The following is a 144,179-nucleotide window of genomic DNA, read 5'->3' as shown; positions in this document are numbered from 1 at the left end:
CCACTAATCATGGGGGAATGGTGGGTTTGGCATAACAAATAAACCCTGGCATAATGGAGATGGCCAAGATTCCCAGGACACCCAAAAGTTCTACAACTATCCCCAGCTAATATCAAAGGAAGTCCCAGGCCTGAGGAGTAGCCAACAGACCTAGTGTGGATATTGGGTAGGAGTGCTGTAGGATGATACAGGGAGCCCCTTCCTTCAAAAAAAAAAATTCAAGGCGTCACTGGCAGATTATACTAGACTTCCTTCAGAACAGGAGATTGGGCAGCTCAAAACAAATAGTTGAGGCAGGCTAAGATTTTAGATACTCAATGGAAGGGGAAATAAATATAATGGGACAAAGTGTCATTGAACATGAAAGGAAACTCTGAAGGAGGGCTAAAGGGAGAAGAAATGCAGCAGTCATTAGTTCCAAAGACCTACTGAAAGGCATATCTGTCCATATCCCACAATATTGTTTTGCAGAATATTTGAACATAAAGTATAGTAAAATAGCATATGAGGAATTGTTAATGGCAAAGGATAGCAAAGGATGCAACAGGATATTGTAGGACTTGCAAACACTGCCAAAAGATTGGTACAGCTGGTGACAAATACAGGACTGCTTTGATGGCTTGGCCTCTTTTTGAGGAACTATTTTAGAGGGTAGCTATGGATACTGTGGGACCGTTTATTACATCTGACTCCAGGGTAAAAGGTTCATAGATGAATACTAGGCTAATGACCACTAGGGCCCATAAAAGCCTAGCCGTGCAACCCAAATGTGACCCACTAATTTGATTTATATTTGATTTATAGGGGGTTATTTACAGACTGCCATCAGAGACATAGGAGCTAGAACAGGGAAGAATTTCTGATTACCTATCCCTTGGTCCAAGTTACACTTAAATAGGATCAGGAGGAACTCTGATTAACATGGAATTCTCTGAGAAACATATCTGTCCTATTTATGTTGCAAGGAAAATGTAGGTGTTTTAATCTAGTAGTTCTGATGTTGTTTGTTTGGGGATATGCAAAAGACTAATCAAAAGAGGGTCCAGGGATGCCGTGTATGCCAGGCAAAGATCACTTCTCTGAAGTCCGTATGATACCAAGCAAAGAGACAGGGCTTTCAGGCGAACAGCGTACGACATTGTGTTTACTTCCTGTATTCTTCTTGTAAGGGAACTTTGTTGACATTCCAGTTGCTGCATGTGTCTGGGCAGGTACATACCAATGAGGGTATTATACTGTATGATGGCCCTGATGAAGGCCAAGTAAAATGGTATTATGACTCCTCTAGACATAGATGCCATGCCCTTCCTTATACGTTGAGTGACATAGAAGGATTTTCTTATTACCTTAAACACATGTTGGTTATAGGCTAGGTTACAATCTACATGAGTTCCCAGATCCCTGACTAGTGAATTGACTTTTAAGTGAATTTTATTGATGACATAGTTACCCAGAGTGGCATTCTTCCCAAAAGGTGCTATAATGCATTTTTTGGTATTGAGTTTTAAGCCTTGGCTTTGGCACCAAGTGTTTGTCTGCATTAGTCCTTCTTGAAGGGTATTCTTGTCTTGGGGAGATTCAATGACTGCTCCTGGTTTGCAATCATCTGTGAACTTTGTTAGCCAGAGGCCTTTGACATTGGCTTTGTCCTTCAAGTAGCAAATGGCAAAGAGGAGTGTGCCCAGCACAAAGCCCTAGGGGACTCACTGGTGACCACTCTTTGTGGAGGAGACCTCACTAATTCTAACTTCCTTGGTCCTATCAGTAAGCCAGCTAGTTATCCAGTGCATTATAAAGGGATTTATACCTAGTTCTGTGAGTTTGCTGACAATGCCCAAGTGTGGTTTGTTGACAATGCCTGAGTATTTTATTGTATCAAATGCTTTAGCCATATCTAGGTAGGCAGTATGCACAGTTTTCTCTTCATCCATTGCCTTAGTGATCTTTGCCTAAGGCATCCATCAGATTCAGTAAGCATGACCTTCCTTTGAAAAGTCAAACTGGGATGAGTCCAGTGTCTCGAGGTCTCCTATGTTCTTGTTGATAGTTTCAATGATAATTTTTCCATTGCTTTGCAAATAAGACTAGTCAGACTAATTGGTCTGTAATTTCCAGGATCTGTTGAAGGTCTTCTATTATGAAGTGGGATGACTGTCACATTCTTCCATTTATGTGGTAGAAAGCTTGTTGTAAGACTATAGTTAAATAAATGACTCCAGTGATCCTAATAAGTTGCATTTTAGACTATTCTGGAGGCATCTTGGGATGTTATCAGGGTCCATTGAGGCTGTGTTCTTGGCTTTAGTGAGTGTGGCTGGTATATGCTCCCTAGTTATAGCTGAAGGGGTTATGTCTGAGAGTATTACTGGGGGGAGATGGTTGGAGTAAGACGAGGGTAAAGTGGGAACTGAATTTGTCCATTAACGGGTTCACCATATCGCCAGGCTCAGTGAATATGGCACCAATAACCACCAGTTCAGCACACTGCTATGTGTTGCCCTTGACATTTCTGAAGGCCTTATGGTTATCATACAAATGGGAAGATATCCTAACCTCAAAATTGGCTTTGCTTGACCTAATTAGCCCTATTAGTTGTTGATTTACTTTGATGAGAGAGTCTTTATCATTATGGGAATTACCCTTCCTGATTTTTGTTATATTTTTTCCCTTTTGTATATCATGCTAAGGTTGGGATGCCACTAAGTCTGTTTGTTTCTGGGGTTAGTTCTGGGCTTATTTCTGGTAGGTACAGCAGCCTCCTTGCAGCTATAGACATGTTTGTACAGAGTTTCCAATAGCAATTCAGCACAGGCTGATTAGTTCCCAGGGTTTGGAGGGGCATTGAATTTTGACAAACCATCATTTAATAACATATAATTTGCCTTAGAATAGTTCCTAATTGTTACTTCCTTTAATAGGATTATGGAGTTGATTTTGATTTCAAAGGAGACAGTTTTAAGGCGCGACCTTACCAGGGAGGATGAGACACTAGGGGGCATTCTCCCATATTTGTTAGCAAGAGGTCCAGTATGTTGGAGCCTCTAGTGGGCATATTCATTACTTGATCAAGGTTGTTTTTTATTTACGAAGTCCAAGAATCTCTGTGCCTGTAGATTTGAGGCCATGTACTATTCCTATGTAAAATATATCCTTGTAGTGGTAATAGATTATGCCACTAGATACCCAGAGGCAGTGACTATGTCTTCAACTGAAGGAGAGAAGGTGGCAAATGCTTTGCTGGACATTTTTAGAAGGGTTAGTTTTCTTACAGAAATGTAGACTTATATACTGTTGCTAACTTGATGTCAGACCTGCTGGCATGTCTGTGGAAATGTTATGGGTTAAAGGATTAAAATACTACCCCTTCCATCCACAGAGAAATGGTCTGCTGGATAGTTTTAACTCTACACTGAAGACTATGTCGAGGGCATTTGCAGACCAGTTCAATAGATGTCTGCCATCTACTCTTCACATACAGGAAGATGTTTCAGGAATCCACAGTTTTTTTTTTTTTTTAGCCGTTGAGTTGTTGTATGGTCAAATGGTGGGGAGGTCCTGAACTTAATTACTGATGAGTGGGAGAGTGAATGTGATTCCCACAAGGAATATGTTGTGGACTAGGATTAGGCTTAAGGAAATTATCAGAATGGTGTAGGTGAGCCTGGCATACGTGCAACAGCAAAACATAGTTTGATATTATACAACTGTCAGAACCAGAGAGCACTTTGCTTGGCAGTTAGTGATGGTACTTATTCCTGGTAGGTATAACAAGCAGACAGGCAGTGAGAGTTCTTTCACCATTGTGAAAAATGTAAGTGATGTAACTTACATGGCAGAATTGCCAGATAGGAGACAGGCTTTTTCCATGTTTTAACCAAAAAACTATCTGTTTTAGTTTGTTCTGGGATTTTAGTCTTGTAGCTTCATTTGCAATTGTTGGAAAATTGTGTATATCCATTATACTGCATGTCTAACTCCATATGTAGAACTACTTATAAAAGCTAGCTGTTTGTATTTTGAATGCTGACTGGGGCCTTAGTCTTGTAGGTTCATTCAAAGTTGTGGTAGAACTGTGAGCTGACAGATTTGAATCTCATTCAGTGTACTTTAGTAACTTGTTTATTGAATATTATGTACTAACCGTTGTGGAGCTTTTCTCCCTGCGCATCCACTGAAAATGTGATTCATGCCCAGTCGGACTCTCCCAGTAAACAAATGTAAAATAAATAAATAAAATAAATTTATTATTGCTTTTTCTTCGTAAACAGTCTTACTCGTCAGTTTCTGTATAGTGTGGTACCTTAGACAGTGACAGAATTACAGTACTGAGGGTATTGTAAATAATTCTGCTCTGAAATTGGTGCTTCAGTACTTTTACAGATATTTATTTTTCAGTTTTGCTGCCAGAGACTTCTATTCTGCTTATTATTTACCTACTTACAGTTGCATTTCAGTGTCTTTCTGTTCCCATTCTTTGAGTCTGCACCCCCCACCCCGCCAGACATTAAGATAAAATTCCTGAAATTCTAACATACCTGGGGTCACTGACCTGTAGCTTCTTGCAGCTTGAATTTTTTGCCAACCTTCCCACCATTTTTCTTTTGTGGTATTAAAAGGTATTGTCATTGGCACAGGAGACAGTGTTCAGCTTTTTTTGTTTGGTATAAACTGGGCACATTTGCATGTCTCTGTGCTCACTGTCACAGAGCTTAGCAATACGTGGTAACCTAGTCTGAGTTTAAAGTGTTTCTACTGCATCTAGAACCATCCGGGCTAAGTTAAGCTAGTTTACTTGATTTTTCCACTTACTATTAATTGTGATCAATACTAGCATTTAATTAACTTTGTGACAGAAAAATCACTCTTTTTCTTTGTCTCTTGGTCTTTTGAACTGTTTAGTTTTTAAAATACCTTGTAAAAGGGTGATCTAGGCAGGGACCTAGTTGACTGTACACAGAAAAGTCTTTTTTGCTGTGTTTTTACATTACTTAGTCCAGGATCATTCATCTTATCTCTCTTAGTGGACCCGTTGACTGGCCAGAAGAAACAGGAGTCAGTTTCAGCTTTCTTCTGTATATTATACATTATGAGTGTTCACAAAAAGCTGCTCAACACACAGCAGCGTTGACAGTGCCCTGTACAGAAGCAAATGCTCAGACAGCAACATTTACATAGAAAACTGTATTAGGTCTGTAAACCTGTAATCCAGTGAAGCAAAGCTTAGAGCAGCTAGTTAGTGCATCAGACAACACTAATACCATATACTAGCACTAACTTCATCATCATCATCCTCATCATCATCAGCAGCATTAATCCCCTTTTTCCCATTTTCTACATGGAGTCTGGGTATTGTGCCAACTGTTGCTATCTCTGTCTATTCAATGGCACTCTCCTACCTTCTTTGACAGTCATGCCTGACTGTCACATGTCTTCTCTCTCTCACACAATCCATCCACCTCTTGTGTATGTTGTCTTTTCTTATTGCCTTCTTCCAGCCTGTTCTAAATCTTCTTCACCCAATGGTTCCCCAAAATTGAAGTAAGGCAAATTGCACACTTTACCCAGGACTGTTGTCAAAGGGAATTCCATTGTAAGACACACAGATGCCCCAATCACCAGGCTAGGCAAGGAGAAGATAGCAGTCAGCTGCTTATCTCTAGCCAGGATCTGTAGTATCATGCATGCAATCAAGCCACTGCACCACAGGTTGCATCATAGTCAATGTGGGTATAAAGGACCTGAGATGTATCACACTAGACTATAGGAAAAGTGACATAATGGATCTCTCACTATATGTGTCACAGATAGGTATGAGCCTTGCATTGAGCAGCAGTCTATCTTCACCAAGGATGATGCCTCATTATGAACAAAAAATTATTACTTTATAAGATTCGACTTAGTTTTTGGTGTCAATCCAGGATGATTCAATACCTGGGCATGCTTTACCAAGGATGGTCTCCGTCCGTCCCTCCTGGGCTTTTGGATATTGGCTAAAACTTTAGAGCCTTTAAAGCCTTTTTTTGGCAATCCCAAAATGACAAACCATCCAAAAAAATGAAAGCAACCTTAAGATGTTACAGCTTAATGCTTAGGAGCTTCAATGAGAAATTCTACACCATACAAGCTCGCCAAACTCTGGAGAATATAGATATCTGTACTGTTAATGAGACTTAGTTTATAGCCACAGAATGTACTCTGGCAGTGCAAGGCTATAGTTCCTTCAACACATTTAGACCAACATCAGCAAGGATAGGCCTAAAAGTAGAGGTGTCTTGATCTACATTGGCAAAAAATATACCTTTAGGTTGGTTAAACAGAATGATGCATTGGAGCTCATCCACATACAAGTCACCATAGATAAAGTTCCTTACCATATTCTAGCTAACTATAGATCACTATCTATGCCCTGATAATCTCATAACACATACCTAGACCAACTGGAGACACTCCTCATCCAACCAAATACCTTATTCATGGAGGATTTTAACTACCCCTTTATATACTGGGAAGCATACACTGCTTGAAATTCACAGCCGTATTTCCTAGACTTTATTAACACTAATAATCTGCACCAGATAGTGCATGCTCTAACCAGAGGTTTAAACATACTGGACCTAGTACTCACCAACATGGGGGAACAAGGCTGTGTCCTATGAAATAAAAATCAACTCAAAAGCCCAACTAAACCAGTAATAGTTAGGGACTATTCTAAAGCAAACTATAGCCTATGACAGTTGTCAAAATCCAATGCCCCACCAAACCTGAAGATCACAGCAACCAGTGCAGAATACTTCACAAAAACACTGTAGAGACATGTGAATGGCTGTAGATGCTGCTGTACCTACCAAAAGTAAGCCCTTAACAAGCACCAAAAATAATACCACACTAGTGGAATCCCAACTTTAACAGGGTATATAACAAAAGGAAAAAGTAATTTCCAAAATCAGTAGAAGCTACTCTCATAGACACAAGAGCTCATTGACTAAAATAAACAAGAAATAAAGAGGATATTTTAAGTCTAACAAGGCCAGCTACAAGGCCAGGTTAGCCTCTCAGGCTAAAGACAACCACAAGTCTTTCTTCAGATATGTCTGAAACCCTAAAGGTAACAGGCAGCGGTGTGCTGGACTGGTGATAAATGGCACCACCTTCACAATGAGCAGAGAGACATAGTGAATCTGTTGACTGACAAATTCAGTTCAAACGTCACCCTCCACTCACCTAACTACCTCCTATGAAATCCATTCTAGCATATCTCATAAATGACCAGTTGGGAACAGGTCTTGTCAGTGCCTGCCAAGGCCACAAACACTGCCTCAATGGATTGCTTATTAAACAACTAAAAATATTAGCTTTTTTCAACTACACCCTAAAACAGGTTACAATATAAAAAAGTATAATTCTTTCTTTCTGAGATTTTTATGAATATGTTCCTAAATTGACTTTAAACCATCACATAGATTGGACACTGGATGGTATTAGTCTTCCAGATTTAGAATTATATTCATTATCCTCAATTGTTAAGACAATATTTTTTTTGGTTAAATAATTATAATGCCAAATGGAAATATATTCAGGAAGGTATTTGGTGTGAATCCAATAATTTAACAAAATGATATCATGCTAAAATAGCATCTAATAAATTTCATTGGTTAGTAAAAGACTATTTTATAGAAAACAAAAACAAACCAGTTAACTTTTATTACATTAATACAATAATAGCCTCCTTCAAAATTTTCATTTTCAGGAACCCTGAATATAAAGCATGGATTGTCTTTGTACTCCCAATTGCCTATACTCAAAATAGTAACCTGTTATACTGGTATCAATTACTAGACAGCGAGAAGTTAGAAAATATTGAGCATATCACTAATAAGTTTGAGTTAAGCAAAGATATGTGGTCAGAAATTCAAAACTGTAGACAGTTAATTGAACATAAGGTTAATCTAATGCAACCAATAGTTAGAAATTATTTCCCCACATTCACTGATTTACTTATTATTCTAATGCTTCAGAATATAATTGGAAAGGGACTTCTATCTAAAATATATAAGGTACTTAAGAAATCAATAGTATGTCAAAGAGAAAGCTATTGGGATTATTTTAGACTTGTTAATAATAACTCCCCAAGGGAAGATGATATAAAAGTAATACTCTAGTCTTCAAAACAAACTATTTCATCACTAAGGTGAAGGGTATTCTCTTGTAAGTTCTTACATAGAACCTTTATCACACCACATAAAGTTGAACTGATGTATAATAAAGACATAGGAAGCTGGATATGTAAACTGAATGTCAAAGCCGACTGGTAGCATATGTTTTTCAATTGTATAAAACTTAAAACATATTGGGATAATATGAATTCTCTGTTAAAGTCTGTTTTTAATTATAAATTTATGCTGACCAAATCTCTTATTTCATTTAATACAGCTATTCCCACTTGTGTCACAAAAATAAAATGCCCTCTTTTATGGAGTACCTTAACATTAGCAAGAAAAGTCATCACCAAGAACTGGAAGAATCAGACGACTCCTACTATGAAGGAAGTTGTACACTTGGCAACTGAAGTCTGTCATCTTGAACTTATCATGACCTAGAATCACCTCTTCATATAATATATGGTTGAAATTCAAAGAACTGCTCCCAGTTGCTCATTTCTTCCTCGTCTGCCAACTGATTACATTCCCAAAACATACATTCCCAGTTATTCATTTCTTTCTCATCACACCACCAGCAATAACCTTATTATTTGTCCTTTACTATGTGCCTAATTTCTGTGATATAGCTTACCTGTGATTTGGTGCTTGCATATTAATCTGTATAACATTTGTTTGTAATTATGTAGTTTCTGTGGTATTGTTTTGTTTTTAAACTGCACAGCCTTTCTCCCCAGATCTGTAATCAAAATGCGTAATTGTTGCTCATCTTGTGACCCCATAAACTACAGATCCATCAGTCTGACAAGTCTAATATACAAAGCAAAGAATGAATTATCATGGAAAAGTGGTCAACAAGGACATTGGCAACCTACAGATACTGGATTCATCCCAGTTTCACTTTGTCAAAGAAAGGTCTTGCCTATTTAACCTACTTAAACTGCTTAGTTAACCTGGTAGACTTCTTCAGGTGGGTCACCAAAGCAATGGATGACAAGAAGGCGATATGTACCACCTATCCCTTTTTTTACACCTTTATTGAAAGACATGCGTGGATGGGCATGCCTTCGCTGAAGGTTGGGCGTTGGGCTGGCAACTCAGCACCATAAAAAATCTACTGCCAATCATTAGAGGACCGGAGATCCACTGTAGTGACCCCTAACCGGGAAAAGACGGAAAAAACAAACACCATTGAATTATCATTTAAGACAAAGGCAAACATACATTTATATAAAAGAAAATAAACCATACTAACATGTTTCTAGTTACAACCATTAGACATTGTGTGTTTTTGTGTAACTATCATCAATCAAACATTACATAAATTGCTAAATTTCTGCTTTCTCTTAAATCTCATTCCTCCTTCAAAACATTATACTCAATGTACTGTTCCCTCAATTTTCATTTTTTTTCTATGTAATTTGCTCCTACCTTTTTAAAGATCCAACTTCTATTTTTTTATCTCTGACAATATTCAGTACTTCGAATACAGTCGGGTTTGACTTTGATTTCCATTTCCTAATAACTGCCTTTTTCACAGCCTCCAAAATTAAACTTAGCAAAGCCTTATAGTGTCTAGCCAATTCAAATCCTGTATCCCAGCTAAAAAAAAAAAATCATTCCCCATGCTACACCCATTTGCTCACCCTATATTTATTTCAGAGTAGTCTGTAGGGAATTTTGAATTCTGCCAACTGATTACATTCTCAAAACATAAGTTCCCAGTTACTCATGTCTTCCTCATCACACCACCAACCTTTACCATATACCTGAGGAAAGATTATTTGGAGTCTGCTTGGGGTATAAAATGTCTATGCAAATATTTACAAGCAAAAATCACAAATCTTCTAGACTTTGTTGACAACCTGGGAGCCATACATTTGTATTTCCATTGCTTCCTTGTAAATTGCTTATCCAAACTCTTCCCAATCTTTACTAACCTCCTCTGATTGATTCCTGTATTTATCATGCAGTATTTATATGTCCTACTAATTATGCCCTTTTTAACAGGATCGTCTGTTCTAGATTCAGCTAAAAACTGTACTAGAGCTGGTGTTTCACTTAGGATCCCCCTATTCCTTTCTCTTTGCCTATACCCTGATATTAATCTTTGATAAGGAAGGCAGTCTTTAGCCTGCAGTCTTCTTGGCCTCTTCCCATCTATTATCTTTTCCACTCTTGGTTCCTTTGCCAGTTTTCTCCAAAAAATTCTGACTCCCTCTTCTCTGTACCCGTAATTGCAGTCATCCATATTGGGAAAATCTCATTTCTTCTTTCTCATGTTGGTTTAGTTTTTAGAATACTTTTCTGATATTTTATGAATATACTACTCTGTATGGTTGTTGTTATTCTTCTCAAGGATTTGCATCCAAAATTCTACTTTCTTCTTATTTTTGAATTCCCCCTGTTACATTACCCTTTTATACTATGTAGTATAGCTTTCTGCTTGTGTTATGTATATGAACCTTAACTGTGTATCTTTAAAATATCCCTTAAAATCAAGTAATCCTAAACCACTTAGTTTTGTTGGAAGGATCAACTTATCCCAATTGCCCCTTGCACTCTCTCCCTCCTGGATAAATTCCTTCAACTCTTTATTAAATGTTGTCCACAACTTCTCCTTTGGTTGATAAAAATATGCCTGACCTATATGTAAAACTAAAGGGACTAAAAGCATCTTCACTGATTGCATGTTGCTATCCATCTCCATTAACAAGAGCTACCAGTTTCTCAATGCGTACTGCCTACCTTGACCTGGCTAAGGCATTCAGTATGATCCGCCACTCAGGGAATGTTGACAAACTCACTAAACTAGGTAGGACCCAAGAAGTCAGGAATGGTGAGACCACCTACACCAAGGGACTTTTCAAGAGCACAGTATCTGAAGGATCCATGCTGGGCATGCTCCTGTTTGGTATCTACTTCTTAGATGTCAACAGTAATATTAAAGGCATCTGGCTCACCAAGTTTACAGATGACTTTAAATTGAAAGCTAGCATAGACTACCCTGAGAGAGGAACGGCAGGGCATATCTGAAGTGAGGATATTCCAAGAGTCCAACAGTTCTGGGTCTCACCAGTAGTGCTGGTACAAATCAAGGATGGATGCATCAGTTCCTGCATGAACTACAGACAACAAAACTGTCACACAGAGACAGATGATTATTGCATGCCTAGGACTGGTGAAGCCATAGATAATCTAGGCATGGCTAAGAATCTAACCACTTGTGACATGGTTATGGGTAGATGCCCTTGACAAAGGAAACACGTATTGTGGATTAAACAGTGCTCAAATATAGCTTATAAATGTGGCACCAGTTTGAAATGAGGAATCAAAAAATACATCACATTCTTAAATTATGTTTTCTGCCCAGGCATCGCATAATTATTATACTTTATGTCTAAAGATCCATTCATAATGTAGTTGAATGTACTTAGCTCTGCATATGGAGCATTTTCAATAAAAAGCCACTTACTAATAAAAAGATGGTAATCATGTATCTTATTTGTTAAGTAACAATAAACCTTCTTCAGGACTTTCTTTGGATGAATTATGGGTGAGATGTAATTTCTGTATTAACATTCTCATACTTGATCTCTTCTGACTGTGTACTGGACTGGTTTATAGTTTCATAACTTACTTAGTAAGGTAAGGTAATAAATGGCATCCATTATCCTCTCTTTGTATACAAGATTAGCAATGAAGCAGAGTTGTGCTAAGAGCTTATAATATTCATTTCCACTACAGATATATGGACACCAGCATAGCTAAGCTGTGCCTATGAGCATAGCGTTGGCCACATTACTAATATTCTACACATATGCCATGACAGAAGTACATGACATATTTGAATGCACACATAATTGCCTCATCTGCCATTGTCTAGCATGTGCAATTGTCCTTTCTTACAGAGTACCTGGATGGAGCACCATGCAAGTACTGCAGCTTGGTACTGACCATACAGACAGAACAAGGAGAATGAATGAGAGAGCAAAGAATGTGATGCATATGACTTGTGCATTCACAATACTGTTTTTCAGCTCATATTTAGAGGGCACTAGGCATAGAGCTACAAGAATCACCAGCAACATGCACCACTGCAAAGCCACTGATGAGTCTGAGGCTGTGTGTGCAATTCAGTATAGTTGAGTCATTACTGGCATCCAGGTCATGCTTGCAGTTTGCTGTGCAAAAGAAAGCTGCAAAACATGAAAATACAAAGCAATGAATGTATATGTCATTTAGTATGCTTACTGTAGTCCTATAACCAATAGTGTTAGGAGAGTTATGTCATTGAACTGGATCAAGAAAGCATTCCACAGAGGTCTGTGTGATAAATGGTAGTCAATGACACTATGTAAACATGGTGTTGCCATCATATGCATTTCCTTATATGTGCATTTGACATATGTGTGTGTGCACATCCAACATTCTTTCATCTCGTGTTTCAACTATAACAGATGGCTGTAAAATGTTACATGTGAGCAGAATATTTACTGTCCTGTGCTTTTCCATATCACATACAACAGTAGATGCTGCTTGTCATGTAGTATAGTACATCCGCATACAGAAGATAAAAAACAGCTAAATAGGTGGTGATTGTAATGTGGTATAGTACATCTAAATATAGAACATGAAGAACAGCAACAGTAGGTGGTGATTTCATGCATTATTGCACATCTACATACTGAAGATGAAGAACAGGAGCATAGGTGGTGTTCGTCATGTAATTCAATACATGTTCATATAGAAAATGAAGAACAGCAACAGTAGAGGGTGATTCCCATGTTGTATAGTACATTGACCTACAAAAGACAAAGAACTGCAATAGTAGGTGGTGATTGTCATGCAGTATAGTACATATACATACAGATGATGAAGAACAGTAACGGTAGGTGGTGACTGTCATGTAGTATAGTAAATATACATACAGATGATGAAGAAGAGCAACAGTATGTGGTGATTGTCATGTGGTAGAGTACATCTAAATACAGAAGATGAAAAACAGCAACAGTGGGTGGTGATTGTCATGCAGTATAGTATGTTTACATACAGAAGATAGAAACCAGCAAGAGGAGGTCATGATTATTGTGTAATATAATACATCTGCATACAGAAGATGGAGAACAGCATCAGTAGGTGGTGTTTATCATGTAATGCATTAGATCTACATACAGAAGATGAAGAACAGTAACAGTAGGTGGTGATTGCTATGTAGTATAGTACTTCTACATATAGAAGCCGAAGAGCAGAAGCAACTATATTGTACTAAAAGCAAATGACATGCTGCTATGAATATGTACAAGGTATCATGCACAAGACAAGTACTTGTGCTGTGCACATAGTGTTGGATGTAGCCTAACAGCTGGTAGGCATGAGAAGTGCAAACTTTGTAATTGGACCATGTATTGGCTCTGTGTATGAGGTTCTGGATATAACTGAATGTGTCCTATGGTTATGAACTGTAAGCCTCAACCTTGAAGCCGCACTTTACAAATGATTTAGTTTGTAGTTAAAAGGCCCTGTGTATGCACAGCACACCATATGCATGATATTCAGTACTGAAAGAGGGTATACAGCACTTTAGATACTTAACAATTATGATTAGGCATAGCATACTTTATTCACAGCTCATACACTGGCTGTAGGTACCCAAAAATTGATACAGTCGAGTAATGGGTATATGTTCTGCATACCTTTACTTTATTCACAGCTCATACACTGGCGGTAGGTACCCAAAAATTGATACAGTCTAGTAATGGGTGTATGTTCTGCACACCATATTCTGTAATCTGAATTATTGGCTCATCTTCATATGCATGATGCCTTGTGCAATGCTAGTGTCAGTGTCTGCACTACTCCTGAGTAACTTGTCATATCAAGGAAACATCAACATAAGATATAACAGCCAACAGCAAGTATCATGCAAGTAGGTAACATATACAGAGAGTACGCACTCCATTTCATCTGGTATACATTCATGCAGCAGTTTGGTTCTGCTATCAGTTCAGTCACAGCCATCAATAAGCAGAGTTGTCCCAGTGCCCCAGAATGTCTAAAGGAAGAATTGTCTTTTAGGAGTGTGTACATTCATGGATAAAGTGCAGTTATTGGAAAAAGAAGAATTGAACATGCCTGTCTTTCAATGGGAAATGGTTGCAGTCTCTGAGATAGGCAGTAATGAAAATTTCCCTAATGGGACCCATTCATTCATTTGCTGATTACCTACTTAATCAAGTTAAGGGTCACTGTAGAACAGAGCATGTGTATGTACCTTTAAGAAGCATTTCCAGATGTAGGCACGTACATATAAATAGTGAGCACGTGCAGGCAGCCCTGCCATTTTTGAGAGAACAACCAGAGTGTTAACATTTATGAGTGTGGTAGTCTGTTTATAAGTTTATTTAAGTTTAAGTTACAAAGCCTCATTCCTGATGTGTTTTTGTATAATAAAGCTGCTTGAACTGAATCCACAACTGTTTGTCTGCTTTATCCTGATCAGACGAGCGACATATGGTGTCAGAACAGTGACGGAGAGAGAGCAACTTCTTCAAGTCATGAGGTGCAGAGTTGAAGGTGAAGGCAGATTGAGCTGGTTGAGTGAAACAGAGCTCAAATGATCAAAAAGGGCCAGACATGAACTTAAGGTAACCAGAACTTGTACAAGTGATTTATTTTGCAAAGGAAATATAACGGAGCATTTGTAGGGCACAAAATGCATTATTAATTAAATGAGTACCACAAAACGCATTATTAATCAAATGTAAGGCACGAAACACATTATTAATTAAACAAAATGTTCAAAACTATGATATTTGATACAACTAACAGAAATGTTCATATGGGGCTCAGAATTACCTCCGCTTTGCATAACGGGCATGTTTAAAGTAAAACGAGCACAAAAAAGTATAATGAGCATGATAAGAGATTAAGTGGGCATAACGAGTACAATAAAAGGGCAAAATAAGGTTAAAGAGCAAGGCAACTGCATGTTTTTTAGTAAGAGACTGTGTTTGGGCACAAACTACTATTCTGCATTAACTGAAGCTATTCAAAGCATAGCTAGGGTTGTTCAAAGTATTGCAGAGTACGCAGAGTGTTTGCATAATGTGTGCTTTATTACAGCACAATTATTTCAAAGAGTTTGCTGTGTGCAAAGTACAGTTATATTGTAAAGTGCAGCCAAAGTACGGCCATTTTGAAAAGTTTCTTGTGCTGTGTACATTTATTCACACAGTGCCACCATCTCAAAGTGTTTTTTTGCACTGTACAAAGTTATTTTGCAAAAGTACAGCCATTTTGAAGTTTCAGTGCTGTCTACAGTTTATTTGCAAAGTGCATTCATTTCGAAGTGTTTCTTAATCTGAGCTTTTTCTGCTGTGTACAATTTATTCACAAAGTACAGTAATTTCAAAGTATTTCTTACACTGATAAGGAGTGGTTTCACAAACTACAGTGATTTTAAAGTATTCTTGTGCTACAGAGACTTATTTGGCAAAGTGCAGTTATTTCAAAGAGTCCATTGTGCTATTGGGCATAATTACAAATTCTGGCATAAAGTTCTGGCATATATTTATGTGTGTATGTTCATACATAATTCCAAATACCTTCACTACTGTGTGGTGATATAGCAGAGACATTTTGCAGACTCATTCCACTTGTGTTTGATCATAACACAGCAGAGAATTGGAGAGTATTTGAGCAGGAATGCAATATTTTCATACAAGCAGATTTTTTTCTGACAAAGATGCACGTACAAGGGCATTCATTTTGCTTAACTTAGCTGGGTCAGATGCCATAGAAAGAGAGCATTCATTTGTGTATGCACCAGAAGTATATCCAGGAGCGGGGGGAAACTGCCATATTGTTGTACCAGCTGAATCAAGAGAAGACCCTGAGTGTTTGAAACATAAATTTAGAGAAATGTGAAACTCCCTAGACAAATGTTACATTAGAGAGGTACAAGAGACCAAAAGCCAGGTGAAACTTTTGCAGCTTATATCACTGACTTGAGAAATAAGGCTAAAACGTGCAGATTTGGTGATTTGAAAGATGAGTTAATAAAGGACAGGCTTGTGTGTGGTGTTAATGCTGCAGTAAGAAAGATTTTGCTTCGCGACAGTGACTTAACATTGAGCAAAGCCATAAAGATTTGTTATATCCATGAACTCACAGAAAGGCACACAAGTATACTTGTAAGTGCTAAGAGCATGGTTTCAACAGCCTCTAGAACAAACATAGACAACATGCAGCATGTGGCAAGCAGAAGTAGGCTTAAGCACATGGCAGCTGCAACCCCTGTAGTATTCCCTGGGAGGAACCATAACTTTCTAACAAGTTCCAAGACTAGCTCAGCAAAATGGACATGCTCAGTGCAGTATAAGGGTGAGTCAGCAAAACCCATGTCAAGTCTTATTGTTAACATTCATAATTGTGGCGCTAACTATGAGTCTAAAAGAGTGACGTGCTTAGCATTTGGTCAGCATTGCCACAAGTGTAAAAAATGGAACTACTTTCAAAAGTTTTGTAAATCGAGCAAGCCTCATTCAGTTATTAAGAAAGGGTATTCCAAAAAACAGGTTGATCATACAGAAAGCTGCAACCCTACTTTCTATGTAGATGGTGTATCAGTTGTCGATAAAGAGGTTAATGCAGTAGATCTGCTGGCAAAGAATGAAGTATTTTGTACTGTTCTGATCAATGGTAAACTGGCACAGTTCAAAGTTTACACTGGTTCAAAGTGTAATGTAATGTCAGCAGAAACATTTGCTAAGGTGAGGGCTGGTGAAAATCTTAATTTGGTTAATTTTGTGAAGCTTGTTGCTTATGGAGGTGAAGAGATTCAGACCAAAGGCTCAGTAGTACTTTCATGCTATTCAGCTGGGAACAGTTACAGCTTGCAATTTTATGTAGTTAGAATAGCTGTGCAGTCATTATTATGTCTCAGAGACAGTTTAGGAATGAAACTGCTTTTTTTTTTTTTTTTTACCAAAGAAATACATCATGTAAGCACATGTCCCAGTTCCGGTTTCATTGATGCTATTTTCTCAGAGTTTGCTGATGATTTTCATAGGTTAGTACTAGGTTAACTGCCCTTATGGGCCATTTTAAGCATAGCCAATTAGCCCATGTCAGAATCAAACCCTGCACCTTATGTTTCTAAGGTAAGCACCTTAACCATTACGCCAATTTTTCATGACAAGCTAGGCAAACTTCAAGTTGTGTACTCCATGAAAGTAGACCCAGAGGTCAGTCCAGTGGTCAAACCAGCAAGGAAGGTTCCAGTAGCTATGCAGGACAAAGTCAAAGTCCAGTTAGACAAATTGGTGCAGCAAGGTGTGATTTGTCCAGTCACAGAACCAACTGAGTGTGTGTCTTCCATGGTAGCTGCTCATAAAAAAAATTCAGATGAAATCAGAATATGCGTTGACCTAAGAGATATGAACAAGGCATTAAAGAGACCTCATCATCCTATGCGTAACATTCGAGGAGATTGCCACCCTCATGCCAAATGCCACGCAAAGAGTTCATTTTGGCAAGTAATGCTTGATTGCAAATCTTTACTACTGACTACATTCAGTACCCCATTTAGTACATACAGATTCCTCAGGATGCCTATTTTGGATGTGGATATTGAATTTTAAATGTTCATCAATGGTGACTCCGAGTAATATTAGAGTTCAGTACAAAGAAAAGCACACCAACACTCCACAAGGTAAATGTCATGCTGCTGAATGAAACAAGTAAAACAGCAATCAAAATGGTAGCAGCAGCAACAACCATGCGGTTCTTTCCAAAGGATAACTCAGCACAAGTAGAACACAGTACAAAAAATCCAAATGGTATCAGCAGCAACAACCATGCGGTTCTTTCCAAAACGCAGCTCAGCACAAGTAGAGCACAGTAGATAAAATCCAAAAATCAGGTTTAATGAATGCACACAGTAGGTAAGCGCTTTCACAATACAGCTTCTTCAGACCATTGAAAAGTGCAAACAATTATGCAGCCTTTATATACTCAACATCAATTAATTCTGATGTCATAATCACAATTTAAAGAAACAGAACCATCATGTAAACGTAGTGATTCCTATATACACAATAAAATAAAAAAAAAAGCCAATAACTAATAAACTTATACTAATATTTAACATATATATATATATATATATATATATATATATATATATATATATATATATGTATAAATACTAACAAAGCACAATAAACCACTGTCAACAACAATAAAAAATGTATAAAAATGTATCAATACACATCCAGCCTAAAACTCATACATATTACTCATAAATTAAAATAAAATAAATCATCTAACTCGCATACTTTTGGTTTTAAGAAAGGGTCTAATCGAAGCCCTCTCATTCAACCCTTTACCTGAATCAGGCACTATTCCTTGTGGTATGTGCAATTTTTGTCCATACATAAATAGTGCTGGTAAATTTGTGCATCCTGATACAGGGTTGGAGTATGTTTTTAACTGTTCAGTGGACTGTAATACCCAGCATGTGGTATACCTTGCTGTGTGTGTGGCCTGCCGATCATTTTATATAGGAAAGATAGACAGATATTTTAAAAACAGAATTAGGGAGCATCTTTATAATATCAGAACAGGTTTGACCACCAATGCATTTGCGAAACATGTGATGTTATCAGGGTATCAGCATACCTTTGAATTTATGGTTGTTGAGGTTATCTCATCGAGTATAAGAGGGGGTAATGTTAGAAGTATCACTGAGGAGAAGGAAGTTAAATGGATCATGTGTCTGACAGCTGATTCAGGTAAAGGGTTGAATGAGAGGGCTTCGATTAGACCCTTTCTTAAAACCAAAAGTATGTGAGTTAGGTGATTTATTTTATTTTAATTTATGAGTAATATGTATGTATGAGTTTTAGGCTAGATGTATAGTGATACATTTTTATACATTTTTTATTGTTGTTGACAGTGGTTTATTGTGCTTTGTTGGTATTTATATACATACATATATATATATATATATATATATATATATATATATATATATATATATATATATATATAAGTATTACTATATGTTTATTAGTTATTGGCTTCTTTTTTCATTTTATTGTGTATATAGGAATCACTAATTTTGCATGATGGTTCTGTTTCTTTAAATTGTGATTATGACATCAGAATTAATTGATGTTGAGTATATAAAGGCTGCTTAATTGATTGCACCTTTCAATGGTCTGAAGAAGCTGTGTTGTGAAAGCGCTTACCTACTGTGTGCACTCATTAAACCTGATTTTTGGATTTTATCTACTGTGCTCTACTTGTGCTGAGCTGCGTTTTGGAAAGAACCGCATGGTTGTTGCTGCTGATACCATTTGGATTTTTTGTACTGTGTTCTACTTGTGCTGAGTTATCCTTTGGAAAGAACCGCATGATTGTTGCTGCTGCTACCATTTTGATTACAATATTAGAGTGTTAAGGAATTCTGATGCTATTTGACTTATTGATAAGCAGAAAATCCATCAGTACTGTGTCAGAGGATGTCTTGTATGCCAAACACAGGTCACTTCTTAGCACTCTGTACGATACTGAGCATTAATAATAAACTAAAATCCAATGCAGTATAACAAGCTGTGAACCACAAACGAAAACTGTAGCACAACAACTGGACCAAACACTGACACTTGTAAACCAAAACCTTTTATTATTAGTTAAGTACTTTCATTCCAAAACATCAAAAGGAACTTCATCAGAACTACAGGTTAATAAAAAAAAACTCACTTAAATATTAAATCTAAAAATCATGTCACATAAAACCACCACTAAAATTTTGGTATTCATTAATCTAATAATTAGTGCAGTAAAATTAGTAACAAGTAACAAATAATAACACTTTAAACTTATGAGTATTCTGATATACAGATATTCATATATCCGTTATTCAAAATGGGAACACATATACTGTTTCTTCTCTTAATGACTACTTCATCCTTTCTTTTGCATATTTATTTCAGTATATGTATTCCCATTTTGAATAACACATGAGACTTGAACTTACAACCTCAGCATTGCTTTAGTACTGCCTTATAAGTATAGGGTGCTAACCGAATGCACCACTGGAGGTGGAGAATATAAGACTCTAGCAGCAAAACTGGAATGTAATGAAGACACACACATCTTGTAGCAAAAATTATAATACTGCCATTATTGCAATCCCACCTACACTAAAGGCACCAGACTAGGTAGGGATTTACCAGTAGCACTGCTTATGGGAATACAGTAATAAATTGTCGAATGTATTTGTTCACCTATACCCTGTACTTTGAACAGACTGTTGATACTTCTGCTCCACATGCAGCATGCTTTTCTTCATCACAGTGCACTGTCAGCTATATGTGGCACCTTTTAGGTCCAATGTATACAATATGTCTTGTCTAGTTGTGGTATACTTATGCAGGTAAAACTGTAGAATGCAACCTACTTTTTGATTGCAGTGTGCAGTAAACGCTATGTATGGTATTATATAAGCTTGGCCTTGTCAGGGTTGTCACCCTTGAACATGTTGCTGTTGCAGACCCAAAGGTAATACCACACAGGCATTTATTAACGTAAGACTCTGATACTGCTCTTTCTTCTTCCAGTTATCCCTGAGGGTATGTTATACATCTTGATGCATTCACAGTTGACATCATTAGCCACAGACATTTTTACATAGTACATGTTTGCTATTAGCAAAGTACATATGCTTTGGCGTAGATGCCATTAAAGCATATGCATGATGGTCTGTGTTTTGCTGCATGCACACATACCTGTGTGACCAATTTTGAACTGATGAATATACCGTATCATAAATCTTGTCATATACCCATCTTTGTATACAATGTTGTAGTTATTAGGGGTATGCATTACCCTTGTTATAAACAGTGCTAGTTCACAGGTCACTGGTAAAGTCAGAATTCTAAGAGACACTTCTGTTTGCAAATGATGGAAGTACAGTTACAGTCCTGTGTGATCAAAAGACATGTGGTGGTGTGTTTGCACATGGAACTTTAATTTTATCCATGAACAGCATGCCTCATTTGCCTGGCAGTTAGTGCAGAGGACTAAAGTTTTGACTTGTTAATGTGCTCTGTCCTTTTCTAAGGGTACAAAGTTTGAATCTTTCCATTTTCATTTTCCTACTCTGTGACCCTAACCAAGTCATTTAACCAGACAGTACTTTGGAAGCAATTAAGAATTTAGGTTAGGCTTCTTAATGACCTCCAGGACAGCAAGCCTAGTAACTACTGATGAACCATCATCCATCCCAGTTGCAGTGCTATGTGTGATATACTGCACATGGCCGGTGCAGTAGGAATTTGTATTTGTATGTACCAGCCATTCTGCTACATGGTCCAAGTGCTGTTTCTGTCGGGTTACATTGCTGCTGTAACACTTGCATTGCATATCTAAATAGGTACGCACATGTGAAAGGGAGTGATTTGCATTGCTCTACTGTTTCCAGATTGCCAGGAAGTGAGTTTATTGAAGCATAACATTGTACCACAACACATCATTGATACTGTATAGCTCATGGTGAAACAGGCTGTGGACCAGACAGTGTGGTCTCAGTTTCAAAATTGTGTGTAGTTAAGGAAACAGGTCAATGGCATTCAGGAAATGGATAGAGAACCCCAGCAAAAAGTAAGCATACTGGCCAGCACATAACAGATTATTTATTAGATAGCCAGAAATGTCCAGAGATTGCCTGGTACCCTGGGAGATTTTGTTTGAGCTTGCAATGCATTGTTTTCCATTCTATCTGTAGCATCTGTATTATGCAGTTCAATGACTCACATTAGCACCACCGTATCTACATTCGGGGTGAATGATAGTGCCATCACCAACATAGCTCTGCTGCAGGGATTAAATATTCCAAAACATTGAGAAAAGTGCTTGAAGGACTCTGCAGGCCAGCACATAGGAACTCCTTTAAAGTTAGGATTAATTTTATGACTGTATGTTGGAAAATGACTTGAAACTCCAAATGTTCATTTCTTATATTTTCCTCAGTAGGTTTCTCTGCATTAAACTTGCATATTGCACACTTTTTTCTATAAATATACTTGTATTCATAGTTTATCTATTTACATGTGGCATATCATGCATGAATTTATTTTCTGTTTTCTGATATTGTGCATTAATATGTTTGTATGTTTGTGTATATGTGTGCCTATGCATGTGTGTGTGTGTGTGTGTGTGTGTGTGTGTGTGTGTGTGTGTGTGTGTGTGTGTGTGTGTGTGTGTGTGTGTGTGTGTGTATTTCTCTTGTTATAGGATGTGATTATGGCTTGCAATGTGTTACATCGATGGTATGTATTGAGCATAGATTTGCAAGTCATATGCTATTTTGTTGATTCTAATGTGTCCACATATTGTCAGAGCTTTGTAGGTGTGTGATCTACTCTATCAGACATATGTATCTGTGGGGTGTGATGTCTAATAATAATATTATACCACATTGACTGCAATACACATTCTCAAGGCTAGTATATAATAATGCCATGATTTACAGTGCTATCAGTACATCATTTTCATCATTCTGCATGGCATATAACATGCACAGCCATGGAGAACAATGTTAGAAAGCAAGCTTACCATTTCCTTATATGGCACATATGGCATCCATTTATGGCAAACTGTACCTGTTCAAAAGCCAGATGAATAAGAATGGCAAACCTTGAGGTTGATATGCTAACTATCCTGATATAGGACTGTCTACACAGTGGGAATGTGCATGCGGCTATTGTTAGTCACATAGGACTTATCTGGTACTTCAGACATCCATGAAACATCAGTGTGTGTCATCATGAGGTGGTATGGCCTTATATACCCCACTTGACTGATATTCCTTTCATGGCCAGCTCTGTCACAATAACGATAACACTGTGTTTATTTATTTATATATATATATATATATAGATATATATATATATATATATATATATATATATATATATATATTTTACATTTTAACTGGGTTAGAACAATAATTAATGTGGGCGACCATGGTGGTGCAGTGGTTAGTGTTGCTGCCTCAAAGCAAGAGGCTCTGTGGTTTAATCCTCAGCTGGGGTGCCTTCTGTGCAGAGTCATGTCCTCCCTGTGGTTGTGTGGGTTTGCTCCAGTTTCCTCCCAAAGATATGCTGTAGGTGGCTTGGACACTCTAAATTGGCCCTAGGCATGTGTGGGTGTGTGTGTGTGTGTGTGTGTGTGTGTGTGTGTGTGTGTGTGTGTGTGTGTGTGTGTGTGTGTGTGTGTGTGTGTGCCTTCTGTGGAAGGTTGGGTGCCGAGCTGGCAACTCGACACGGTAAAACTCCACTGCCAATCATGAGCGGACAGGTGATCTGCTGTGGTGACCCCTAACCAGGAAAAGCCAGAAGAAGAAGAACAATAATTAATGGGGGATTATCTCAAATTCAGTCCAGGATAAGAAAATATTGCATTTGTAGAAACAGTGAAGCAAAAATGTAACTATGGTATACATAGATGATACAATAAAATAATTTACATTTAAAGCAAGTATTTGCTTGAAGTTATAAATAGAACATTTTTACATAGCAATTAATATTCTTTACTTCATAAAATTTTATAATAGGAATAGCATGGACATAAGTTTTTTTCTTTTCTTTTTTTGTATGGAAGGATGAAGCCATAGTAAGGGTATTAATCTGTCAGACAAATGTGAGGAAGTAAGTCAATCACAGTGAACACTTTTTCCGTTATGTGTAACCAATGTATGCATTATTCTTTTTATTTAATAATTAAGGTACATAAATATCAGTACAGTTGCTGTCAGTACTGTAGTGCAGTATTTTATTGTTATCATAGAGGTAGTTACTAGGCTTGCAGTTCAGGGGAACACTGAGGATCCTAGCCCAGATTTAAAGTTGCCCCAAAGCATTGTCTGGTTAAATGACTTACTTAAGGTCACATAGTAGGCAAGTGAGGGCTGAGGGAATCAAATCCTGTACCCCAGGAATTATAAATCATGGTCTTGACCCTCTGCTTATGCTAATTTAACATGCCTGTATGTGAAATATAATGTCTTCATGTTTTTCTTTCATGCAATATGTGACATAAAATAGTGACTATGGAGAAAGTAATGTTCATTTAATCACATAACCTATATTGTGGATACTTCACAAGGAACATAGATTTTATTCAGAAAACTAGTAGTAAGACATCATTTAATAGAAAATATGTTTTGTTTTTAAGTTTGGGACATAAAGACAGCTATAGTTTATAAGCTGAGTATATTTCATTTTATAGCTTAACAATCATTTTTGTGTGATACCTTATGTCTCCATAATTTTTTATGTGCATATTTTAAAAGTTCTAGCTCAGCATTTACTTCCCCTAGCACGTACAAACCACCTTGCCTATGGATGAAGGACACATTTATGAGTAATGGTAAGTGGGTGTAGAGGAGATCAGGGCTTCCATGTCTGGAATTATTTTGGCTGCACACAATGATTCTTTTTTTAGCTAAGCCCTATCCCTCTGGATGACCAAGGACTACAATGCCAGCAATGTGCCTGCTGCACACTTTTGTGTGTGCAGTACTAGCTTAGCTTTCCTCCTAACCCTGCTTGACCTTCTCCTACCATTTCCCTCTGTGAAGGCTATGCAGTTGCTTGCTCTTCTATCCTGTTTCTGAAATATTTATTTTTATTTATTTATTTATGTTTGTTTACCAGGAAAGTCTGAATGGGTAATATCCATTTTCAAGCAGTGGCCCAGGGAGAAAAGCTCCATTTGCTTACAAATGAAACAGAACTGTCATGCAGCCCCTTTAACTTATTTCATTCCACAACCAGTCCTGCAGCACTCAGGATGCTAGCTGAACTCAGGTTACCAACATCACAGTCAAGGCAGTTAATGCAGATGATTAAGACTGTGCTCTGTTATCAAGCTGCTTCATTTAAGTCGTGTGCAGGGTTTGATTTTTCAAACAGGTTCTTAAGTAGTGTATAACTTTTTTTGATGGGTCCACAGGATGGACACAATGGCAGTTCCTTCTTGTACCCAGCTGGCCCATCTGTTCCTCTGTGTTAGTGAGAACCAGGCTTCACTCTTTAGGTTTTGTTATTGAGCTGATGAGACTTATCCACACATTTGCTTACCTACAGAGGTGACAGTCAGATGCTATGGAGCAGGCCAGACTGAATATCCTGCAGGTTGTCTTAATCCATCTGTTGGTGGCCTGTGTGCTACACAGATGCTTCTGTCTTGAAATTGTATGTGTGGTACCACACTTTCCATGATTCAGGCTGCACTGCATTACTGTTTTGCAGCACATGACTCCAGGGCCATTGCTGCAGGAGATACACATGCATTCCTGCAGTGTTTGATAATACAGGAAAGTGAACCAGCACTCTCCCACCATAATGTGTGAGCCAGCATTAGGTCCTGTCATTCTCCCTACAAAGTCCCTCCATCACCTATGAAGTTAAGCAAACATCAGTCATCAATAGTGCAGTCAGGACTTTGTCCTTTTACACCATGTGTCTGGGCTTAACATTTTACCATATGATCTGAACTTTGAACAAACAACAACTACTGCTCACTTCACAGAGGCATTTGTGCCTAGCAGGCCTTAGCCATTAAATGGATAAATAAAGGTGGATAATTGTTCATATCACTGTAAATACCGATGTCTGTATTTACTGCTAGCAGGAATAAGTTCACATGGGTAAAGATGATGGTAAAATCTGGAACCTGCTTTACTAAACAATATTCACAGAGGTTTTAGTATACAAGAAGTAATTTTACAGACTACTTATCCAAGAATGTGACTCACATTTTGAACATGTAAGGGTCTTCTCATTTTTTACCTTGATTTGGTGTGCAGAAAGAGAGACAGAGAATGTAAAACAGACTGCGTGAGTGACAACAACCATGATGCATTGTCCTAAATTTCCAGTGCTGAATTTAGCTAAGTGTAAAAACATTAATGTTCTGAAATGTGTACTGCTTCAATTAACATAAATAGCAAAATATATTCTGGTTTTGTTATTTAAAACTGTGTAACAGTATAACATTATAAGGAAATGGACATGTGATTTCATTGATTCTAGCTGACCAACCAAAGTCAGTAACGTTCATGTATTGGTTTTATGTTTCTAGCATTAAGCCTTCATGCTTACTGTCAACATCATAAAATAGATCTGTGTCTTCCATGGAAATGAAAGAAATGTGTGAATATCTAAGACTCTCGTGGTATTTATGAGCATTGTTACAAATAGGTCAAGGTCATTTTATTCTATTGTCATTGTGAGTTTTTTTGGGGGGAAGGATATAGACAAATGTTTATAAATATCTGGGACCTACAAATATACTTTCCATTTACTACTGTAGCTGCCATTTTATTTTTGATCATTGGAAAGGAACAGTTTGTTTTATCTTACTTAAAATTCCTGAGAAATAATTACAACATTAATGCAAGCATAATTCTGCTTAATGAGAAGCAATGCTATGCAGACTGAATATTTGATTTACACAGTCTGATATTAGACTACAGTTTATTAAGGCAGAAATAGGCTAGTGCAGTGCTGTAATGAATATCCACTAATTAAAATCCAAAGAAGCAGTAGTCATATCAGACATGAAGGTATTTCAGAGGTTTGATGTGTTGGTGCTTGCATCAGCATTTTCTTTCATTATAATGTCATAAAATGCATTCAGCTGTGTATATTTCTGAAAACAATCTTTATAAAAATGTCAAAGGAATATAGAAACTAATGCCAGATAATGTTCATTTGTGATACTGATTTTGAATGGCTACAGAGTCCGCAGACCTCTCTGATTATCATCTTTGTTTTGGAGTTCTAATATGTCAGTTCCCATTCATTAATAAATTTTCCATTGCTTTGGGTAAAACTCTCTCTGTCTCTTTTGGCAATTCATAATGCACATCTGACACACCTCTCTGAAGGAAGTGTGTCACAACATTGTTATTAGCTGTCCCCCTGTCAAAGTCAGGGATATAGTTCCTTTAAGGAATGACAGTGGAGAAGGAAGGCAGACTCATGTTGCTGCATGTAAGAAATATCACAAGGCAGCATTCTAAAGACATGCCCTCATTCCTTGGAATTACTTCCAAAAGAATGCTATCCTATAATGTTCTTGTGAAGTATACAGAAATATATCTCTATTTAGCAAGTCATCGATCCTGTGATTAAGTTCATAGGTCGATAAGTGTATACTAGGATAATTGCCACTAGGACCCTTATAACCAAAGCCATGCTAACCAAATGTGACCCACAAATTTGATTTATATAGCTGATGATTTACTGACTGCCTCAGTCCATCCGATACATTGTTAATTTCTGATTACCCATCCAATGGTCCAATTGCTGTGCTTAAATAGGTATGGGGAGGAACTCTGCTTCACATGGATGGGGGTACTGTTCCACAGAATGGGAATTCTCTGAGAAACATATCTGTGTCTCCAACATGTCCTATTTATGTTGCAAGACAGGTTTAGGTCCTTTAATCTAGTAGTGTTGATGCTGCTTGTTTTGTGGAAAAGTTGCATCAAAGCAGGGTCCAGGGATGCCTTGCATACCAAGCAAAGATCACCTCTCAGAAGTCTGTATAATTCCAAGTAAGGAGACAAGGCTTTGAGGTGATCACTGTAAGACATTGTGTTTACTCCCTGTATTCTTTTTGTAAGAAACCTTTGTGGATATTCCATTTGCTGCATAGGTTTATAGGTTCATAGATTGGTACTAGGTTATCGGCCCTAGGGCCTGTACAAGCCTAGCCATAACAATTCCCTGGCTATTTCTTCCCACACTATTTACTTCCATGGACCCCTGTCTAGCAGGGTGACTGACATGATCCCTGGGGTGAGTTTTTTTTCTACCATCCAATCATCAAAGTTCCTTTTGAGGAGGGCCAAAGAGGCGCTCTGCTTGACATGTATGGGCAGTTTATTCCAGAGTCTGGGGAGTCTCTGGGTCAGGAACCTATCCCTCCAGCATGTTTTGTTTATTGTGATGACAAGGTTTAGATCCCTGGAGTTTGTGGCTCTGAGGGATTGGGATTTCTTTAAGTGTAGCATGTCCAGCAGCTCTAGGTATTGACATGGCCTTGTATGTTAAGCAGATATCGCCTCGGAGTAGACTATATGCGACAGAGTATAGCTGGAGTTTTTTTAAGGCAGTCAGTACAGGGCATCTGCTTTAGGCCTGTGATTCTTTTAGTGAGGTATTTCTGTGGCCTTTCCAGTTGTTGCAGCCAAATGGGGCATTGTATTCTATAATGGGTCTAATGAGGGATGAGTACAGTGGGACAATAGCCTCTTTTTTTCTGGATGAAAAGCCCTTAGTGATGAGGTGTGCCACATAGAAGGATTTCTTGACTGTTGTGCCAATGTGGTTATTAAAGGTGAGACCACTGTCCACCTGTGTCCCTAAGTCTCTTATCACACTTTCGGTGTTTAGTGTACTGGGTACATGTTTTTTTCCCAAAGGGGATAACTATACATTTCTTGGCATTGAGCTTGAGCCCATGGCTCTGGCACCAAGCATCTGTTTATGTAAGGCCCTTTTGTAGAGTATCCACATCATTTGGGGATTCAATAATGGCTCCCAGTTTACAGTCATCTGCAACTTTGTTAGCCAGAGTCCCTTAGTGTCGGCCTGTACTTCAGAGAAGTAGATGCCAAACAAGAGAGGTCCCAGGACTGAACCCTGAGGTACTCCACTTGTCACTTGTCTGGAGCTGGATTATGAGTCAGCTACTTTTACAGTGTGGGTTCTGTCCATAAGCTAGTTGGCAACCCATCGAGTGACATAGGGATTAATGCCCAGCTTAGTAAGTTTATCTATGATTCCAGCGTCGGGGATGGTGTCAAAGGCCTTGGCGAGGTCCAGATAGGCTATGTGGACTGCCTTACCATTGTCCATGGCCCTGGAGACTGATTCGAAGAAGTCAATCAAGTTCAGGAGACAAGATCAGCCCTTTACAAACCCAAACTGGGTGGGGTGCAGTGTTTTAAGGTTGCCAATGTCTTTGTTTATAAGTTCCATGATAATACATTCCATGGCCTTGCAGATCAGGCTCATCAGACTGATGGGGTGTTAGTTCTCGGGATCCAAGGTGGATCCCCCCTTGTGGAGTGGGATAACTGTAGCTGTGCGCCACTCAGTGGGCATGAAGCCTGAGGTGAGGTTATGATTAAACATGACACTTAGGTGAGGTGTCAGTTCTTTTTGTAGTTCATGTAGTACACAGCCAGGGATGTCATCTGTTCCCATGGATGCTGTATTCTTAGCTTTGGAGAGTGCGTTTTTTTACCTGTGTGGCCGTTATTACTGGAATTTGGCAATCTTCCTGTATTGAGATGGGCCATTTAGGGGGTGAGAGGGGGGTGAAGTTGACACTGAATCGATCTGCCAGGATATTGGCAATATCCTTGGGATCAGTATATTTAATGCCATTCTGTTGTAGCTCAGAGCAGATCTGAGCATTGCATTTAGATTCTTGACATAGTTGTAGAATGCCTTGTAGTTGTCTTTGGAATCTCTGGCAATTTTATTGTCGTAACTAGCTTTGGAGGATTTTATGAGGGATCTCAGCTTCTTACTGAGGCTGGTAATGGAGTTTTTTGCATCCTGGGATTTTCCTCTTTTCTGCAACAGTTTTTTCCTTTTGTTGTAAAGTTTGTTTATGGTAGGGGACCACCAGATTGGCTTCTTTTTTTTGGAGGAGAGCATCTTGGTTCTATTTGGGATGGCACGATTCATGCATGAGTGGATGTGCTTGTACAGTGCCTTAGTGTAGGACTCAGCAGTTGAACTTTCAGTTCCTGTCTGCATGGGTGTCATGAAGTTTGTAACTTCTGACTTGAGTAGCACGTGTCTGGTCAGGTATATACCGAAGGGGCATTATACTCTATGTTGGGTCGAATCAGGGCTGAGTACAGTAGTATGAGGACTACTTCGGACCTAGATGCCATGCTGTTTCTTATAAGGTGAGTAACACAGAAGGATTTTCCTTCTGCCATGGGTACATGTTGGTTGAAGACTAGGCTACTATCTACATGAGTTTCCAGATCCCTGACGAGTGAAACAAATGTACTGATGATGTAGTTACTTGGGGTGGTAGACTCCCAAAATAGCACTATAATGCATTTCTTGGTATTGAGTTTTAAGCCATGGCTTTGGCACCACGAGTTTATCTGTATTTGACCTTCCTGAAGGGCATTCTGCTGTTGGGGGGATTCAGTGACTGCCCCAGTTTGCCTTTGACATTGACTTTGACATCTGAGAATTAGATGCTAAAGAGGAATGAGCCAAGCACAGAGCCCTGGGGGACTCCACTGGTGACCAGCCTCTGTGTGGATGTAGCCTCATTGATTCTAACCTCCTGGGTGCTATGAATGAGCCAGCTAGCTATCCAGCATGTTATAAAAGGGTCTGGACCTACGTAGTTCCGAATGTTTGTTGACAATGCCTAAGTGGGGTATTATATAAAATGCTTTAGCCGGCACTAGGTAGGCAATATTTATTGTTTTCCATTTTCCATCACCTTGACAGCCTTTTCAAAGAAGTCCACCAGATTCAGCCAATAACCACAGATAAAACCAGTAATGCAAAGAAAATGAACACTGGCCGGTGAAACTGGATACAAAGTTTAATTAGCGCTTTCGTCTGTTGTTACACTTGACTTCTTCAGATTAAAACAGGAATTATTCATACATCACTTCCTTTTATAGCCAGGCTAAGTCACATGTCATTAAAGCAAAATGAACCTAAAAATAACTGTTGTTTTAGTTATTATACATAGCTAAATTTCACCTTATAAAATGCATTAAAACCATACTTCTATATTTGGGTCTATATTATAAAATCGAAAACCCGTTTGAGCGAATACCACAACAGCAACACATATAGCCTGAACTGCAAATACGCCGAACCCCCTAAACCACGAAATTTAAAATCTCGAATCATCATAGTCGGCCAACCTCACCACGTGCTACATACTACGTACCCAAATATAATAAATAAAACATATACATACACTAACCAAGCCCTACTTCTAACCCTACACTAAACCTTACATACATTACTATCTATGCACTTACCTTAACCCGCACCCTAACCCTAAGGTCCGTAACTATTGCACACTTACTCTACAGACATATACCCAAACAAAACAAATAATCCACACACATACACTTAACAAAACCCTATTTCTAACCCTACACTAAACCTTACATACATTACCTATCTGTGCACTTACCTTAACCCGCACCCTAACCCTAAGGTCCGTAACTATCGCACACTTACCTTACGGAGCTATACCGCAGACTGATCAACCATGACAATTTGACATTTTGAGTTTAGTGGTTTTGGACGTTCACCATTACAGTAGTTCATGCAATGTATGCCACTCTTTTCCGATTCGCTCAAACGGATCTTCGGGCTTCTAATATAGACCCCTTTATTTACATATTTCATATAGCCCATCAGCTCCAATCTCAAAATTAAAATAAAGTGCAATCCAAAATACATTTTCACAAAAATAAATCATGTATTAAAATAGCCAAATGTTACTGTGTTGCCACAGGAACATACATGTGTGCCCCCCTCCCCCCTAAAAATAAAGTTCAGCTTTTAATTTTAAATAGCTGTATAGAGAAACTACATCATTCAGTCTGGGCAGGTTAGTGGCATCCACTCTAAGTTGCCACATGAATGCTTTGAATTCTAGAAACAATTTCTTCGGTCCCCCCCTACTGTTAGGTACTACTTGATCAGTGGCTACAAATTTAAACTTGTGATCTGGGTTCACAATAGCATGTACAGCAAATACATTATTTTCACTACCCTTCCTGATGTCATACATATGTTGGTAAATACGAACTTTAAACGCTTTCTTGGTCTTCCCTATGTAAAAACTTTCACAGCCTTGACATAGGGCGACATATGCAACATGTGTACTGTTACAGTTCAACTTGAAATTTAGTTGAACCGTACCATACCTTAGAATAAAAACTTTTCCTGTTTCTAATACATTGGCACATTGGTTACAGTGTCCACATTTTAACATCTTACCTTTCTTATAGTTTTTATTCCCCTCTTTATTTCTTTCTAACAAATCTTTGACACATGCATCTTTTTTGTATATGACACATGGTCTGTCAACGACATTTTTAAGGACCTTTTTGTCAATTTTAAATATAAACCAATTATTTTTTAAAATATCTTTTATGTCATAAAACTGCAAGTTGTAGGTCAGAATAAAGGCCCTGTTAAACTCGTTTGTGTTCCTTGACCCCACATCAACCTTTTTATGACTACTGTTGTCCCTTTCCTCTGAGCCTAACAGTGGAAAAAAAGTATCCTTTAACTCTCTTTTCTGTAACTTCACACAAAACTGGTTAAATGAAACTGTTCAGGTATCCCCTCCTTAGTAACATGCCCCTTAACTTCTCCCTTTCTTCAATATACATTTCTAGGTCACTGACCATCCGTTATAACCGCACACATTGGCCCTTAACTAAAGATCTTTTTTGAAAGTCGGTGCCCACTTTCAAAATGTAGGAGAGTGTTAGAATATGTGGGCTTTCTGTAAATGGTGGTAGTAAACTTTTTCAGTGAATCATCTTTGGTTAAAAGAATATCCAAAAAATGCATTCTATTACTGTGTTGTTCTATAGTAAAGCTAAAAAAAGAAGTGTTCCTATTTAGATATTCAAAAAACTGGTTCAGCTCTAACTCATTTCCTCCCAAAAAAATAAGTATGTCATCAAGAAATCTTCCATAAAACAAACATTCTTTAAACCATTGGCAAGTGAACACTTGAGTCAGCTCCCATTGACCAAGTACAATATTTGCAAACGGGGGGACGCATGCCGACCCCATCGCTATACCTGTAGTTTGCTTAAAAATCTGATTTTCAAAAATAATAAAGTTGTTATTGAGCACTGTTTCCATAAGGGTCCTAAACATAAGTATTCTACTATGGCTAAAGTTGGTTTGTTTACATAGAAAGTCATAGAACATATCAAGTCCTTCTTCATGCGGTATAACGCTAAACAAATCTTTAACGTCTATAGTTGCCATAATCAGCTTTTTCCTATATAAATCTTGTTTTATTTTCTTTTAAACAGTTCCAGGAATCCTTAAATATGGGTTTAAATTCTGATAAAATTGTGTTCAAGTAAAAATCAATAAACTTAGCTAAAGCGGTTGTTTTTGATGCCTTTGCATCTACAATAGGTCCACCAGATTCAGTAAGCATCAAAGCCAAACTGGGATGGATCCATTGTTTGGAGGTCTCCTATGTTCTTGTTGATAATTTCCCTGATAATTCTTTCCATGACTTTGCAAATAAGACAGGTCAGACTAATGCATCTGTAGTTTCCAGGATCAGTTGAAGGTCCTCCATTATGATGACCATCACAGTCCTCCATTCATGTGGCACAAAGCCTGTTTTAAGACTATAGTCAAATAATGACTCCAGGGGTCCTGATAAGTCATATTTTAGACTATTCAGGAGGCATCCTGGGATGTTATCAAGGCCCACTGAGTTTGTGTTCTTGACTTTAATGAGTGCAGCCAGTACAGGCTCCCTAGTTATAATTGGAGGGATTATGTTTAAGGGTAATTTTGAAGGGCTGGTTAGGGGTGAGAAGGGGGTAAAACTGGAACTGAATTTGTCCATTAACTGGTTCACTATATTGCCAGGCTCAGTAAACATGACACTATTAACCACTAGTTCAGCACATTGCTGTGTGCTGCTCTTGAGTTCCTGACATAGCTGTAGAAGGCCTTATTGTATTCTTTCACCTGGAATGCTATCTTAACCTCAAAGCTGGCTTTGCTTGGCCTGATTAGCCCTCTTAGCTCCCCATTTATTTTGATGAGAGCGTTTCTATTGTTATGGGAATTACCCTTCTTGATTTTTGCCATTTTACTTTCTTTGATTATACATCCTGTTTAATTTGGGATGCCACTGGGGTGGTTTGTCTCTAGGGCTAGTCCTGGGCTTACTTCTGGTAGGTACAGCAGCCTCTATGCAGCCACTGACATAATTTTAGAGAGTTTCTGAGAGCAATTCATCATAGGCTGCTGTGTTTTTTCGGTTTGGAGGACATTGCATTTTGACAAACCATCACTGATAAAAGGTCATTTGCTTTGGAATAGTTCCTAACTGTTACTGGTTTTAATTGGATTATGGAGTTTATTTTGATTTTGAAGGAGACAGCTTTATGTTCGGATCTTATCAGGGAGGATGAGATGGGGAGGCAGCATTCTCCCATATTTGTAAGCACAAGGTCCAGTATATTGGAGCCTCTAGTGGGCATATTCACTATTCGATCAGGGATGTTTGTATTTACAAAGTCCGGGAATCTCTTTGCCTGTAGATATGAGGCTGTGTAGGATTCACAATCTATAGATGGTTAATTAAAAGCTTTCATGAGTAGGCTGTTAGGTGGGATTGTAAGTGTTTCCAGTAGGTCCCAGTATGCATTGTGGGTTTCTTGGTACATGAAGAGTGACCTACAGCTGGCTAGGATATGGTACAAGATTTTGTCTATGGCAAACTGGACATGGAGGGACTCCAACACTTCATCCTGTCTGACCACCCCAGAAGTATGCTTGTTACTGATGTATATTGAGGCACCTCCTACTTTAGCCCTTGTCTGTGCAGCTACTGTTCTAAAAGTATGGAAGGCTCTGAAGCCTTACACTGGTGGGGTAATCAATGCTGCTGCAAAACCATGTCTTGGTAACTGCCCAGATGTCTATATTCTCAAGAATGAGGAGGGCTTGGAGGGAGTGTAGTTTTTTTTTTTTTTTAAGGCTCCATAAATTGAGTTGAGGTTTAGTTGAACTGATTTTGCTATGTTAGTAGGTATGACAATTTGCATTACCTAAAAAGTTACTATGAGGGTGGATAACATTTTAGGTGGTATTTGAAAGCCTAGACGGAAGAGGTACAGACCATCCTTGGCAAAGGAATGTGGTCTGCTAACCATGTTCTCCCAAGCTGAAAAATATTGGATTCCCTTAGCATAACACCAGAAAGACAGCCAGCGGTTGAAATCAATCATTTTTTTTCATATTGTGGCATCATCCTTGGTGATGGTAATATGCTACTCAATGTTAGGCTTATACCAGCGTGAGACACATAGTCTGAGCAGTCCATAATGTCTCTCTTGTCATATAGACCAGTGAGGTACATCTCAGGTCATTTACACCTACACGGACTAAGATGGAATCATACTGGTGCCTGTGGCATGATGACTTGAGTGCATGCATGATTCGGGGATTATAACTCCAGATAAGCAACTAACAGTTATCTTGCCCGTGTTCAGCCTGGTTAGAGGGGATTCAGTATATCTTACAATGGAGTCCCCTAGGATGAGGGTGCTGGGAAATGCATTTGCTTGCCTTAGGGGCTTAGTGTTTGGGGCTCCAGTAGGAGTGACAGTATATGTGGTATTAGATGTTGTTTTTTCTGAATGACTTTGGCTTGCTGAGACATAGCTTTGACAATGGGTGGTCTAGGTGATCTTTATTGTTTAGGAAAATTGCTTTTAAGTGCCACAGTATAAGTTAGTCTACACATGTTGTGTGCCATGTGAGGTGGGTGTTGTGTGTGTAATTTTGACAACCTGATGAGAAGTCATATGTGGGAGTTTAACCTCCAGTGTCATTGTGTAAGTACACCTCTCACATGATGTGTCTACTGTTTTATGGATTAAGTGGTTGTCAGTAAATATGAGACAATTGCTACATTGTCTCAAGATGCCCATATCCACTAAGCTGGCTACATGGAAGGTAGGAATTGCATAGTCATACTTTCCAGTCCTTTGATTTGTGAGCTACAAAGAGTGATGCATTGGAGTTAGAAGGCTATTAAAGATGCTTTGTTGGTGCAGACTAATAAGGGTGCTTTATTTGAGCAGATTATGCTAAACAGTAATAAATTCTGCTAACTTTAGCATTTACACAATACTGAATTCTACTAAATCTATAGGTATTGTCACTTGACTCCCAGCTAGCTGGTTTAAACTTGTCAGAGCACAAGGTATTTGCACTATATTACCACTGTACAGGGTACATTGTTATGGACCGTTCCATAGGAAATAATGTCTTTCTAGGTGTTTGCCACTGTACAGGGTACTACTAACCCATGCAAATGTGCAAAATTTATAGCAGCACAGAGAAAAACAGAAAACAAACTAATGAGCCCTCTGGCCAAAAAATGACTGTACTGAGTCCTTTGGTGTATTTTCCAGCACAGATAGACCACATAAACACCTCTTGGCAGACCAGGTAAACACCTCTTGTGTTTTGCTGATGTTTTATTTTTTTTTATTTCTACAGCATTTCTGCATCCTTTGATAGGATATTGACTGCTAACTGATCCTTATTACTTTGGTCAGTTGTTTCATCCATTTTACTGACCCATTCACCTTAGACCTTTTGACCATGTATTATACTGACTGTCATCTATGTTCTCAAATAACTTTCTGCATCATGAAATATATATTTAGGCCATGTTGGCTTTACAAACACTTTAAAATCTACAATTTTCTTACAACACTGTGTTACAGAACAAGATTTTTTTTTAATTTAAATTTGAAATCTTTTCACACAATAGCTGATATTTACTGTCATTGTAATCCTACGTGTTTGGACATTTTTGCTTTGGCAGACTATTGTGTTGAATTATGTGCCTTTTACTGAAGCCTTGTTAATAATTGGGCAGCCATAATACGTTGCTTGTAGACCAGTGCTGACCCACAAGCAAGGTGCATTCTGTAGACTGACATGACATTCACACATCCACAGACTGCAGCTGTGTGGTGTTTGACTCTTGAGTCAGTTAAAAATGTAGGTCAAATGTTTTATCATCACCACTAGAAATGGGCATTTGTGTTTTATACCTGGTATACAGTCAACAACCATAAAAATGCAACTCTGTAGTCATTGCCTACCATGAGCAAATCTTACCTAATGTGTAGGTCACAGGAAATGGCTCTTGGATGTAGGGGTTCTAAAAGACTTTAAATAGGAAACTGAAGTTCTGTTCACTTTCTCTTCACATTTCTCTGGCTGCATTTCATTTTTCTTTATCAACATTCAAGGTTTAAATTTAGGGTTTTGTTTTAGGAAGAAATTGACAGACTGACTGATGTTTTCTTAAGAGTCATATTTAAGAAATTAGATTAGTTTGTATTTAAACACTGGTCTTGTACCTGGTTTTAAGGTGAGCATACACTCTACAATGTTGTGAAATACAAGGGCAAGTAATTAACGTATAACAGGCAAAAATACACTTTTTTACAATGCATCTTATTTCAGATATTAAAATTCTGATTTTTTTTAGACTGCTTCCTGCATGAACTGGTCTGATTTACTAGGGACATTTTTATTTGTTCATCTGTATTTTGTCAAATGAATGTTGTCCCGGTCCCCTTCAAGAAACACATTACACTGAATGACATTTGACGACCTTTATTAAATTTCCATAAACATAAATGTTACTGAATATTCATTCATTTCAGCCAAACATGATACAGATGAAATAACATCCATGTTACATTATCTTAGGACAGGACAGTGTAAACCTGCTCATCCTGATCAGTAAGCAGTGTCCATACCTCCACTCACCTACTTATGAAGCAGAGTATCCACTCACTTCCATTACCAGTTATCAGCACTTATCAAGCAGCGTAACTGCTCGATTTCATTACCATTTATTACATTATACCATCAATCCAATAAGCAGCTTCACCCGCTTGCTTATATACTTATCAAGCAGTGTAACCATTCACTTTCATTACCATTTATTGTGTTATACCATCAACCAAATAAGCAGCTTCCTTCGCTTACTTATGTACTTGTCAAGCAGCGTAACCGCTCACTTTCCTTTTCCTACTTATTTAATTGACCATCCAGCACCAAAGGGGGGAACAGAAGAGGGCAAGCTTGCATGTCTTCTCTGCCCTGTCCAAACTAAACATAACTACATCCTAACTAATGAAAAATACAAAAACAAAAAACAAAACAAAAAAAAAAAAAGACAAGAGAAAAGAGAAAAGCGAGAATTTTTTATTAAAATGGTGGCTTTCTTTCATGGTAATCCTCTCGCACTCTTCAGACAAATTTGACAAACCAAGCACATCCAGCATATATACTTGAGAGTGTCAAATAAGACCTAAAAAAAAAATGTTCAAATACCAGTACTAAGACAAATGAACAACTATTTTATCTTTATAATATATATATATTTATTTACATTTATTAATAAGTAAATAAATAAATAATAATAAGCCATATAAATGCATTTAGACCTGGAGGAACAAATGCATTAGTTTTTAGCTGCCAAAGCAGCTTGTTCCTCTAGTAACAAAAAATTCATCCCCCTCTAGGAGATCTTTAGTAATTTTTGAACTATCATGAATAAAAGCATTAGTAGTGTTTTTTCTAGAGATAGCGTATAAATGTTTCATTTCACGTTGTTGAAAATGACGTCAGTCTTGCCAAAAAAAAATGAATGACATGTTTGACATGCTGCCAGATACACTACTCCTTCAGACAAACAATTGTATTCTGATTTAATATATATTTTCCTCTCCTTATATGAAATGCATCCCTAGGTTTATATTATTGTTATTGGTTCAAAAATTGTTTTTGTTTTCAGGGAAGGTACCTTTAAAACACCATTAAAGGTTTTGTTCCTAAAAAATGTCCTACCATTGAGAATCTAAAAAAAAAAATTCATGATATTAAGAATGTTCCTAAATCCAATACAAGTTCATTATCCGTACCTGTGTTAAATAAGGGGCAACATATTCTTTTCTTTATATTCTTATATCCTTCCTTTATTATGAGATTAAACATATTATACGGGATATCTCTTATTCAAAACATTTGTTTGAGATTAGCATTCTTCTTCAAGAGAGAATCATTGAGCACATTTGATGCCATGTTGAGTTGTTTGTCACTTTACTATACTTTTTTGAAAAAGGGGGATGGGCTAGTAGCTTCTAAATGTGTTAGTATAAAGCAATTCTTGGAAATATCCTTACTAATTTTTGAGAAAAGTCAATTCATTCATAATTTTTGTTAAATCATGGATCTGAGCCTCACTACCCTTGATAACCATAAAAATGTCGTCTTAGTACCTCATGTACCGTACCACAATCTGTTGAAATAAAGCATTCACAAATAAAAGGGTAGTATGTTCCATGCCATGTACGAAAGAAACCAGGAATCCTGAGGAGAACCCCACCCACGACTTTTTTTTTTTTATATTTTATTTTGTCTTAAACAATAAATAATTTGTTCAAACACTAGTCCAAAAAAGACAATAAGTAGATCTATATCCTGGCCTGGATGATGTTTATTAAGATGTTTTTGTCACTATATTTATTGTGTACTATATATTTATATTTTATATTATTTATTTTTTTATTATTTATTTATGTATTAATAATATATATTATATATATATAATCATAGATAAAATATTGTAAGTTTTGGAGTTTGATTTTTTTTTTTTTTATTTTATTGTTTTTGTTGAATAAATAATTGAATCATTTTGATTTCATTTAAAATTTTTATAATTGATAATATGATTGACAATTCACATATATGCTGGATGTGCTTGGTTTGTTGTAAAATTTGTGTTTGTCAAATTGTCTGATACCGCATGAAAGCGCTACCATTTTTTTAAAAGAATTCTATTGCTTTTTTATCTTGTCTGCAGTTGGTACCGGATTTTTGTTTTACATCCTAACTAATAAAAAGAGGGAGGGTGGGCGGGTAGCAAGTTCACGCCAAAATGTGACTTCTAATCCAGTTACACTTGCCTAACATCCTTTAAGCCCCTCCCTACCCCTACCTCACTTCCTCCCAAACCTCATCCATTCCTATTTAACCCTATCCTACCCCTATCCTCCCAAATCCTGCAACTCTAGCTAAGCCCCCACCTTGAAGATGTCCCTGTACAAAATGGTGTGTTCCAAATCTCATTTGTCCCCGTCCCCTTCAAGAAACACATTACACCGAATGACATTTGATGACCTTTATTAAATTTCCATAAACATAAATGTTACTCAGTATTCATTCATTTCAACCAAACATGATACAGATGAAATAACATCCATGTTACATTATCTTAGGACAGGATAATGTAAACCTGCTCATCCTGATCAGTAAGCAGTGTCCATACCTCCACTCGCCTACTTATGAAGCAGCATACCCACTCACTTCCGTTACCAGTTATTGGTACTTATCAAGCAGCATAATCGCTCAATTTCATTACCATTTATTACATTATACCATCAATCCAATAAGCAGCTTCACCTGCTTGCTTATATACTTATCAAGCAGCATAACCGCTCACTTTCATTACCATTTATTGCATTATACCATTAACCAAATAAGCAGCTTCCTCCACTTACTTATGTACTTGTCAAGCAGCATAATCACTCACTTTCCTTTTCCAACTTATTGAATTGGCCATCCAGCACCAGAGGGGGAACAGAAGAGGAAAAGCCTGTCCCTCTTCTCTGCCCACCAGCCTGACCAGGCTGTTCCCCCTCTCTGTAGCACACTTCCAGCAAACTAAACACCATTAAGGCTTCCGGCCAAACATCATTCAGTGTACCCCGTCCCCACTAACCAAGGTGGATATAGTTAACTCCTAAAACCCTATCACATAACAAAAATAACCAGTTACCAAAACCGCTAAAAACAAAACACTGACCCTTCACCTATGCTAAGATAACCTAGCATACCAACTGCACATGAGCTAAATAATCCTTACTTCATGACCAATCGCAACTCCACAAAGACTTCAAGGGCATTATAAAATCCATGCAGAGTCAACTACATGCCATCATACTAAATTGCAACCCCATTTACCACCCAATCCAGTAATAACCAAATGAGCTCCCTTAATGCCCGAGCAATAACAATTTGAATGACTCCCCCATCATTACCCTTCAACTGGACAACCAACACAAAGCCCACCATCATCTGAAACCACACAGAAACAAGAACAAACCATGATGCCTAATCCCAGCCCCATTTCACTGCTTAAAATAACCAAAATAGTATCATAAAATCCCATCGTCTAGCAATTCCGCAATCACACTAACTATCCCTTAGAAGCAATAAAACAGCTCAACAGCCATCATGACATTCTAGCAACTCAACAAAACAAGTCATACTATTTCATTATTAAACCACATTGCATACCATCATACCAATGAGATCTCTTTAAAGTAGATACAATATCCTTTTTTTTTTTTCTTCTTCTTCTTCCACTCCTGATGCTCCCCACCAAAAACAAGCAAACAAACCATTATGCTGTAACCATTGGGAAGAAAATATAACAATTCCATATGTGACTGTCTTGCTGGAAGACCATGACCTCTTTTCACACCACTCCATCAACCGACATCAACGTCATCCCCCTCTCTCTCGCCTGTCAAAGCTACCTTCCTTCCACCTACCTGTAAAAGAAAAACTGTAAATACTTCATCCATACATAATCAAAACTTCTTAATGACAGTATACACCACCACTTGCGTATCTCCTTCATCAACTGCTTAAAATGCATTTACTATCGCATACAAAACACCAATGAAACTTAAGATGCATTAACAAAAATATCTGTAAGATTTCCTCCACACCTGACAGATTCACGATACAACTAATACCCATGTGAAATAAATAAATGATTGCATTACAAAGGGATCTATTCTATAAACAATACACCACTCTTTTCCCAACCAATTAGTTCCCAACAACATTGTTAACCATGATTAAGGCAAAGAAAGAAACAACCATAGCCGTGCTATTATATCCTATTACCAAACCTGAAGTGTAAATTCCCTCCACAGGTCTACCTATATTCCTTTGTACACGGGCAACAATCACCCATGTCCCGCTTGACCAAGAGTAACATGGAATGCACTCTGGATTAAGGAATATTACTTACCTGAGGCTGTCTAATTCATCAATACCGTAAAGCCATTAACCTAGTAACGACCCCAACTCCTGAAATCGGTGCCACACCTCACACCAGCGAGAACCCAAAACTACCCCTAAGCAAATAACAAACCTTGCTATAACTTGCCCTCAACATACCTTATCCTCCCCCAGCAGAATACCTTACCTCCAAATACAAGTGCATAATAACCATAAATAAAACGAATATAGATAAATTGATTTTAAGGGCCCTAGCACCAGTAACCTAGTGACTTCTTATGCCTTTAATTACTGTGCATCCACCCCACCTGTAGAAAATCCACAAACCCCACCATAACAGATCCACAACCCTGCCTTACCCAGCCCCCAACCTACTCCTTTACTTGTCGATCCACTACCCAAATTGCACCAAGTTCAACATATCTTGCTAAACAGCGAATAAAATAAAATTCCCTGTGAACCCTTTGCACACAACTCCAACAAACTGAACGTCCAGCCCCCCACCATCAACTACCTTTAACTATTTCCTGCAGGACAGTGACTGTTTATATTACACTCCCCAATCAAGCACATTTATGCACAATTCCATCAATGACAACAGCCAATGGTACCTGCACCGTCACAACCCTAGTCCTACCTTATCTTGACCCAAACATACCTCCTTACATAACCCCCTATGCACCTCTCAAGCACCAAAATCCTCAATTCCATTATACACTAGTCCAACCATCAAAATCCACATAAAGCATCCATTACCTTTCAAAGGCATTTAATCAGGATGCTGATCACTGATCACTCAGCACATGCCTATTTCCGGCCTTACTGTGCACCACCCAACTCTTACGTATGGCCGTCGCTCCCTTTTACTATTGAATGCAAATGCCCAAAACAGGGACAACTTCCAACATTAATCTAACATACTGAATGGGTAATAGAACAAATTGTACAAACAGTTAACTCTGAGATCAAAAACTCAAATGCCTATCCTTCTCTGACTAGCAGTGTAAATCCTCTACCAAAACTCAACAACTTTGAAATTCACTTACTTCTGTCAGTAACTGTTGCCCACTTGTGCTCTCCATGTGTAACCTCCTCACACACCACTGCTTCCACCATCTGCGAATTCACTGTGTATTGCCACAACTAGTACTCAGCACACCACCATCTACAAAGAAAAGGACAACATTAAACCCTCTAATGTGTAAAGAGACGGCTCCACCTTATATCCATCTATTCCAAATTACAGCCGCAGCATTCCAAGGCCCCCATCAGCAAGAAAGAAAAGACATGTAAATCATCCAAAATACAAAACACACATTCCAAGACATCTTCAAGGACCACCTATCCTGCCAACCTGGGAAGGAATGCACCACCGCCACTCACATCTATGACGAAGCAGCCATAACCAAAGCTATGCTTCCAATGACCCTATCAAATACCCAAGATAAATTTAACTACCCATCCAGTATGTTAAAACTAAACCCCATACATGAAGGGACCTATCAATATCCACAACCAGAGTAGTCTTGCGATTCCAGACCAAGCTAACTTATATTGTAAAACCATCAGCCTAGCTCTTAACCTTCCATCTCCAAATGAGGCACACTAACCAACACAATATGGAACAAATGAGCACAATGCAACAAACCTAATAATAGCTGACTAACAACTTACTAAATACAATCAGGTAGTATTTTAAATATTCCTCTTACAAACTTAAAAGGTTATTTTAGGAGGGATTAAGAAGGCCAGAGCTAAAATTTGAGTCAAAATCAGGGACGTCCCTGAAACTCAGGGACAGTGGAGAGATATGGTCCCAGTTCCCAATGAGCACAGAACAAAATGTATTCCAGTCAGTGCCAGGCTGCCAGGTGCATGGCACTACTCCACAACACTTCATTTAAAAAACACGTTTGCCACCTGCCATTCCCACTGTCAAAAGGGGAGATTATGCGGATATAATGTTCAGGAATTAGTAGTGTCATTTCCCTTTCTCTATAAGAAAATAAAAGAAAATCACCGTGTTTGCATAATCATCCCTACTGCAAACAGTACAGTAATATCTCAGATGCAGCCTATATATGGTTCAATAACTAAGATTTTTAGAATAGTGGTTGTTGAATAATAAATGACACTGAAAATACAGATGTTTTAATTAATGTAAACTGACCAAGCAATCCTCACTTCACTTATTTCTGAATGCACCATCTATCGAGGGTAAAATAAAACACAATTGTCAACTCTTGAAAATGGAACGGGCGAAAGGGTGCCAACCTCCCCTCCCCTCATACTCGTTAGTGCCACTGCTGCAACAAATAGTGGGAACATCAAATCCATTCCATGCCTTGCATCTGACAGCAAGCATTCACCACTGAATAAACCCCCTTCCTGCCCAGAAAAAACACCACTTTCCCTCTTTCTTATAGCCTGTAGGATCATGTCATATATCTTCAGAAGCAATGCAAATTCCCCTGCACCACAAGGCCCAAACAAATGAAAACCAAGCCACTGCACAAGTGAGATGGGGATGCCACCAGCCGAGTAACAAAACACTTGCAACAAACATCCAGAAACACTCTGGACCCTGACCTCCCATCAACAAAGCCCAATGACAGCATCACAAGCAAAGAAAATTTATTTTTTGTCCTGCTCCAAACTCCAGCTGGTCAGCAGCCAGTGAAAAGAGCAACTTTCTACTCTGTGCCCCAGCTCTACAAATGCCCATTGCCCCCTCGCAGCACCAGAAAAAAATGCTGAAAGATCAGACAAACAGAGCCACCACACCCAGAAAACACAAAAAAGACCCTCCACTCTCCATCTGCGAGGGCATGCCCCCTGACGACCACGCCGTCAACCAGGAAAACCCACAAAATCACAACTCAGCAGTGCCCTGGAAACAGTGTATAGGGCATCCCACCAACCATGCCAAACAACCCAGAGTCAATGCAAGGAAAGATCTCCCACCAAACAGTCTATGGTAGACATCTGCAACAATGGCACCATCAATCAACCCAGTGACCACAACATGCAAAACTTCAGTATAAAACAACTCTGCCTTCACTGCAACTGCAAGCCAAACCATCTATCATTGAGGCCATGAAATCATGAAAAAGTAGTAAGAATGCACCACATCTAGACAATCTCAAATGGCTGGACAAAACAAGCTTAAAATACTGCAATCTGATCCCCGAAACCACAGAAGGCACCGCAATACTCACTCCCCCCACCCCATTACTGCCCAATGCACCTGTGCCGTAACTTCATGTCCAAGTCTGTGAAAATCTGGTGGTCACCTCAAGCATGTCAAGCACAGCACACACTCACAAGTCTCAGACAAATGCCAGCCCTGCTTTCCCCAACTGCACACATACCAACCACTCGTCCCCAGTTCTAACCACGCTTAGCAGTTGTTCCCCTGTAAACTGCAAAACAAAAAACCCACAAACGTGTCAGTAACAATCATTGAATACATTTTTTGATGTATACAAAAATAATGATAACCTTGCCTCTTTTTTATTTATTTATTTTTTTCCTTTTACCTCTGCATGGTGAAAATACAATGCAGTCTGTTTTGTATCTAAATTACACTATCATTGTATTCTGCTGCTTTTCTAACCCTTTCTCTGTCAGCACATCACTGGATGTGAGTAATTTATTTGATGGCCACATTAAATGACTTTTGTCTTGCAAGACCCAACGACGCCCCCCGTCCCATGGTGGTTAAAGCCAAACTGTGTGTGTGTGTGTGTGTGTGTGTGTGTGTGTGTGTGTGTGTGTCGAGAGCAGCCGTTACTCCAGGTGTTGCATTGCCAGGGAAAACAAATTACTTTGCGGCCTGAATGAACCACCTCATGAGTCGGTAGTTTTTTTTTTCAAAAAAACAGAAGCAGCAAAACAAACTAAATAAATAAAAATGATGGCAGGCAGAGTTTCAAAGGCACAAATCACTCAGGTGATGATAAACCAAAGGTGTATTTAATTATAGAAATCCACGAGAAAAACAAATAAAATGTGAGCGCTTTTGTTAAACAAGTGTTAACTTCATCAGACACCATTAAAATGTAACACAGCCATTTATATACATATAAAAAACACTCTGATTGGGTAAGCAACACTGAGACAGAACATTAATTAACCCCTTGATGACTGTGTTACAGTTGAAACTGTTGCATCTTAAATACAACTAAAACTTGTAATTAAAAGATAAATTATTAGTCCCATACTTGTGTCATGAATTATTCTAAATAGGATAAAACTAAAACCAAAGTAATTTTTAAAATCTCATAAATATTCACATAATGCTAAAATGTTTACCAAAGCCAAATACATACAAAAGTGCTTGTGCTTAACAAATGTTTTGAGATATTTTGTTCCTTTCTAGTGCTTTTTATTTCAATACAGGAGAGATGGATGTCCTGTTATTTATCCCTGGCCATCTATCTGCCTGTAGTAAGATTTGCCGTCTTAACTCCTTTAACTCTAACTGAAGTCCCCAAGGCTTTTTGTCACTATTCAATATAGTGCACTGTTGTTTTCTAAATTGTCAAACCTACTGAAAACTAACTACCTTATCTGAAACTATTTATGAATTGCCTTTTATTGATATCATTTGCTATTGCTAAACAACGTATGGAAAATCTTATATAGTTTATATAAAGACAGCAATAATAACATGAAATGACAAGGCATGGAATACACAGTGAAAGAAAAAAAATAGCAAAGATAACTGACTTTATAACAGAGATGGAAATGAGCTTCAATAGGTGGTGCAGTGGTAGCATTGTCACCGCACACAAATTGGCTCTCCCGTTTGATTCTCAGCAGAAGCGCCTTCTGTGTGGAGTCTGCATGTCCTCCCCGTGGTTGAGTGGCATTCGAAAGACATGTGTGAATGTGTGCCTTTGTTGAAGTTTGGGCATCGGGCTGGCACCTTGGCACAATAAAAATCGACTGCCAATCATTAGCGGACTGGAGTTCCGCTGTGGCAACCCCTAACCGGGAAAAGCCGAAAGAAAAACAACAACCTAATAAATGAGAGGTGAGTTTTAACATGATGGCTATAATGATGCTGGAAAAGATTCAGAAGTTGAGGAGTATAGTTCAACCAAATCTTTAACTGAATTGCAAGCAGCAATAAACAAAGTACACTTGTAGCACAGCCTGTCTCAATAATTAATTAAGAATGAAAATGAGTAGCTATGACTACTGATTGATTCGGAAGAAGGTAAGGCAGTGGCAGATTTTATTTTCTTATTTTCATAGGCTAAAGAATCTCTGCAGATTGTGTTTGTAACCATGAAATTAAAAGATAGTTTTGAAAGGAAGGTTATAGCAAATTTGGCTAAAATATTAAAGAACACAGATATCATATATTTTTTTATTTATTTAACATTTGTTAACTGGGAAATTCCAACTTGGAACTAAGTCAATTTTCAATGGAGGCCCAGGGAGAAATGCTCCAGATGCATGTCTTTGTAACGTGGGAGGAAACCGGAGCACCCGGAGGAAACCCACACAAATGCGGGGAGGACATGCAGACTCCACACAGAAGGCACTCCAGCTGAGAGTCAAACTGGAGAACCTCTTGCTCTGAGGTGACAATGCTGCTGCTCCACCACTGTGCCGATCGGTCATAGTGCCAACAAAGGTCTGTGCAGTCAAAGCTATGTTTTTTTTTCCCAGAAGGAAACTATGGCTGTAAGAGCTGAATTATTAATAAGGCTAAGAAATGGAATACTGATGCTTTTGAACTCTCCAGTTGGAGAAAACTTTTGAGAATTCCATAGACTACTAGAAGAGTGAAACAATCAAAATTCAAGGAAATAAATCCAGATTGTTCTATGGAAGATCTTATAGTAAACTGAAAATCGAAATACTTTGGCCACATTTAGCTAATCTTAAGGATTTCCCTCCCCATTTTAAATCTCAGTATGTAGCTGGGTTTCCCTCTGACTCCAAACTTGCAGAAAATAAGCTGTAATTTGTAGATCATTCAACTCACACTGGTTATAAGGACTTATATTGCCTCATTTGGAAATTGCCAGCTTCCGTCTCAGTACACAGCTTAAAATCCTAGATAGTTCAGTGGGGAAGATACTTTATTATCTATTTCTAAATCTTTTCAGGAGGATCTGCTTCCGGTGACAATCTCCCTTGGATAATTTCATCCACACATGTGTGATCCAGCCTTCCAGAATTCCTGATAAAGAAGGGATGATATATGCCTCTCTATATTAATGTTACCTGGGATTATTGTAAAGTTTATTTGTTACCCCTCTTAGATCCTACACGTATACCTGTACCTGTTCCTAATCTTATTATTGTACTAGTATATACCTGATATTTGAATTATTTGGTAATTTATTCTGATATAGCATTTAAGTTGATTATGAGTCTGATTTAAATTTTGGCTGGACCTTACCTCATTTCACATTAAGCCATGTTTTTAGGAATAGGGTTCTCTTCATTCATTCATTTGCTTTTTTAATATCACAGTATTTCCTTCCTTTGTAAATAATTTAATATCCTTTCACAGAAAGTGTATATGACCTGTTTTGTAAAGCTTGTGTTATTGTATTGTATTATGTGCTAAATCTTTCACTTCACAGGTAATTCATAACTTCAGTTTCTATTTCTTTAACTTCTCCATTACTAGTCATTCTACTTTCACCCTTTGCTTTCTTATTTTTTTGTATTGCGAAATTATCAATATACCGTTGTCTTTGCCTCTTCAAATATATTTGGTGCTGCTTTTTTGCTTTCATAAATATTGCACCACCCAAAAGAAATAGAGTGGCATATTCTCATCATATCAGAAAATGGGAACAAGGGGGGTTAAAATTCCCAGAGACTGAAACTTGTATAAAGGCCTCTATAATTAAAATAGTGATGAATTGGATAAATCCTAGAAACTCTTCCAATTGGAAACAGTTACACTCCATTATACTAATGAATGAAAATTATTTACCAAAGAATGCTTTGGTAACTGACAAAGATAACAAGATATGGCACTATTTAAGTTTAAATTTACAGTATAGTACAACAAATTTAACTAAACTAACACTAATAAACAATATTTTTGAAGTGTTTAGAAAATCCATTAACACAAATTTAGATATAAAACTGTGGCATAGATTTTTAATACCATTTACTATTAAAAGGGATTTTCCTGATAAAACACATAGAGAGATTTTTGGTTTATGTGAAAATAACAACCTATTTTGTTGGTTGCAATGTATTGAAAACCAACAAGCTTTGAGCACACAAAGTATATTGTCATCCTATGGCCTATCCCCTAATGACTGGTTGGTTCTTTAGAGTGTCACAGCATATACTAAGAATCTGTGTAAAATAATACATAACTCATCTTTCAAAACTGTACCAAAAATTATAAACTGGATTTTTGGAATTCTATATAATAATATCAATGTTAAGAATGAATTATCATATCGGTATAACACTTTATTTGTCAATAAGACAGCTCCTAAAGACTGGCAATACCTAACTAAAGGGTTTCAAGTATCATTATCAATGGAAGATAAAACAAACATTTTATTTTCAGTTAAACTAACTTCTTACTCATAATTCTGGAGGATTTTTCATTGGAAATTTCTACACAGATACTTTTTGACACCTGAGAAACTCTCAAAAATGAACCCTTCAAACAGCAAGTTATGTTGGAGATGTCATCTGTCCACTAATGCTGACTGGTCTCATATTTTTTATGACTGTACTAATATTAAACCATATTGGAATGAGATTAACAAATTTCTTCACGCTATCTTTACTGATATATTTGTTTTGACAAAGTATTTAATTTTATTGAATGTAGTTAATAGTAATAATATGAAGAAAGATGACCTGTATTTGTTGTGGACAATGTTAGCAATAGCCAGAAAATGTATAACTAGAAGATGGAACTCTAATGTAGCACCCACAATGGAGGAATTCCTATCATCACTGAAGAAATGCATACTAATGGAGAAAAGAACTAAAGAGTTAAGAACTGTTTCTAAGCCATTGGTTAATAGTCCGTGGAGGAAAGTTTTGAATTTGATTGATACCCTACAGATGGAACCAAACTCTTTCTAACTATCATAGTATATATATTAACTTATTATTTAACTACAAATGTTTTTAACTGAATCCTTTTTGTCAGGCTGAAAGTAAATACTGTAAATAGTTATTGAATGTTATGGATGTATTAAATTATTGTTATTTCATCAAAATAAAAATCATTTGAGTAAAAAAAATGAATATTGCACCATATGATATCCCTTTTTTTCCCATGTCCACATTTCTTCTTCAGATGACTCCCATTCTACCTGTTTCTCCTTAATTTGGGGACTCATTGTTCCCTCCTGCTGTGACATGACCTGTGTTAGACTTTCTACACTAAATCCTTCACTTAACAGGTATTCCATAACTTCAGTTTCTATGTGTTTAATGTCTACCATATTAATCTTCTGCTGTACATTCTCCCTTTGTGTCCTTATGGTTGCATTGTGAAAATTTCCATAGCTGGGTTCTATTGCCTTTATTTCTCTTCAAATATCTTTGGAGCTGATTTTTTGTATTGATTAGTTTGTGTTTCTCCTTTGCGTAAATATTACATAATATCAGATCTCTTTTTCTTTCCAGTGTTCATGTTTGTTTTTTATATCTTTTAAAAATCGTTGGGTTTTGTTCTTTATATTTTCAAGCATCCTTTGTCTCTTCTTTTTTCCAGGTAGCCCAAAGTTTCTTTGTCTATGCAATGTCTTTCATGGATCTATTGCATGAATTAATGCAAGTTTGCATTGAAGCTTTCTTTTGAGAGTTTTTCTTGTACAAGTATTTTTCTTTCCTCTATTTTTTCTTTTAATCTTTCTGAATGTCTTCTATGTGGAAACTCTTGCATAACAGTAACAATGCATACTTTCTTCCTTATCCTCAATAGTCCTTTCTACTCTACTATCTTTATGGCTCTTTTTTGGCCTGTCAGTTTTTGTAATTTTTGTGGACTACAACTTCATTCTTCAAATGGGTGCCAGCCACTCCCTGAGCCTGGACTAACCTCATTTTAGAAATGTTTCCAAGTCTTGAAGATTCTACAATGCCAGTTTTGTTCAGTCATGGGACCAGTGCACACACCAGGATTGGGCACGTTTTTATCCCAGGACTTGTGCACCCATCTCTTTTTTATTTTTTTAACCTACCTCTCTCCATGATATATGCCATATAAGATACACTCTATATATCAGTGTCATCTTGGTGAGATTTTGTGAAATTAAGGTCCAGCATGTGAAGGTACTTAACAAGGCTTTAGGATGACTTTAGTTCCAGCAAAGATACTTTCCATTTCTTGTGGATTTCATCACCTTTCCATTCAGACAATCTTTCCATTCCATTATGATGTCTCACAGTTTAATTTCTTCAAGTTTTGGGGGTTTCTAATACCATGATAGGAATGGACCCCATTCCTAAGTCAAAGTATGATTACAGTTCATGAAATTAGCATTGTTTCAGTTCTTAATGTTAGCTAAAAGTGCTCTTCACAGCACCTGCAATGTGCCCAGAACTGAATCCTTTTGCATTTCATACCAAGTTACATGCACCGGTTTTAGCACATCTAAATCTGACTGCAAATTCTTTTTTATAAGACCCACTGCTCCTACTATTATTGGAACTGTATGGGTATCCTTCTTCCACATTGTTCTTGTTTCTGCCTGTAAATATTTGTATTTTATGACTGTGTCTCTCCGTACGTAAGACACTGTAGTCACCGGGTGTAGCAATTTCAGTGATCAATGCTGCTTTTGTATTTTTTTCATGGACTACTATATCTGGTTTTCTTGAATCTATTTTTTGAACTGTTGATAATGAATATTCTCTATAATGCCTTGTGGCACATTTTCCATTGCATCTCAGTTACTTCAATATTGGTATGTTTGCACAATCCCCAGTGCAACAGTCTTGCCACAATATTATGCATTTCAGTTTACAGGCCTTCTGCCATTAGTGCATCATACCCAGCAAGAAGATGTGCAACTGTTTCTTATTCTGTTTTACAGAACCGGCATTTGTCTGTTTCTCCCATATGTTCAATGGACTTTGTAAACCAACATGTACATAGTCCACTGCCCTGGGCCACCAATATTAAGTTTTCATCTTTTGGTTTAAATTTACTTCTCTTTAGCCATTCCTGCATCAGATCCTGAATGCCATGTGGTTGTTCCAGGAGCTTTCTTTACTTACAAATATATTTATGTCAGTTCCACATTCCTTCCCTTTTCATCTGATCCTTGTCCTTATATATATATTTTTTTACATTAATTTGCTGCCTGATTTTTATCTACTTCTGGTTGGATTTCCATTCCTGCTTGACACTGATATACTTCTGCTCAACTAAGCAATTGATTTATCTTTGACGTTTTCTCTTCATGTTTTACAACTTTCACTATATTTGGATCTGCTAAGTTCAGCAGGTATGTATGCAGTCCTGCAATTGCAGATCTATACAAGTAATCAATTTCAAGGAGGCCCATACCTCCTTCAGAATGAGGAATAGATAATCTTGGTATACAATGATTTTTATATGTCATTCAATAAGCATCAAGTGTTTTTTTTTTCCTGTGCAACTGATCTAATATTTTTGGGGCCAGTCTATCACCCCAAAACTGTAAGTTAGAACAGGAAGAGCACATTGATTTACAACTTGGACTTTCTTCCTAGATGTCAGGGATGTTTTCACTATTAATTTTAGTCATGTAAAATATTCCTTACTGTGTTTTGTTCACATTTATTCATGTTTAATTGTTGATCTTTCATCAATTCTAAAATATCTGTACACTCCCTACTTCTCAAGTTCCTTTGTATTTCATTTCTGTCCCAGACTGATATTTTCTTGGTACTGCAGCATTCCTGCTTTAAATGTTGTATTTGCACATTTATCAAAACCAAATGACATTCTTATATCATCTGTAAAAGTTTTGACCACTTCCAGTTGTGCTTTCAGCTCCTCATCTGATGAACTGTACAGTTTTAAATCATCCACAAAAAGAAGATGAGACATCTTTAAACTTTGTTGTTTTCTGTGAGCCAAATTGTAGCCATAACCTAATCTGTTAAATTGACATCTTAATGGGTTAAGGGCAAGACAAAAGAACAGTGGTGACAGAGTCACCCTAGCATATTTTCTTTGAATTTTTATCCCTGGAATAATAATTTGTCCTTTATCATGACATAGATGCAAAGTGGTTTGCCACAGTTTCATGGTTACTGTAATGTAATTAATCAACGCAGGGTGTATCTTATACATCTGTAAGCACTTATGGTCTCTCCCTTTTTTAATTTCTCCAAATCTTTTGGGTTTCTAATACCATAATGGGAATGGACCCCATTCCTAAGTCTAAGTACATTTAAAGTTCATGAAATTAGTATTGTTTCACTCTCTGATGTCAGCCAAAAGTGCTCTTCGCAGCACCCACAGTGTGTTCAGTAATGACTCCTTCTGCAATTTGTATAGAGTTACATGTATTGTTAGCATATCTAAATAGAACTGTAAACTCTTTTTATAAGACCCATTGCTCCTACTACTATTAGAACTATCAGGGTATCTTTCTTCCACATTGCTCTCATTTCTGCTTGCATATCCTGATATTTTATAAATTTGTCTCTCTTTGTATGCAGTATACTGCAGTTTCTGGGTGTGGCAATTTTAATGATCAATGCTACTTTTGTCTTCTTTTCTTGGACCACTATATCTGGTTTTCTAGCATCTATCTTTTGAACTGTTGCTAATGGATGATCTCATTTAATATAGACTTCATCATTTTCTATGATGCTATGTGGTTCATGTTTCCAGTGTTTTTCAGCCATTTCATAACCATAATGTTTGTACAATCCCCAGTGCAACAGTCTCGCCACATTATTATGCCTTTCAGTATACAGTCCTTTTGTCATTAGTATGTCACAACTAGCAATGACGTGTGCTACTGTTTCCAATTCTTTTTTACAAAACCTACATTTGCCTGTTTCTCCCACATGTTCAATGGACTTTGCAAACCAACGTATACGTAGCCCACTATCTTGTGCTGCCAATATTAACCTTTCATCTCTTGGTTTGAATTCACTTTTCCTTAACCATTCCTGCATTCATTCCTGATCAACAAGAGGTTTTTCCAGAAGTTTTCTATGCTTGCAACTATATTTATGCATTTTCCACATTTCTTGCCTTCTCATCTGGTCCTTCTTTCTTTTGTTTTTTGGCACATTCAGTTGCTGCCTGTTTTTTATTCACTTGTGGTTTGATTTCCATTCCTGCTTGACGCCAATATGCTTCTACTAGCCTATGCAGGGAAGTCATCTCAGATTTATTTTCCTCATGTTTCCAAACTTTCACTACATTTGGACCTTGTGAGGTCAGCAGATATGTGTGGAGTTCCACGATTGCAGATCTGTACATGTAATCAATTTCAAGGAGGCCCATCCCTCCTTTGGACCGAGGTATATATAATCTTGCTATGCACTGATTTTTATAAATCATTTGGTGAGCATGAAGCATCCTTCTTGTTTTTCTATCTAATCAGGATTCCAAAATGGTGGACAGCCTGTAAGCACACTGACAGTGCAGCTCCTGCATTCCTATATATAATCTGACTTCAAACCAGCGCATCGCTTGGGAAAAGTATACCAACCATCAATGGATTAAAGCAGAAATATGAGTACTTACTTGTTTCATCTTTATTTTTCAAAAATTCTCTCATTCTGAAGTAAAAATAATTACTTGTTGGAAACAGAGCCCTGAACCGCATGGTATGGATTCTTCAAGACCAACAGGCCTAATAAGAGGAAAGTAAGAAGAAAAACAACTTTCATAACAAGACTTATCATTTAAAATTCTGTACTACTACTAGGAATCTAACTATACATGATTAATGGAGAATCTGCCAGATAGGATGGAAACTGTAATCACAAAAAACAAATTGTCTGCAATTACTACACCTGAGAAAGAAACCACTTCTAAAAGGCAAAAAATTAACAAGCAATAACAAGAAGCTGGTAAAATGTGTCAAAGATTAAAACAGGAGCAACCTTTAATACTGGAGGATCTGAAAACTGCTTTACAACCTTTACAAACAGAAGTGCAGGGTTTCTCTCCTAAGCTAACTACATTTGGCTCTACTCTGGACCAAATTGTGCTTAGGCTAGAACAAAATGAAGCTAAAGTTATGGACAATGAGCTAAAAATAAATGAACTGTGACAAAAAGCACAAACCAATGACACCATAATTAAAGAATTACATCAAAAAATGCTAGACTTGGAAGCTAGAAGCCGGAGAAATAATTTTACCATAAGAGGTATTCCAGAGAGCCTTGATAATCCACAACTTATTCCAATAATAAAATAAATACTAAGTTCTCTTCTGACTAATAAAGATCTCCTGGATGAGATAGTGATTGAAAGAGCCCACAGAGCTATAAAGTGTACACAAACAAGTGATCTTCCAAGACAAATCTACATCAGACTGCTTAATTCAGCACATGTTCCACAGATACTGTCAGCTTATAAAGTTAAAAAGAATGTTACATGGAGAGCACATAAAATTACGATTACTCAAGATCTTCCTTTAGAAATTGTTTTTCTATCTAATCTGTCTAACATATTTTGGGGTCAGTCAATCACTCCAAAACTGTAAGTTAGGACAGGAAGACCAAATTGGTTTATAGCATGGATTTTGTTCCTAGATGTCAATGCTGCTTTCAGGATTAATTTAAGTCTTCTAAAGTACTCCTTACTAAGTTTTATCTGCATTTGTTCATGTTTTTTAGTATGTTAAAGTAGGAAGTAAAGTAGTGTTAAGGAAGTAAGGACTTTTTGATGTTTAAAAGACTTGCCTGTACCCTGACTGTCCAGATTGCTGCAACTTGCCATGGGTAGTTATCATGGGCAGCCATAGTACAAACTTGTTTTAAGTGCACTGTATGCACTAAGATGATACTTGTAGGCCATAAATCTTCACTTCCAATAATGATCCACATGTCCAGCTCAGCATTACAGAAATGAGATACATTTGGTTTTCTTAAATAAGGGGTTTTACCTGAGTCCTGCACTAATTCCACAAAGTTTGTGCTGAGTTACAAGCTATTTATGAGTAGCAACAATTTGTAATGCACTGATGTCAGCCATGTGTTTGTATGGCCTTTTTGGCTATGTACCCAATTTTCTGAATCTCACCAAATGTCTAGGATCAAAAGTATTATTTCCAAACTTGAACCATTACATTGTCAACATTTTCACTTCCATTTATATAGGCTAATCATTCTTATAGCTAGACTAATTTTGTATGAAACTAAGAAAAATAATATGAGCTTTAATAATCGGAGAATCTCATGATTTCTTGTTACTGCTGAGTGTTTTGAATGTATGCTTAATAAAACTGTATGTATCTACACAGAAATAAATGAAAAGACCAATAAACCAGATAACAATATCCACAATCAAGTAAATATGAGTGTTTTCTTGGTTGCGGATATTTAAAACTGTATGTATATGTTTCATAAATCTATCATGAATGATAATATCTCTCTCTCACTGTATAAGTCATTGGCACATTGTCAGTGTAGTTTTGCATAGCTCATTGAGACGGTCCAGTCCATTCACAGTTATGCAAATACTGCAGTACATAAAATCAATAGTTGACATTTTGTAGAACTCATGATAAATAAAGTGCTGACACTTTATTTGTTACAAACACAGAACAACACTTAAGCCAACATTTGTACTGTAAACTAGTTTTCATTTAAATAAGGAATAAATGTGCATAAAGTGCAGGGGCCTTAATGGTATGAGATCTCAAAGAGCCATTATCTGTAATCCATTGTTATATCTCCCAGTTTATATTTGCTTACTGGGTAATTATGAGCAAGTCACTCAACCAGACAGTGCTCTGGAGAAACTGGGTTAGACTCCTAAATGGTCTTCTAAACCACCTGCCTCGTAAATATCAATAAAGTACAATGACAAGTGAGAGGCATACTACCAGAAATTATCTCACTGATTTCTGAGCAGACATTAAGATATTTATGTTAAAATACATAATTACAGCCAAGATCCAGCCACTGGGGATGCAAAAGCCAGTGCATTTCTTTGTGCCGGTCCCAAGCCCGGATAAATGGGGAGGGTTGCATCAGGAAGGGCATCCAGTGTAAAACCTCTGCCAAATGATTTTATGCAGAGAACATTTCATATTTCCATACAGGATCGGTCGAGGCCCGGGTAACAATGACCACCACCAGTACTGTTAGCCAACAGGGTGCTGGCAGAAATTGAGCTACTGTTGGCTGAAGGAGAAGAGGAGGGGGAAGGCATGCCCGAAGGCAGAAAGAGAGGAGGAAGGTTAGGAGTGTAGTAGTGAGGGTAGGAACTTTGAAAGTTGGCAGTATGACTGGTATAGGGAGAAAGCTAGCTGATATGACGGAGAGAAGGAAGGTTGATATATTGTGCGTGCAAGAGACCAGATGGAAGGGAAGTAAGGCCAGGTGTGTAGGAGGCGGTTCAAATTGTTCTATCATGGTGTGGATGGCAGGAGAAATGGGGTCGGGGTTATACTAAAGGAACAGTATGCCAAGAGTGTTTTGGAGGTGAAGAGAGTGTCTGATAGAATGATGTTTATGAAGCTTGAAATTGATGGTGTAATGATGAATGTTGTTAGTGCATATGCTCCACAAGTTGTGTGTGCGATGGATGAGAACGGAGAATTTTGGAGTGAGTTGGATGAAGTGGTGGTGAGTGTACCCAAGGGTGAGAGACTAGTGATTGGAGTGGACTTCAATGGGCATGTTGGTGAAGTGAACAGAGGGGATGAGGAAGTGATGGGTAGGTATGGTGTTGAGAGGAATGCAGAAGGTCAGATGATTGTGGATTTTGCGAAAAGGATGGACATGGCAGTGGTGAATACATATTTTAAGAAGAGGGAGGAGCATAGGGTGACATACAAGAGTGGAGGAAGATGCAAACAGGTGGATTATATCCTATGTAGGAGGGCCAGTCAGAAGGAGATTGGAGACTGTAAAGTGGTGACAGGGGAAAGTGTAGTTAAGCAGCATAGAATGGTGGTCTGTAGGATGACATTGGTGATCAAGAAGAGGAGGAGGAGTGTGAAAGCAGTGCCAAGGATTAAATGGTGGAAGTTAAAAAAGGGTGACTGTGAGGTGGAGTTCAAGGAAGAGTTAAGACAGGCACTGGGAGGCAGTGAAGAGTTACCGAGTAGCTGGGTAACTACATTGGTGTGACATCTGGACAGAAGAAGGAGGACAAGGAGACCTGGTGGTGGAATGAGGAAGTACAGGAGAGTATACAGAGGAAAAGGCTGGTGAAGAAGAAGTGGGATTGTCAAAGAGATGAAGAAAGTAGACATGAGTATAAGGAGATGAGGCGCATGGCAAAAAGAGAGGTGGCAAAGGCTAAGGATAAGGCATATGGAGAGTTGTATGAGAGATTGGACACTAAAGAGGGAGAAAAGGGCCTGTACCAATTGGCTAGACAGAGGGACAGGCTGGGTGAGATGTGCAGCAGGTAAGGGTGATAAAGAATAGTGAGGGAAACGTATTCACAAGTGAGTAGAGTATGTTGAGTAGATGGGAAGAGTACTTTGAAGGGCTGATGAATGAAGAGAATGAGAGAAAGAGAATGTTGGATGATGTGGGGATAGTGAATCAGGAAGTGAAACAGATTAGCAAGGAGGAAGTAAGGACAGCTATAAAGAGGATGAAGAATGGAAAGGCTGTTGGCCCAGATGACATACCAGTGGAAGCATGGAGGTGCTTAGGAGAAATGGCAGTGGAATTTTTAACCAGATTGTTTAATGAAATTTTGGAAAGTCAGAGGATGCCTGAGGAGTGGAGAAAAAGTGTTTTGGTACCTATCTTTAAGAATAAGGGTGATGTGCAGAGCTGTAGTAACTACAGAGGGATAAAATTGATCAGTCACAGCTTGAAGTTATGGGAAAGAGTAGTGGAAGCTAGGTTAAGAAGGGAGGTGATAATTATTGATCAGCAGTATGGTTTCATGCCAGGAAAGAGCACTACAGATGCAATGTTTGCTCTGAGAGAGTTGTTGGAGAAATACAGAGAAGGTCAGAAGGAGTTGCATTGTGTCTTTGTGGACTTAGAGAAAGCATATGACAGGGTGCCTAGAGAGGAGTTGTATTATATGAGGAGTGGCAGAGAAGTATGCAAGAGTGGTACAGGATATGTATGAAGGTAATGTGACATTGGTGAGGACTGCGGTGGGATTGACAGATACGTTTAAGGTGGAGGTGGAATTACATCAAGGATCAGCTCTGAGCCTTTTCTTATTTGCAGTGGTGATGGACAGGTTGACAGATGAGATCAGACAGGAGACCCCGTGGACTATGATGTTTGCAGATGACATTGTGATATGTAGTGAGAGTGGGGACTAGGTTGAAGAGACCCTGGAGAGGTGGAGATATGCTTTAGAGAGGAGATGAATGAAGGTCAGCAGAGCTAAAACAGAATATATGTGTGTAAATGTGAGGGAGGGTAGAGGAATGGTGAGGATGCAGGGAGTAGAGTTGGTAAAGGTGGATGAGTTTAAGTACTTGGGATCAACAGTTCAGAGTAATGGTGAGTGTAGAAGAGAGGCGAAGAAGAGAGTACAGGCAGGGTGGAATGGGTGGAGAAGAGTGTCAGGAGTGATTTGTGACAGACGGGTTCCAGTAAGAGTGAAAGGGAAGGTCTACAAGAGGGTAATGAGACCAGCTATGTTATATGGGTTGGAGAAGGTGGCATCGTCGAAAAGGCAGGAGTCAGAGCTGGATGTGACAGAGTTAAAGATGTTAAGATTTGCACTGGGTGTGACTAGGATGGACAGGATTAGGAATCAGTATATTAGAGGGTCAGCTCAGGCTGGACAGTTTGGAGACAAAACAAGATAGGTGAGATTGCGTTGGTTTGGACATGTGCTGAGGAGGGATGCTGGGTATATTGGGAAAAAGATGCTAAGGATGGAGCTGCCAGGTAAGAGGAAAAGAGGAAGGCCTAAGATAAGGTTTATAGATGTGGTAAGAGAGGACATGCAGGCGGTTGGTGTGACAGAGCAAGATGCAGAGGACAGGAAGAAATGGAAACAGATGATCTGCTGTGGCGACCCCTAATGGGAGCAGCCGAAAGAAAATGATGATGACAGCCAAGATCTTAAAACCAGGCTTGGATCATTGACATTTTACCATCATTTTTCATTACAGCATACGAAGACAACTATTTATTTGTCCTAGATATACACATCAATGTCCAAATTATATAAGTACATGAAAGCTCATTTGCTCTACTGAACTTAAAATTTTAATATATTTATTTTATGGGCGGTGCAGTGGTGCAGCGGTTAATGCTGTCACCTCACAGCAAGAAATTCTCCAGTTCGATTCTCGGCTGGGGTGCCTTCTGTGTGGAGTTTGCATGTTCTCCCTGCATTTGCGTGGGTTTCCTCCGGGTACTTCAGTTTCCTCCCACATTCTAAAGACATGCTTCTGGAGCATTTCTCCCTGGGCCACCACTGAAAACAGGATCTGTGGAACCTAGTCGGACTTTCCCAGTCAACAAATGTTAAATAAAATAAAATAAATAAATAAAATAAATAAAACATTTTTACCCTTTGTTGACTAGGTTAGCCTGATGAGGCCAGTGTCCTTTAATTATGGGAGACCCAAGATGATATTCATACTGACTAACAGAAATTTGGCCAGGCCCCAGGGAACTTTACCTACTCTTTCCCTGTGGGCAGAGAGAAAGAAGTGTAGCAAGATGAAAGGAAAGATGGAGGAGGAGAGAGAACTGCTAGAGGACATTTAGTATAAAGAAATAATGAAGTCTGAAAATGGAGATTCTGCAATTGTTGCTTCATTTAAGGTCGGGCATAGCAATATTGTTTAAAAATCAAAGGGGAAACTGTTATATGTTACAATTAATGTCCCCAGGAGATATGGTTTGTGATGTCAGATATGGAGAACAGTGTACAGAAGCGTTGCAATGTGTGCTTATATTAACATTTAAAAAACGATTGGGCATGCTTGAGGAAATAAATGAATACTTAATACTTAAAATAGATATAACAATAGAAAACTTTATTTATTTATTTTATTTTATATTTGATTACCAGGTTAGTGTGACTGGTCAATCAGGTGCCCGTTTTCAGCAGAGACCCTCGAGAAAAGCTCCACATACATGACAATCATAAAAATAGAAAAGCTCCAAATATATGATAAAAATACAAAAGGCAAGGATGAGTACAAATTAATAGAGCAAACAATAGTATATCATAGCATAGTATGATGAGAAGTTACAGAAGTGTACAATATATAGAGTGTACAGTAGTAAAACAGAAAATATGTATTTGAGTAAGAAAGTGCGGTAATATATAATTATACACATACATTAAAAATACAATTTGTTATGGTAGTTTTTTGTTCTATGTGTTTGACCTTTGAGTAGTGCCAGAGGAAGATTTATGAAGATAAATCAAGATATGCGGATATATATGAATATGATCAAATATAGAAAAATACACACAGGGAGAGAAATAATGCATACATATAGAAAAGGAAATTTCAGGACAGAAATAGATTATGTTATTTTGACAGAGAACTTAACACAAGTACATGGAAAAAACACAGATGTATTTTTCTGACCATGAGGCTGTATAGATTGAGGCAGAAGATGATAAAGAGTAAATTAGAGAAGGGAAGGGTATAACGATACTGGTAGGAGAATTTAATAACTCAGAAGGGGTTAAAGAGGAAATGGAACTTTATGGAAAGAACACTGGTCTACGAGACATTTTTTATGAAACATGGACATTGTGGGGAATAGTAAACAAGGAATAATATAAAAGCAATATATGAAGATGTAACAGGATTTTTGAATGAAGAAAAAAGATAAGTACCTATGTAATACACAAGAATACGAGGGTTTGTGTACTTGGGAGAGAGACATCTCAGAAGGAAAGCTACCCGTATAACTAAATGAGGAAAATGAAAGGTATGATAAGAGGCAAAATCATTTTTGCAAGGGAAAATGGAGGAAGTTATGCCATTTTGGTAAGAAAATCAAGATAGAGGAGGGAAAAGAATGACATATAAATTGGACAAGTTTAGTAAAAGACATTATTACAAAGAGGAGATTATAAGAGTTGTAGTTGAATATGTAAGGGAATTATGTAATAAGAAGGTGACACTGGGGAAAATTAAATGGGGAACTAGGAAGTTTAGTGAGGTACAACACAGAGAAGAAGATATGTAGACATTAGCTGAATGAGGTGTTAAAAGAAGTAAATATGGACAATTGCCTGTGCCATCTGGTACAGAGCACAAATTGTATGGAGATGGGGGGGGGGGTGCTCAAAATTATTCAATTGTCAGAGTTATGAATAAGAGACTGAGAGATATGCGAAGGGATAGTAAGGCTTATTTTAAAAAAAAAGTAGGAAAAGAAAGCATAAGATATTGGGGGCCACTAGCATTATGTAATGCAGGTTATAAGTCATTCATAAAATATTGCAGAAGAGATTTGGTGAAATAATAGGGGAGATGCTGTATGACGGAATTTATGGAACTGAGAGAAGACAATTAAGAGACATGTTGATTATGATAAAAAAGGTATAAGATTGTCAGGTGTGATGTGGAAAAGACAATAGCATAAAATGTGATATTTCACTAGAAATTATTTTAATGTATGGATTGGGGAAAGGTAAAAAAAATTGTGTTAACTATGTAGTACTACATGGAATAAAGTAATAGCTAGTGGTTGGATTGGTGAAGAGTTGTATAGTAAGTGGGGAGAGAAGTAAGGGATCCCTGTGAGTGGAGTTTTATTTGCAGCACGTATGAATGCAGCCATATTAAGATGTAGGAAGAGAACTGAGCTGGTAGAACAGAGAATGAGAAAAGAAGTGAAAATTCCAGTATTTATGACACATGCTGATAATTTAGTTATAAGTACTAAGAATATAGTGCGAGTTAAAGAAACAGTTTATACAGTTGAAAGAAAGAGTTAAGTAAAATAGGATTAGTGTTGAACAAAGATGAGAGTAAAGGATTTGGATACACTGTAAAATCTGAGGTTAAAAGTCATGTTATCATGAATAATATTTAAGATTTATTTTTCTGTGTCTTTATTATAACTGCAGTATTATGTGGGGCAAATGTGTAAGGTCATTATTATTAGTAAAGCAAACATGTTGTGTTATAAAATAAAAGTTGTCTATTTTGCATATCACCTGTGAGTGAAAACTAGGTTTGAGCAGCATGTTTTCTCTCCATGTGATGTATATTTGTCCCTGACATCATTAACACATATCAGATTACAAATACGTCTAAGTCTGTTAAATAGCTCATCATGTTAACCCTCTGTCAGTCAAACTGCACAGGATGATGGCTGCTGGTTTGGGTCTCCCACTCAATCATATTTATTAACAGGCTTGTTAAATTCATAAGTGTTTTTTGGTCCAACAAGTATATTATGTTTAAGTGCATCATTCTCAACATAGTAAGATCTTAGGTTTTTATTGGATTTGTATTCCTCTTCTACCCATCTTGTCACTATCCTCTCTCTCTTACTTATATTTGTTTTGTTTATTATTTTGATTCTCTGTTTTTCTTTTACTATGACAAGTATCAGTACAACAACCTGCACCCATTTCACCAGCATTGCCTGTTGCACCCCAGGACTACCAGTATCAGTGTCATCACCACCACCAGAAGCACCCACCACATATGGATCCTATCCTGTCACAGTTGCCTTAATACCTCCTGCCCTGTTTACACCCCAAACTTCAGGTACCCCTCCACCACTGTTGGCATCCATCGACAACTGGTAGAGATTGAATGGGATATTATAGATAGGAGGATGGATGCCTGACTCAGCTAAATGGAGAACCTTCTCCTGTGACTCTATAAGTAGCATCCCTGTCCAGCACTGGGTCTATCCTCTGAACTGAGGCCCTGTAGCAGCAGTACCCAGGGTAGTAAGAAATTTCCCACTGAGTTTCAGTTGGCAGAAACTGAAGTTTACATTATATCATCTAAACCTGGTGTTTCTCGTCTTTTGTATCCAAGCCCATCTTGTTAGTCATTCAGTCTAACACTTACCATTATATTCCCTCTGCTTGTCTGATGTCTCTTTTATCATTGTGTTCCTCTTCACTCATTCTGTTGCCGCACACTCTGTCAGTCATGCCTGCCTTCCCCTGCTACCTAACCTAACCCTCCCCTGAAACCTTTAACTTTCTTCTACAACATTGCAACTGGGCCTCTCTAAAACACCTTCACCTTGACTCAGCAGGTGAATACTTCAACAATACTTATGGATATTCTAAATATACTGGCACCACTTAAGAAGATCCATGTCAAAACAAAACATCTACCATAGCTACACAATATGACCAGGCAACTCCTAAAGGAGAGAGGCAGAGCTTGGTTTCAATATCAAACCACCAAAACCTATTCTCTTTATTCACCTACTGTCAATTTAGAAACCAAGCCAAAAAAAATCAAATCCTAAATGACAAAAAGGCATATTACACAACAATCCAACAAAGCACCAAAACAATCCTCTAAAAATTTTGGGGAACCAAAAAACAACTGCTTAATCCTGGTCAATCAACTACTCCAACTCCCATCTATAAAAATATATCAGATGGTATAACTACTCAGTTCAACAAACATTTTGTCAATTCAGTACTATCCCTAGTAAAAAATGACAGCAACATCTCACTAAAAATCTCACCTGATTCCATACCCAACACAAATTATTTTTCTATCAGACCAATACAAACCAGTACTATCAAAAAGCTTCTACTCAAACTAAAGCCACTACCCTTGCTGCTGATCTTCTCCCTAACAAATTCTTCAGGCTAGCAGCAGCTGCCATTGTTTATTCCATATCTCTACTAATAAACAGATCCATCTCTGAACAATACACCCCAAGCTATGGAAAACGTCCTACATCATCCCTCTACACAAAAGTGGCTCCTCAACTGACTTGCCTAATTATAGACCCACCACTAGCTAAAATCCTTGAAAAATGTATCCATGCACAACTCCTAAACTACTTAGTAAGTAAAAACCTGCTCTCCAATACTCATCATGGTTTTAGACCCAAACACAGCACCACAACTGCATTAATAAGTTTTACCAATACCATCAAATAGCTCAGAAATAATGGCCAACTGGTATTTTCTATTTTCCTCAACATGTCTAAAGACTAACTACTAGCCTCCTTAAGTCTCACTCAACCTGCTTTAGCCTGGTTTCACAGTTATTTAACAGAGTGACAACAAGCAGTTAAGTGGCAAAATGACCTCTCTACCCTCCTGCCCATCTAAGAGGGAGTGCCAGTAATGACTTATAAAGATGCTTACATAAAGAGTAATTATGAAGGGCAACTCATATTTACTACATATTATACGGAAAACCATATGACACTAATTTTGCATTAATATAACTTAATTATTATGAGACATGCAAATACACTTATAAAAAGGATTGTTTAAATTTAGACAGAATATGGGTAATCATGTTATTAGTGTTAGAAAGTGAACTGAATAAAGAGGTTACTATAGCAGAAATTAATGTCATTTAACTACGGTAAGTTATTGCTAATGTAGATTCTTAGAACTGAATGGCAAGTTTTGAGTAAACATTCTTGACTTTAACAATTTTTAGGGGTTCATAGGTATATAGGCAAAGAGCTTTGGTACGTCCTGTGATGAAGAGGTGGGCATTGTGTGGGCCAGTAGATCAGCAACTTATTTGTTCACAGAAATATAAAAGCAATGATGTTTGCTGTTGGATTGTTTGTGTTGGTTATTCTGAAACGTCTTTATATTACATGAATTACAGGGAGGACTGCATGCAACCATCAAAGCTGAAAATGAATGCAACGAGTTTTCCAAGTAAACAAAGCTAAAGCAAGCCTTGAATTAAGCTATGTCTTCAGTTGTGCATATTGAAAAGAACTTGGGGTAAGGATTTTGTTACAAGCACAGGCATGCCATGAACTGCAGGAGGGACTTTTTCTATGTCAGCAAGACTAAAATGGGTGTTTTTTTATTACTGAGTTTATGTTTAAGAATTTTTAATAACTTGATAGGGCTTCCTTGGAATAGACTACAGTTAGATTGGATATCTCACTGCATATGATTATGTGCAGATTATCCTTTCAACCTATTAAATGGAAACTGAGTTTTACAGATACAAGTTGCAAATGTGTGTTATATGCTGCAAGAGCAATGAAAATGGCTGACTTTGAGGAAGTAGAGGGGAAGATAAAACTGGAGATTATAGCATTGCATTGTCTAATCACGGGAGGATGGGCTAAAGTTACCTGTACATTCACAGAGGAGTTTAAGGAGCAGAGATAAGAAGAGTTGGTTTTATGATGTGCTAAGTTGGCTCACAGCAAAGATTCTCCTGCTCGGATCTCTGCTAGGGTGCCTTTTGTGCAGAGTCTGTATGTCCTCCCTGGGTTCACATCGGTTTTCTGTGGGTGCTCTGGTTTCCTCCCACAATTGAAAGAGATGTAGTAGGAGGATCAATGAAACTAAATTGTCCAAAGGTTTGACTGTGTGCATGTGTGATATGGATGACAGCTCTGAAAACCTACTTCTGTTTTACCCCTTTGCTTTGTAAACTCTATGGGTAGCATTGGCTGTCCACTGGGTCACTCTAGGAGTTAGCTATGACTTGTAAGTGAGAGAGAGAGAGAGAGAGAGAGAGAGAGAGAGAGAGAGACAGGGAATTTAATTCAAGCTTTGCAGGAAGCTATATAAATAAGGTACTTGTACAGTAATAATCCAGATGGGTACAATGTGCTGCCAAACATAAAGACTGAAAACAGGAGGATTTTTTTTAGTTGTTGAAGCTATGGTAGTTAAGTGTGAATACAACCTATCTGATGTTCATTTATGTAAGATAGCCCACACAGTTTGTCAGTACAACACTTACACTGAAAGGTACATTTGGCAATTGTTCCATTAAAAAGAATTGAGGAATATATAGCAGTAGATCTGAGCATTGCCATTTAGAGTCTTGACATAGTTATAGAATGCCTTGTGGTTGTCTTTGGAATCTTTGGCAATTTTATTTTCATAACTAGCTTTGGAGAATTTTATGAGGGATCTCAGTTTCTTACTGAGGCTGGTAAGGGAGTTTTTTGCATCCTGGGATTTTCCTCTTTTCTGCAACAGTTTCTTGCTTTTGTTGTAAAGTTTGTTTATGGCAGGGGACCACCAGATTGGCTTCCTTTATTTGGAGGCGAGCATCTTGGTTCTATTTGGGATGGCACGATTCACGCATGAGTGGATGTGCTTGTACAGTACCTTAGTGTAGGACTCAGCAGTCGAACTTTCAGTTCCCGTCTGCATGGGTGTCATGAAGTTTGTCACTTCTGACTTGAGTAGCATGAAGTTGGCTTTGGAGAAGTTTTTATGGAGGTTTCCTTACTGGGGGGTGGGGGTGGGATGTGGATGTTAAGGGTGATTAGCTTATGGTCAGACCTGACAAATGAGGGGGTGACCATAGGTGTGGAGCATCAGTTTCCCATGTTGGTAATGGCCAGGTCTAGGATATTGGAGCCCTTGGTGGGACTATGGATTAGTTGATCCAGGGCATTGGAATTTATGAATTCCAAGAACCGTTGAGCAAAGGTGTTGGTACATGAGTAGTTTTCCCAGTTAATGGCAGGGTAGTTATAATCACCCAGTATTGGGGTGTTTGGTTCTATCTTAATATTTTCCAGTATATTTAGAGAGGTGTAGTGATAATCTGGGAGCATGGTAGGGGATCTGTAGCAAACTACAATTTGGATTGCAGTCTTACCTAGTGTTAGTTGCACCTGGAGAATTTCAGATGCATTGTGTTGGGCAACTAGCCTGGTGGTGTGAATATCCTTGGTGAATATGGACACTCCTCCACCTTTAGTGTTTCAGTCCTGGTTTGGTGGCCAAAAAGTGTGGTAAGAGTTGTAGCCTGGTATTGCAGGGGTGCTCTCTGGAGCCTTGAACCAGGTCTCAATTACTGCACAGATATTGATGTTCTCCATTTTTAGGAGTGCCTCAATAGAGTGTATTTTGAGGTTTAGACTTCTAGCATTGAGTAGCATTACCTTCAGATTTTGCATGCTTGTACCTGTTACGGTGGTGGTTTTGTCCTTTGAACTTTGCCTAAAAAAGGCACTATAGCGGTGGCAAGAGCCTTAGCCAGTAACCTGAATCCCAGGGGTGACAGGTGCAGACCATCTCTGGCAAAGCATCATGGACTGTCGATCATGTCGTCCCAGGTAGACAGATACTGGATCCCCTTTGAATGACACCAGAAGCTAATCCAATTGTTGAAGTCAATCATTTTGTCCCTATATTGTGGTATCATTCTGGGCGAAGGCAGGATGCTACTCAGGGCTAGGGTCATACCTGCCTGGGCCACATGATCCAAGAGCTCTTCCATGTCTCTTTTCATGTAGTCCAGGGAGGTACGTCTCAAGTCATTCACTCCAACATGGACAATGACAGAGTCATATTTGTACTTGTTGTGGAGTGACTTGAGTGCATGCGTTATGTGGCGGATCCTGGCACCCGACAGGCAGCTGACTATAATTTTCTCCTTGTTCAACCTGGTGAGTGGGACATCAGTGTGCCGGACTATAGAGTCACCTGTGTCTAAAGTGTTAGGTACATTGTCTTGCCTTAGGGGCTGTTGCTGGGTGGCACACTGGTGTTGTGAGCTATGTGACACTTTGGTTGTGATTGGTGTTCAGCTTCAGAGGTCTTTGTTGCTTGGGCAGGTTACATTTAAGGGCCTCTGCATATGTGGATTTAGTGTTGCTATATGTGGGTGTTGGTGGTGTGGGTTTAGAAGGGCTATGTGTTGCTTGAGGTGTAGTGTGGGTGTTAACCTTCTCCTCTTGATTGTCTAGCACAATCTTGGGTTGAGAGAGCTTTGCTTCCAGTTTGGCTATGTAAGTGCATCTCTCACAGGTTGTAGTGTTGGGTGGTAGGAGGAGAGGGTTGTCTGTGTACATGAGGCAATTGCTGCGTTGCCCCCAGTATGCCCAGATTCACCAGGTGGACAGGAGAAATCACCGGAAGCTGACCCTTGGACATTCCTGGTTTGGTGCTTGGTGCTTTTTTTTTTTTTTTTTTTGTAAAGTACAGGAGCTGTTTTCTCTTACCTTAGCAAGCTACTTTGCAATTATAGGCTGTTTAGTGTCTACAGTTAATTTCTCCTTATTAACAAGGAGAGTCGAGTGCTTGCATCAGTTTAAGGCTTCCTAGTGCTTTCCAGCAGGTATTAGAGAAAGTGCTAGTCACAGGGATGCTTAAAAGTAAGATGAAAAAAATGCACACTGCAGTGTGCACTACAGAAGTTAGATGTGGAAGTAGGTAACTTAAGTTTTATCTGTTTAAAAAGTTAAGGTTTAGTGGAGAGTTACTATTTTTAAAACAGCAAGATGGATTGAAAGGGGTGGACACTTCTGTATTCTGGTACTATGGAATACAGTAGGATGGCCAATAAATTTAAATAGTTGAAGTGGAGCGATTTCAAAAATGATAATTTTGTGATTACTCACACAAGCCTGTGAAAGCAGACAGGAAATGAGATACATGGTCAATTTGACATAAGAGGCAGGCAACTAGAAAGAGTGGTATTTAACAAGACAACTGTAACTAGGTGGGAGGGTGGGGAAAGAGTTCTGCCTGACTCAGAAGAGACAGAGCTGTGGTCTCTTTGCAGACTCTGATCTTTTACTTTATTTTTGGATATCAAATTCAGTATGCCAATGTTTCAGACTAGTCAGGCAGATCTTTTACTTTCTTGTGCTCTGTTGCCACTGGTCCCACTTCTTCAGAGGGTGTTTGGGCATATTTTACTCACATACCTGGAAGTGTTATCAGATTGCTTGCTAACTGTAATTTCCTTTAAGGTGTATTTTGTGCAGTATCCTGTATAAGTTTTGCCCATTTACCAAATCATCCCTTTTTTGGGTGCATTGGTGCTCTGTTTCCTTATTCAGTAAATAAACACATCCAACATGTGTCATTACTGAAATCCAATACATGTACTGTATAAGAAGGTCACTTCCCTTCACAATATTCAGCATTGTACAGAACTAGGCTATTGCTCAAAGAATACTTTTATTGCTTTACTTCTATAGAGATATGATGTGATAATACTGTGTTGGGCTGGACTTTCTTCATGCTGTATACATGCACCGAGTCAAATGCCATGATATGTTTTCCTGCTTGCCCTTCCTTACTTGTTTGTACTGCTTTTTAATAAAAAAAGCTTTGTAAACTTTTTATTAAACTACAGCACTCAAAATGTAGCTTCTACAGTTGGGACATTATCACAGAGTAACCCATAGATTTTAACGGGGCACCTTTACAAATCTGCAGTGGTGTACCCATTAAAGTCTATGGATGCAACATAATCTTTTCCTATGCCTATGCCACTGAAGTTAAAGTTCCTTTGTTTTTCTTCAGTGATATCAGTGCAACTGTGAATTTTAAAATTAATTTTATAGTATCAGTATCCTGAGACTTGACTGTAACTCTAAGAAAGGTGGCGGGGTAGCTATTTTATATAAATCTGAATTACAAGTCACCTCCATAGACTCTAAACCTCCTCTAACTAGCAATGCAGAAATTCTTATCTCCATAATTCAACTCATAAAAATGTAAATCCATCTATATAATCTGTATCTACCTTCCCCCAGGCAATAGTATCAACACCTTAGAGGCTATCCTAAGTTGGCTATCCACCACCTACCCACAAGAAACCATAATTATTGACGACTTTAATGTAAACTGGAGGTGTTGTACATCTGAACAGCCTTCTACCCATATCAACCTACATGGATTTATGCAAACTATTACAGCCCCCACTAGAAACAATAAACATAATAACAATCACATCACCCTAGATTGGATTCTCACAAATAGTCATCACCAATCTTACAAATTAGGTACCCTCCCTGAAGATATAAGTGATCACTCACTCACCTTCTTTATCAGGTATGAGTGACATCCCAAACCCAACCATTTATAAGAAAACAAGGTCTAACAAAAATTTTAACCCAAACAGCTTTCAAAAAGAACTCTTAGCTTGCAACTGGTCACCCAAACAGCTTTCAAAAAGAACTCTTAGCTTGCAACTGGTCACTCCTGAAACACCTACCATTAGAAGATGCCGTTAAATACTTTAATTATAAATTTTTAACCATTCTAGACTACCATGCCCCAACACGAATAATAAGAAGCAGGTTTAAACCAACCCCATGGCTCTCCAAAACTACCAAACAAAATATCCTCCATAGAAACTAACTCTGGGCTAGGTGGCGCACAACCAAAAGCCCAACAGATCAACTAAAGTTTAGACAATTAAGAAATGAAACTAAGGGGGGGGGGGTGTGGCTAGGATGTAGACTGGTTGGCAGCATCTTTTCTCAGCTCTGCACTCAAAAGATATTTCTGACAGGAATTTTTAAAAACTAGATATTGTAGACAAACCTATTTTGCTGAATTACTTCTACTAATATCACTAGAAGTCTACAGTGCAAAAAATTTGGCTTTAAACATTATTTTTCCTGTCAAAAACAAGAAGGAAGGTATCTGAATATACTGAAAATGAGCTTTTCTAAGCATACCACACAGGACCAGATGATGAAAAAGGAGATACAGTCTTTATTAAATGCTATACAAGACTTGTCAGTGAAATTTGACAAAATGAATACCAAACTTGACACTTTTGAGGAGAGATCTACAAAACAAATACAGCAACTACAAGAAATAATGACGCAACAGAAGTCTCAAATAGCTGACATAGAGAGATCCTTAAATGATACTGAGGGCAGACTCTCAGAACAAGATCTTCAGCTACATTTTTATCACAACAAAATGCTTCATTACAAAATAAAATAGAGGATCTAGAGAACAGGTCCAGACGAAATAACCTTCGCATGTATGGGCTACCAGAGAAAACAGAGGGAGATAACATGGTGACTTTCCTTACTACCTGGTTACCAGAAGTTTTAAAATTGCCTGAAGCTCTTTCTTATGGAATTGAAAGAGCCCACAGATCCTTAAGAGCTGCTTCATCAACCATCAAATCAAAAAATCACCCGAGATCAATAATAGTAAAGTTTTTTTCATCACAGGACAAGGAACTTTTTTTAAAAACAGCATGGTCAACTTCTCCAGTTAAATACAAAGACAACATAATCAGATTTGATAATGATTATTCTGCTGGAGTTATAACTGCAAGAAAAGAATGTCTCCCTCTGATAAAGGAATTGAAAAAAAGACAACTTAAAGTCCACTTGCTGTTCCCTGCAAGAATAAAAATATTTTTTAGTGAAGGTCCTAAAACTTTTGACACTCTGCAAGCAACAGTTTCTTATCTTTCAGCTAATAAAACCTTGGATAATGTGGAAGAAATGGATTTCTCTCAATTTGGGGTTAAGCGTCACTTAGAAAAAAATGAATGGAGCACTGCTGACAAGAAGAAGAAGAAATGATAAAAGACATATGAAAAACACAAACATTATTGTCTTCTATTTGCTCTGTAAGGCAAAAAAGTTATTTGAAAGCATTCATGCTTTACACATGTGTCAGTCTTTGAAACAATATAAATACAAGATAAGCAGGACATTTTATAACTAAAGGAAACAACCCTAAAAGAAAGCAAGGTAACATATCTTTCTCTATTACAGTGTAAATACTTACAGTCATGATTTTTCTAACTCTAAATGATGTTTAGATAGTTCATTTATAAATTACCTGCCTTTTACTGCTAGTATAGAATATAATGTATTTACACTGACATATTAATGTGGTGTGTTTAAATGAGCATGATTCCTTTTTATATTATTTACACTAAGCTGCATGAAATATCTAAACTGATGTATTTAATACACATAATAATATATAAAAACTGATAGTAATAACTGTCAAAAAGTGCCTTGAAAAGTAATGATCTATTCTTTGATGCTAAAAGTGCCTTTTTGACTAACAAACAACTGTTTGGCTTGCATATCTGCCCTTAATGTTAAGAAAACTAATAGAAGTTTAATGAGCTGGTGTTCAGTTTAAAAAAAGCCCTAAAAACTTCACTTACTTTGTTTTTGTCTTCCCGCCATGGTCATGAGCTGGGAACTCTTATTTTACCACCCCTGAATGAAGGTTCTTCAGTTAGAATCCATTACAGTGTGTTAAACCTTCTAACAGCACAACATGAAAGTAAACAGTCATGAGTGATGTCAGCACTAAAACAAGACAGTATGGGTGTGGTGTCAGCTCCTAAGCTACTTAAAGTAACCAGCACACTATTTATGAGATGGCAAAGTGCTTTTACAGTTTTAAAAAATATTAAAAATACACTGAAGTACCTAATGAATTTAGAAGGTATCAACACATACATGACGTTTTATTATATTGTAATATTTGTTATTCATTTTGAATTGTACACATAAACAGCACACAAAGCTTAAAAAGAAGTATATCACTTGGAAGAAACTGTATGAATAGTTAACACATACAGACTTTACTATAATCTTTTCTGATAAGATCACCCAAGTAAATTACTATAATTTAACTTAATTTTATAAAAATTTAATATATTTAAGTCCTTGACTGGAACTATATAACATATTTGTAAACACACTGCAGCTAGTGTACTCAACCTTAAGGATAGTAAGTCAATTAAGGTTCATGAATGTAGCTATGTGTTATTAGGCATTTTAAGGGTAAAAAGGAGTTGCTGTTTAATTATCAAGATACTCTGTAAATATTAAATTGTTCAAGTAGCACAATCATTAAGCAGTAATGAGCAAGAAAAAATCTCAGTCTTGCTTATGATATTGTTTTATATATATAGGAAAGAACTGCTGAATTATAAGTATGCTTTTATTAAAGGCAAGTTATATTAATATTGAACATCCTCACTGAAAATGAATGGTTGTGTAGAGACACAGTAACTCCCATTATATAACCAAGGCTAAAGAGATTGTCTTGTATGTCTAAATTGATCAGCCTTGAACCTTAGATTGCAAATAGACATGCAACATACTTTTACTTATAATACTGAATATATATTATATAACATCACAAACGCTAAAGCCATTGTCAGCTACATCTCATATCAATCAGCATTAAAATATGATTTGAATAGCATAGGCATTTACTAACATATTGCTGTTGGCACCTGATATGCATATAAGTAACAGGTCTAATTTCTGTCTATGAAAGTAAATACCAGGCTGTGTGCATTTGTTAATTATGAAACAAGAGTGTACTATCTATTCTTTTTAATATCCTATAGGTATGTACTTGTTAGAGACACACACATGCTGCAAAGCTGCTAGTTATTGCATATTCATTAGTATATTTCTGACTGCAGTGTTATAAATATATGGTGTGGACCACTTGAGTTGAGAATATGTCTCTATATTGGGCATGTTCTCTGTTTGAATGTTGTATATTATCTATAATATGATATGGAGTACCCTCACTAAATTCAAAGAAGCCACAATAGAAACAAATATTTATTAAAAATGGAGAATAGAAGGATGAAGAGAAAAATGAAGGAAAATGGTTGATGGTCATATAAGGTTATCTTTTCCTGTGTATGTAGAAGAGTTGACAGTAATAAGTACCAAACAATTGTGTTATAGCATATTTAAAGCCTACTTTGCTTCTCATATTTTCCAACCTTACAGTTATAACGCTGCAGATAAATCCTGTAATATCATAAGGAGTATGAGTTGCTATTTGACATATGACATATGTGGTACACTAGCGATGAAATATGCCAGTGGCACTAATAAATATATAGGAATTGCTAAGAAATATAGTCTTAAACTATATAATACCAATGCCAAAAACAAATTAGTAGCATTCATACCACTAAAATATGACTTTTTGAGTTAAAAGAAAACTATAAGATTACTGATAAATGACAATACAAATGTAATGTTATATTCATTGTTACGGATACTTTCTGATTTAATCAACTTGTGGCATGGTTAACTGATGCATATAATGCTTGACATTTTTTTTTTTTATGTATGTATGCATATATGTGTGTATGTATGTATGTGTGTGTATATATATATATATATATATATATATATATATATATATATATATATATGTATATGTGTATGTGTATGTATGTATATGTATATATATATATATATATATATGTATATATAGGTAGACCATTACAATAAATTTGATACCTATGAATGCCACTCACACTATAAGGGAGATAGACAGCAAGCATATTAATTTTAAGATGCATAACCGTTATTGCTACACAAAAGATACATTAAAATAAAAGATTTTCCTTTACAATTTAAACAAAACCAAATAGTTAAGTATTAAATCTATGTATAGTTGTGTTGCCTTAGTGTTTTATAAAATATTAAAAATAGATAAAGACTGTATTTAAGTAATCTGTAAAGACAGATACATGTATACTTAAAAGATATATAAGATACTTTTCATTATAAAACTACCATATGGCGGGGCCGGGGGAGGATGCTGAAATGCAGACTTAGAGAGATTGCTTGAATGATTAGATCATTCAAGGATGAGATGTTTTTTCTCATGGAGGGGTGTGGTGGTTGTTTATCTTATATTGTTCTCAGTTATGATCTTGTAATTTACTTTTATTGGGTGACTATAATCTATTGTAATACTGTTGGAAGAGGAAAGAACAAGTCATTCTCTTCATGTACACACATCTACACATTGTTATGAGTATATGAATATGGATAAAAGCAAAGCTAATATAAATCCAATTGCAAAATGTATATCTCAATGTAAATGGTTTAAATAATAGCTGCAAAAGGGGAAGTCTTTATAGATATTTAAAGCTATGTGAAGCGCAACTAGTATTTTTACAGGAAACACACCTTACACAGGAAGACATAAATAAAATAAACAATAAAAATTATACAATACTAGTAAGTTCCACCTATAATCAGAAGCGAAGGGGAGTAGCAATTTTGTGGAAAAACACTACTTTAATGCCTAAAATCATAAACACGTTCCATGACAACTCAGGAATGTTTTGTCTAGTGACAATATCTATCAATGAAATGATATATACATTAGTGAATATTTATTGGATACCAGCAGGGCTGGCCTTAGCTGAAATGGCACCCTAGGCGAAGTAGTACTCCAGCGCCCCTTAAGCCCCACCCACTCCATACTAATGCACACCCCTATAAGCCACACCCACAGGTAGGCCACTCTCCAAGAAGGCCACTTCAGTCTTTTCCTTCAATTATTTAAATGCATAGAAAAAAAGATATCTTATAATGCAGTTAAACTGCAAGTGAAGGACGGTGGAATTTTCCTTTAATAAACCTGCTTTATCTGTTGCTCCTTCACACATATTTTACTATAAAAGTCATGTCCTCAAAAAATAGAAGACCATGTGCCTTGTTTCAAAGGGTTGCTTAACTTACAGTTTAATTTACTTTGGGGTAGGCGAGTGTCTTACAGCTCAGTGAAAGTAAAAGCAACCTCTCTCCTCCCTCTGTACAGTAGCTTAAGTAAGAATAGCACAAACACAGATAGCCATTTGCTAAACAATACAATCTCGCAATGAAAACAGACTTAGCATAAGCATTAAACTTCTCTGCCATTGAAATGGCATGAAAACCCACATTCATAGAAAATGCATCTGGCCATTAAGTTTATCTTTGGGCTGTTTTCAAAATAGACTCCTTGCACACATTTTTAGGGCCATGCATGCATGTATTCATTCTTTGATTCACCTTCCTGATTATAGTAAATTATATTCCTTGTATAATACTACTGCCACTTGTTAGAAAGTGTTTTAAATTGCAGTTTAACATTCTTTTAATAAACAATGAAATTATGTATAAAATCAATAATGACAACACTATTCAGTTCAGAAAATTTCAACCATAAAGGGTAGACGTCTGTCATTACAATCCACCAATATCACTCAACGCACAATCTTGCAGAAGTAAAATCATTTGAATAATTCCACATTAAAGAAACATGCAACTAATGAAGAGGTTGCTACTGGCAAACAACTTTACACCTCAATGCTTCATCAACAAATTAATTGTAAGTTGCCCTTGAAGAATTGCCTATATTACAATTAAAAATGTGATAAACTGGTAATATTGCAAAAGGAAATGACTAAAACTGAGAAGTTCATAGTTACTAGATATCTCATACAAAGGAGATGCACTCAGGAGTGTAAAACCGCTACCCCCCCCCCTTATAATGCAATCATATGGGCACTGCAATATCAGCACTCCATCTACATGGTGTGGTAGTAGAATCCACAGCCTTCTGCACCAAAGGCAATTATGGTACTAACACTGCTTTCAAATTCCCTGTACAATAAGGCACCATTTGTTAGTGTGTATTTTGAATTTGTAGCTTTGTGCTTTAAATTTGTAGTTTTGAACATTTTTCCAGTAAGCAATGAAACAATGCATTTCCCAATAATGAAATAACTGCCCATTTCAGAATATTTTAACCATAAAAGGCCACTCAAGACTTCTATCATTTCAATCCATCAGTATAAGTCAGTAAGCACAATCTCTGCAGAAGTAAATTTCATCTGAATAATTCCACATTAAAGAGATTCTTAACTAATGAAGAGGCTGTTACTGGCAAGCAACTTTATATTTCAGTGTTTCATCTACAAATTCAGTGCTTGCTGCCCTTTAAGAATTAATTGCCTGTTACATACAAAAACTGGTAAGCTGGTAATACTACAATAGGGAATGACTGAGAAAACAACAAGTTCATAGTCACTAGGCATCTTAAGCAAAGGAAGACACACTCATGAATGCAGAACCACTACCTCACCTTAAAATGCACCAAATAATTGGTATCTAGGGCATTACATACAATGCCTCCATACCTCTCAACTTCTTAGCACAAGAGAGCTTGTCAAAGCCTAAAATATTGGGGGGATGGCAAGGGCTCCAAAAGGACAGATTATAAATATTGCTCTTATAGACTTAAAGAGTTGCTAGAATTACAGCATTTATCTTAGCAGGCATTGTCTAAAGGAAATGAAGACTGAAACTCAAATGTATGACATTTATTTATTTCAGTCTTTAGGGATTTTCCAGAAAACCACACATTTTATGAGGAATAGGCTAAAAATATGAGGCAAGAATTTGGACATTCTGCAAACATCTATACAGCTGAAAGATATGCATACTTCTCAACCTCTTAGTGCAAAAAATCTGCACAAAGCCTAAAATAACATGGATGCAATGGCTAAAAAATAGGGACAGTTTGAAGTACAGTTTGAAGTAGTGCTCTTTTTAACTTAGAAAGTTAAAAGAATAACTATTTGTATTAGCATGTATTTTGTGGAGGATGCAAAGTTTAAAACTCATATACATATAAGTTTGTGACTACAGTCCTCCCTGACTTGCCAGAAAACCACAAACTTTATGAGAAACAGACAAAAACTATAATGCTAAATCCAGGCACTTGAAAAGGTATGCTACACACACAAACACACACACACACACACACACACACACACACACACACACACACACACACACACACACACACACACACACCTTCTCTTTCATACAGCGACTAACAACTAATTTAAATTCCACACAGTCCTACTCTACTCTCTCATACAACACAGACATGCACTTTTCTCTCTCATACAGAGCCAAACGGAACCACTAAGTTTACATTATACACACACACACACACACACACACACGCACACCTAGGGCCAATTTAGAATGTCCGCTACATCTACAGCATGTCTTGGGAATATGGGAGGAACCCGGAGCACCAGGAAGGAACCCATATGAACACAGAAGGGCAGGCGGACTTCACACAGATGGCACCCCAGCCGAGAATCGTACCATGGATTCCAGTTACATTGGTCCAGACAATATTCCCTGGATGCCTGCTGAGAGATATTTGCTACAGACTTTCACCATATCAGCAACACATATATACACGCATCTACTCTCACAGATTAACACACACTCATACTATCTCTCATGCAAACAGAACAGCTAAATTTAAATTCCATAAAGAGAGAGAGAAAAATGGAACTTTCCACTTATTTCAATTCTGTGTTCCATGAATGTTAAAGCTACGGAACAGACTTGTCTTTGCAAAATGCCTAGGCAGAGGCTCTGCATTCTGTACTGTGTGAAAGCCAGAACTCTGACCTTCAAGCTGCCTGTTTTCAGCATAATAGTTTTCAATTTGCTGGCAAAGAATGCAATAAAAATGTTTGCTAACTTCCGCTAATCAAAGACCTACTAAAAATTCAAGAAAAAAGAAACTAAAAGTAAAACAAGAGTAAAACATTGCATGCAAACTGTAAGCCAATAATTTTAAAATAGTTGCAGATCAGCTTTAACTGACAGGTTATTGAGATCTTGTGATATGTTTGCCACCCAGTGGTATGCTTGAAGGCTCTGATGGAGGTAAAGGAAAGACTGGTGCCCAGCATTTGTTATCAGTGGCAAACACTGCAGGCAAATGGGTATTTAAGCTGGGTATTAATGGTTTTACATTTACAGTGGTTGGTGTCCCGTTCGATTCTCAGCTAAAGCGTCTTCTGTGTGGAGACATGCTTGAAGGGGCATACCTTCATTAAAGGTTGTGCGGCAGGCTGGCAACCGGCACATAAAAATAAACTGAATGAGCTATTCATACTGCAGTGGTGGTGCTGCAGTAGCGTTGTCACCGCACAGTAAGATGTAATCCCGTTCGATTCTCAGCTAAAGCATCTTCTGTGTGGAGACATGCATGAAGGGGCGTTGAAGGTTGTGCGTCAGGGCCACCAACCACGTTGCTAACTTCCGCTAATCAAAGACCTACTAAAAATTCAAGAAAAAAGAAACTAAAAGTAAAACAAGTTTAGAGTAAAACATTGCTTTCTCCTTTGCATAAATATTTCACCATATTAAATCTCTTTTCTTTCCTATATCCATATTTATTCTTCAGATGTCTCCTGCTCCTCTTGTTTCTCCTTACTTTGAGGAGTAGTTGTTCCATCATGCTGTAATATGACTTGTGTTAGACTTTCTACACCGAATCCTTCACTTCGCAAATATTGCACAACTTCAACTTCTATGTTTTTAACTTCTACTTGACTGATCTTCTGTTCTACATTCCCTCTTTGTGATCTTGTTTTTTATCATGAAATTGTCCATATCTGGATACCTTTGCCTATAGTTCTCTTCAAATATCTTTGGGGCTGCCTTTTTTGTGTTACTTTGGCTTTCTCCTTTGCATAAATATTGCACCATATCAGACCTCTCTCTTTCCCATGCACATATTTCTTTTTTATACCATTCAAATGTCTCTAAATTTTGCTCTTTAAATTTTCACACTTCCTCAGCTGCTTCTTTTTTCAAACAGCACAAGGTTCTTGGTCTATATAGTGTTTTTCATGGATCTGTTGTATTAATGAACACAAAGTTTTATTTGGAGCTTCTGACAGTTTTTCTTTTGGAAGTATTTGTCTTTCCTCTAATTTCTCTCTTAATATCTTTGTATATCTTCTGTCTGGAAATTCTGGGCTTCTTGCATAATAGTAACAATACATAATTTCTTTCTTATCCTCAGTTGTCCACTCTGTCATCTGTTTGGCTCTTTTTTTTTTTTTTTTGGCCTATTAGTTTTGTGATTTTTGTGGACTGCTACTTCCTTCTACAATGGGGGCAGTCTTCCCCCTGGGCTTGGCCTAACCTCACTGTACTTGAGGATTCTACACTCTCATTTTTTTCTAGTCCTGATACCAGTGCGCCTACCAAGATTGGGCAGTTTTTATCCTGGGACTTGTGCACCCAGCTATCCTCTTTATTTTTTAACCTATTTCTGTCCATGATATAAGCTATATAAAATATAGTCTTTATATCAGTGTTGTCTTGGTGAGATTTTGTGAAAAACAGGGTTGTTGTGTCTTTTGGCTTTTCCTGGTTAGGGGTCACCACAGTGGAAACTCCGGTCCACTAATGATTGGCAGAAGATTTTTACGTGCCGAGTTGCCAGCCCTGATGCACAATCTTCAACGAAGGTACACCCCTTCACGCATGTCTCCACACACTAGACGCTTTAGCTGAGAATCGAATGGGACCACATATTTGCTGTGAGGCGACAAATCTACCGCAGCACCACCACCGCAGTATTTTGAAAAACAGGGTCCACCTCATGAATATACTCACCAAGACTTGAGGATGAATTCAATTCCAGCAATACTTCTCTCCTTTTGCTGATTTTATCATTTCTGCATTCGGACCCCATGCTTCTGTTTAACTAAGTTGATGGTAGCTCAGATGGATGCAAAAGATCCCAAGATACTTAATGACAAAGGTAGACATGTTATTTATAATACCTGAAGTATGCACAATACAAAATATATGCAGAATTACATAGCATCAACACAGTACACTGTGTTTGTAGTCTTATAATAATTTACTCTCTACAACCTTTAACCTGCAACCATCATTTTATGACATTCAGTATAATTTTCAGTTCCTGCCTTTTGTTATACAAGACTTCAATATATCTTACTTTCTGTATATGTCAGGTCATATGAAAATCAACTATCTACAATAACCATTTCATTATTTTTTCATATCTCTATCTCTGTAATGTCCAAATACAAATGCAGACATATCAAGAGTACATATAATTTTTTTGCCACAGTACTCTTTTACATTCTGTGAAGGCATGCGACATTCTCTCTTCTTCATAACATACACGACACAGCCTTATTCAATATGTTTTATATTTCACAGCTTCTTTAACAGAGAATTTTTCCAAAGATTACCTCTATAAAAACTCTTTATTTTCATATAAAGATTAGATACTTTTTTTCACCTTTACCTTTTTCTACTTTCCATGGATGTATTCTGTACCTAGTACCCATTATAGTAGTATAATTTTTGTACACATACACTGCAGTTTTCCAGTCTGTAATTTCAGTATGATACCGTTTCTCATAACCAAACTGCATTTTTGTTTCTCTTCTCATCCTGATTCAGAGGTAACACTGTGTTTATCTCCATCGTGTGCTCTCCCCTTTCTTTTTAAAGATGCAGGGAATGCATTCTGCATATTTTTTGGTGGACTAGTGTTCTTTATAAGACAGAATGGTGTTTTGTCTAATCAGTTTCCAGTGAAATTTAAAAGGCATAGCTCGTGGAGTGGATGCCAGGATACAGTGTTGTGGCAAACATTTGGTGTTATTTCTTTTATTTCATTTTGTCATTGTCTCCTTTTTACGATTCATAGGCAACACATTTTTTTTCGTTTATATGCTTTCCCCCATTCTTTTTAAAGACTACATGCTTGAAGGAGCGTACCTTCATTGAAGGTTGTGCAGCAGGCTGGTAACCGGCACATAAAAATCCACTACTAATCGTTAGCTAATATGATTAGCGGATCGGAGTTCCACTGTGGCGACCCCTAATAAGCTGAAAGACACAAACAAACTGAATGAGCTATGTAGTCCCGTTCGATTCATAGCTAAAGCATCTTCTGTGTGGAGACATGCATGAAAGGGCATACCTTAGTTGAATATTGTGCGTCAGGGCTGGGCTCCTTAAGGTAACACTCTTGTGTACCATAATTTTTTTTTTCCGGGCCAACCTGCAGCTGTAAGTAAGTGGGAGGGCGCTCACCCCTCTCTCGCTATGGATCAGGCTTCCTGAACAGGGAGCTGAGCGAGAGGAATTTTATTAATTAAAATAAATAAATAGTTAAAAGTAGTGCCCTTTCTGAGGCTGGCCTGTACGGTGCCCTAGGCGGTCGCCTAGTTTGCCTATGCCTAAGGCCGGCCGTGGAGGACTAGGTGTTAGAGTGGCCAAACAACACTTAGAAGACATTGTACAATATACCAAAGGCAATTTAATCATAGCTGGAGATTTCAATTGCATTATAAAAGAAACTGACACAAATACTAAAACTACATGTAAGAGATCACCTTTAACAAAGTTGTTATCTGAGTTTGTTGAAACTTTTAATATAGTTGACATAAATGAGTATGCTATCCCAGATTCACTATTCTTTACACATTTTTCCCATAGACATAATACATACTCTAGAATAGACAGAGTGTACATAACAAAGGATTTAACCTCTAAATTAAATAAAGTCAAGACAATTTCATGTCCATTTTCGGACCATAACACCATAACGTTTGAGATAGACTTATGTTTCAAGAGAAGGATATCAGTAACAAGAATACCATCTTACATAACAAATCTCAAAGATTTTAAGGAATTTTATATTAAAGAGACACAAACATTCCAAGATATCAATCTTACAAAAGATGTATCTGAAATATATATATGGGATGCATTGAAAGCATACCTATATGGAAGAGCGGTGGGATGGTATAAAATAAACAAAAACAGTGGAATAAGGAATTAATGGAATTACAGTCAAAAGTAGATAATTTAAAGCTTGATATTCAAAATGGAAACACCAACTTAATAAAACAACTAGAAGATACTAATAAAAAATACTCAGAGACGCTACACCACAAAACAATGATCAACTTAGAAAAAATTAAACTATGTTACTATTCAATGAACCCTAAAAACCAACGAAGAATAGCAAATAGGACTAAAAAGATTATTAAACAAATCAAATCAAGGAAATACATAATATAGAAACCAAAAAGAAAGTATCTGATTTAGAAGGAATACTAGAAGCTTTTAGGCTATTTTTTCATAAACTTAATAATCAAAATGAGAAAACAGAAACACATTCAGCATTGAAAGCTTTTCTCAAAAACAATGTTAGTTAGGTTATTAGAGGAGCAGGTGCAACTAATAGATAAACAAATAACAAAGACAGAACTTAAAGCTGAAGTATATAAGCTAAAATTAAACTAAGATCCAGGTATAGATAATATCACCCCAGAAATGTTTAAATTACTGTCAAATGAGGCTTTGCTGTTGTTATTGAATGTCTTTACATCAGTTAAAAATGGTAAAGACATTCCTCCTTCTTGGAAGTACACATTAATATCACCAATTCTGAAACAAAATAAAGATCCCAGTGAATGTTCATCATACAGACCCATTTCACGTCTTAATATAGATTATAAAATTTTTATGGCAATACATGCTGCTCGAATAAAACAATTACTACCACTTTTGATAGAGGAGGATCAAACAGGTTTTATAAAAGATAGGAACACTTATGACAACATTAAAAGAATTCTTTCCTTAATTGATTATATAAATGTCACAAAAACAAAATGAATGTTATTAGCTTAGACATAAATAGCGCATTTGATTCAGTGAACTGGGATTATCTGTGGTTAGTTTTAGAAGAATATGGCTTCTCAAACAACTTCACTTTGTTAATAAAATCATTATATGAAAAATCATTGGCTTATATAAAACTGGGATCTTGTCTGTGTAAATCTATTAAAATAACTAAGGGCACAAAACAAGGCTGCCCTCTTTCTCCGTTATTGTTTGTGCTAGTCATTGAACCCTTAGCAAATAATATACGTATGGATAAAAATATTGAAGGAATACAACTAGACAACAGCCTAGAGCTTAAAATTCAACTTTTTGCTGATGATATTTTAATTACCTTAAAAAATAATAATAGCAGTTTAAAAGCATTATGGGACTCAATTCAAAACTTTCAAAACTTTTCAAGTCTTAAATTTAATGAGAACAAAACAAATGTATTGCTTATAAATACTAATAAAAAAGATGTAAATAAAAAATATCATAAATATATCTCTACCGATAATATAATTAAATACTTGGGAATTATAATAACTAACAACCTAGATACTACAATTGAAACAAATTATAAAGAGACCTTAAATAATATTAAAACTCTAATACAAATATGGAATAAATTCTTCTTTTCAATGGAAGAAAGGCTTTATATAATTAAAATGATCATATTTCCAAAAATTCTTTATGTCATACAAGCTTGTTCTTTGCCACCAGCTAAATCGCACCTAAAACAATTAAATGATTTAATGGTAAGATTCCTATGGTATCCAAAAACCAAGGATAGCTATGAAGTATCATCTAGATGATTGGGATATAGGTGGCATAGGTTTACCAGACATAGAAATATATTTGCATTCATCCATTATTAAAACAATATCATTATGGCTAAATACAAAATATACATCAAAATGGAAGCTAGTTCATGAGAGAATCTGGTTGAAATCAGGATTTGGAGTAGCAAATAAGTATACAGATTTCATACCAAACAATTTTCTATGGCTGATGAAGGAATATATGATGATACATAAGAATAAAAATATAAGTTCCAAATACATTACTTATACATTAAAAATTTTCCAAAATCTTATTAATAGCAATCCTGATATTAAAGCATGGTCATTTCTTTTATATCCAGTAGCGTACACACAAGGTAATATAATAACATTTAATATGGAAGTAGTCAACATGCTTAAAGAAAAGGGATTAATATATTTGCATCAATTGCTAAACTCTGGAAAACCTCTGACAATAGACCAGATTAAACAGAAATTAAATATGGAAGATAGTTTGTGGTTACATGTACAAGAATTAAGACAGTATATATTAAGCAAACAAGAAACAATGCAACCATCAATAAGACAAAATGTTCCTAACCTTATATAACATATAATATTACTAACGAATCAACCCATTACTGGAAAGGGATACTTATCATCTATTTATAAAACAAACAAAAAAATAAAAATGCATAATAATGACAAAATATGGAATTATTATAGATCAGTTAATGGACATGTGCCAAATGACAGAGATAAAAAACTAATTCTTCTCTCTCCAAAGTAGACATCACTTTCATTACATTGGAGACTTTTTACATGGCAATTCATACACAGATCTTATGTAACCCCTCATAAAATGGAACTTATGTTTAAGAAAAATATTGGCTGCTGGAGATGTGATTTATCAATAAAAGCAGACTGGCAACATATGTTCTACGAATGCCATTTGATTAAACCATATTGGGATAAAATAAATTATTTTCTGCAATGGTATTCAATGATAAATTCCAGATTTCCAAATCTATTATTTTGTTTAATGCACCTGTACCCGACTGTGTGCCAAGAACAAAATATGTAATCTTATGGACTCTCCTAGCTATTGCAAGGAAGAACATTACATCAAACTGGAAATCCAAAGCTTCTCCAACTTTTAAGCAATTCATGAATATGGTGTCAGCAGTATCGCAATTGGAAATGAACACTATTAAAGGAAGAACTGAAAGAACTACATCATTATACGTAGCATGGCAAAAAGTAACTGAAATACTGGAGAATAATGACTGCAGCAGATTATAATCAGGAAACAATTGTATAGAAAGTCAATTATATGTCAACTATAGACACCCTTGTAAATACTTTATTTTGGTTTTAATGTTTGATATCTGTTTAGAGGTTTTAGCCTACCTTTTTAAATAATTTGTAAATACTTCATTGTCATAAATAACCTGTATTCATGTTTTCTTGTTTTTGGAAATGAATAAAAATATTTAAAAAAAAAAAAGAAATGAAACTAAAAAAGCCATACTGTCTGACAAAAAAAAAAACTTTTACTGTCACCTCCAACAAACCCACCAAAATAAACCTCAAAAATTCTGGTCTGGTATCAATAAACTTTTACACCCAGGTTGCTCAATTACACCCACCCCCACAGGCTCTAATCTCAACAGCCCTAACCAAATTGCCAATTCTTTTAACACTTTCTTCACAGACACCATTCAGTCTTTGGACAATCAGCTATCCCCTGACACTACATCTTCTTCCACTGATATCCCTAACAGTCCCCCACTATTTCAATTCCAACCTGTTCCTACATCCTTTGTCTGCACCCTTATTCAGAAACTTAAACCCACCACCCTCTCTGCAGATCTACTACCTGCAGAATACCTGCAAAAAGCTGCTAAAGCTATAGCCTACCCCATATCCATCCTCATTAACAGAACTATTTCTAAAGGAACTATTCCATCAATCTGGAAAATCTCACATATCACCCCCCCCTGCATAAAGGTGGTAATTCCAAAGATTTTTCTAACTATAGGCCTATAGCCATATTATCCCCACTGGCAAAAATCATGGAGAAGTGCATTCATAAGCAACTATTAAACCACCTACTGGAAAACAACCTACTAGCTACCTGCCAACATGGCTTCAGACCATTTCTCTGCTCTCTTATCCTTCACCGACTGTATTAATAAAAATCGTGATAATGACACTCTATCCTCAGCCCTCTTCATTGATCTGTCAAAAGCCTTCAACATGGTCAATCACCTACTACTCATAAACATACTTAGAAACTTCTCACTGGATCCACTTGCTATACAGTGGTTCCAATCCTATTTAAATAACAGGCAACAGGCTGTATTATGGGAGAATAACTTGTCTTCCCACCTCCCAATTGCCCTTGGTGTCCCTCAAGGCTCCATATTGGGTCCTCTCCTCTTTTTCTATTTTTACTAACGACCTACACTCTGTATTACCTCAAGCTACCTGTATCCAATATGCGAATGATTCCACATTAATATGCTCAGCCTCTTCACCATCACAATTTCAGTCCCTAACCCAAGACATGTTCAGCAGAGTAGAGAATTGGTTTCTTCACCAATGTCTCATCCTGAACCCAAACAAAAGAAAAATGCTACTATTCACTCCCACCTGCAGAGCCTCCCCACTGAGCTTCACTGTCACATCTAGCAATGGTACTATCATATCTCCCAATTCTACCACAAAACTACTTGGAGTACTAATCGATAACAACCTTACCTTTGAGCCCTATATTAACAACACTATAAAAACATTAAACAAGAAACTAGGTTCCCTCTACAGGATCAAACCCTTTTTGACTCCACTAGCCAGGATCACTATTGTCCACACCCACTTAATCTCAACCCTACTATATGCATCCCCTATCTATACTAAACTATGTAAAAGCAATCTCAACAAGCTGGCTATTTCCTACAATAATATTGCCAGATTTGCTACTGGGTCTACCTATAGAACCCATCATTGCAACAATCTTAATCAACTCGGATGGTTAGAGTTGTTAAATCTTATTCTATTGAACCAACTAACTATTGCCCATAAGATTCTGTTATCAACCTACAAATACTCCAGTACTCACTAACCTAATCACCCCCTACAATAACCTAAAGACCCTGTGCTCTTCAAATAAATTACTTGTAAAGATAGGTAAAACCAACAATCTGGCTGGAGACTCTCTATTCTCTAACACAGTGGGTAAAACCTGGAATACCCTCCCTAATGACCTAACCTCCCTACCCTCAAATACCCTATTTAAAACCAAACTCAAACCATACCTTAAATCACACTGGCTATGCCCCTGTGCAAAGCCAGACTAACTACCTCCCTCCCTTGTCTCCAGACACTAATCCTCTCACTCACACAATCTCATTAATCTTTTACTAACAATAGTGCTCTATTTCACTTACCTTTATATATTTTCTGTATGTATATCCATACTTATGTAACTAGGAATGTATTTTTTGTAACTAGGAATGTATTTTTTTTCCTTACTCATAAGCTAATATGTAATGTACTGTTATTAATTGTCAAAACTTGCTAATGTACCTGTGTTTGTGTAATACTATTCTGATGTGCAGAGCTTTTCTCCCTGGGCCTCCACTGAAAATGGACACATATCCAGTTGGACCAGCCCGGTCAACAAATGTAAAATAAATAAAATAAATAAAATAAATATGTAACTGCGATGACCAAAACTGTTCCTGATGGGGAAAGCAGTGGTCAGGAGTTTATGTACCACATGCAGCAGTGCTACTGCATGTTTCAGGATATCTGAAAATCACTTTAACACACCATACCTCTTATGGCTGCAGTTTGCACACACAAGTCAGTGTGCATGACAAGGTTGGCTTTAGAAGGTCACAGAGGTTCCTTCTTAACCTTATCAGTGGGTGCATTTGTCCTTACACACTTCGCTGTCACTGCCTTGTTTGTACCATTTATACATAAACATGGCTCCACATGTAGCCATATCCTGCACATACTGCTACTTGTGTTCTTTGAATATATTTACAATCCATGGCAGTGTAGGAGTATGTGTGTCTTCTGCTGTGATAACTTTTTCCACCACAATATTTGTGTTGCTGTATATGATTATAACATCTGCAGGGAAAATGCATTTCAACTTTTCACAAGTAGAAAACACATACTCGCCAGGAATATTAGGATGATCCATTAACTGGTTCACAGAAAGCTGAAAAGATGTATTACTACTACATAAACTGCCCCAATCTCAAGAACTGTACATGCCTCTTGATGTTTTGACAAAAATGAAGCATGCAACCTTTTGGAACAGCAGAATCAATATTCCAGCCAATATTTCTAAAAGTAATAGGCTGAAACCTGCACAACACATCTAAAGGATTAGCAAAAACTTAAAGAACCCATCACATCAAACAGTATGTCCAAAATACATTGTACAACTTTAAAGCCTCATAAGACATTACTCTAAAGACAAATGGAACAATACTTTATGAAAAGCATTGGCATGCAATTACTGGCAAATTTCTCCAGTAACAAGGAAAGTTTTACCAAAATTCCACAGCTCTGCTACAGATAAATCCACCAAATTTTGTTCAGTGATAATAATTAAAACACTTATTCCACTAACTGCATCAAAGTAAGTATGAGTAATAAACAAAAATGTGTTGATCTGAGGACCTTTAAAGATATTTCTGTCACATTTCAAATTTCTCAAGAACCTAACAGTTCTTACCATCTCCTTTCTTGCTGGAATGTCCATCATGCAGCTGGCACTAGTAGATGCTAACACTTACTGAATGACCAAGCTGGGCCTATCATGGGACAATTCCACCCCCTGCCTCAACTTCATCATAGCACCATACTTGTCAACTTGTGAGATATTTGGACCATAAAACTGTATGGAAGACAAGACTTCAGTAGTTACTCTCCAGTTGAAATACACATAGGGTGGGATTCAATAAAGCCTACACGGTGGTTTTCCACAGTGTGCATGTCACAGCATTATGCATACATGGGTGTGGAAACATTTAAATTCATTAAGCATGCACTCCTGCACAAACAAGGTAAACACAGTGGCATGATAATTACTGCATAAGCAGCTGAATTGCATGCTAATCAACCAAGGCAACACATTAGAGCCATTCAACAAGCTATAAAGCAACCACATAGACTCCATGATGGTGTTCCCCACGAATTCCAAAACTTTTGGAATACAGCAACAGAAAGGAGTCTACACAGACAAAATAAAAAATAAAATGTATGAGATTTGTACAGAACTGACCTTAACATGTGGCAGTAGGCTGGATACAACAAAAGGAGATTAACAATAACAACATAAATCCTTTTTTGTGCAATAACACAAATGCAGCTTTGCTCCCCATCCTCAAATGAATAGTACACTTTGCAAACAGAAGTGTAAAAGTGTGTGCTAATCAAAATAATTATAAAAACATTAAACAGACCATTCATAGTTACATGTCAGCATATATAATATGTATCTGATGAAATGTAGGCATATCATCTTAAAATCAGTATTCTTCTATGTTCAGCACATGAAGAATTTGGCTCTTCTTCAGTTACCCTAGGTGCACAATTGCCTCCTGGTGTAGAGTCAGTGCTTTCAGCACTGTGAAGATTCAAATGAGGTCTGAACACATTAGAATTGTAGGGGTATAAACATAGTGCAGGCAATCCTTCAGTGTTTAATGGATGACAACTATGATTGCTTACATCAGGCGGGTGTGTTAGGTTAGACTTACGAAGTATTACATGTATGTCTGTCAAGGTTGGAAATGGAAGTAAGTAGCGCACAATTCATAGATTCTGTTTCATTAACATCCAACCTCCTCTTCATTTGTGTGCAAATTGTGTTTTCTTTGTCAGTTTTCTTTAACTACTTTTGCTTTACCATTGGTGTACATTGGTGCAGGATGCACACCATCATGCAATAATGCATTAAAGAAAAGAACTAGGGAAAACAGGACAGTGGTGAAATGGTGAGCAAGTAGAGGGAAATACAAATTGAATGCTATACAGGAATGTGCAGGAGTGAGGTAGGAAAGAACCACAGCTACCCATTTCTTCAACAGTAAAAACTGATAATATATGCAAAATCTTAGCTGAATTTGGACTGTCACCTCCAGAGAGGGGGCAACCACAACACAATTATGTTGTATAGCGAATTGGACCCAAATCAAGTGTCTCAAGAAGACATGTGTGCAAAATGGAGAGCTACATATGAGATGATTTTTTTTGGTGGGACAGGTACCCTTTTTTTGAGAGAGAGAGAGATGTTGGAGAAGGGAAGTAGGTATGTCTGGGTCTGGTAAGTTGGGTAAGTGAGGAAGCAATTGCAGGCAGAAAAGACAAACAAGACAAGACACAGGGATGGTGATGGGCACAAGATATCGGTGGACACCATGGATGGGGTGAGGGTGGGGATATCCAGGACCCATAGATGTCAAGTTGGTTGACAGTGAGAATCGAGTCCTCACCCACAGAACTGTCATCACTGTCACCTCTCCACTTCTCCTCCTACTGGTTGTATGCAAAATGCGGGAGAGCTGCCCCTCCATCTGGCATAGGTGTGCACCAATGGTGTGACGCACAACCCTATGCACCATCCCTAGCAGTTCAGTGCCAGTGATAAATTCACCACCCCTGCCTCTGCTCCTGGAAAGAACCACTGGTCTGTCCTCCAGGGCAGAACTACCTGAGGGGCCAGGTAGTGGACATTCAGCAGAGGTGGTGCTGCCAGGTCAGCTCCCAGATGTGTTGTGAAATGATGCCTAGGCCGGTGGTGTGAAGCAGGTGGATCCTGTGGAGCAGGCCTACCCTACTATGTTGTAAAGCATTTAATGATGTGGTACGCATGGGTGACATGGACACATTTTGACGACACATAAAATAAACAAAAAAAAAAAAAAAGAAATAGGCTTTGTGGTGAGTGAAAAAAAGATATAAGATTATTACCTTCATATGTAACATACAGTGTATTAATATATTAATATGATTATGTGACTATTACCTGAACCTTTTCTCCTAAGACTACCACCCCCTAACAGATAATGTATTACATTTAAAACTAGCACCTCCTAACAGATGCACACTATGCTACAGATTGTAGTAAGTGCTCCTTTACATGTGCATATATTGCACATATGCGTGTTTCAGTTATCCAGATTATAGTTTACAGCAGGGCATGTATGCCACTGGTATAGAGCTTTTACTTTAAACTTTTAAGTTACACATAACTGAATAGCTAACACTTATTGTATAGTTGGGAAGTGTGGTATTAGAACCCACCACCTCTGACTAAAGTCTAATACTGTACTCTTTGTTTCTGCTACAGACTAATGCAGGCATACTTGCTTTTACAGTTGGAATAGCATGTTCAATTTGATACAACTGTATAAAATACCAAACAAGCTATATTTGTTTGTGCTATAGACTAACGTATGCATATTTGCTTTTACAGTTGAGATATACATGCTCAATTTGCTACAACGGTATAAAATATCAAAAAAGCTTTCTTTAACTTTTATGCTACAATAACACTACTCTTCTTCTGCATACATACCACATGCCTCCCTCATCCTTGCCAAGCTAGTGGCATGGGTCCTAGCATTGCACCGTCTCTTCATGGCAGCTGTGGAAAAAACAAAACAGAACGGAATGCCAATAAGAATACTAGTCTTGCCTATATTCAGCTTGTAAGCCTTACAAGTATTGTCTGTAGTTGGTAATTACACATGTGGGATATCCTCCTTCCTAAATTCCTCGATTCAAGCATCAAGGGTACCACTGTTCCTCTTCTGGAGGTCATTGTAGTGTTGCATATATTGTTTACCAGTGCGAGGGATACCACTGGCACTGGTCACAGTCCGGAACAAACTATCCCAAGCCTGTGACTTATACTAGGACCCAAAATTATCCCCTGCAGCAACCTGGCACTGTGGTGTTTCACTAGCAGTCCAAAAAAATTATTGAACTCCTGGACACCCCATCTCTGAGCCCTAAGTCTCACACCCTGTCCACAAACACCTGCCATGTTTATAATGGATCAAGAGGAATGAAGAATGATGGTTTCCCACAATTTCCAGTTATTGTGTTCACTGGGAATGTGCACTCTGTTTGAAAATGTTGCACACCACACACCATCATGCAAACACTGAGCTTCAGGATGTGTGATCATAAGAGGTGCCCAACAGTGGCAAGCAATACAATATCAAAGTTATTTGACATACAGGCAGTTGTGTATGTGTGTTTGACAAATGTGAAGGCCATGGCAGTCCAGAGAGTAGAAATATCCTTACAGGAATATAGTGCACAGTATACCCACAGTCATACATTTGATAATAAATGTAATAACACATAAATAAATACATAAAAAATAATGGACACATTATTAGTGTCTCAGCCCTCATACATGTAATTAATATCAGCTACACTATGTCAAGTGCTATAAGTGAGAGTGACTATAATGAGAAGTGGAACAGTAAAAGTGTATGGAATATGCTGTATAAACCCAAGCCCATGTGCATGACAGTCCTAAACTAACACCTGCTGTCTCAAGAGAGTTGAAGTAACAGCTGTTCATGTTTCAGTTCATTTCTATAAACTACAATGTCACAACAGTAAAACAAAGGTTGCACATGCTGTACTAGACATCGGTATTGCAGTCCTACACTTATACCTGCTTCCACAGGCAATAGCATTGATTGAATGTGTCCGGTTTCTATTTTTTTGCTGTCTGCTTTCTGAGTCATCTACTTATCCAGCAAAAAAGGGAGAAATACTTGAAATGAGGAAAAGCAATCTATGATATACACAGTAGAAAATGTTAGTACACAAGATATTTCTACATAGGCCTAGATTTTAACTCTCACTCCAATGCACCTTCAGAAAACAGGATGGGTACCTCATCCCTCTTTGCCACACAAAGAGTGTTGCAGCAAAGAACTGAAGTCATTTTTTACACAACTAACTGCAACAAAATGTAGACTGATATCATATCATAAACTGTTATTTGTACATGTATTAAATGTATTACATTTGGAAGTAGTGCACTTAATGATCACACAACCTGTTATAATTATTGCTTGCAAATATATAGCTCTGTCTTACATTTCTATGTTTCTTGGTCATTCATCACTTATCTGACCAGTACTCTGACACATGCAATGTGTAACCCATTCTATATCATCGGCCTTAAAAATGTGTGAAGATATTAACTAGGAGTAATATGATGTGCAGTTGCCAACAACTGAAGTGCAGGTTGAATCCCACAAATAAGCATATAATGCTCTTTTGGGAGGCAGCAAAGGTGAGTTACTGTTATGTAACATACAACAGTGCACTGTTCTTTTTTGGGAGAAACAAAGCTGAGTTACTGTTATAGCACAAACAAACATAGACAGTTGTTTTGGAGTGAGCAAAGCTGAGTTACTGTTATGGCACAAATAAGAATGGACTGTTCTTTTTTGGGGTGGGGCAAAGGTAAGCTACTGGTATGGCACAAACAAGGATATGTTGCTCTTGTTACTCTCCTTATTTTCATCCTGCCTGTTGTTTGATCTTCTGAGGGATGTGAAGTCATAAATTGCAATGTATATCATTAATTTCTAACTTCTCTCCTTAAAGATTTTCCAGTACAAATGTATTGTGCTAAATTGAGGGCATGCAATGATCATCAGTACTTTTGATAGATATGACTGTGAATATTTGATAGCTGAGGCCTTCTACTTACTAATGGACACATTATAAGTCAATTTAAGTCTCTGGTGTCATGTGTTAAGGTAATTTCTCTACAAATCTGTCACCTTTTACTTGCTTATTGCACCAAGTGATGAAATACAAGGATATCCCATAATATTATTAAACAATACACTCCAGGTTCACGACTTACCTTGTAGATGCAGCATTTGCCACAGTCTTACTTCAGGGCTGACTCTGTCTGATGCAAGCAGTACATAGCCAATACATGGGGAGGTAAAGGTTGTATGAGTTGCCTGGCATCAATATTAATATATGTATGTGAGTAGGAGGAAGATTTTAGGCCCCTAGATGGAGAGTGAGTGTGCTATGCATTGTCTCTTAGCCAATGCAAGGGCATACTGAGCATGCCTATGTCTGCCTACGCCCACAGCAGCTGGTGCTTCCCCCTCTGAATCCTCATCTGCTTGTGACTGTGGTGACCTTACCATTGGTAGTGGGATATGTGACCCCCCCTTTCCGATCCTGCAGCTGTTTCCTCAGGTTTATGTTGTGTAGCATGGCATATACTGTGAAGATTTCTATACATGTCCATGGATTGTACTACAGGCCCCCCCCCAGATGTATCTAGGCACTGGAACTGTGACTTCAGCAGCCCAAACACACTCTCTATGACATTTCTTGTTTAACTGTGTGCCTCATTATGGCATTCTTCTGTCAGTGTATCTGCATTTCTGATGGATGTCATCAGCCATGGTTCCAGTTCATAGCTCGCTTCCCCCAGTAAATGACCCTGTGGGATATCCACCCAGTGAACATTTGGTACAACTGGGAGGTGCATCAGATATGTGAGTCATGGTAACTGCCAGGGTTGCCAGCACACACGTTCAAGATGATTCCCTTGGCATTACACACAACTTGGCAGTTGATAGAGTTGTAGCCCTTTCTATTAATGTAGAGCCTGGTTGTTCCTCAGGCGGTGCCTTAATTTCTACATGAGTGCAATCTATAGCACCCAGTACTTCAGGGTAGTGTGCTACCTGGTTTGAACTGTTGCATATTTCTGGTTCTCTCCTCATATCTATAGGGAAAATATATGTGCTCACTAGTATGTTTGAACATAGCATCCAGGAATTGCTGAAGTATCCTGGATCCTGATGCCTGTGACACCCCCTGCGTGTTCCCTGTTAGTCTCTGAAAGGTACCTGTAGCTAAGATTCTAAGGGCTACACATACCTTAGTTTCCACTGGGATGGGTTCCCCTTGGGTTGGCTCTGGCTCTGAGTTTAGGGCGGCAGAGGTCACAAAGGTCCTGCAGTGTGCCTCTGTCCACCTTGTAGCACTCTACAATTTCCACATCATGTAAGTTGTGATAAGTTAAACGTGGCCTGAAAAGTCTTCTTCTTCTCTGCCTAGACCTATTGGCAGCAGCAGTAGCATTGGCTTCAACCTGTAGGACATAAAATGGATTAAAGCAGCAGCAGCCACCCCTAACATTCTGTCTGTGTAGACTTTCTGTGTCTATACTCCAAAAATGTTGACATTTGCAGGAAATAACAGCAAGAAGTCTACATAGATGCTTTACAACTTGTTGAATAGCTCCACCATGTTGGATTGGCTGATTGGCATGCAATTCAGTTACTTATGCTGTAATTTTCAGTTACTTATTTTGTAATTTTCAGTTACTTATGCTATAATTAGTATCTATGAAACGCTTCTATATTATCTTATCGAAGTTTCAGAATATCGAATTTGATATGGTCGACACCATATCATTGAATTCTGAAACATCAAAAGATAGAAAAAAATGCCTAAAAACAAAAATAAATAAAAACTTACATTTGCAAAAAGGGGGGCAAGCCCCCCTGCACCCCCCTACTTAAATATACCAACTATGGGACCGCACTACATTGAACTAAATGGAAATCTCCCCTTAAAACGTTTTGCTAATCTGGTGCCGACAATATTAGCTTCGATATTGTCAGCCTTTGACAATGTGAAGTAGACCCTATGAAACAGACAAAGACAGAAGCAATCCGTTAATAATCTACACCATTATAAAAAGGCAAATGTGCAGCTAGACAAACTGTGGTTTAGAATAGTTGTATATGCTTGGAAGACTGCAAAAATGCTTTTTCATCAGGATATTTCTATACAGAGGAGTACTGAACTTCAGCAGGTATGCTCCCATTTTTTTACCTACATAAAGCATATCCTGGAATGTACTTAAGAATAATATGAAGCAAAGGCTTTTACACTTTTATCTGTGTGCCTTAGTTAGAAGTGTACTGATGGCACAGGCATGTTTGTCAAGCCATTTCAGAGGTACACTATTGAAAATGCATGAAAATGGAATGCTGTGTGAAAATATGTACAAATATTTCAGGGACATGTCCTTTGCTAGCACTTTTAGCATTACAAAGATGTTTTGTTAGCAAAATGGGTCATCTTATTGTTATTTTGTGGCTGGGCTATGTGATAAATATGTACAAATGTTTTGTGGACAGGTACTTTGATAGCACTTTTAGCATTTCAAAGATGTTTTGTTAGAAAAATGGGTCATTTGCCTGTTCTTTTGTTGGAGGGAGGGGTAAAGATGAGTTACTGTTATGGCACAAACAAGAATGGACTGTTCTTTTGAGGGGGACAAAGGTGAGTTACTGTTATGGCATGAACATGGATATGTTGCTCTTGTTACCCTCCTTGTTTTGCATCCTGCCTGTTATTAGTATTTCATATTTGTAGACTGTGAGTAATACTGACTGGCTACCTTTTCTGTTTATCTGGAAACAATTATTTTGTAGTTATATGATACTTATGTGTATTATACTTCTGGTGTCTTTTAAGACAACTACAAATATGCCACTCAGGCGTATCAATCTACGTAGACCTCCCTTCACCAATGGGGAAAATCAAGTCATTGTGGATGGGTTTCATCAATGTAGTGCTTTTCACCTAGAAAGAGGGCAGGGAGATATGGCATCCTAGATGCAAATATGGCAAAACATTGTGCAGAATGTGAATGTTATGGATGGCCATGGCAAAGCATACAAACATGTGCATCACAGGGCCGCTGACATGATCACTACTGCACACAGATGAACAGGTGCAGTGGGCCATGACCAAATGGCTACTGGGGGGGGTCTGCTAAGGAACCTCCACTAACCCCCAATGAACAGTTCCTGGCTAATATAAGAGAGCCAGACTGCTCCCAGGAGAGTGCAGGACAGCATGTACTGGATGCGGGGTGCAACACCCTCCAAGATAGCAAGCATGTCCCAGGAGGAACTTCCACGTAGACTTTGTCATCTGAACAGTCAGATACTGTTGTATAGTAAAACAAATGAAATGAATAAGTTAATTCTGTGTCACATGTCTTTTGGGGGGGTGGGTATTGAAGATTGCTACAGTTATAAGCTTAGTTTGGAGTTGCCAGCCACATTCTTGCTGACATTAAAATTAATGCACATATAAAGGGGTAAATGTATTATCCCTGTGTTACTGTTAATTGTGATGATGTTGTCCTTACCTCTTGCTTAACTTCTTCTAGGACTGTCTGGACTATGTAATTTAAAGAAATATTGTAGTGTGTGATGTTGATCTCAGACCTGTTATGTGCATTGCTGTACTGTCTGCAATAACTGGCAGCACTGTTAGTTTGCTAGAATATATTCCACTATAGTAGTGCAGGTATTAATTTATTGCTGTGTTTCTTGCTTTTTATCACAAGTGATCATGACAGTGGGAGTGTAGGCCCTGTGCCACCTGATGGCAGTGTATCAGCAGGCTCTGATGATGATGGTGGCCAAAGGGAGGCACAGTTGGGGGGTGCATAAGGTGAATCTGATACTGATGTTGACATCCAGCCATTCCCTGCATTTCCTTTGGACACAGCCAATAGGCCTATGCCTAACCAGTCCAGGGAGCCTACAGATATTGGACAGGTGGAGGCCAAGGGCATTGATCAAGGAAGTATGGCTACTGCAGCTTCAGTGTCTGTTTAGTCTAGCTGTAGCCAAAGTGTGGGTGAGGTGCCATACAGCAGGATTGATAAGGGTGCTCAGAGGGGCCCTGCTTTCCCTCCTCCACCTGATGCACTTGTCACTTCCTGTGCCACTCAGTGTATGTTTACAGCTGTCATAGAAGCACAGGCATGTTCCTGTAGGTGCTCCAAACAAATGCTCAGGGTTGCGGTTGTGGCAGAATCTGACATGTGTGACTGTCTCCACTATGTTGCGGATTTACAGGATTGAAGGAATGACACATTGGAACAAGCAGTATCTGTGGTTGAACATCTGCTGAGAGGGGAACAGCATCCTTGTTTGCACAGGTCAGCCACATCATCTGCTGTAAGCCAATGTAGCCATGCCTGATCATGTTCCCATAGTGGCAGTATTTCCACTCCTCTATCAGTGAGTGTGCTGTCCACAACTAGACATGGAAGGCCATGGGGTCATGGTCCTGGGCTTCCCTATAAAGGCAGCTCATCCAGCAGACATTGGTCATGTTCTGGTAACAGTACTGCATCTGACCTGGTGCATGGAGGTGCAAGTGCAACTTCTAGCAGTGCCAGTTCTCATGGTCAGGGATGACAACAATGTTCTGCCACCTCTACCATGCACAGCTTACACCTGTCCAACAGACCAAGATGTAGAGCTAGCACAGAGCTTGGCTGTGTTCATACAGACACTCACACACCAATTTCACCGGGAGGACCCCTACAGACATACAAACAAGTGTTACTCATTTTGTCTCACTGGCCATTTGTTGTTTTATCCTAATGTCTGCCTTCTTCTCCTTCTTACTCACTCACACACACTCACAGACATTTTTTGTTAGCCTAGGCGTCCTGCCCCCCCACACACACACAACACCCTGTGCATGTGATGATAACTGTGCCATATCCCTGCTTTCTATGTTTTGGATTCAGGGATACAAAGGCTGGGTCTGGGTGTGTAGCTAACTTAGTGCTTAGTATATCTGCATTTGTTTTGTTGAACTGCTCATTGTACCTTTGACTTATATTGACCTTGGAAAGTTAGACTGTTGATAGCATCAAAATGCCATAACTGTATAGTGAATGCTCTTATAAGGGTTGTGAAGTCAGAAACTGCAATGTGTATCATTGCTTTCTAACTTCTCTCTTTAATGATTTTCCAGGATAAGCGTATGGTGCACATCATAAGTAACGCCATCATATTCAGATCTTAGGATAGTATGACAGCACTATAGTCAAACCTCATCAGAACAGTAATACAGTATAATGCTCTGTTTTGCATGTACCTCAACAGACACATACAGCAGATGAAGAGACCTCAGGGCTTTCTCAGCAAGATAATACATGGCCTACAAGCCATGCCATGATGTATGTGGATAGATTAAAAGCCATGTCACTGTAATCTCTCTTGTATAGGATGAAGTGACATCTGCCTGGCCTCTAAGCCAGTGTCTGACCATGCCCTGGTGGGATGACTGCATATCCAAACATCTGCTATAGTTGATGACATCAGCAGTGTCTTTTGAGAATATGGTAATAACAGTGTCCCCCCCCCACACACACACACAGTTGACTGCAGTGAGAATAGAACCACTACTTATCTAAGTACACAGACTACAGAACACAGTACTTAATGGAAGTACGACGGCAGAAATCTGACTTTTACAAGACTACAGCTGAACTTATAGTACATGACATCTGCAGGACATGTGTGAGGCAAGATGTTGGCAGGCCTATCTTCATAGGTTCATACGAGGATAGTACCATAATGGCCCTAGGCTCATAGGTTCATAGGAGGTTACTAGGCTAATGGCCTTAGGGCCTTTTCAAGCCTAGCAAAGTTGCACCATTGTTCCCTTATAGACCAAGATATGTAGTCCATATTTGTGAATCCATGATCAGTGCTGGTTGTCCCTGTCTAAGAGTGACATTGGTGAAACCCTTGGAGTAATTTTACAATTTTCCATCTAACTGTCCAAGTTATGCTTAAATAGGGTTATTGATGAACTCAGTTTCACATGAGTTGGGAGTTTGTTCTATAGCAGTGGCAATCTCTGGAAGACATATCTGTCTCCCCAGCATGTCCTGTTGATGGCACAGACTAGGTTAAGGTACCTACAGCGAGTGAGTCTTGTCCCATTTGATTTGCGGAGGTGCAACATTTCCATTATTGCAGAGTTTGAGAGTGCTCTGTAGGCCAGACACAAGTAACCTCTCAGCAGACTGTCTGATATAGAGTACAGTAACAGGGCCTTTAGTCTGTCCATTTAGGTCATATGTTGAAGTCCCTGGATTTTCTTGGTGAGAAACCTCTTAGGTCTGTCCAGCACCTGCAGGTGTCCGGTGAGGTACATGCAAAAGGGAGCACTGTGCTCTATTATTGGTTTGAGAAGGGACAAGTACAGTGGATTGATAACATCCTTAGTCTTGGATGCTACGTCCTTACTTATGAGGTGTGCAATGTAAAAGGCCTTACTTACCACTGTGGACACATGGTGATCAAATGGACGTTGCTATCAACCTGCATTCCCAAATCTTTCACCATTGTACTGGAACTCAGGGGGTATTATTAATAGTGGAATTTGTAGTTACCTCTCCTTTGCCAAAAGGGATAATAGTGCATGTTTTTTGGGTCTATATCAGATGATCGAAAGCTTACAAGTCCAAAGCTCACAAGTTCGAACTGCAAACCTCGAAAGCTGATAACACCGAACATACAAAAAAAAATACTACCTACCTAAAAAAAATGCTCTATTCAGGGGGGCAAGCCCCCTTGCACCTCCCACCCCCAGCTACTCAAATATACCAACTCCAAGATCGCACTATAGTGCAGTAAAGGGAAATCTTCCCTTCCCGCACTCTATGGCGATCTCCGTTCTGCAGTTCGATGTTGTCAGCTTTCGAGGTTTGAAGTTCGAAGTTGTGAGCTTCGGACTTATCAGCCTTCGATGTTCTGATATAAACTCATTTTTTGGGTTAAGTTTAACTCTCTTTCTTTGGCAACCATCTTTTATGTATGAAAGCCTATTTTGTAGTATGTTGACATCATTTGGGGATTCAATGATTGCATACAGTTTGCAGTTGTCAGCAAACTTCAGGAGCCACGGGCCATGTGTTATCACCCAAATTTCTGATAAATAGATTCCTAACAGTAGGAGGCCCAGCACAGACCCTTGTTGAACACCACTGGTAACAGGTCTGCTGGTAGAGGTGGAATCCCAGTATGACTGTATGTATTCTGTTGGTGAGCCAGTTGGCCTCCTGTCTAATGACGTATGGGTTAATCCCTGGATGGGGGAGTTTCTCACAGATGCCTGATTTGGGAGATTGTGTCAAAGCTCTTGGCAAAGTCAAGATAGGCAATATGTACTGATTTGCCTTCATCCAGGGCTTTGGTGACACTCTTGAAGAATTCCACTATGTTTAATAGGCATGATCCGCCCTTAAAGAAGCCAGACTGGGTTGCGTCAAGAGTTTGAAGGTCACCAGTGTCCTTGTTGATAAGGTACAAGATGAATCTGTCCATGGCCTTACAGACAAGGCTGGTCAAACTTATGGGTCTATAGTTCCATAGGTTGGTTGAAGGACCCCCTCTATTCAAGTGGAGCACAGTTGTGTTCCACTCTGCTGGGACAAAGCCAGTACTAAGGTTGTGGCTGAAGAGAGTACCCAGTGGTTCCACTAATTCTTGCTTTACACCATTTAGTTAGCTGCTTCGAATGTTATCCAGTCCCATAGAGGCTGTGTTTTTTGGCCTTGGAAAGTGTGATTATGACCTGCTCTTTGGAGATAATAGGTAGAGAACTGGTGGCAGGTATGCTTTGGGTATGATTTCTGGAGACAGGGGTGTGAAATTTTTGCTAAACCTGTCTGCTAACAGGTTTGTGATGTCCTCAGGTTCAGTATGACTGGTACCGTCCACTATGAATTTGGTGCAGAGCTGGGCCTTCCCTTTTACATTACAAACATAGATAAAGAATGCCTTATGATCATCCTTAGCTATGCATGCTAATTTAGTTTCATAATTAGCTTTAGAGGCATTACAAGATGTGTCATTTGCTTGTTCAAGCTATGGAGGGTGCTCCTTTACTGAGTCTGTTCCCTCTAATTCTTGGTCATCAGTTTCTTTCTCATGTTGTATAATCTATTTATGCTAGCTGTCCAGTAGGGCAGCTTGTTTTCCATGAACAAGTTTTGATCTGTTCTGGTATGACTAAGTCTATACACTTGTAAACCTGTTTATAAATGGCATTTGTGGACACCTCCGTATAAGAGTCTTTATTGTCAGTGGTGGCAGGAGGTTTAAAACCATGTATGCCATCACTTAAGAAGCTATAGTTTGCTTTGGAGAAAATTTTCAACCTCATGGATCCTGGGGGGTGGGGTCAGGAATGATTGTTACATTGAATGTGACTGATTTATGGTCAGACCTTACCAGGGAGGGTCTCACACATGGGGTGGTGCAGCAATCTCCCATGTGGGTGAGTACTAGGTTAGGGATGTTTCTTCCCCTTGTGGGGTTGCAGACTAATTGTTTCAGAGCATTTGTGTTTACAAAGTGCGGGAACCGGAACCTTAGGGTGAGCATGTTTGAGTTAATTTATGCATCCCAATTGATGGAAGGATAGTTAAAGTCACCCATGCCTAGGGTGTTTGGCTGCATTATGAGTGACTCAGGTAGGTCCAGGCAGGCATTATGTGGTTTTCATGGTTGATGTTGGTGGACCTGTAGCTAACAATGATGTGGAGGGGGTTCTTTCTTACAGTTAGTTGGACTTGGAGTAACTCTAGGGAGTTGTACTTTTTAACCAGTCTTGAGGTGTATTTGTCTTTTGTGAAGATGGATACACCTACTCCTTTGTTTCTTTCACATTAATTTTGCGGACTGAATATGTTTATTTATTTATTTATATTTGTTGACCGAGATAGTCTAACTGGATTTATGTCCATTTTCAGTAGACTCCCGGGGAGAAAAGCTCCAAGAGATTACTAGACTACTAACATACAGGTACTAGTTGTTATACAGTTAAATACTTACATACATTATAGCCTTTCATGGCCAGGGTACTCTCTATGGGCCTAAACCATGTCTCTGTGACTGCACAAACATCAACATCATCCCAAATAAGTAGTGTCTTCATTCAGTGTAGTTTCTGATTTACACTCCTAGCATTAATCCACATAACCTTGAGTTTGTCTTTTGAGGATATTTTTATGTCAGGAATTTTATTCTTATGACATTACCTAAAAAAAGCCACTATGGGGGAGGCAAGTACATTGGCCTGTAACTGAAAGTCAATAGGTGACAGATGAAGACCATCCCTGGCAAAGCAGCATGGTCTGTCGACCATATCACCCCAGGCTGACAAACACTGGATTGCCATGGATTGACACCAGTAACTAAACCAATTGTTGAAGTTAATAATTATTTTGTTTGTATTGAGACATCATACTGGAAGAAGGTAGAATGCTGCTTAGGGCTATGGACATACCTGTCTGGGACAGATAATCTGAGAGCTCAATCATATCTCTCTTCATATAGTCCAGTGAGGTATGTTTCAAGTCATTAACTTCAACATGGAGTATGACAGAGGTGTAACTGTGCTTGTTGTTGAGAGACTTGTGTGCATGCATGACTTTGCAGATCTTGGCATCTGACAGGCAGCTGACCGTGACCTTCTCCTAAGACCTGGTGCCGGGGACATCTGTGTGTCTCACTATGGAGTCGCCTGTGACCAAGACATTGGTTTTCTTGTGTTTTGCCTTAAGGGCTTAATGGCTGATACACTGATATGTTTGATTTTTATGTGTAGTAGGTTCTTTTGGGATTGCAATGTGTGCACAAGGTTTGCATTTACGAGGTCTCTGATTTTTTGGTAAGCTTCTAATGACTACCTCTGTGTATATGGGGTTATGTGCTGTGCACTTGGTTTGTTGAGGAGGAGATGTGTGTGTGTTGACAACCTGTTTGATATCTGATTTGTTGTTACCTGAAAGAGAGAGCATTTATTCTAGATAAATTGTATAGTTGTATCTCTTACATATTGTAGTTGTAAGTTTTGGGAGTACATGGTTGTCAGTATACATAAGGCAATGGAAGCCTAGCTCTTTAAAAACACAAGTACCCTTCTTAAGCAAATTTAATTGTCATTGTTAGCAGAGTGGTTTTATGAGCAACAACAAATGGGCCTGTCTCTGAGGGACATAGATGTCACCCCAGAGGTGACTTTACAATCACCCAACCAGTAGTGAAGGCTGCACTTCAACAGGGTCATTGAGGAGCTATGCTTCACATGCAGTGAGAGCCTATAACAGAGGAGCATGAGTCGCTGGGGATATATCTGTCTCCCCTGCATGTTCTGTTTATGTCACAGGCTAGGTTGAGAACCCTGGCCCAAGTTATTCCTGCCCAATTTGATTTGCAGATGTCCAGAATTTCCAGTAGGGCAGGGTCTGAGAACTCTCTGTAGATAAGGCATAGGTTACCTCTTAGCAATTTGCAGGAAACTTGAGTACAGTGACAGGTCTTGTAGTCTTTCCAAGTATGTGATGTTTGGAGGACCTGCATTCTCCCAGTCACAAACCTCTTATTTTTTCTCCAATTGCTGCAGTTTTCTGGGGAGGTACAGACAGAAAGGAACATTATACTCAGTTAGTGGTCTGATAAGGGTGGTGTACAACAGAGCTATGACCTCCCTGGTCTTGCAAGTGATGTCCATATGTATGATGTGCGCAGTGCAGAATGTGTGTCTCCCCACTATGGACACATAGTGACGAAAGTGTAGATTGCTATGAACACGTGTTCATGTCTCACAACACTGTGTTTGAGCTGTGAGGGGTGCTATGCACATCATAATTAGCAAGGGTACTTCATTGCCAAAGGTGACAATGAGGAATTGTTTGCTGTAAGGTTCAGCCTGTTCAATAGGCAAGACGTAAACTTGACAAACACAACGGGGGTCATCTTAAGTGTGCTGAAGGTCAACTATGTCTCTATGGATAAGGTGCATGCTGATCCCTTTCCTAGCCTTGCAGATAAGGCTTGTTAGACTTGTGGGTTAATAGTTGTAGTTCTGCATATTACCTGACTGATGTGCATTGCGTATTACACAACATTTGATATTATTTTCTGTAGTGTAGGTGATGTATGTGTGGAGAAAAGTACTGAGACACCAGATTTGCAATGCTTTGGGGGGGGGGCAACACATGACTGTATTGTAAATACAGTATGTGACATACTGTGAGATAGGGCCTTCATTTTTTTTTTTATTTTTCCACATGTAATGTTATGTCATATACTAGAAATGGACAATAGACAGAAGTAATACTTAATAATATGTAGTTTTCCATTGCACAACAATTAATGTGTATACACATAAACGATACAACTGTTTACACACTGCTTAGTAGTGCACAAACACGAGATGCATTGCTGAGGTCTGACAGTTACTACTGAGTCTATGAAATGCATGTGCTACATAACTGACTCTGTGGCAGCATGTGCTAATGCACTGATATTTTCCTTTCCTGATGGTACGGGGTTTGAATCCTATTCTCATATATATATATATATATATATATATATATATATATATATATATATATATATATATTGTTGTTGGTCTTTCGGCTTTTCCCGGTTAGGGGTCGCCACAGCGGAACTCCGGTCCGCTAATGAGTGGCAGTTGGTTTTTATGGTGTCAAGTTGCCAGCCCGACACCCAACCTTCAACAAAGGCACATTCAACGCATGTCTTTCGAACGCCCACTCGACCGAGGGGAGGACATGCAGACTCCACACAGAAGGCACTCCCAACCCAAACTGAGAATCAAACGGGAGAACCTCTTGCTGTGAGGCAACAATGCTACCGCTGCACCACTGCGGAAATTCTCATATATATATATATATATATATATATATATATATATATATATATATATATATATAGATACACTAGACAATCTCGACGTACTGAAATGTCGAAATTCAGTACGTCGAGACTGAATAGTGGAAAGTGCAGTTAACTGAAACTACACTATGCCGAATCCGAAAATGTTGAATCCGCCGCTATCATGGTGTCGCGTTTGTGACGTGTGGTGCGGTTTGTGAATTTATCTGGGGTTTCAGGTAAGTGTTGTGTGTTTGAGGATAATGGGTAGGGATTTTAGTGTGTGTGAGTGTGTGCGGTGGTGTTTTTTGTGTGTTTGTGTGTTTAGTGCAACCTCGGAGTCAGAATATATAAGTAGGGGGGTGTGGGGGGTGCAGGGGGGCTTGCCCCCCTGCTTATAGGTTAAGTGTGTTTTTGTGTGTTGTTATGTTTGTTTAGTTAGGTAGGTGTATGTGTGCGTGTGATTATGTACTGGTTTGTGTGTGTGTGACTGATCGCGATTGTAGTATTCGTGATTGTGGGTTTTCGTGTATGTGGTTTTTTGACTATTCAGTCTCGAAATACTGAAATTCGACATTTCAGTATTTTGAGATTGAATAGTGAATGTTTGCTCAATGTGCCACTCAGCATAAACACGGGAAACAGAGGAAAATGAATGTCATGTTTGGTTGTCTTTATCTGATGTGTACAAAGTGCAGCAGTGTGCAATCTGGTGCCCAGGAGCAGACAGAACCCAGACAGTCAAAATTAGAAACCGGATGCATTCAATTAATATTATCGGGCATTGTGCAAACCTGCTAAGCAACTCTGCATGATGGTTCACAGTGAGACCTTAAGAATGAATAATAAAATAGGCAATATCATGTAATTAATCCTGTGACAATATGTGTAAGTGTAGAGCTGGAGCACAGAAAGTTCTGCGTTCTAGTACATGGTGTACAACCTTTGTTTTACTGTTGTGATATTGCAGTTTATAGCAATGAACTGCAACGTAGACAAGTGTTTTCTTACCCTTATGGTGGCAACAGGTGTAAGTGTAGGACTGCCATACACATGGTACTGGGTTCACATACAGTATATTCCATACACTTTTACTGCTGTTCCACTTCCCATTATAGTAACTCTCATTAATAACACTTGATATAGTGTAGCTGATATTAATTATATGTAGATGGCTGAGACACTAATATTGTGGCAGTTATTTTTTTCATTTATCTGTGTATCATCGAATTTATCAAATGTATGAATGTGGCTATAATGTGTACTATGTTCTTGTAAGTATATTTCTGCTCTCTGGACTGGCATGGTCTTCACATTTGACTAACATACTTACACAAGTGCCTCTACATCAAATAACCCTGAAATTACATTGCTTGCTACTGTTGTGCACCACTTACCATTGCGCACCCTAGAGCACCGTGTTGCCGTGATGGTGCATAGTGCACAACATTTTCAAACAGTGTGCACATTCTCACTAAAGGTGATAACTGGAACTGGCAGGAAACTATGAGTCTCCATTGCTCTTGATCAATGATAGACATGGTAGCCGTTCCTGGAGAGGGTGTGAGATTTAGCTCTCAGAGATGAGGTGCCCAGGAGTCTTAAGATTTTTGCTCGACTCCTAGTGAAACACCACAGTGCCAGGTTGCAGCAGGGGTACTATTCTGGGTTCCAGTATAAGTGAGAGAATTGGGATAGTTTGGCTCAGGCTGTGACCAGTGCCACCGGTATTCTCTGCACTGGTGACCAATGCAGGCACCACCTTAGTGACCTATATCAGTGGAAGATGGGTACCGTCACTGCTTGGATCAAGGAATTTAAGATAGAGAACATAACACACATGTGTAAGTATTAACTACACTTGTAAGGCTTAAAAGCTGAATATAGGTAAGACTGGTATTCATAATGGTATTCCATTATATTCTGTTTTTCCACAGCTGCCATGGAGGGGGTGCAAAATTAGGACCCATGCCACTAGATTGACAAGAATTAGGGAGGCATGTGGTATGTATGCAGCAGAAGAGTAGTGTTATTGTAGCATTAAAAGTAAAAGATAGCTTTTATTGGTACTTTATACAGTTGTATCAAACTGAACATGGATATTCAAACTGTAAAAGCAGGTATGCATGCATTAGTCTATAGCAGAAACCAAGAGCACGATATTAGACTTTAGTCAGAGGTGGTGGGTTCAAACACCATACTTCTCAACTATACAATAACTGATAATTCTTCAATTATGTGTAACTTGAAGGTTTAAAGTAAAAGTGGTATAATAGTAGCACACATGCCCTACTGGAAACTATAGTCCGGATAAGTGAAACATGCATATGTGTTGTATATGAACATGTAAAGGAATACTTGCTGCAATCTGTAGTATAGTAGTATAGCAAGTATCTGTTAGGATCTGCTAGTCTTAAAAGTAATAAGTTATCTGTTAGAGGGTAGTAGTCTTAAGAGTAAAGGTTAAGATAATACAGTCAAATAATTGTATTAGTGCATTGTATGTTACATATAAAGGTACTGATTTTATCTCTTTTTTCTGTCACCCCAGCCCTTATATCTTTTTTTCTTTGTTGTTTAATTTTATGTGTCATCAAAATGTGTCCATGTCATCCATGTGTACCACATCACAAAATATTCCACAACACAGCGGGATAGGTCTGCCCCAAAGTATCCACATGCCCTCACTCTACCTGCCTGAGCACCCTTGCCCAGCATGTCTGTGAGCCAACCCAGCAGCACCACCTCTGCTGCACTGCACTACCTTCCCACTCAGGTAGTTTTGCCCCAGAGGATAGGCCAATGGTTCCCTCCAGAAGCAGTGGTAGGAGTGGGGAGTTTATCACATGTGCTAAACTGCCAGGGATGGTGCATAGGGTTGTGTGCCACACTGCTGGTTCATGCCTACACCAGATGGAGGGTCTCCTATCCATCATTTTATGTAGGACCAGTAGAGAAAGCATATGAGAGGGTGCCTAGAGAGAAGTTGTGATATTGTATGAGGAAGTTGGGGGTGTCAGAGAAGTATGTAAGAGTGGTACAGGATATGTATGAGGGTAGTGTAAAAGTGGTGAGGTCTGCGGTGGGAGTGACGGATGTGTTTAAGGTGGAAGTGGGATTACATCAAGGATCAGCTCTGAGCCCTTTCTTATTTGCAATGGTGATGGACAGGTTGACAGACGAGATCAGACAGGAGTCCCCATGGACTATGATGCTTGCAGATGACATTGTGATCTGTAGTAAGAGTAGGGAACAGGTGGAGGAGACCCTGGAAGATAGATATATGCTCTAGAGAGAAGAGGAAAGAAGGTCATCAGGACGAAGACAGAATATATGTGTGTGAATGAGAGGGAGGATAGAGGAATGGTGAGGATGCAAGGAGTAGAGGTGGCGAAGGTGGATGAGTTTAAATACTTTGGATCAGTAGTTCAGAGTAATGGTGAGTGTGGAAGAGAGGTGAAGAAGAGAGTACAGGCAGGATGGAGTCAGTGGAGAAGACTGTCAGGAGTGATTTGTGACAGACGAGTACCAGTAAGAGTGAAAGGGAAGGTCTACAAGAGGGTAGTGAGACCAGCTATGTTATATGGGTTGGAGACAGTGGCACTGACAAAAAGGCAGGAGTTAGAGCTGTATGTGGCAGAGTTAAAGATGTTAAGATTTGCACTGGGTGTGACGAGGGTGGACAGGATTAGGAATAAGTATATTAAAGGGTCAGCCCGGGTTGGAAGGTTTGGAGACAAAGCCAGGGAGGCAAGATTATGTTGGTTTGGGCGTGTGCTGAGGAGGGATGCTGAGTATATTGGGAAAAAGATGCTAAGGATGAAGCCACCAGGTAACAGGAAAAGAAGAAGGTCTAAGATAAGGCTTATGGATTTGGTGAGAGAGGACATGCAGGTGGTTGGTTTGACAGAGCAAGATGCAGAGGACAGGAAGAAATGGAAACAGATGATCCACTGTGGCAATCCCTAACAGGAACAGCTGAAAGATGATGATGATGATGTAGGACCAGTAGGAGGGGGAGGAGGAGATATTGAGCGCTCCAGCCAGTGGTGGAGTGAGGTGACAGTGATGACAGTTCTGTGGATGAGGACTTCATTCTCACTATCAAACATCCATGGGTCCTGGATGTCCCCAGCCTCAGCCCATCCATGATGTCCACCAACCTCTTGTGTTCATCACCATCCCTGTGTCTTGTGTTGTTTGTCTTGTCTATCTGAAAATTGCTTCCTCACCTACTCAACTTGCCAGAACCAGACATGCCCACATCCCTTCTCCAACATTCCTCTCTCTCTCTCTCTCTCTCTCTCTCCAAAAAAAAAATAACTGGGCAACTATCTCACAAGAAAAAAAAAAAAAATCTTCCCATACATAGTTCTCCATTTTGCATGCATGTCTTCTTGACACAATTGATTGGGTCCAATTGGCTATGCAACATGATTGTGATGTGGTCACCCCTGTCTCTGTAGGTGACAGTCTAAATTTAGCTAATATTCTGCATATATTATCACTTTTTACTGTTGAAGAAATGGCTAACTGTGTTTTTTTCCTACCTCCCTCCTGCACATTCCTGTATTGCTTTCCATTTGTTCTTCCCCCTACTTGCTCCCTATTTCACCACTGTCCTATCTTCCCCATTTGTTTTCTTAAATGCATGATTACATGATGGTGTGCATAGGTTCATAGGTACTAGGCTATCAGCCCAAGGGCCTAAGTAAGCCTAGCCAACAAGGTTCCCTGGCTTACACCACCCAGGAAAGTTATTTTCCTGTGCCCCTGTTGAGCAGAGCCACAGAAGTGATCCCACGTTTGTATTTCCTATTTCCCATTCACTCATCAAGCTTTTTCTTTGCTTGACATAGATGGGTAGCTTGTTCCAGAGTATGGGAAGTCTCTGGGACAGGAATCTATCCCTCCAGCATGTCCTGTTTATTGTGGTGACAAGGTTTAGGTCCCTAGACCATGTAGCTCAGAGGGATTGGGATTTCTTTAGGTGTAGCATGTCCAACAGCTCTGGGTTTAACGTAGCTTTATATGTTAGGCAGAGATCACCTCGGAGTAGGCGATATGCTACAGAGTAAATCTGGAGTTGTTTGCGACGATTAGTGTAGGGCATCTGTTTGAGCCCAGTAATCCTCTTTGTGAGGTACTTCTGTGGCCTTTCCAACTGCTGTAGATGTCTTGTGAGGTATATTCCAAAAGGGTCGTCATACTCTATAATGGGTCTAATGAGTGTTCAGTAGAGGGGAACAATGACCTCTTTTTTCCTGGAAGAGAAGCCTTTAGTGATGAGGTTTGCCACGTAGAAGGATTTCCTGACTACTGTGGTGATGTGATTATCAAAGGTGAGACTACTGTCCACCTAGGTCCCAAGGTCTCTTATCACACATTTGGTGTTAAGTATCCTGGTGCCTATGTGGTAGTTCACGGCTGCAGAGATTTTACCAAAGGGGATGACAGTGCACTTTTTGGCATTGAGCTTGAAGCCATGGCTCTGACACCAGACATCTGTCTCAGTGAGGCCCTTCTGTAGGATGTCCACATCATTTGGGGACTCGACTATGGCTCCTAGTTTGCAGTCATCTGCAAACTTCATTAGCCAAAGGTCTTCTGTGTTAGCCTGTACTTCAGAGAAGTAGATACCAAACAGGAGAGGTCACAGGACTGAACCCTGTAGTACTCCACTTGTCACTGGTTTGAAGTCAGATTTGGAATCTGCAACTTTTAATGTGTGGGTTCTGTCAGTGAGCCAGATGGCAACCCATCTTGTGATGTAGGTATTTATACCTAGTTTATAGTGAGGTTAGCTATAATTCCAGAATGGGAGATGATGTTGAAAGCCTTGGTGAGGTCAAGATAGGCTGTGTGAACCACCTTACCCTTGTTTACAGCTTTGGTGACCACTTCAAAGAAGTCGATTAGGTTCAGGAGGCATACTGTGCCTTTCACAAACCCAAACTGGGTGGGGTCCAGAGTTTGGAGGTTACCACTGTCTTTGTTTATGAGTTCCATGATGATACATTCCATGGCCTAACAGACCAGGCTCGTCAGGCAAATGGGGTGATAATTCCTGGGATCAATGGTGGCTCCCCCTTTGTGGAGTGGGATAACTGTTGCTGTGCACCATTCAGTGGGCACAAAGCCTGATGTGAGGCTATGATTGAACATGGTGCTTAGGTGGGGAGCCAGCTTGTTCTGAAGTTATTGTAAAATGCAGACTGGGATGCTGACCGGTTCCATGGATGCTGTGTTTTTGGCTTTAGAGATTGCAGCTTTTACCTGCGTAGTTGTGATTACAGGGACTCTGCTTTCTTCCTGTATAGATATGAGCCCTTTAGGGGTGAGAGGGGGGTGAAAGTAGCACTGAACCTATCTGCCAGGATGTTGGCAATATCAGTCGGTTCTGTAATTTTCATGCTATTGTGCTGGTACTCAGAGAAGATCTGGATGTTGCCATTGAGATTCTTGACATAGATATAGTGTCAAAGGAAAAATAAACTTCAAAAAGATCAATACACGGCAGGTTCAGGTTAAGGCACTTTAATCTTGCAGCAAGGAGACAAAAATGTGCTAATACAGAGTTTGTCTAACTAAAATCAGGAAGTAAGGTCATCTTTATACATTTTCTAACAAGACATTGCCTACCAAGCTGACATAACAGATCACAAGTTTTAACATCATTACTTCATAGCAGCTGTTTGTCCATGATTTTCTGCTTGCACTATCAATTCTATGAAAAACTTCCTAAGAAAAACAACGTGGCCTTGGTGACCACCGGTTAGATATAGCTTCCCACTATGTTATATTACCATTCAAGGTACTATAGCTAATTCGAGCACAAAGCAAGTACAGATTCTTCAAGCAGTCTTTTGTTTCATGTATCTCTTCTTTTCCACAGCTGTGCATGTTCTCATAACATGAACAGAGCTGATTGTTCATATTCAATCATATTATAGAAAACAGTATTGTTCTATTCATACACTATTCATTCATTTTCCTGACCTAGCAGATAATCACCTGCTTCTCAGTACATTTCCAAAAGGCATAAACAAGAATTTTGCTGTGCTAGCAAATACTAGGTCAGGGTGCATCTTGCAGTTTCAGAAAGCATGCTGTGGTTTGAAAAATCATCTTATAATTTCATACAGAATTAAGCTGTACATAAAATAGAATGAAATGTGTTAACTCTTTTAGCTTCTAATAAGCACTAAACATATATTAATACATATTCTTCTAACATTTCCCCCCGTTAATACTTTTTATTCTATTTTCAAAAGCATAAACAGTTTGCTTCTTCTCCTAACCTCTTCCATTTCGGATTTGCAGTTAAGAGGGTCATTTAGTTTAAACTTATGAAGGCATTTCAGTTTTCAACAACTCTTCAATTTCAGTACTTTGATACAAAGTCTGAGAAACTGATATGTCTATAAAATCTTTGATTAACTTTTTCATGCAGGGAATACCACAACAAATGCATGCTCCTAATAGGAGTAATCCCACACAAGTAGCAATCAAGATGTTCATTAGGATGGAACCCCATCCCCCCAAACAAATTCTGGAAAAAGTCCATCAGAGGGTTGGGGCTGGTTTGGTCATGGCCGACACTTGCTGGATCACCTCAGTATGGTCGTTTATCTCATGCTGGTTGTCAGGAATATACGAACAGCTTTCTTCTTTGATTAAAGCGCATGTACCACCTCTCGCCACTAGGGTGAAGTCGAGAGCCATGCAGTTTTGAAGCACCACAGTTCTCATAGCGTTTAGTTCATCAGTCATTAATTCGAGAGCAGAAAAAGTTGCATTGCTCATAACTTAGAGAAGTTTGGACAGTTTTCTCAGCTCCCAAATCGATTTCACTGCACCATATGCAGGGGCTATGCCTGCCCATGATATAATAGTGTCACTCAAGTCCACGTGTGTCAGTTTATCTTTGTTTTTCACGGAATTATGGTTTCTCCATCCTGCTTCGATTCATCCCACTGGATTTTCAGGTCTCTTGATTGGATTTCCAGGTTTACTGCTGACCTCTCTGACGTTTCAAATTTTCCCTCGAGGCAAAGCTGCAGTGTGTCGTATGGCTGGAACCAGGTAACCCAAAAAACAACTGCCGGACCAATTCTCAGGTAGCCATTTGTATGCCTTTTTCCCACAAACAAAATAACAATTCTCTACTTTAGTATTGATATATGCTTGCCCTGCATGAAACATTTTCTTATCAATGATAGAAAGTTGCTTCAAAAGAATAGGATTATGCTGTATTTCACTAACAGTTTTTTGCATTTTCTCAAGACATGAGTCATAGTTTGTATCACAAATAGTTTCTGCCTTATTAGCCTTAATATAACATTTATAAGAAACAGTCACATTGCAATTGCTCCAACCCACCTGAATAGTGTCATTTTTATAAAAACATACAATTCCTTTTTGTGTAACAGGTAGGTACAATGCTATTTTGTCTTGTGATTTCACAGGTGTAGTATCAAAAATCAAAATTTCCCAGGTCTCATTGACCCCTAGGGGGACAGCAGTCATTAATGATCCCCCGTATGCTGTTGGTATAGCTGTGCAAATCCAGCAGTTCGAAACATTAAAAGTCTCAGTATACACATATTTAATCGCTTGGTAAGTGTTAAAGTTTGGGTGCCATTCTATGAGTAACGCATCACGTTTGTTTAGTTCAACTCATGTGGCTGAAAAAAGGAAAGGCCACAGCAAAAAATTATTGTTACCAATATACCAATAAATCCAACTGGGTGAACCCAAAAACAGTCCAAAAACACGAACAAGGCTCCAGTGACACAAAGGTGCAAAAGTCAGAGTTAAAACACTGCTTTAATAATCAAAAAACCTAAATACATGCTGCTGAGACACAGACTTCTTCAGATGAAAGCACTGGTGCCAAAATACTAATTTTATAAATACTTAATACAATAATTGACAATCAATATAATTGGATTGAATTCAATTAAACAATACCAATCATTGTTGGTTTTGTAAAAAGACAATCAAGGATTCACTTCAAATTGAAATAACTATTGTAAATGTATGTTATATAGTGCTGCTTGTAAAAATCCAATAGTCTTTATTATATATAAAAAATATATGTATAAATAAGTATAATCCATGCTATATGTAAAAAATTCTTTAAAAATAAACTTAAAAGATATGCATTAGTGTTGTTGTAGAATCTTGCAATCCACCATATATTTAATCATTAAATACAGTCAGCTTTTGCTGTTAAAATAGGTTTAATGCTTATATATTCATTAAGACCTGGTGGTGTATTTGCCCTCAGCCTAAGTTGACATTTAAGCTCTTTGTTATGGATTATATTTATTTATACATACACCACCAGGTCTTAATGAATATATAAGCATTAAACCTATTTTAACAGCAAAAGCTGACTGTATTTAATGATTAAATATATGGTGGATTGCAAGATTCTACAACAACACTAACGCATATCTTTTAAGTTTATTTTTAAAGAATTTTTTAACATATAGCATGGATTATATTTATTTATACATATATTTTTTATATATAATAAAGACTATTGGATTTTTACAAGCAGCACTATATAACATACATTTACAATAGTTATTTCAATTTGAAGTGAATCCTTGATTGTCTTTTTACAAAACCAACAATGATTGGTATTGTTTAATTGAATTCAATCCAATTATATTGATTGTCAATTATTGTATTAAGTATTTTGTATAAAATTAGGTATTTTGGCACCAGTGCTTTCATCTGAAGAAGTCTGTGTCTCAGACGAAAGCGCTCATGTATTTAGCTTTTTTGGTTATTAAAGCAGTGTTTTAACTCTGACTTTTGCACCTTTGTGTCACTGGAGCCTTGTTCGTGTTTTTGGACTGTTTTTGGGTTCACCCAGTTGGATTTATTGGTATATTCAGGAGCCAGTGTCTTCATTTCAGTGCTTGGTCGAATTGGACATTTAGTACTGGTGCCACGATGAACAATTCACATAATGATTCCCACACCTTGGTCGAAATTGACGATTCGCATTTTGGATCCATTGATGTCATTCATAGTGAAGTAAATCAGATGCGCAGAGAGTTGAGCTCGGTGAAAGGTGACCTAACCAGGCTCATTGACTTGTTGAGCCAAAAGGATCCGACAGATGGCGCTCTGGTTCTTGAGAGAGAGGGTTTCTCTGATCAACCTGATGGTACAGCCGTGATGACGTCGTCTCCACGCTCGAATTCGGAGAGTAATGGTGGTGTACGAACGCAAGCGGGTACCTTGTTTAGTAATAAAGAAAACACATTAAATCCTGTTGGATCTAAGAAGCCAGCGTTTAGGAAACAACTGAATCGACGGCAGGAACATGATTTTTCCAATAAAGGTACTTTACCATCTAATACACGACGTGTAATAAATGAATTTAATGGTGTGTTAAACGCCTCTAGTGCTAACGTTGGTAATAACTTTTCTACAGTTTTAAGCTATAAAGATGTGGTTGCCAAAACCTTCAGCTTTGACTATAAACCACCTTCATTGGCAGCACAACATTCAACAGAGGTGATAAATGAAAATTCATTAACATTAAAGGAAATGATTTTTCTATTGGAGAAAAAACTTTTTAAACTAAAACGTCTACAAATAGACAACAATTATTTAAAGTTTTGTATAAACAATGACATTATACCACAAGGACTAAGAATGTTTAAATATCCTTTTGGTATTTTCTACTCTGAAGAGGTTATTAAAGACTGGAATAGTTTCTTCAATGATTGTGGTAAAAGAATGGTGGAAAGACTGATTAAACACAATGACATTATACTGGCTGATTTAGAAACTGAAACTGATTTATTGAACACTGATATTTTAAATGATTTATTGTTTGAAGAATACGTAGACTTATATAATAGAATTTTAAACAAGATTGATAAAAAAGTATTTATTGTTTTTCAGACCAAACAAAAGAAATATGCCAGGGATAAGAGACAATATGAGTTAGGGAAAGCCTACCCGGGTCCTTTTAAAGTAAAAACAAAAATGAATAGAGAGGATAAAGGGTACACTAGAAGAACAGGCCCTGAGGTTGATATTCATGGGAAGTATGATGAGGAGATTGATAACAATGGTCCGTACATGACGGATAGGAATGGTTACAGACCATTAGATGAATTAGATTCATTCAACCAGGAGGATGAACTTTTTTTAGGACCCAGAAGATCAAAAAGATTAGCAAGCAAAAGCAGATTTCCATCAGACCCGGGACTTGCCACCAACAGTTATGGGAAGGAATACGAGTGGAAAAAAGTAGTGAGGAAAGGGAACTAAGTATTCTTAAGGACTGTGACGGTATTATTAATGAATACAATGGTTTTAAAATTTTCAACTACACATCTTGCAATTTGACCAAACTGCACTTCTCTTTATTGTCAAAGGGTTTCAAATTTGTGAAAACACAATATGGGGACATAGCTAATCACCTTATTGACTTAAAATTATATTTAAGGAAATTAAACTTAAAAATTTTGTTTAATAACGAATCCAAAAACAATAGTGGTCAGAACCATGAATTATTAAGGAGTAGTACCTTTAACCCCCCGCTCCATCCAGTATTACTCACCTTTGAAAAGATAGTTACAGAAGAATTGTATGAATTACATGTTAAAAACAGATGGAAAATGAAAAAGTCGAATCTGTCTAGTGAGGAAGGTAAACTGTTGGAAGAATTGCAGGCTCAGGATATTTTTCGTATCATGAAGCCTGACAAAGGTGGGGGAGTAGTTTTATACAACAAAGAAGACTACAATAATGCTATCACCAATATTTTATTGGATGACAAAACTTATGTACCTGTGTCTATTAATGAGATCAACATTGGACACAGTAGAATAGATTCCCTAATAGAAGAGTATTTTATCGAAAATAGAATTGACAATAAGACATATAAATTCCTGAAACAAGAATACCCTGTCATTCCCAACATATTTGGTATACCTAAGGTACATAAGTCAATTTTGGAGCCCCCATTTAGACCTATAGTATCAGCAAAAAATTCAAAGACGCACCCTTTGGCTGTATATATTGACTATCATACCAAAGACATTGTTAACAGGACTCACCATTTGGTCAAAGATTCATGGGAATTTTTGAGTAAAATAAATGACAATTTATGGAAAAAAGAGTGTGTGTTTTTAACCATTGATGTCAGGGACCTTTTTACATGTATTCCCAGGAATGAGGGACATGAGTATTTCGGGGACAGTTTGACCAAGTTATCTACCTTACCTAAGGACAAAATAACTTTAATTTTGGAACTTATGGAGGTAGTTTTAGATTCAAACTATATTTACTTCCAAGGAGAATATTTCCAACAGATTAGTGAAGTAGCCATGGGTGCAGCCTGTGCACCAGTGTTTGCTAATCTTGTTCTTTTAGAATGGGAGAATAGATATGTGTTTAACTGCCCCTTGTTTTCCAATGTTGGATTATATCTAAGATTTTTGGACGATATTTTTGTGCTATGGTATGGAACACCGGATGATTTAGAAAAATTTATGACACATTTGAATTCAAGTACATCCTTTTTGAAATTCACACATTATGCTAATGATGAAAGTATTAACTATTTAGACGTTACTATTTGTAAAACTTTAAAAGGTTTTAAGTCTAATATTTATAGAAAAAATACATGGTGTAATAGTTATTTACACTATTTTAGTAATCACCCTATTATGCAGAAGAAAAGTATTGTCAAAGGGCAGGCAGTAAGAATCGCAAGAATGACCTCTGACCATGACGATTTAAGGGGGGCTTTCACTTTTCTTGGTAACATGTTTGTTGAAAGGGATTATCCCATTAATATGGTTAAGGACGTGTTAAACGAGGTCTACACAGGATGGGGTACTAAATACAAGCCCCTTTTAGGGCAACCATTAGTAGTAAACACCGAGGTGACAATAGGAAGAGAAAAAGAATTAGATCGTTTTAAGGGTGCTTGCACTATACTACATGACACCTTTTCGGATTTGTTTACACAAACTGTAAATTCACACTGGAATATATTAAAAACTAATCAAGAAGTTTTTAATGTAGTTGGAAACAAACCTGTATTCACATACAAAGTTGGAAAAAATTTTAAAAGGGTATTTGAATACACCAAAAAGAATTCAACAACATTTAGAGCAACTACTGCCTGTGGCAACTGCAGCATGTGCTCAATGATTTGTAGTGAACCTACAATCAGGCTAAGTAATGGTTTAAACAGCCTGGTTAGGTTTTGTAAAGGGAATTGTAAAACCAAAATGGTGGTTTATTTAGCTTTATGTAAATCATGTTGTGCATTTTATATAGGAAAAACAGAAAGGTCTTTAAAGGAACGTATGTATGAGCATCAATACGATATTAAAACAGGCAAGGTCACCAATGCTCTATACAAGCATGGTTCAGTTTGCCCATTTTTTAATGGTTACAGGTTTGGTATCATAGATATAGTTAAAGAAAATAATTTTAGAGGAAGGGGTAATTTTAAAAGCTTATTGCTTAACAAAGAGCTTAAATGTCAACTTAGGCTGAGGGCAAATACACCACCAGGTCTTAATGAATATATAAGCATTAAACCTATTTTAACAGCAAAAGCTGACTGTATTTAATGATTAAATATATGGTGGATTGCAAGATTCTACAACAACACTAACGCATATCTTTTAAGTTTATTTTTAAAGAATTTTTTAACATATAGCATGGATTATATTTATTTATACATATATTTTTGATATATAATAAAGACTATTGGATTTTTACAAGAAGCACTATATAACATACATTTACAATATTTATTTCAATTTGAAGTGAATCCTTGATTGTCTTTTTACAAAACCAATAATGATTGGTATTGTTTAATTGAATTCAATCCAATTATATTGATTGTCAATTATTGTATTAAGTATTTTGTATAAAATTAGGTATTTTGGCACCAGTGCTTTCATCTGAAGAAGTCTGTGTCTCAGACGAAAGCGCTCATGTATTTAGCTTTTTTGGTTATTAAAGCAGTGTTTTAACTCTGACTTTTGCACCTTTGTGTCACTGGAGCCTTGTTCGTGTTTTTGGATTGTTACCAATATAGCTAACAGGATGATCATGCGATTTTTCTGAGGTTGTTCTGCATCCCTGTTTACTCTATACCTGATCATTTTGCTCTTGTTGTATAACAGTAACAAGGTTTTTGTCCAGTTCAAAGTTCTTGACCAGTTTGCAGTGCGTCAAATGGATCCAGGACACACGTTCAGCTATCTTGACCGCAGTGGGTGTTGCCAGCAAAACTTGGTACAGTCCCTCCCACTTTGGAGAACTCCAATTTCTTTTCTTCACGATCTTCACCCAGATCCACGATCCCGGTTGTACTACTGCTTCCGATGGTCTGGTCTGTTCTTTATCTGAAACAGAATTTAACTGCAGAAGTTGTTTGTTATTTAGAAGTCTCCTCATATACTCTGCAAGTGAACTGTCAGCCTCCTGGTCTGCAGGCATGAGAGGTTTCCACTGAGGTATATAATATGCCCTCCCAAACAGTGTTTCAAAAGGAGTTAACCCCTTTGCATTTGGAACAGTTCTCATGCTCAACAGTGCCAGAGGCAGACAGTGCACCCAGTTCTTCTGTGTCTCACTAATCAATTTCCTAAGCTTATTTTTCAGAACCCCATTATGCCTCTCTACTAATCCTGCAGATTGGGGGTGGTATGCACAATGGTTTTTCAAGGAAATCCCAAAATAACGGTTCAATTGTTGTATGGTTTGATTTACAAAGTGTGTGCCATTGTCACTATAGATCTTTTCCGGTATGCCAAATCTAGGAATAATTTCTTTAACGAGGACTTTTGCAACAGTAGCTGCGTCTGGATTTTTGGTCGGAAAAGCTTCAACCCATTTGGAAAACATATCTATAATGACAAGACAGTACTTTTTATTTTCGCATTTGTTTAGTTCTATGAAATCCATACAGATTGTATGGAACGGGTACGGTGGTGTAGGGAAACTCCCTTGCTTAGGCTTCAGTGCCCCCTGTGCATGATGCCTGTTACAAACATGGCATGCTGCACAAAATTTTTTTGTGTAGTTTGTAAATCCATACGTTGTAAACACTCGATTCACTAACTGTACCATCCCCCCTGTTGAGACATGGCACTGCCCATGGCTCAACAAAGCTGCATATCTAAACAAGTTAGACGGCAAAATTGGTTTTCTTTCTTTGGAGATGTACAGCCCTTTCTCAAGAATTGCTCCTCGTTTTATCCATTTTTGTTTTTCTACATTTGTAGTAAGTGTCTGCATTGTTTTTAACATTTCTAAATCTAAAATCTCAGAAGGTTGTAATTCCTCACTCAAAAGAAATACTTCTGAAGCTGAAGCTGCCTGTTTTGCAGCTGTATCAGCTCTCGCATTACCTTTTGAAATCCTGTCCTGTTGTTTGGTATGAGCTACGCATTTACAAATAGCTACTTTCTGAGGTAACTGAATAGATTCTAACAAATCTAAAATAAATTGTGCATGATTAATTGGTTTACCAGTAGATGTTTTCATTCCTCTATTTTTCCACTGCTGTGCAAAAACATGTACAGTAGAAAAAGCGTACTGGCTGTCAGTAAAAAGGTTCACACATTTACCTTTTGCCAAGGTACATGCCCTTGTTAAAGCAATCAATTCTGCTGCTTGTGCAGATAAGTTGTGTGGTAAAGACTTTGCTTCTAAAATCTCAGTATCAGAAACTACTGCATACCCTACTAGATTCTGTCCTGTAGGACCCTTTTTGCACGAGCCGTCCACATAGTATGTTACCTCGGCATCATCCAAGGGAACATCCGTGAGATATTTTCTAGGCAGTGTCTTTTGCTTAATCTCCTGCAGGCAGCAGTGTGGTTTGCCATCTACAGAGGTTGGGAGCAAGGTTGACGGATTCAAAGTTGTGCATCGTTCAACTGTCATATGAGGTTGGCTCAACAGTATAGTCATACAGGAAAGATGCCTAGCAGGAGAAAGATATGCCACTTTTTCTTGCAGTAAAATAATCGCGACTGCATGAGGCACTCTCAATGTGAGAGGGTGGAATAACACTACTGAGGCTGAAGCCTGTACTGCCGTTGCAGCTGCAACTACTGCTTCTACACAGTGGGGCAAGTATCGCGCCACTGGGTCTAGTTGTGATGAATAGTAAACTATGGGGCATTGTTTGTCCCCATGTTGCTGTGTTAACACTGATGTCATATAGCCTTGCTTACAATCTACAGTTTGGAAAAATCGTTTATGATAGTTCGGTAATCCTAAAACTAATGAGGATGCTATCAGTTGTTTCAATTTACAGAAAGCTGATTCTGCTTCTGGTGTCCATTGTAATGAATCTTGTGCTGCCATAGGCTTCTTGTATATTAAGTTGGTCAGTGGAGCAGACTCCAAGGCATAGTTTGGAATCCAACTCCGAAAAAATTAGTTGTACCTAGGAAGGACATCATTTCCTTCTTGGTAGTCGGTTTGGGTGCTTGTAATATTGCTGTTTTCCTGTCTTCATCTAATATTCTGCCTTCTTTGGATATTACATATCCCAGGTATTTAACCTGTTTTTTCCAAAGCTGCAGTTTGTTTTTGTTTACTTTGTGTCCTTCAGTGGCTAGAAATTGTAATAATGCTATGGTATCTTCTCTGTATTCTTGCTGGGTGGGGGCTGCCAGCAGAATGTCATCTACATAAAGTAAAATCTGGCTACCTTTCGGTAGGATAAATCCCGCCAAATTACATGCCATTTCCTGAGCAAATATTGTTGGACTCTCACAATATCCCTGTGGTAGTCGCGTGTATGTATACCTTTTCCCCTGAAATGTGAATGCAAACCAATGTTGGCTGTCAGGGTGTATTGGTATCGAGAAAAACGCATTGCTAATATCTACCACAGAAAAATACTTCTGTTGAGGTTTCAAATCATTTAATAAGGTGTGTGGATCTGGCACCGTAGGTGCTCTAGGTATAACTGCGTCATTTACAGCTTGTAAATCTTGGACCATACGCCATTCTCCATTTGCTTTCCTAACAGGAAATAAGGGTGTATTACATGGCGAATCGGGAGATTCTATCAATACTCCTTCCTTAAGTAAGGCTGCTATTATAGGTTTGATTCCTACTTCTGCATCCTTTCTTAAGGGATACTATCTCTTTTGAGGTCTAAATGCTGACTTTGGCGTGATAGTAACTGGTCCTGCTGTACGAATAAGTCCTACATCTGATTTCCCTGTTGACCAGAGAGTCTCTGGTATGCCTCGCAAGGCTTTTTCTTCTTCCTCTAGTAAGAGTGCTACTCAGCTGTCCTCACTTGCCTGCAAGTGCACAGCTGGGTGTGTCTGTGTTATCCAATTCAACTTCTGATTTTGTACTCCCTGTTCTGACAGTTCCAGTTCTGTCTGCTTTTCCCACCTTGTGACTTTTTCTCCTACGTCTGCCCACTTCACATTCTTGTCTTTAGTTAAACTAACATGTGGTAATCGATTAGATTTATAAAGTGCTAAGAATTCCTGGGGCAATGAACAGCTAACTACACTGTTCCCTTCTGTGTCCCAGTACAGATTACGCAATACTAATCTGTTAGCATGGTTTCTAAACAGTTCTTGCTCATATTCTTTATCAGGTCCTGGTATGCTACAGTAATATAGAGTACAATGCAACAAATGCTGTTTATCAGTGTCAAGGGAGGGGGATTTACTGATGGCTACGTTCATCAGTTCTTCAGTTACTGCTTCTGGACCAGTCGTAACCAAGTCCTGGCTGTACCAATAAAATGTTTCACCCTCCGGTCGCACCACAAAAGTATCCATTTGTCGCTGTGCTTCCATACCCTGCATAGTTGGAACTACTGCTATGCCAAATATCTGCATAAGGTCTGTGCCCAAAAGATTTACTGGGCATTTTGCAGAAACAACAATTTTGCTTTTTTGGGTCATCCCTGAAACAGGGACAGTTATTGCTATGCTATGGGAGAGTGGCTCCTGATACAGCTGTCCATTAGCTGCTTTTACTACTATATAATCGAGTGATTCTGAATTTTCTGGTAGCTTGGAAGGATGTATCAGGGTCCGTGAAGCCCCTGAGTCACACAGAAATTTAACTTCCCTCCCCTCTACCAGAAGTGTAACTTCCGGTTTTGTGTCTGCTAAATAGAGCTCTAGGCTCAATAATGCCAAGTCTAAAATTTCATTTTCTTCACCATTGGTGATTTCTTGTACTTCCTCTATTTCTTCTATCACATTCTCTACTCCTTCTATCACATTTGCATTTGTCTTTTCTTGCTTATTCCCTTCTAGTGATTCTTGACTATCATATAGTCAGTCCTCACCCTCCTTATCTTCCGTGGCTACCTTTTTGTTTTGCCTGCAATCCCTTGCCAAATGTCCCTTTTTCCCGCATTTAAAACATTCACCCCTCTTCTTTCTCTCTTCAAACTCTTCTGATCGCTTATCAGATTGTTTGTTTCCCTGGGCATTTTTCTTACCCTTCTTCCCGGACTGTACTACAAAGACTTCTGCTCCGTCTTCTACTGTGAATACTTGAGTTTTCTTTTTCTTTTTGCTATTAAAATGCCTTTTGGCATGTCTTGCATATTCAAGTAATGACTGTAATCTACTTGTACGGTGATCTATCATGTGCTTCGTAATGAAACTACTTATGGGTGCAATACTACCCTTCAAAAATGCATTCTTTAATTGTTGCTCATATGGGGAATCATGTGTTTGGTCTTCAGGTACCTGCATTCCACAATGATTATTAAAACACTCTAATAGTCTAGCATAATATCTATCAACAGTTTCACCTTCCTGTTGGATGCATTGATTAATGCAAGTCCAGTCAGCCCTAGGCTTCCATTTCTCAGAGATTCGGTCTGTCAGACCTTTCACTCTGTTATTCAGCTCTGCGTTGCTATGTGGGAGTGGCTTATGTTCTGCGTCACAGGGATTCCAGTTGCCACTGATCATGTGCCAATCTGGACCTACGATTTGTCTGACTACTTTCTCTACTTCTTCTCCATTTAAATGATAACTTAACCTCATGCCTTGTAAGTCTTCTAGGAATTTTCTAAAATTAACTTTTGGATAGGGAATTCCCACTGTGGCTTTCCGGATGTCTTCCGGTGTCCACGGTCTATACACTAGAAGTGTTGGGTCCTGTCCTGCCTGTCCTGCCTGTGGAATTGGTACTTCTATGAGTGGACATATCTCTTCTTCACTTATAGCTCGTGAATTTTTATTTATTTCATACAATTCAATATCCCCTCTTAAGTTACGTGCTCGAGACCTAGTCTCGCCAGGATCTCTGACAAACGGTTTGATTTCGCAGGGACAGTTGGATATAGCGGAGGTGGATCAGCTTTTCCACTCGCTTCATATTCTGGTAAGGGAAGCAGAGGGGGTGGAGGGGCTGATGCCATTACTAGGTTATTGTCTTCTTTGTCTAAAAATATTGCTTTTGAATTTTTAATCTTTTGTTCCCTGCGGTTTGCTTCCTCAAGCCACCTGTGTGCCTGAGGAACTCCCAATTGGCATTGCTTTTTTACCTGACCTTTTGTGTCTGTTTTAAGTTGTTTGACAAGTTTGATAAGTGAAGATTTGTCTAATTTGCCATCAAATTTGTATTTATTAACCCATTTTGTATAGTACCTAACGTTATCGGCACATTGTAATTGCATATATTTCGCGTCTTTGGTTAATGGCGGATCTCGGGATCTTTTTGTGCACTTATTTCCCATGTTGTCTTAACTTAGAAATTGTTATGTAACCCTTCTTATCACGTGGTACCACGATTTTCTTTTTCACAGTTTATCTAGAATAACTGCCTACCTATCCTGCTTCCCTGATCTATGACAAGACAGCAATCTTTATTGTCCCTGATTTATACAAAATCTCCCTGACAAAAACAAATACTGTAACAAGTCCCTGATCTGAAACAGAGAAAAGGTAAATTCCTCCTTACCTGAGCCTCCGTGATTGACCGTCTCACTGATGGAACCGTTGACTCGTCCTCCAATCGCAGATCAGAAACAGTGGCTGGCCTCTTTTGAACGACAATTCAGTCGGAGGTCTTTCAGAGCAGAAGAACCGATGTGGCCTCTTCCCCATATGGTTTCATGCCACCGGGCCCATCTGACCTGAGCTAGAGAGAGAGTTTCTGGCTCGAAGGACCAATCTGTCAAAGGAAAAATAAACTTTAAAAAGATCAATACACAGCAGGTTCAGGTTAAGGCACTTTAATCTTGCAGCAAGGAGACAAAAACGTGCTAATACAGAGTTTGTCTAACTAAAATCAGGAAGTAAGGTCATCTTTATACATTTTCTAACAAGACATTGTCTACCAAGCTGACGTAACAGATCACAAGTTTTAACATCATTACTTCATAACAGCTGTTTGTCCATGATTTTCTGCTTGCACTATCAATTTTATGAAAAACTAAACAACGTGGCCTTGGTGACCACCGGTTAGATACAGCTTCCCACTATGTTATGTTACCATTCAAGGTACTATAGCTAATTCGAGCACAAAGCAAGTACAGATTCTTCAAGCAGTCTTTTGTTTTATGTATCTCTTCTTTTCCGCAGCTGTGCATGTTCTCATAACACGGACAGAGCTGATTGTTCATATTCAATCATATTATAGAAAACAGTATTGTTCTATTCATACACTATTTATTCATTTTCCTGACCTAGCAGATAATCACCTGCTTCTTAGTACATTTCCAAAAGGCATAAACATGAATTTTGCTGTGCTAGCAAATACTAGGTCAGGGTGCATCTTGCAGTTTCAGAAAGCATACTGTGGTTTGAAAAATCATCTTATAATTTCATACAGAATTAAGCTGTACATAAAATAGAATGAAATGTGTTAACTCTTTTAGCTTCTAATAAGCACTAAACATATATTAATACATATTCTTCTAACATATAGAATGCTTTGTGGTTGTCCCTAGAATCAGTGGCAATTTTGTTTTCGTAGATAGCTTTGGAGGATCTTATAAGGGAGCTCAGTTTCTTACTGAGGCTGACCAGGGAGCTCCTCCACTCATGGGATTTTACTCTCTTTTGCAACAGTTTCTTCCTTCTGTTGTAGAGTTTGTTTATGGCAGGGGACCACCAGATTGGCTTCCTTTTTTTGAAGGATAGTGTCTTGGTTCTGTTTGGGATAGCATGATCCATGCACTTGTGTAAGTACTTATAGAGTGCATTTGTGTAGGATTCAGCAGTCACAACTGTATTGTCCATCTGCATGGATGTCATGACGTTCGCCACTTCTGTCTTAAGAAGCATGAAGTTGGCTTTGGAGAATTTTTTTACCATGATTTCCTTAATGGGGGGTGGGGGCGGGATGTGGATTTCTAGGGTGATTAGCTTATGGTCGGATCTGACCGAGGAGTTGACCTCAGGTGTGGAACACCGGTCACTCATGTTGGTAATAACAAGGTCTAGGATATTGTTGCCCCTGGTGGGGGTGTGGATAAGTTGATCTAGGGCATTGGAATTTATGAATTCCAGAAGGCGTTTAGTGAAGGAGTTGGTACATGAGTAGTTTTCCCAGTTAATAGTGGGGTAGTTGAAATCTCCCATTATTAGGGTGTTTGGTTGAACCCTAATATTTTCCAGTATATCAAGAAAAGAGGAGTGGGAATCCTGGGGCATGGTGGGGATCTGTAGCTAGCTGCAGTTTGGATTGCAGTTTTCCCAGAGTAAGTTGCACTTGAATAACCTCGGATGCATTATGCAGAGCAACTAGCCTGGAGGTGTGGCTATCCTTAATGAATATGGACATGCCTCCACCTTTGGTGTTCTGGCCCAGGTTAGATGGCCGAAAAGTGTGGTATGAGTTATAGCCTGGTAATGTAGGGGTACTCTCTGGAGCCTTGAACCAGGTCTCAGTCACTGCACAGATATCGATGTTCTCCATGTTGAGGAGTGCCTCAAGGGTATGCATTTTGAGATTTAGACTTCTAGCACGGAGTAGCATTACCCTCAGTTTTTGCTTGCCTGTTCCTGTTACGGTGGTGAATTTGTCATTTGAACCTTGCCTAAAAAAAGGCACTATAGGGGTGGCAAGAGCCTTAGCCAGTATCCGGAATCCCAGGGGTGACAGGTGCAGGCCATCTCTGGCAAAGCAGCGTGGTCTGTCGACCATGTCGTCCCAGACAGACTGATACTGGATCCTGTTAGAATGACACCAGAAGCTTAGCCAATTGTTGAAGTCAATCATTTTGTCCTTGTACTGCGGTATCATTCTGGGCAATGGCAGGATGCTACTCAGTGCTAGGGTCATACCTAACTTGGCTACAACATCAGAGAGCTCTTCCATGTCTCTTTTCATGTAGTCTAGGGAGGTACATCTCAGGTCATTCACACCAGCATGGACAATGACAGAGTCATATTTGTACTTGTTGTGGAGTGACCTGAGTGCTTGAGTTATGTGGCAGATCCTGGCACCCGATAGGCAGCTGACAGTAACTTTCTCCTTGTTTAGCCTGGTGAGTGGGACATCAGTGTGCCTGACTATAGAGTCACCTATGACTAGTGTGCTGGGTACATTGTTTTGCCTTATGGGCTGTGGTTGAGTGGTACACTGAGTCTGTGGGCTATGTGTCATTTGGGTTGCATTGGGGGTGGAGGTTGCTTGCGTTTCTGCTTTGGAGGTCTTATTGCTTGCGCAGATTATTACTGAGAGCCTACACAAATGTTTTTATTTTTCTATGTGTGGAGTTTGGCGGTGTAGGTTTAATGGGACTATGTGATGAGTGTGGTGTGGTGCAAGTGTTTACCTTCTCCTCTTGACTGTCAAGTTCAGTCTTGGTTGTAGAGAGCTTTACCTCCAGTTTGGCTAGATAAGTGCATCTCTTACAGGTTGTAGTGTTGGGTGGTAGGAGGTGAGGGTTGTCTGTGTACATGAGGCAATTGCTACATTGCCCGAAGATGCCCAGATTCATCAGACAGACAGGAGACAACACTGGGAGCTGACCCTTGGACATGGCTGAATAAAATACTATTTTCCTCTAGACAAGTGAGGAAAGTGAGTACAAGAGCTGTTTTTCTCTAAGCAAGTGAGGAAAGTAAGTACAAAAATCTTTTTCCTCTAGGTAATGAGGAAGGTTGAGTGCTGTAGTAATTTGTAGCTTATTTAGTGCTTACAACATGTTCTGAACAAGTGCAGAGTATGAATAAGCAAGTTCAAGTGCCAAAACTAAGAATCTGTATCTGAACTAGACTAGCTACAGGAAAGAAACAAGTGAAAATATGGGCTTTTAAATCAGAAAGTTCAGAGAGATGGAAAAATTCCCCAAATGGCCAATAATTACAATTTCTGGGCCAGAAACCACTCCCTATGTGGTAGATAGGTTACCTAGTGCTTACCACTCCCACTGATAAGCTAGCAGGCTTCCCTCCAACACAGAAAGGCTTGGGGTCCTCAGGAGCTTACAAACAGTCCTGGATACAGCAAATCTGTATCTGGACTAGACTAGTTACAAGAAAGGGGGAAACAAGTGCAAATGTCAGCTTTTAAATCAGAAAGTTGAGAGAGATGGAAAAACTGCCCAAACGGCCAATAACTGCAATTTCTGGGCCAGAACCACTCCTTATGTGGTAGATAGGTTACCTAGTGCTTCTTACTCCCACTGATTAGCTAGAAGGCTTCCCTCCAACACAGAAAGGCTTGGGGGCTTAGGAGCTTTCAAACAGTCATGGATACAGCAAATCTGTATCTGGACTAGACTAGTTACAGGAAGGGGGAAACAAGTGAAAATGTGGGCTTTTAAATCAGTAAGTTGAGAGAAATAAAAAACTGCTCAAACAGCCAATAACTACAATTTCTGGGCCAGAAACCACTCCTTATGTGGTAGATAGGTTACGTAATGCTTACCACTCCCACTGATAAGCTAGCAGGCTTCCCTCCAACACAAACAGGCTTGGGAAGCACAGAAGCTTACAAACAGTCCTGGATATAGCAAATCTGTATCTGGACTAGACTAGTTGCAGGAAAGGCAAGAAACAAGCATATTTCTTTTGTTACAGTTAAGCAGAACACAGGGAGATTTTAGCAATTTATTTTTTTGTAAAGGAAAGGGAGAGAGGAGAAGCAGAAGATAATTTAAGGTAAGGAAACTAAATGGGTTGGCCTTCTCAAATGTTCTCTCTGTATTAGGTAAAATGAGCTAATGACACTAGACTGGGAGGAGTGTCCCAGATCAAATTTACAGTAGGGGTAGGCAACTGCAAAGCCACCAAGTATAACAGCAAGATACCAACAGGGACGAAGGGTGGGAAACAATACTACAGCTACTAGCCTGCACACTTTTAGACAGTAAACACTACAGAAATGTTTATCATAGCAGAAGAACAGCAGTGAGCTACAAAATGAAAGTTTTTAAACAGATAAAGGAGCAAGGAGACTCCACAGCATGCCTTTAACTGCAAACAAATCAGTTATATGATACACTCCTTGGCAGGAAATCAGAACAAACAAACAGGTGCTTAACAAGTAGAGAAAATGTCCCATTAATACCTTTCACACAGTGAAACTAGCTAAAAACCTTTACAAACAGTGTAACAGTAAAAACCTTATTTATCAGGCCCTGTAAGGCAGACACTTTTAGTTTAACTGTGCAGATTAGTTAATAGCAATAAAATGTAGTAAAATGTATGCAGCAGACAAAAAAGTGCTATATATAAATTGCTAGAAGCAATAACTAGTAAAAATAAGCAAAAAAAAAAAAACAGGATACTTATTGTTATATATCTCAGATCAGAGTTGTAGTCAATGCCCCTCCTCCACTCGGCTCAGTGTGTATAGACAGAAATCCTCTCAAAGTTAGGGTTTAAATACCAGAAGATACAACCTTAAACAACTTTAAAAAAAAATCTCAAAAGAACTAATGATAGCTTACTCCAAGCCCTAGACCATCCAACCTCCACCAGCCAGCAGCCAATCAACACAATTCTGCCATGAAGGTAAAGAAAGGCTTCTGCTAATTCAAGATTGCCTGGTCATGTGCTCAGAACAACAACTGCATAAACAAACAGACCCAGAGACAGCAAATCTGTACTGGGACAATACTACAGTTACTAGCCTACACTCTTTTAAACAGCAAACATTACAGAAATGTTTATCACAGCAGAAGAACAGCAGTGAGACACAAAATGAAAGTTTTTAAACTGATAAAGGAGCAAGGAGACTCTACAGAATGCTTTTAAGTGCAAACAAATCAGTTATATGATACACTCCTTGGCAGGAAATCAGAACAAACAAATAGATGCTTAACAGGTTGAGAAAATTTCCCATTAATACCTTTCACACAGTGAAACTAGCTAAAAAGCTTTACAAACAGTGTGACAGTAAAATCCTTATTTATCAGGCCCTGAAAGGCAAACAATTTTAGTTTAACAATGCAGATTAGTTAATAGCAATACAATACAGTAAAAAGTATGCATCAGGCAATAAAAAGTGCTGTATATAAATTGCTAGAAGCAATAACTAGTTAAAAATAAGCAAACAAATGCAGCAATGCATAACAATGGTAATACAAGAATACTTAAAAGTGTTAGAGTCAGTTACATTCCAACCCAGTACCATCTGGCCCTTAAAAAGAATATATTACTGCATTAACTGTATTAGCACATGCTGTCACAGATTCAGCTAAGTAGCAGGTATATTCCGGAGACTCATTACTAATTGTCAGACTTTAGCATCCCCATTTTACCGCTATCCTATCTTCCCCATTTCTTTTTTTTAATGCATTATTGTGCAATGGAGCAGATTGCCCACCAACATACACCAGCAGTAAATCAAAAGTAGTTAAACAGTATTAAATATAGCTGTATTCCAACCCAGTACCATCAGACCCCAAGAAGGAACCTATCACTGCATTAACACGTGCTGCAAAAAAGACAGTTAAGAAGTAGCTGTATTCCAGAGACTCATTACTGTCCTGTCAGACATTATTGATGCTGATCACATGTGTGTATCTTGTATGCATATACACTTTGCTAACTGTTGTGCAAACCTGCTGCTCCTCGTGCTATGGAAATGTATATAATTATGCTGTGTTTCTGTTGTTCACTGTCTACTTCCTTTGTATGACATGAAAGTACACTTAGAAACATTACAATAAATGGAATAAAAAATGCAACCACCAGCAGCCAAAGGTCACCCAGGAGAATAAACTGCAAATGTAGAAACCAAAAACTCCAAGTGACCACCACAGCTAAAAGCATATGTAGTTTATTAAAAATACAGCAGGATAAAGGCTTCCACACAAAGAGCTTCTTCAGATCCATATAACAGATAAACATTACACCCAGGTTTAAATATCTTAACAATAATAAAACAACCAATAAGAGCTGACCAATACAACAATTAAGTCACTGTTGTGATCTACGTTTCTTAAGACAGGTTTTAAAGGCATGGTAACATTGATTCCTGGTAATTTATCTGCTTGCATTCTTGGTATCCACTACATTTCAGCTAGCTCTACTCTATTGTTAATATCACCTCCCCTCTTATTATCTGATATCAATTGCAGTACTGTAAATTCAAACGTGCCCTTCATTACTGGATATGTGCTTAGCTAAAGCATTAAAAAGATTTATTTTCCTGATGTCACCCAAATGGGACACTATTTTCTTCTCAACAGACACTGCTGATGTCATCAGCTCTAAAGTGTTGTCTGACACACTCCAAGCTGGACTTGAGCTGTGGCACTTATGTAAAGTACTGTGTTCTCTAGTTTGTGTTCTTAGATAGGTAGGGGTTCTATTCTCACTGCAATGGACTGTGGATGTGGTGTGTGTGTGTGTGTGTGTGTGTGTGTGTGTGTGTGTGTGTGTGTGTGTGTGTGTGTGTGTGTGTGTACTTAGGTAGGAGTTTTATTCTCACTGCAATGGACTGTGGATGTGTGCATGTGTGTGTGTGTGTGTGTGTGTGTGTGTGTGTGTGTGTGTGTGTGTGTGTGTACTTAGATAGGTATGGGGTTCTAGTCTCACTGCAGTAGACTGTGGATGTGTGTGTGTGTGTGTGTGTGTGTGTGTGTGTGTGTGTGTGTGTGTGTGTGTGTGCATGTAGGGGTCGTTGCTTGACATTACAGACAGCATTGTACACCAGCATGTGGGACACTGTTATATTCTCCTCAACAGATGCTGCTGATGTCATCAGCTATAAAGTGTTGTCTGACACACTCTAAGTCGGACTTAGCTGTGGAGCTTGCATTAAGTACTGTTCTCTGTAGTTTGTGTACTTAGGTAGGAATCCTATTTTCACTGCAGTCAAATGTGTGTGCGTGTGTGTATGTGTATGTGTGTGTGTGTGTGTGTGTGTGTGTGTGTGTGTGTGTGTGTGTGTGTGTGTGTCTGTGTGAGTTGCTGCTTAACATTGCAAAGAGCATTTTACATGAGCATGTGGGACACTGTCATCTTCTCCTCAACAGACACTGATGATGCAATCAGCTTTATCACATTTTTGGATATGCAGTAATCTTACCATGGCAGGGTCAGGCAGAAGTCACTTCATCCTATGCAATAAAGTTTACAGTGACATGGCTTTCACTATATCCACATACATCATGGCATGGTGTGTAGCCCCTGTGTTATCTTGCTGAGAAAGACCTGTGGTCTCTCCAACTGCTACATGTGTCTGGTGAGGTACATGTAAAAAAAAGAGCATTATACACTATCAGTGCTGTAATGTGGCTTGACTACCATGCTATCATACAACCCTAAGCTATCAGTATGATGACATGACTTAGGATGTGCACAACATAGGTTTTCAAAAGTAGTGTGGACAGTTGATAGTCAAAATAATACAAAAAATGCCCAATAAGCACCAGGTACCTCCAGAGGAAACAGAAACGTATATGAAAATCCAAAAAATGCTGTTGAGGCAGGCTAAGGTAGGCTCCAGAATATAAAAAATCAAAACGTCTCCCAACTTGATAAAACCAGTACTGTCTTTATTGCAACACAAGCACTTTCACTCTCAGCTTCTTCAGGTGTACATGTACACCTGAAGAAGCTGTGAGTGAAAGCGCTTGTGTTGCAATAAAGACAGTACTGGTTTTATCAAGTTGGGAGACGTTTTGATTTTTTATATTCTGGAGCCTGCCTTAGCCTGCCTCAACAGCGTTTTTTGGATTTTCATAAGTTGATAGTCAAAGTTCAGATTGCTATCTAAATGTGTTCCCAGTTCTTGCATCACTGGGTTTCTGCACAGCAGGACTGTTGTCAATGCTTTGATTAACATGGAACTTGAATTTTCAGATGGACAACATTACAAGCACACATTTCTGCATTTATTTGCAGAACAGGTGTCTTTGTCACCATTCAGTTGTGTATGATAGCTCGTCCTGTACTATGCTATCACCATTGGTGGACTCAGTTATTGCACCAAATGTATACAAGAATCAGCAAACTTGGTAAGGTAAAGGCTAATTACTTTAGCTTAAACTATTGAGAAACACAATTCAAACAGTGAAGTGCCGAGCACAGATCCCTTGGGTTTGCCAATGGTGACATCTCTACTAGTACATGTTGATTCACCAACTTTCACATGATGTGTTCTATCAGTGGGCAAATTATTTACCCATCAACTGACATAAGGTTTAATCCCCATCCTGTGGCTTTTTTCAATGATAACTGTGTGTGTGATAGTGTCAAAACCCTAGGCCAGATCACAATATGTAGTATGCACTGTCTTACCTTCATGCAGGCCTATCACACAGAATCAATGTGCTGTGACAACATCACAGATCATCTGTGGTGTGACCCAGCACTTAAACCTTCCTGACATGATTGAATACACAGTTTAATGCACCCCCCCAAATGGGCTATGTTCCCATACAAGGGTGTACATCAACATACATCCATCTGTGTTGGGGGGACAGCACCTGATGCGTGCATGTATAGAGATGTCATGACTCTCCTTGACTGTGAGGTAGACCAACATGTCATGGACCTTCTTTACATGTATGCTAGTAATATTCCAGGTGTGTGTAACAGACCTGCGGGAGTTGTTACTGCTACATCAGGTCAGTTATATCTGACAGATGTCCTCAAAGAGGTCATCAAGGGCATGGAGGATGGCAACAGTATCATCATCTGAAACTTGAACAGGTCAAGGCATTTGACAAAACCCCACACTGCAGTATTCAATCAGTACTGTCATATGTGGCCATAATCATCTATATCACCAACTGGGTAGACCAGTGTATGACATATGTACGTGGCATCTTACTATGTTGAAATGTATCACATAACACATATCTCAGGTCAAGTGATCAGGTCAGTACATCAGGGGAGTTTGCCCATTAGTTCAGTGATAGACACCACAGATGACACAGCATGTGTGCTCAAACAATTGTCTGAAGGTCTAGACCTTGTGTGCAATCATTGACTCCAGCTGTGATATTAGTATAATACAGACAGTATCATCCCATACCAGGGACTGCTGCCACAAGCATGACATCACACTATATAACCAGACCCATAGGTGTGTGATCTGTGTCCTGGAGTGGAGGGTAAGTAGTACATCTGCCATCATGTGGTCACAGTGCTGACTACTCTCTTGAATGTAACACAAATACTGGGTATGTGAAGAACATGCACATCAGAGGCCATAATAACTTCATAGTTCCCAGACATCATCACATCAATAACTGTGTACAATGCACATTTCTTTGTGTACCTCTCTACACATCTTCCAGTAATGTGTAACTGAAGTGTACCACCTTTGTCAGAGTGCACTGTCACACAGCTTATTGGCCATACATAGGTATACTTTCTGGAGAATATACATGACGTCTAATGGTGCAGAACAATAATAGGTTCATAGGTGTTTACTAGGCTAACAACCACAAACCACTTTTAAAGTATAGCCATGCATTCCAAATCACTCACAAGTTCTGATACCCTTGATAAGTGTAAGCAGGGGCTTGGGAGATGAAACATCTACAAGAAGGGCCTGGGAGATGAACCATTTACAGGTTGCCTGTGTCCATTAGAGACATAGGTGCCAAACCAGGAATGAATTTCCTGCTCTCCATTCAATTGTCCAAATTGCACTTGAACTGAGTTATGGAGGAACTCTGCTTCACATAGATGAGGAGCCTGTTCCAGAGATGGGGTAGTCTTTGAGATACATGCTTGTCTCTTCAGCAGGTCCTGTTTATATCACAGGCAAGGTTTAAGTCTTTAGAATGGGTAATTCTGGTGCCATTTGTTTTGTGGATATGCAGGAGGTCCATCAGAGTGAGGTCTGACAATGCCCTGTATGCCAGGCATAGATCTCCCGTCAACAGGTTCTCAACAGTTTGTAGGAGACAGAATACAAGGATGGGGCCTGAGGCATTCTGCATAAGACATTTTACATATATGGCCTGTATTCTTTTGGTGAGGAACTTCTGTGGGTGTTCCAATTGTAGGATATGCCTGGTTAGGTATATACCAAAGGGGGCACTGTACTCAGTGATAGGTCTGGTGAATGCAGAATAGTGGAACAATTACTTCCTTGGATCTGGATGCCATATCTTTGTTATAAGTTTCCCAACATACAATGATTTCCTTTCTACTGTAGACATATGATAGTCAAAGGCTAGATTACTGTCTATGTGTGTCCATAACTATGGGATTAACTCTAAGGGGTGTGTTGTCAATATGAGAGTTACCAGGGGTGAATGATTTCCTGATGGATACTGTTATGCATTTTTTTGTGACTTAGTTTTAGTCCATGGCTCTGACACCAGTTATTTGTCTGTGTCAGCAATTCCTGGAGAACATTTGTGTCAGTGTGGGATTCAATGACAGCTCTCAATTTGCAGTCATCTGTAAATGTAGTCAGCCAGAGAAAATTGACACTGACCTTGAATTCATAGAAGTAAGTGCCAAAAAAGGAGTGGTTTAAGGACAGATCCCTGAAGGACTCCAGTTGTGACTGACCTCTTTGTAGAGGTGGACTCCTCAATTTCGACTTCATGTATCCTGTCTGTGAGGCAGTTGGTTATCAACCGGGTGATATATGGGTTTTTACCTAACCTCTTGAGTTTGCCAACAATGCCCAAGTGTGATAGTTATAGAACTATAGATTGTATAAAAAGATTTATAAATTATAGGAAATAAAAAATAATGAAATCATTGTTTGTTAGTTACATTAGACCCAAACTTGAGTATGGAATAACAATATGGAAACCCTATAAGAAAACAAGCATGAATAAACTGGAAAGAATACAACAGAAATATACCAAGGGTATCCATGGATGTGAAATTTTAAGTTATTATGAAAGACTAAAATATCTGAACTTGTACAGTGTCTTTACAGATATCTAAGAGGACATCTTATTCAGGTATATAGGCCATTTAGTGAGAACTACCTCTGGGAATGTTTGGGGTTAACAAACAGTATTAGAGAATCATCAGGCAACCTATGTAGAAGATTCTATAGGAATGAGAAGTTTAGTAATTGGTTCTCTGACATAGTAGCTGATGCATGGAACAGACTACCAAATTATATTAAAGCAAGTACTAGTTTAGATATTTTTAAGAACAGCCTGGATACTTATTATGGGAATAAGTGTTTTGTTATATTGGCAAGCTAGAAGGGCATTAATGCCTGTGCTTGAAATATTTGTATGTATGTATGTAAGTGTGGCTGTGATGTACCTCCTCTGGGCCAGTAATCAAGGAGTCTCAATCATCACCACTGACACTGATTGGGGATGTTCACTTTGAACAAAAATGGACACACACAGTATTTTCAGATGCAGGTCTCATGCACAATTTCCCTCAAGAGCACACAAGGACTACACTCCAGACCTGGGGCTGGGTTTTCCTCTCCAGGCCCCAAATAAGACTTCACCATTCTCTCTGCAGAAATCAGTGTTCTGTGTCCCTGTTCCAAATAGCTGACGCATTGATTTTCACACACACACACACACACACACACACACACACACACACACACACACACACACACACACCTGTGAAAGTCTGTCACAGACTTACCTACTATACCATCTCCATTCAGAGTATAATGTATTATGCCACCAGCCAGCCACTTTAAGGCTATTACCAAGGTATTGAATTTCTCTTGGTAAAATTAATACTTATAAAAATAGTAGTATTAACCAGGCAGCAAGAATTTCAGGAGCATGAAGCAACAGTGCTACCAAATAAATGCAATTACTCTCAAAGGTTAAAATAATTTCTAAAAGTCCAGCCACAATAAAAGGTACAGATATATTTAATAATACATAATAAAATAGAAAACATGAAAATACCGAATATCTATTTACAATAAACAACAGAGTTTCAATTCACAGAAAATATAAAAAATAACACAGGTGGAAAGACTCATACAGATACAGAAAAACAATGCTCTTAGCTAATCTCACTATTTTCCTAACTGATTGAAGAATTACTTACTTGCTATAGCAATGCAAGATAAAGTGGATGAGTCTCTTTTTTGTCAGTTCCAATAACATAATGCTAAGTGTCTCTATCACATCTCTCACTGATAGCTAAAATAATTTCAGTACAGGCTATAGAATGACATCACATCTGGTAACCTGATTCTGTCATTCCCACACTAGCCCCCTGACTAGAAGCTGAACAAGGATCTAGTATAAATGTTCACAATACATACCTAGAGCTTTGCTATGGCATCTGGAGTCTGTAAAGCAATTCCAACACTTTCTCCATCTGCAGAAACTAACCAGTGATTTTCTGGTACTCCAAGATAGCAATTAGCTCATCACTATGGACAATAAGAGCCCAGGCTTTCCCAGGCATTGCATCTCTTGTTGCATTCAGTCCTGGGAGATAAAATCTTTATGGCCTAAACCAAGTCATTTAATTTCTGGCTATATTTCTTAAGGTAAGCTGAGCTGAGGTTAACCCCTTCCCTTCCAGCATCCTCTATTAAATATACATTTCCTCAGTTACAACATTACAGTCTGATATAAATGTATATTTATTTTCTGCCCAGCAGAACTCACATGCACTGCTCTACTCTTTCTAGCATAGCTGGTACTACCTCACATCATCACATCTCTCCCCCCTTTGAAGACTCAAAGTAGTTTCTCAAGTGACCCTGCAGAAATGTTACTTGAGAGGAATAAGCCTGTCTAGGAACACATTAACTCATACCCTGTCTTGAGAATCCATCTGCATTGGCATTGCTGACCAACCTGTGGTGCTGCACTAGGTGGGTGCATCCACATTTCTCAGTGAACATGTTCCCAAACATCTGTAACACTGCTCTGATTTCCCAAACCTGGGCAGGGGATAGTCACTGAGACATTGCTACCCCATCCACTGAGGTGTCAGTCCAAGCCTCACTGAGGAGATCAGTCACCAGATCCCCCTCAGACCCCTCCTGCCACCCACTGTAAATACTTAGCACAAGGGCCTCCCTATCATGTTAAGGCTTTATCATGTTAACATGGTACAGTTTGTGCCCTTGCCTCTTGCCTAGCAGTTCTTCCATGTAGGTAACATCACTGACATTCCTTACCACTTTAAAGGGAACTTCAAAAGTGCCTACAGCTTATCGTTTCTGACAAGAATGAGCACCATATTCTGCTGTCCCACAGCATACTCTCAGGCTCAAGCATTCCTATCATGCTAAGCCTTTTTCTGCTGTTGAGGTCCTGCCAGGTTCTTCTGAGCCAAGCCCATGATCTCATTAAGCCTTGTCCTGAGGTTTAGGAGATATGCTACAACAGACTTCTTGTGGGATTTGCACTCACCCTCCCCTCAACATAAATCAAATCCAAGAGACCCCTCATCCTATACCCATATAGTAATTCAAAGTGTGAAAAACCTCTGGATTCCTAGGGTACCTTTCTGTATGCAAACAGCAGATGGGGAAAATATTTGTCCCGCTCTCTTTTGAACTGGTCTGCAAATGCCTTTACGAAGCCTTTAATGTAGTGTAACCTCTCCACAAGCTCATTAGTCTGGGGGTGGTAGGAAGTGGCTTCAGGTGCTTCATCCCAGAGAGCTTCCACAGATAAGTCAGCAGGTCTGACATGAAATTGGCACCTCTGTCAGTTAGAATTTCTCTCAGGAAACCTACCCTGCTGAAAATATCTAACAAAGTATTTGCCACCTTCTCTGTCTCAAATAAGAACAGAGTCACCACCTCAGGGTATCTAGTGGCAAAATCTACTACCGCTAGGATATATTTCCTCCCTTTGGAATTTGGGGTATTCAGAGGTCTCACAATATCCATAGCTACCCTCTGAAATGGCCCTGTAATCACAGGCAAAGGCACCCCGTTACATCCCTTGTAAACCCAGGTCAATACATTTTCTGCATAATACCTCTTTTGGTATATTTTATGCCATATGACCTGCAAAAGGAATGTCATGGGCTATGGCTAGACATGCCAGATGGTAGGCTCTAAGCACTACCAACTGCTGTATTACCTCACTCTCTAACCCTCCTTCAGGGGTCCACTGTCTATACAGTAACCCTTTGTTCCAGTATACAGATTCCCCTTTCCCTTGAGAATTAGGTGCATCCTCAATAACCTCCCTCAAGCCTTGTAATGTAGTGTCTAAGAGCTAAGGCTGTCTCAACTCTACCTTTGTGACCCATCCCAGCTTCCCTTCTACAGGAAGTCTGGTATCTTCTGACAGCAGTGACTCACTGTCAGCCTGGGTACTACCACTCACCTCTGCCCTTGCAGTTACCCTCTCCAAGGGAACATCAGTATCTACCAGCAGCTGTGGCTCATCTTCAGGCTCACTGCTGCAGGGTAGCTCCCTCCCAGAAATAGCCACCTTTTTTTAAGGTAGCAACATTATTTTGGAAGGCTTATGAGTATTTTGTTTGTGTTGTGTGCATTTGTGTTTCTATTAGTGTGAAGTGCTTTTGCACTGAAGTGTGTGTTTGAAGCTGTTTTACACTTGAAGAAAACAGGAGATGTGGTATGCATTTTATTTTATTCTTTTTTAGTTTTGCTAAAAAAATACAATTCAAAACACTCCAATCATAAAAACCTGTGTAAACTAGCATTATTTCATTAATCCAGTTCAATGAACAGAAAACAGAACTGTTACCTATAAAAGGAAAAAAAAAAAAGAAATGCATAGAAAAACATGAATGAATGAAATGTGAAACATCTTGTACTGTATGGTAAGGAAGCTTGAAACATATACTCTATATATGTGTATCTGTCAAAGTGTAAATATTTTTACTCAGTACAATCCCTTGCATATTATTATGTATTAAATAAAAGGCAAACAGTACATTAAACCCTGATTGGAGAATGAATGTTCTCAAGTAGTATGTTAACATGCCGGAAATGCCAACTGAAAAGCAAATCTGAGTCTTCACTGCAGGTTTTGACTTTTGACTTTAACTGTGTGAATTTGTTAAAATGTATCTGCACAATATTTTTCCACTATGGCCAATATTGCTCACGCGTTGTATTATTTGATATGTATTTGTACTTGTACTTTTATTTTTATTGGACTGCTATCTTTACTGTAATCTATTTCATGGAGCTTTTCTCCTAACGGGCTCTCTAGGCCCAGTGAACTTCTCCGGTAATCAAACTGGAAATAATAATAATAATAATATTAAGATTACATGTAGCTCAGAGTATAAGAAAGCTAATGGTCATTATTTTATGCTCACTAAGCTGTGCTTTTGCTGTTTAGGGGTTGTGAAATTACAGCAAACAGAAAATTATAAAATAAAAAAGTGTGTGTGTAAATACGTAAAACAAAACAGTTGTACAGACAGCCCATTCTCTAAGACCAATAATACCCTCCAAGGTCTTTGTTACTGTGTAAATAATACCCTTCCATAGGTGTACCCCTTAGAGTGCATCATTTACACAGTAACACACATCCTGCGGGACATTATTGCTCACTTAACACTCCGTGAATGCCATCAACCATCAAACCCTTCAAACCAATTGTAGTAACTCATTCACACTTAAAAATGGAATAAAAAAACTGGCAAGTGGACCCGTTCTGAAAACTAGCTAAGACTAGACTAACCAAGAAAGTATAAGTAAACTATAAGAATAATGTTTCCTGGGATGTTCCAATCCCTTACAGACACACACTCCAGGGATCTAAACCTTGTCATCACAATGAACAAAACATGCTGGAGGGATAGGTTCCTGACCTAGAGACTCCCCAGACTCTGGAATAGACTGCCCATACATGTCAAGCAGAGCGCCTCTTTGGCCCTCTTCAAAAGAAACCTTGATGATTGGATGGGCGATAGGGAATTCACCTGGGGATCATGTCAGTCGCCCTGCTAGACAGGAGTCCAGGGAAGTAAAAACTGTGGAAAGAAATAGCCAGGGAATTGTTATGGCTAGGCTTGTATAGGCCCTAGGGTCAATAGCCTAGTACCAACCTATGAACCTATGAATCTATGAACCTCACCAGCACTGGCTTCAAATGTGGGGTCTTTCTGGGTCTCCCCCAGGCTACCAGACCCACATTCCTGTCTCCAAGCCTGATTGCATGTAACTGCATGCACGCAATTCCCTATTAAGACATCTGTAGGGATATACTCAAACACAGCTACTTGCTTGCTTCCTTTTCCACCCTCCCAGTCAAGGTGAACCCTGGACAAAGGCATTTGGAATTGGGTTCCTCCTAAAGCTCTGAGTGGAGTGGACTGCCCAAGCAAGTACTGCTTCTTTAACCATTGCTGGCTCCACGAGGGTTATGAGAGAGACCATGTCTTTCTTAGCAGTGTCCTATTTTCCATTCACTAAGATAGGATATAAACTCTGGTGATAGTTTTGTACGCCTGCTGTCTCCAGACAGCTTACCACTGGCATACTATTATTCCCACTTTCTGGCTCTCCCACCTTTTTTTGTTCCCCACCTTGCTCCAGTGGACATTTGTATGCCTACATGGCCCCTCTGTTTACATTTGAAACATCTAAACCTTGATCCTGGCTATGTACCTGAACTAGTGGCTTCCCTATTACTGGTGGACTCTGCTGGGGTGATTTAGGTTACTCACCATGGATTCCCTTATATCCATATGCAGCACTGGTTATCCCCTTCTTGTGCAGTGGTACCCTGTTGCTGTGTAGAGATCCCATTTTCTCCCCAGATCATCTACAGAGTTACACTCCTTGTCTGCCAACCAGATTTGCATGTTCTCAGGCAAAGTGCTAAGGGCTTGTTCCCTCACCAAAAGGTCTGCTAGTCTTTCAAAAGTTTTGACCTGACATCCACTCAGCCACCTATGAAAATAAGTGCTTAGCTTAGCAATATAATCACATACACTTTAATCTGCCTTACGTCTA

This window comes from Protopterus annectens, chromosome 2.part1 (assembly GCF_019279795.1).
Source record: "Protopterus annectens isolate FY-2018-M chromosome 2.part1, PAN1.0, whole genome shotgun sequence".
Taxonomy (NCBI): domain Eukaryota; kingdom Metazoa; phylum Chordata; order Ceratodontiformes; family Protopteridae; genus Protopterus; species Protopterus annectens.
This window is presented reverse-complemented; position numbering follows the sequence as displayed.